General features: G+C 42.8%; 6 protein-coding genes across 7 annotated transcripts; 2 read left to right on the top strand and 4 right to left on the bottom strand.

Annotated features, from left to right (window-relative positions):
* Window positions 1-16,659: 16,659 nt before the first annotated feature.
* RNF212B (ring finger protein 212B) lies at window positions 16,660-69,886 on the top strand. The gene is made up of 15 exons (XM_036734152.1): window positions 16,660-16,759; window positions 30,798-30,850; window positions 31,385-31,459; window positions 47,680-47,798; window positions 51,947-52,007; window positions 53,560-53,588; window positions 54,055-54,101; window positions 54,418-54,460; window positions 54,584-54,644; window positions 55,167-55,218; window positions 67,100-67,139; window positions 67,741-67,835; window positions 68,806-68,867; window positions 69,450-69,490; window positions 69,806-69,886. The coding sequence occupies exons 1-15, from the start codon at window positions 16,660-16,662 to the stop codon at window positions 69,834-69,836; spliced, it is 909 nt and encodes a 302-aa protein (XP_036590047.1). The 3' UTR covers window positions 69,837-69,886.
* A 2,481-nt stretch (window positions 69,887-72,367) lies between these two features.
* On the bottom strand, window positions 72,368-79,709 carry HOMEZ (homeobox and leucine zipper encoding). The gene is made up of 2 exons (XM_036769655.1): window positions 79,495-79,709; window positions 72,368-75,313 (listed from the first exon to the last, which is right to left on the bottom strand). The coding sequence occupies exons 1-2, from the start codon at window positions 79,532-79,534 to the stop codon at window positions 73,713-73,715; spliced, it is 1,641 nt and encodes a 546-aa protein (XP_036625550.1). The 5' UTR covers window positions 79,535-79,709; the 3' UTR covers window positions 72,368-73,712.
* Window positions 79,710-84,351: 4,642 nt separating this feature from the next.
* On the bottom strand, window positions 84,352-92,154 carry PPP1R3E (protein phosphatase 1 regulatory subunit 3E). The gene is made up of 6 exons (XM_036734520.1): window positions 91,723-92,154; window positions 90,980-91,454; window positions 90,611-90,705; window positions 89,073-89,229; window positions 86,995-87,047; window positions 84,352-84,652 (listed from the first exon to the last, which is right to left on the bottom strand). Exons 1-2 carry the CDS (start codon window positions 92,152-92,154, stop codon window positions 91,026-91,028), a joined length of 861 nt encoding a protein of 286 aa, XP_036590415.1. The 3' UTR covers window positions 84,352-84,652; window positions 86,995-87,047; window positions 89,073-89,229; window positions 90,611-90,705; window positions 90,980-91,025.
* A 3,391-nt stretch (window positions 92,155-95,545) lies between these two features.
* Window positions 95,546-107,628, top strand: LOC118829676 (polyadenylate-binding protein 2). Its single transcript, XM_036736598.1, has 12 exons — window positions 95,546-95,598; window positions 95,895-95,979; window positions 96,448-96,887; window positions 97,590-97,735; window positions 102,958-103,103; window positions 103,536-103,891; window positions 104,377-104,491; window positions 105,079-105,146; window positions 105,590-105,696; window positions 106,283-106,370; window positions 106,456-106,607; window positions 107,564-107,628. The coding sequence occupies exons 3-12, from the start codon at window positions 96,456-96,458 to the stop codon at window positions 107,601-107,603; spliced, it is 1,650 nt and encodes a 549-aa protein (XP_036592493.1). The 5' UTR covers window positions 95,546-95,598; window positions 95,895-95,979; window positions 96,448-96,455; the 3' UTR covers window positions 107,604-107,628.
* A 4,130-nt stretch (window positions 107,629-111,758) lies between these two features.
* On the bottom strand, window positions 111,759-119,257 carry SLC22A17 (solute carrier family 22 member 17). 2 transcript variants are annotated; one of them, XR_005009003.1, is made up of 11 exons: window positions 119,089-119,219; window positions 118,542-118,954; window positions 118,345-118,448; window positions 117,838-117,992; window positions 117,225-117,390; window positions 116,757-116,902; window positions 116,345-116,450; window positions 115,890-116,116; window positions 115,336-115,447; window positions 113,387-114,881; window positions 111,759-113,059 (listed from the first exon to the last, which is right to left on the bottom strand). XR_005009003.1 is itself a non-coding variant. In XM_036736958.1 (10 exons), exons 2-10 carry the CDS (start codon window positions 118,926-118,928, stop codon window positions 114,593-114,595), a joined length of 1,692 nt encoding a protein of 563 aa, XP_036592853.1. In that variant the 5' UTR covers window positions 118,929-118,954; window positions 119,089-119,257; the 3' UTR covers window positions 111,759-114,592. The 2 variants fall into 2 exon arrangements, 1 of the variants encoding a protein (XP_036592853.1); XM_036736958.1 differs by having other exon boundaries at window positions 111,759-114,881; window positions 119,089-119,257.
* A 1,672-nt stretch (window positions 119,258-120,929) lies between these two features.
* Window positions 120,930-128,892, bottom strand: EFS (embryonal Fyn-associated substrate). The gene is made up of 5 exons (XM_036736878.1): window positions 128,844-128,892; window positions 126,122-126,400; window positions 124,020-124,160; window positions 123,076-123,810; window positions 120,930-121,545 (listed from the first exon to the last, which is right to left on the bottom strand). The coding sequence occupies exons 1-5, from the start codon at window positions 128,853-128,855 to the stop codon at window positions 121,111-121,113; spliced, it is 1,602 nt and encodes a 533-aa protein (XP_036592773.1). The 5' UTR covers window positions 128,856-128,892; the 3' UTR covers window positions 120,930-121,110.
* Window positions 128,893-130,906: the final 2,014 nt, after the last annotated feature.

The following is a 130,906-nucleotide window of genomic DNA, read 5'->3' as shown; positions in this document are numbered from 1 at the left end:
CTTTCCCTTCCTCTCTCCTCCCCTTCCCTTCTCCTGCCTTCAGATTTTCCCCAGTGTTCTCCTTTATTCTTATAGGCTAGTCCCTTTTCTTCCTATCCTAGGTGTTGTTTTGTTTTATTTTCCTCTTTCTATCTATCTTATAGCTTGGAGTTCTCCATCTCTCTCCGTAGCCAAAGGACGAGTAGCTTCTTCACGTGTGAAAGACCTTAGCTCCAGCTTGGGGTTTTATTTCCTGAATTCGCTGTAGGCTCCACCTCCTCTCGCTTTTCTCTCCATCCTCAGCAGCTTTCTCCTCCCTCTTCTTCGATTTCAGCATTAGCACACAAACCCAAAAGACCTCTAAGGAAAATGAGATATGCAGTTTTCCTCTCTTCCATCTCCCTTCTTTGTAATAAATTGGGTATAAATCCCTCCTCTGGCAAATGTTCCGGGAGATTCATTAACTGGTATAGCATTACACGTCATGTAACATTTGTGAGCTTTATAAATAAGGGAACAGTTGTGGAGACCGTTTTAACTCCATCAGAAATAAACTGGACTCATGACAAAGTTTTACAAGAATTAAGTATAGATTACTTGGGGGTACGAGGAGCAAGGAACCCTGGGATGACTCCTTCAAGTACCTGAAGGACTGGGAGACATGATTTGAGGATATGGAAGGAAAATAAGGGAAGAATTAGGATTAATCAAAAGGGGGCACATTTCCTGTTAGAGCTTAAGAAATGGAGAGATTTTGTGGTTTTGCTTTTTAAATGATTGTTTTCTTTTAAAATCTAGCGGGGAGGGAGGAAGGGGATGGCTGGCTCACAATTGGAAACTTTTACAAGTAGGACCAAATGAGACACTGAGAATGCAAGACTGGAAGACTATGGGCTAGGCTTGGACTCTAGTCACAGGCAAAGCATGGAACAAATCTGACCCAATGGGACCTTTCACAACTCCATTAAAAAAAATGTGACTGGACTGTTTGAATGGAGAAAAAGAAATATTTTACTGATCATGAGACAGGGGCATGGCTAATAAATTACCTTAATAATGACTGTAATTCCCCAGTCCTTCCCCATTGCCACCCCTCCCTTCCCACCCCCTCCTCCCACCTCACCCATCACCCCACCCCAGCCCTAAGTATTGCCGGCAGCGTTTTATTCCTAAATTCTTTCTATTTCATTTCAGTGGTGAGTTCTGTGGTCTCTATTTACAGCTGTAAAGCGTTTTGTAAGTCCTGAAATACTTCAGAAGATTGCATTATAGAAACAAAGTTAATTTGAGCTTGCATACGTGTTCAGTATACTGTACTTCTGTTTTATGGGGAGGAGAGGTCTAAATGCCCAAGTTCCTTGAAGTTACTGATTATAGAAATTTGCTCAAGAATAACTCCCTTTTTTGAAAAAAAAAATATATATATATATACACACACATATATATACACACATATATACATACACACACATACATAGTTGAATCTTGAGACTGTAAAAGAAAGGTTTAAACTAGTCCCTTAAAAAAAAACCTAGCAGCCCTAAGATTGGGCTCCCAGTAACTTTGCATAGGAGTAAAAGTCCCTGACTGAGTTTTCAATCCTTGAAGCTTCTTTCCAAGTCCCTTGCTGCTTGATCACTCATTAAGAGGTTTCAAAGGTTATGGCCCTCAGCCCCTTCCTCTACCTGGAATTTGATAGAGACAAAGCAAACTGAAAGCCTCAGCAAAAAGAGAGGAAAGGAGAAATTCAGCAAAAGAGTACAGGAGAGACCAGGAATAGGGAGAATAAATGTAGTGAGTACACTTTCTGGGAGGAAAGGAATGATCGGAAAAAAAAAAAAACCACTCTTTTTTGGAGGGAGGGGGGCTGCCTTTGGCATTTGATGTTAGGTTTAGGTTATAATTTAATATGTAAAAGCATGACCTCCCAGTTAAAATGTTTTTGGTTTTTATTAATCAGTCTGGTGATTTCTGCTCAGATTCTGCCATTGAGAGGCATTTAAAAAAGAGTATAACTCTACTTTTTTATTCTTGCAAATATTGCTTTTTTCTGTAATTTATTAATGACTAAGAGGATATAGATTTAACATGAGTCTTGGCAGATTAATACAAAACTTCTCCAGCACAAGATGACTAGATTTAAAAAGCTTAGAACCTAGGTAGCAGAGCACTGATGGGCTTACAGGGGCAAGGCAACTTTCTGGGTACAGTCATATTGGAGTCCAGAACTCTAAAGAGAGTTACTATAGATTATTATTTGTGTTTCTTTAGTCCCTACCTTATTTGTGTGTTAACACATATGTGTGTGTGTATATATATATATATATATATATATATATATATATATATATATATATATACGTATACTTATGTATCTAGATCTAGATCTATCTCTATGTCTCTATTGAACATAGCAAGCTACTGTGCCTTATAATTTTTATCTTATTTGTTCCTCACAAGAACCCTGGAAGGTAGGAGCTATTGCTATCCCCATTTTCCAGATGACGAAACTGAAATAAATGGGGGTTAAGTGACTTGTTAGTAAGCATCTGAGACTGGATTTGAACTCAGGTCTTCCAGATTCCAGTGCTTGGTGTACTCTTGCTCCACCTAGCTGCCCTTGAAAAGCAGCTTATGAACAAGTAGCTATTTCCCTCACCTTACCTGATTCAACATTTATCCAGAACCTATTAATATGCCAGGCACCATGCTACCCATTGGGAATAAGACAAAAATTAAATAGTTCCTAATATCAAGGAGAATTCATTCTACTGGTTTTCCTGGCTTACTTTAAGTCCCAATTAAAATTCTACCTTGTACAGGAAGCCTTCCCTAATTTCCTTAATTCCAATTCCTCCCCACTTTCAGTTATTTTCCATTCATCACGTACATAGCTTGCTCTGTATATATTTGTTTGCATGTTGTCTCCCTCATTGGAGTGTAAGCTCTTTGAGGGTAGGAACTGTTTTTTGCCTTTTAACACAGTGCTTGGCACAAAGTAGGTACTTAATAAATCTTTATTGTCTGGAATGGAATTGAAAGAACATGTACATAGAGAAACAAATGCAATATGTAAACAAAAAATATAAAATAATTTGCTGGGTAAGGGAAGTGAGAACCCAGGAGGTCAAGAAAGACAGACTTCTTGTAGGAGTTAGCACTAGGGCTGAACGTAAAGGCTTCTAGGAATTACAAGAGGTGGAAATGAGGAGGGAGAGCTTTTCAGACAAGGAGAGGGTGCTTGCACAAAGGCATAGAAGGAGCATGTGGCCTATAGGAAACGAATCAATCAGGCTAGATAAAAGGGAATGTGAAGGGGATATAGTGTGGAATTCATCTGGAAAGATAAGTAGGAGCCTGATTATGAAGGACTGTAAGCATCCAGCAGAAAAGTTTGTATTTGATCCTGGGGGTGATAGAAAGTCACTGAAACTTCTTGAAAGCAGGAGAGGCGACATAATCAGATCTGTGCTTTAAGTAATAATTAAGTTTGGCAGCTGTGTGGAGGACGGGTTGTAGAAAAAAGAAATTGGAATAGGGAGATCTATTAGGAGGCTCTGGAAATAGCTCCAGTGAGAGATGATGAGGGCTTGAACCCAGGTGATAGTAGTGTAAGTGGAGAAAAAGGGCTAAGATGGGCGAGATGTTGCGGAAGGAGAATCAGTAATATTTTCAACTGATTGGATATTCAATGAATACATGAAGCACAGGGATCCTTTGTGAAATAAACACCCACTAGAATGAGGCATAGTGGGAAGAGCCTTGGTTTTGGAAATTGGAAGATCTAAGTGTGACGCCTCGATCTGCTTTGGGCTTCAGATTCCATAAAATGAGGGTACTGGACTGGATGACTGACTTCATTGTTGTATGTCTGAGAAACCTGGACAGTATGCCAGCAAAAGTGAATGGTTTCCATTTGAATTGTCTTAGGAAGTTTCTGAAGATCACCTGGCAGGATAAGATACCAGACACTGAGGTCCTTTCTCAAACTAAATTGCCAAGCATTCAAACTCTACTTCAGAGAGCACAACCGTGAGGGGCTGCACATGTTGTTGAAATGCAGTATGTATGTACACTTGCCAACAAGACTATTTTATGGAGAACTAACACAAGGCACACAGGTTCACATGGTGGTCAGAAGAAGTGATACAAAGACACTCTCAAGGGCTCTCTTAAGAGCGTTGGAATTGATCATGTGACATGGGAGATATTGGCCCAGGACCGCTCAGCGTGGTGTGCCCTTGTCAGAGAAGGTGCTGTGCTCTGTGAGCAAAGCAGAATGGAAATAGCTCAAAAGAAATGCAAGATGTGCAAATTTAGAGAATCTACCCCAAATGTTCGCATGGACTATTTGTGCCTGACCTGTGGCAGAACATTCGGAGCTCATATTGGCCTGATCAGCCACAGTTGGACACACTGAAACTTGACTCTAGCTTAGTGATGTCATTTTGGTCCACTTCGACAATAAAGGACAGCATCTAACCAGTTCTAAACCTTAACATATTATCTCTGAAGGGATCTGGGGAATTTGGTCTGTTCTGTGCCTAAGTATTCCTAAGCCTGAGCCAGAAATGTATTTCCCAATGTCCATCCTAATGTGTTTCGAAACTTAAAAGGGACCTACCAATGGCAATTCCCACTTTCACACCAAAAACCCCCATTCTCTATTTTAAAAATAGTATATATATATATGTGTGTGTGTGTGTGTGTGTGTGTGTGTGTGTGTGTGTGTATAATAGTATAATATAAAATATAATATATATGCATATATATATATTATATATATATTATATATATATTAGGTTTTACAGTATATCTCAGTTGCCAACATCTGAGTGGCCTTTTAATATTGCTTACTTGTGTTAGGAGCAAATTGTTCCCCTTTAACCTGAGAAAGGTAGAAGATAAAGTGAAATATCACAAATGCTGATTTAGTGGCACTGTCTTCCAGAGAAAGGCTGAGAGTGGGTGACACCTACTGTTCAAATAGAAACATGACACAGCAACGTGCTATTTCAGTGAATCCAGTTACTGCTGTCGAGGTCATTTTCTGTTCAATTGTTTTCATCATATCTGACTCTTTGTGACCCCATTTGGGGTTTTCTTGGCAAAGATGCTGCGGTGATTTGCCATTTCCTTCTCTAACTCATTTCCAGATGAGGAAGTGACTTGCCCAGGGTCACAGTGCTAGTAACTGTCTGAGGCTGAATTTGAACTCAGCTCTTCCTGACTCTAGGCTCGGCGCTATAGCCACTGTGCCACCTAGCTGCCCGTCGTTAATAATGGTTGTTATTAAAGCACAGGATTGACTATAGAGCTCATCCAGTTCTCTTTCGCAGTGAACCCTATACTTACTCATCATCTATATTAGGTGAGGAAAATAGAAGGGTAAAATTTAAGACCACACTTAGGATTGCATTAGAATAGGGAACTCCCAGGTGAAGAAACTCCATCTACCATTGCAGTTCTATACCATTTTTGTAATTATAGTCTTAGTGTATCAGAAGCAGGACTTGAAAACAGGTCCCTAGCTTCAAAGTTGATTCTTTATCCTCTCTAATAATCTGAGGATTTACATATCTCACAAGAAGAAAAACATATTCCATGATCCAATTCCACAATTTCTGTCTCCTACACCCACACCTACCTACACACATAAGTACCACACACAGAGATATGTCACAGGTGAACACTGCAGCACATCTGTAACCTCATCATTTTCCAGAGGTTGTTTCCTAATTGGCAAATAGGTTTTGGCTTACTGAGTTGTAGACTTGAATACAGGCATACTTCATTTTATTGCACTTTGCAGATACCGTGTTTTTGCAAATTGAAGGCTGAATAAGTCTATCAGCTTTATTTTTCCAACAGCATGTGCTCAAATTGTGTCTCTGTGTCACGTTTTGGCAATTCTCACAATATTTCAATTTTTTTCATTATTATTATATCTGCTATGGTGATCTGTGATCAATGACCTCTTGTAATTGTTTTGGGGCACCAATAACTGTACACATACAAGATATTGAACTTAATCAATAAATCTATGTGTGTTCTGACTGCTCCACATATTGGCCTCCCTTTGTGCCTCCCTATTCCCTGAGACACAATATTGATAGGCTAGTTGATATCCCTATAGAAGCCTCTAAGTGTTCAAGTGAAAGAAAGAGTCAATGTATATGGCAAACTTTATTGTTGTTTTTTTTTAAAAAATAAATTTCTATAGTCACTCTAGTGTTCAACAACCACCCTTATCAGTCAGCCACCATCAACATAGAGGCAAGATCCTCCATCAGCAAAAAGATTAAGACTTGCTGAAGGCTCAGATGATGGTTAGCATTTTTTTTAGGAATAAGTTATTTTTAAATTAAGGTATGTACATTGGGGTTTTTTTTAGACATAATACTATTGTACACTTAATAGACTACAGTATGGTATAAACATAACTTTTATATTCACTGGGAAACCAAAAAATTTGTGTGATTTGCTTTATTCCAATATTTGCTTTATTGCAGTGATCTGGAACTGAACCTGCAATATCTCCAAGGTATTCCTGTAATCTATTTCTGTTAAGTTTCCTGAGAGATTTAGTGAAAGAAGAAAGGGGGGAAAGGGATGGGTGTGGTCAGGGGGAGCACAAGTCAAAAAGAAAGAGATGGAAATACCCTTTTTTATTGTTTATTTTTTATTTTTTTTTTTTAGTTTATCACATTCGGATCTACATAATTTTGAGTTCCAGATTTTCTTCCCTCCCTCCCTCAATCCCTCCCTAAGACAGCATGGAATCCCATATAACTTCCATGTATAACTTCACATTGAATTAATTTACACACTAGTCAAGTTATGGAGAAGAACTGTGATCAATGAAATGAATCATTCGAAAGAAGAAACAGGACCAAAAAAAAAAAAACCAACCCAAAACAAAAACAAAAGAGAGAAAAGGAAAAGGAAAAAAAAAAGCGGGGGGGGGGGGGGTGGAAGGCTATCGTGAAGTGTGCTTCAATCTGCATTCAAACTTCATAGTTCTTTCTCTGGATGTAGATAGCATTCTCCATCGTGAGTCCTTTGGAGTTGTCTTTGTACCTTGTATTGCTGAGAAGAGCGAAGTCTGTCAGGGTTGGTCCTCACAGAATCCATATATCTGTGGTTGTGTATAATGTTTTCCTGGCTCTGCTCTGCTCACTCAGCATTATGTCGTGTAGGTTTTTCCAGGTTGTTATGAAGTCCATATCATCCCCATTTCTTATAGCACAATAGTATTCCATTATCTTCATATACTACAGCTTGTTCAGCCATTCCCCAATTGATGGGCATCCCTTTGATTTCCAATTCTTAGCTACCACAAAAAGAGCCACTATAAATATTTTTGTACATATGGGTCCTTTTCCCGCTTGTGTGATTTCTTTGGGATACAACCCTAGAAATGGTATTGCTGGGTCAAAGGGTATGAACATTTTTATAGCCCTTTGGGCATAGTTCCAAATTGCTCTCCAAAATGGCTGGATCAGCTCACAACTCCACCAGCAATGTAACAATGTTCCAATTTTCCCACATCCTCTCCAGCATTTATCATTTTCCTGTTTTGTTATTTTAGCCAATCTGACAGGAGAGATGTGGTATCTAAGAGTTGTTTTGATTTGCATTTCTCTAGTCAGTAGTGATTTAGAGCATTTTTTCATATGCTTATAGATATCTTTAATTTATTCCTCTGAAAACTGCCTGTTCATATCCTTTGACCATTTCTCAATTGGGGAATGACTTGTATTCCTATATATTTGGCTCAGTTCCCTGTATATTTTAGAAATGAGGCCTTTATCAGAGATGCTAGTTGTAAAGATTTTCTCCCAATTTTCTGCTTCCCTCCTAATTTTTGTTGCATTGGCTTTTTTTGTACAAAAACATTTCAATTTAACATAATCAAAATTATCCATTTTGCATTTTGTAATGCTCTCTATCTCTTGTTGGGTCATGAATTCTTTTCTTTTCCATAAATCTGATAAGTAAACTATTCCTTGCTCTCCCAAATTACTTATAGTATCAGCCTTTACTCCTAAATCATGAACCCATTTTAACTTTATTTTGGTATGTGGTGTAAGATATTGGTCTATGCCAAGTTTCTGCCCTACCATTTTCCAATTTTCCCAACAGTTTTTGTGAAATAGTGAATTATTAGCCCAGAAGCTGGCCTCTTTGGGTTTATCAAAATGTAGATTGCTATAGTTGTTGACTTCTCCATCTTGTGTTCCTATCCTATTCCACTGATCCACAACTCTGTTTCTTAGTCAGTACCAGGTAGTTTTGATGACTGCTGCTCTATAGTACAGTTTAATATCTGGTATGGCTAGGCCACCTTCTCTAGCATTTCTTTTCATCAATACCTTAGATATTCTAGACCTCTTGTTCTTCCAGATGAATTTTGTTATTATTTTGTCCAGCTCTATAAAATAATTTTTTGGTAGTTCAATTGGTATGGCACTGAATAGATAGATTAATTTAGGTAAAATTGTCATTTTTATTATATTATCTCAGCCTAACCATGAGCAACTGATATTTTTCCATTTATTTAGATCTGACTTTATTCGCGTGAAAAGTGTTTCATAATTATGTTCATATAGGCCCTGGGTTTGTCTTGGCAGATAGACTCCCAAATATTTTATAGTGTCCACAGTAACTTTGAATGGAATTTCTCTTTCTATCTCTTGCTGTTGGGCTTTGTTAGTAATGTATAGGAATGCTGAGGATTTATGTGGGTTTATTTTATATCCTGCAACTTTGCTAAAGTTGTTTATTATTTCAAATAGTTTTTTACTTGATTCTCTAGGATCCTTTAAGTAAATCATCATATCATCTGCAAAAAGTGATAATTTAGCTTCTTCTTTTCCTATTCTAATTCCTTCAATTTCTTTTTCTTCTCCTATTGCTACCACTAACGTTTCTAGTGCCAAATTGAATAGTAGGGGTGATAATGGACATCCTTGTTTCACCCCTGATCTTATTGGGAATGAATCTAGCTTATCCCCATTACACATAATGCTTGTTGATGGTTTTAGGTAGATGCTATTTATAATTTTAAGGAAGGAAGGTTCCATTTATTCCTATGCTTTCTAGTGTTTTTAATAGGAATGGAACTTTTCAGATCATGATGCAATAAGAATTATTTGTAACAAAGAACCATGGAAAAATGAGCTAGAAATTAATTGGAAACTAAATAATCTAATTCTAAAGAATGAGTGGGCCAAAGAACAAATCAGAGAAACAAATAATAACTTCATTCAAGAGAATGACAATAATGAAACAACATACCAAAACTTATGGGATACAGCAAAAGCAGTTCTTAGGGGAAGTTTTATATCCCTAAATGCTTACATGAATAAAATAGGGAAAAAGGAGATCAATGATCTGGGCATACAGCTGAAAAAGCTAGAAAAAGAGCAAATTGAATATCCCCAATTAAATACCAAATTAGAAATACTGAAAATCAAAGGAGAGATTAATAAAATTGATAAATAATTAATAAATAAATTAATAAATTAATAAATAAAACAAAGAGCTGGTTTTATGAAAAAAACAATAAAATTGATAAACCTTTGGTCAATTTGATTAAAAAAAAGAAAGAAGAAAATCAAATTACCAGTATCAAAAATGAAAAGGGTGAGTTCACCTCTAATGAAGAGGAAATCAAAACAATAATTAGGAATTATTTTGCCCAATTGTATGCCCATAAATTTGACAACCTTAGAGATATGGATGAAGATCTACAAAAACATAAATTGCCCAGGCTAACAGAAAAGGAAGTAAAATTTCTAAATAACCCCATCTCAGAAAAAGAAATTGAGCAAGCCATCAATGCACTCCCTAGGAAAAAATCTCCAGGGCCAGATGGTTTTACATGTGAATTCTATCAAACATTTAAAGAACAACTAATTCCTATATTTTGTAGACTATTTGGGAAAATAGGTGAAGAAGGAGTCCTACCAAATTCTTTTTATGATACAAATATGGTACTAATACCCAAACCAGGTAGAGTCAAAACAGAGAAAGAAAATTATAGACCAATTTCCCTAATGAATATTGATGCAAAAATTTTAAATAAAATATTAGCAAAAAGATTGCAGCAACTTATCACGAGAATAATACACTATGACCAGGTAGGATTTATTCCAGGAATGCGAGGCTGGTTCAATATTAGGAAAACTATTAGCATAATTGACCATATCAACAAGAAAACTAGCAGAAACCATATGATCATCTCAATAGACACAGAAAAAGCCTTTGACGAAATACCCCTTTTAAAAAAAAATACTCTTCTTGTCTTTGGGACAAATCCATAGGTTGAAAGGAAGTTGTGCCTGTTATAGATCAATGCAATCCTGAGGATTTTTAGCCAGCTGCTACTAGCAGACTTGTTTTGTTATGATTCACGCTCTTTTGGAGATGATGATGAATCTCTTCTATGACACCAGAGACAAAAATCCTGGCAAATCATTCTTCTGTCTACTGCCCCTAGCTCTATTCAGCTGAGCTAGCCATGTTAATAGCTGCAGGGGAACAAAAAAAAATCAGAAAACACGTTCAATGTGTGGGAAAGAAAGGAAGATTCATTAACTGAGACAAATTCTATTTTGTCTTCTCAATTTGAACTTATCACTGGGCATTTCTTATCATCATCTGTCTATAACCCCCATCTGTCCTATCAACCTAGTTCAGCTCTCATCTCTATATTCACTAGTATATTTCATAATGCAATTTCTTAAGCAATACAATGGATTTCAAGTTTACTGAAAGTGAAAACTCATATGCTCTGAAGTAAGCAATTGATGGCCTTTGTAGGAAGGTGAGAAAAATACAACCAAAAACTTGGCCTTGAGGACTGTTGTAAACTTTAGACAAATGAGCATCGTGGATAAACTTCATTCCTTTTCTCTTTTTTTGTTGTGGATACTATCAGTGCTTTATTTTTCATTTGTTTGTTCATTTACTTCTTTATTCATTCATTCATTGATTGATTTGCTTGTTTATTTACAAAAGCAATTATTATCTCTCTTCCCCACTGGCCCACACCAAACAATTTTTTAAGAAGAAAAAACAAAACCCCTGTAACAAATATACATAATCCAGGAAAAAATATATTCCTACAGTGCCCATATCTAAGTATATATGTTTCTGCACTTAAAATCCATCACCTTGTTAACAGGAAGCAGGTGGCATGTTTCATCTTCAGTCCTCTGGCTATAAACCATTTCACACAGACTAGAATTCTATTTTCAAGTTAAAATTTAGTTATTGCTTCATCCTATGTTCAAATTCTAGAATCAGAAGCAAAATTTTTCCAAAGCTTACTTAATTCACTTCCTTGTCCATCACACCCAGGAGTGAACTATGGGACTAACCAGAAGGGATACGCTTAAGGCCATTTCTTCATTTTCTTTTTCTTTTTTTTTGTTCAGTCATTTTTCAGTGGTGACCTTGTTTGCGGTTTTCTTGGCAAAGATACTGGAGTGGTTTTCCATTTCCTTCTCCAGCTCATTTTACTGTTGAAGAAACTGAGGCAAACAGGGTTAAGTGACTTGCCTAGGGTCACATAGCTCGTAAGTGTCTGAAGCTAGATTTTAACTCAGGAAGATGAGTCTTCCTGACTCCTGACCTGACACTCTAATTGCTTTGCCACTATGCTATATATATAGTATTACATTAATAATAATATGCTATGCTATCGGGGGCAGCTAGGTGGCGCAGTGAGTAGAGCACTGGCCCTGGAATCAGGAGGACCTGAGTTGTAATCCGGCCTCAGACACTTGACACTTGCACTAGCTGTGTGACCTTGGGCAAGTCACTTAACCCCTTAAGCCCTGCCAAAGAGCAAAAAAAAAAAAAAATACGCTATTACATTATACGTATTTATACACACACACACGCACCAGTTCTTTTACGCTAAAGCAAAGCCAAATGCTCTTCATCATTCCACACACTCCTTTTCCTCACTTTTCTATTTATATTAAAGGTATCAACATTCTTCCAGGTATACCTGTTTCTAACCTTAAAAGTCATCTTTGACTCCTTCCCCTGTGTTGCACTCCATATCCAATTAATAGGCAAATTTTGTCAATTTTGGTATCTCTTCTATCTGCTCCCTACTTTCCATTCCCATTGCCATCACCCTAGTTCAGACTTTCACTATCTGTCACTCAGACTATTTAACTTCCTTTTACAGTTTGATTGTTAGCTTTTGTTTCTATATCACCTTACTCCCCAATATGTACACCCCACCCCTTCTACTTAGAAAAGCTTATAACAAAAAATTGCTTATAACTAAAAATAAAAAAGAGGGAAAAATACCAGTTCAGAAAAATTAATCAACATCAACCAAATCTAATTTTTTTACGCAATGTTTCATACTTAGAGTCTCTCACCTCTGCAAAAAACGGAGGGAGGTACATTCTCTTATCTCTTTTCTGGAATCAAACATGTTCCTAACAATCACACAGCATTCAGTTTTGATTTGTTGTTGTTTTTCTCCTTTGCATTAACTCTCTTGTAATAAGAATTGTCAAGTTCTGCTTACTTTATATTGCATCCATTCATATAAGTCCTCCCATACTTCTCTATACTCTTCATATTCATAATTAATTATGGAGCAATAATATTCCATCAACCACAATTTGTTTGGCCAATTCCCAAATCTGTGGGTATCAATTTCGTTTCCAGTTATTGGTCACTTACGTGATAGCTTTCTAACTACATCTAGGCTGCTGGACTAGAATAAGTAAAGTCCAAACTTCTTTTTTTTTTTAATTTTTTTTTTAAGGGAGGAAGGCAGGGCAATTGGGGTTAAGTGACTTGCCCAAGGTCATGCAGGTAGTAAGTGTGTCAAGTATCTGAGGCTGGATTTGAACTCAGGTCCTCTTGACTCCAGGCCTGGTGCTGTACTCATTGTGCCACTTAGCTGCCCCAAGTCTAAACTTCTTAATCTGGTTTTCAAGGTCCTTTAGAATATACAACCAATCTACCTTTCCAGTCTTAAATGACATTATCCCCCCTGATGTATATTTCAATGCTTCAGCCAAACTGGGTCACTGTTCCCTTTTGCTTTCTAATTTTGGTGCCTTTGTATATGATATTGTATATATACTATGTCTTTTACCTTCAATGACCTTTTCTCCATCTCAAGCTGTTGAAATTCTACCCATTCTTCAAGGCCCAGCTTAAATAATGCCCACACAACGAAGCCTTCCTCAATCTGCTGCCCCACCCCCCCGGGTTTTTCTTTTCTTATCAACTCTCATTGTATTTTCTTCAAACTTCTCGTGCACTTATATTTTACTTTGTATTATAGTTGCCTGCATGAGCATCTTATCACTAGATTATAAGTTCTTGAGGTTGGGAACTCTGTTTTATTTGATCTTTGTATGTACCTTGCAAATAGCAGGTACTTCAGAAATATTCATTGTATTTAATGAATGAATGGAAAAACATGCGTGTACTTACCATGTGCAAAGGACTAGGGATACAAATGGAAAAGGGGAGACAGTTCTGGGTCTGAAGGAGCAGCTCATATTCTATTGGAGGAACAGATTTCAGCCAGAAGTTAGATCCCATAGTTCTTAGGGGGCCACAGCAAAGCAGATGGTAATGTATATCCTTTAACGACATTTCTGTCGACAAACCCATATCTGTTTCTATTTGGCAGTCCTAAGAACTTTCTTTTGAGTGCTTTCAATACCTGTGGCTGCTGAGGACACGGGGGCTACACCCCAGCCCATTGGTGGCAGCTGGTCAGTAGTGGGAGGTGGCAGTCCAGGTAGCAGCACTAGTTTGACCTGACTTGCACATGCTGCCACCTGTCTCCTCTTCAGAGTGCCTTGCTGCTTCAGCCAGATTGGTTTGCCCTCCCCATGGGCAGTTGATTGGCAGTTATTCCAGATGGCTGGCTCTTTCTCTGTAGAGGTTGCCTCGTCGGATGAGGGTTGCCAACACTTGGCTAAAAAACAACGTCTGTTGCCTGGGGCTCCTGGGTTTACTTGCCCATTGGTGGCAGTTGGTCGGCAGTAGGTGTTGGTGGTGACAAGTACAGCAAGCCCCCTACTCCACAGGGGTTGCTCCCCTCAGATGATGGCTGTGGGGAAAGGTCTAGAAGCATAGTCAGTGGTTTGGGAAGTGACACTGCTATTCTCGGGGTTCTTTTGGTGTCTGGGGGTGGTGGTTGTGGTGGTTTAACTTTCCCGACACCTAGACTTCATCCACATAACACTAGATGAGCACCATCTTTGGGTACAGGAAACAGTAATGGATTTTAATTCAGAGGACCTGAGTTAAAATCTTAGATTTCTTACTCCGGTACTTTGGGTAACTCATTTAAACTCTTTAGGCCTCAGTTTTTCTCATCCAAAAAAATGATGGGGAGCATCAGGATGTGGCTAGAGATCTCTAAGGTCACTTCTGGCTCTAAATCTTATGATTTAGAATAGCATTCTGCTTTACAGCTGCAATGGTATGGGAAGTGAGGTTATTAGCAAACAGCACGGTGTACTGGAGTGAGAGTCAGGATGCCTGGGTTCTAGTCTCAGTTTTCTGAGTAACCTCACAGACAAGAACTTGTTCCTTCATCTCTAAAATAAGGGCTGGGTGATTTCCAGAGACCATTTCCTATTGTAACACTTGCATGACTCTCTATTTGTCACCCTATAAGAGGTCTGCTGGTAAATGTTTAACAACTAGCTCTCCAAAACCGCAGGCTACACTTTAAAATTTACCATTTTCTCTATTACTTTCTTAAATAGAGACAATGAACAAAACAATAAATCAAGCTCTGATTTGTATTGTTTGTAGATTTCCCAGGTGTAAACGCTCACACTGAAAAATTTAACAATCAAGCAGGTTCGAGGTGGTTCCAGCACACTTCTGCACCGAACTGCGAGGATTAAAATGGCCTCAATCGGGGGTTCCTGCGGACTGAGATCAGAAAAGATGCTCAGCACCTTTGAAGCCCTGGGATGACGTCATCGCCAGCGGGGCGGGACGGAGGGAGGGAGGTGGCCCAGCACTTTATTGGAGGGGAGGACAAGGGGGCGGAGCCAAGGGGGCTCCCTGCCCCTCCCCTTTGTGCACATGCGCATTGGGCTTTCACTTTTCACTTCCTCTTCCTTCTCTCTGCCCCTTATCTCCTTCGAAGACCCGACAGACTCTTGCACCTGTGGCTCGGACGCCTGGCTTTTCCCGCCTTTTCCGGCCTCGGGGTGGTTGCCGGTGCCCATTGAGGAACAAGGGCGGCCTCCATCGCCTCACAAACCAGATCCTTCAGGTGGGGGGCGGGAGCAGTTGTCCCCAGGCCCCCAGTGGATGCTGCCAAAGATGCCCCACCTTAGAAAACGGGCCTCTCAGAACATTAGGTTGTTTTCTGAAGTCTCCCCCGGGCCCACCTGGAGCTCAAACCCCCGAAGCCTGCCTTGGTTTTGTGCTAATGGGCACTTAAGGCAGCTGCCCCCGCAGCAGGACCAACCCCTTTGATTTAGGACGTTCGTTTTCGTGAGAAGCCAAACCGCCTTACCAAAAAAAAGTTGTATTTTTGTTCATTTTCTGAGAGGTTTCTTATAATTTACTTTTTAAGTTCTGCCAATATCGTTGTGGGGGTGGGTGAGGGAAAGACCCACCCTATTCTGTTTTGTTCCCTATTTCCCAGTAAGGATTTGACACTTAACCAACACAGGCATGAGAGATGAAGGGGACCTTTCCAGATCATTCATTAAATGGTCCAACTCATCCATTCTACAGATGGGGAAACAGGCGGGGAAAACTTTAGTGATATTACGGGAAAGGGCTGTATAATCCCATTTTTTCCTTTTTAAATGTGACTTGCCCAAGGTCTCACAAGAGAGCTTGAGATAGGATGCCTTTTCAGGTGATATACCTGAGACTTTACATAAGATCTTTAACTCCAAATCTGATGTGTTTTGCATTTAGCTACAGTGCCGCATAAAATGCATACAAAATATATTAAGTACTTTGTGCTTTTGGTCAGTTCTTTACTGCCAATAACTAGTCGTGAATCAGTACTTAGCTGATTATCATCGATGACCTGCCCATGCCTTTGTGCTGGAAATTGGGTAAAAATTGTTAGGCGTTTGAATCAACCCTAGTGATGGCTCTGCCTGTATAGATCAGGCCCTAGCACGTTGGATGTTCTCACTTTTTCTCAGATGTTTAAAGATTGTCCAGAACTCAGCTTCTCTGCCTTTGCAACTTCACATTTATTTTGTACTATGCAATCTACATCTCAAACAAACTATACAACTCTCTTTTCCCTAAACAGGTTGAGCTGTTGGTGACCTCGCACTAAGGCTATTTGCTATACCTAGAAGCCCTCTTTCTGTTTGCCTGTTTGTTACATATTATGTAAATCTCAGCTTTGAAGCCATCTCTTCCAGGAAGGTTTTCCTTATCCTGTATATAATGAGCTTCTTCTTCAAACATCACACAGGGCTTTCTTTTATAATTTTCTAATATGCTTAGGTGATACTGTGTATAATGCAACCTATACTGGTGTTTTATCTCCCTATTAAACTGTAAGTTCCTTAAGGTAAGGGACCTTGCATTTTCTAAAATTTGTATTTTCTCTATCATCTACCACAGTGTTCTGTACAATCAGACTTTTAATTTTTGATGTATTTTCTGAACTTGTATTCCAGGATGGATTGGTTTCACTGCAATCAATGCTTCCGAAAAGATGGCACTCATTTCTTTGTAACCAGCTGTGGCCATATTTTCTGTAAAAAATGTGTGACTAAAGGTGAGTAATTGACATGTTTTTGATTCAGGCAGTAATATTTTCACTTAAGAGCAGAGAACAATTAGCTTCAGGTGTACTAAAAAAAGTCCATCTGTGAGACTGTAGATCTTAACCATTTAGGTTGGCACTCATGATGGATCCTTAAAAAGAAAACTCAATATTGTAGAAAAGCTACTGATATTAAGAAATTCAGAAGGTTGAGGAAGCCAGAAAAGGGAGAGCTATTCTGGACCCAATTTTGACCTATAAACAAGAACTGCTTATGTAGAAGTAACAGAAAACTTGGGAAGGATCCTCTTGAGTAGTTGATGATAGAGAGACAGGAAATGTGGGCTTGATATGGCATGCTTGTAGATTTGGAAGAGTAGATTTCAAAGAGTTTAGAGAAAGGATATGTAGAATGTCAGGGACTAGAATTCTATAGATGGACACCAAATTCTCAAGAACAAATTTTCTATGACACAAAATTAATAATTCAAATGAGGAATAAAAAGGGAACTTTTAAATCAGGAGTTCTTAATCTGGCATCCATCAACTTGTTTTTTAAGATATTTTGATAACTTTTTTTTTTAACATAACTGGTTTCCTTTGTGATCCTGTGTATTTTATTTTGCGCATTTTCAAACATTGTTAGAAGTGGTTCATTGGCTTCGTTAGATTGCCAAAGGAGTCTATAGTCCATCAGTCAATCAATTAACATTTATTAAGCGCCCACTCTGTGTCAGGTATTGTGCTAAGCTTTGGGTCCCAAAAAGTCAAGAGTCCATGGTCTAAATCAATCAGCTGATAAGGATTTATTAATCACCTACTGTGTGCCAAGCATTATGTTAAGCAATGTGGCTATGAAGATAAAAGTAAAACATACCTCATGAAGCTTACATTCCAATGGTGGCAGCAACACACACACACACACACACACATACACACATATATTAAGAATATACAGATTATATACAAAATTAATACAAGGAAGTTTAGGAAAGGAGAACAGCAAATGCATGGGGTGGGGTGTGTGTCTGTCTGTCTGTCTCTCTCTTTGTCTTTCTCTCTCTCTCTCTTTCTCTCTCGTGTAAGACTTAAGCTTTCAGCACTTGAGCTGAGTCTTCAAGGGTAACAAGAATTCCAAGAAGTAGAAGTGAGAGGGCAGTACATTCCTTGCAAAGTCAAGGAGACAGGAGATAACTATGTTTGGAACAGGAAGTAGTCCAGTATGGCTGGACTGTAGTAGAGGGGAATAATGTGTTAAAAATAAAAAATAGCTAAAAATAGCATTTATAGAGTACTTTAAGGTATATGCAGCACTTTACACATGTTATCTGATTCTCACAACAACCCTGTAGGTGCTATTTTTATGCCCACTTTACAGATGAGGAAACTGAGGCACAGAGAGGTTAAGTAACTTGCTTAGGGTCACACAGCTAGTAAGTGTCTGAGTCAGAATTTGAATTCAGATCTTCCTAATTCCAAGTCCCATGCTGTAGCCATTGTGCCACTTAGCAGACTAAGAAGGCAGAAAAAGTAGGAAGGGACCAGGTTTTGAAGAGCTTTAAATGCTAAACAGAGGGTTTTATATTTGATTTCAGAGGTTAGCAAACTATGCATATCTGGCTTCCTGCCTGCTTTATATGGCTGAAAGGAAAGCTTTCCATCCTTAGCACATGGGGCCATTTAAGAACAGGCAATGGGCCAGATTTGGCTCTTGGGCTATAGTTTGCCAACCCCTAATTGTCCATTTTCTTTGCTTTTAAGGAAGAGGCAGCTGCAAAGAGGTAGAGTAATCGCCCTAAAGTCACACTGAGTGCCACAGTTTGGGAAGACAGCTTATTTTTGAGCATCTATTTGGAGGCCTGGGCACTTTATTTTTGTTTATCTTTTTAAAAGAAGTTTTTTTTTTTTATTGATGTCTTCTGTTTCTTACCTCATCATAGGTATCCCAGGTATCCCTCCTCCTCCCTTTCTTGTGTGTGTGTCTCTCTCCTTTCTCCCTACCCCATAAAACAAATAGTATTTTTAAAGAGGAAAAGAAATCAGTGCAACTTATGGATACATTGAAAAAAAAATTGAAAACATACAGTGCTTAACACCTGTGTGTCTCTTACCTCCACAATGGGGTGAATTGGGGGTGTCTTCTTCATTTGAATCCTGCTTGATCTTTATAATTTTGTCACATTAACTTTTGATTTTTTTTTTGTGTATGTTTGCTTTTTCCAGTTATATTGTTGTAGTTATTGTGTACTGTTTACAGTACATTTTAACTGTGTATAGTTTAACAGTACATTTCTTACAGCACAGTAATAATCCATTGCATTTATGTATCACAGTTTGTTTAATCATGTCACAATTGATCGTCATCTACTTTGTTTCCAATTCTTTGATATCACAAGAAGTGCTGATATAAATATTTTGGTGTATATAGGGATTTTCTTGTCAATGGCCTCTTTGGGTTGTAAGTCCAGTACTGGACTCTCTGGTTCAAAGGGCATGGACATTTTAGTCACTTCATATGTATAATTCCAAATGACTTTCCAAAAAGGTTATACTATTTCACAACTCCACCAACAATGTATTAGTGTGCCTATCATTCCACACCCCCTCTAATATTGACTATTGGAATTTTTTTGTTATTTTTTTTTTTTTTGCCAATTTTCAAGGTGTGAGGTGAAATCTCAGAGTCGTTTTGATTTGCATTTCTCTTATTATTAGTGATTTGAAGAGTGATTAGTGATTTGGAGTGATTTCATGTGGTTGTGAATACTTTGAAATTCTTTTGAGAGCTTAGCTATTAGTCTTACATATATTTATTAATTATTTATATATCCTGGATGCCAAACTCTTATCAGAGAAATTTGAGACAAAGATTGTTCCCGTTTCACCACTTTTCTTATCCTAGGTGATTTTGTCTGTACAGAAGCTTTTCGGTTTCACGTAATCAAAATTATCTGTTTTATCTTTTGCAATTGCCTGCATGGCAATATATGGCAAGTATATCCCCTACTCATATCTGGGAGGTATATGATCTGATTTTCTTCTAATTTTTTATATTATGATATTTAATATTTAGGTTATGTTTGGAATGTCTTATGGAATATGACAGAAGATATTGGTGTAAACCTAATTTCTGCTGACTGATTTCCAGTTTTCTCATTTTCTTTTCATAGTTTCCCTTAATATTCTGCATCTTTTATTTTTCCAAATTAATTTTGTTATTATTTTTTTCTGGTTCAGTTCTATAAAGTATCCCCTTGGCAATTTGATTGGTCAGATACTTGAAGTGTAAATTACTTTTGCTAGTATGGTCATTTTTATTACTTTAGCATGGCTCAGCCAGGAGCACTGAATATTCCTCCAGTTATTTAAGTTGCTCTTTATTTCCTTAAAGAGCACTTTGTAATTGAGTCTATATAAATCGTTTGTGTGCTTTGGTAGGTCAGTCCCCTGATATGTTGTGCATTTATAGTATTTCTATAGGGATTTCTTTTTATACTATTGCATCTTATGTTTTATAATTATTATATAGAAATGCTATTTTTTTTGACAGTTTATTTTATAACTTTGCTGAAATCATTGTGTCAGTACCTTTGCTCCTTCCCTAGGATTTTCCAAGTATACCATCATATCACCAGCAAATAGAGATAGTTTTATTTCCTCTTGCTCTATCTTTATGCCTTTAATTTCTTTCTCTTGTATTATTGATGTTGCTAGCATTTCCAAGATGGTGTTAAATACTAGTGGGGAGAATGGATATCCTTGTTTCAGTCCTATATTTATTTGCAAAGGTTCTAATGTATTTCTGTTTCATATGATGGCATAGAGGTCTCTCTATGCCTATAGTTTGTAGAGTTTTTAGCATAAAAGAGTGCTGTGCTTTGTCAGAGGCTTTGGCAGCGTCTGTTATGATGATCATGTGGTATGATGAAAGTGAGACTTTTTGCTGTTTTTACTTTTGGAGTGCTTGAGTGCCTTTGAGTGAGTCTTGCCTTTGTTTGAATCAAGAGTCTTTGATTGAATCAAGAGTCTTTGATGACCTGCTTAAGTCACAAGAAAGCCTAAGTCACATGAGTTTGAGTCACATGGTTATGAAGCCCTCTGACCCTGAAGAAGTGTATATATACTCCGAGGTTAGCATTTTGCTTTGGGGGCTCTCTCATTGGAAGAGTGTTTGTGCGATTTGGCCAGATGAGGCTCTGGGCTTTGAAAACTCACATGTTGGTGCTTCTCTCTCTGGTAACTGTGTATGTATTGCTGTGGTCAGACAATTAGAAGCCTGTCTGTTGATTTGTGTTATTTTCTATTTGTAATTTCAATTTGTATTTGATCTGAAGTTCAGGGTGCTGACTTTTTCTCCTGAACTAAGTGAATGACATATGTATGTTTAATTAAAGTAAGATTGTTAACCCCTTAAAGTTGCTTTCCTAGAAAAGCAGATCAAAGAACCTGTGCTAACAGCCCTCTTGTGTGCTGATGTTATTGGCCTTATACCTCCACAGTAGCTGCAAGTAACTTTGTTATTACATGTGGTTTGGGACATTTTGGTTTTTAATATGATTAATTATGTTGATGGTTTTCCTAATGTTTACATTTTTAAAAAATGTTTACATGTTTAAAAATGTTTTTATTAATGAAAATGTTAAACAGTGCCAGACAAAGCACAGATCCTTGAAGCTCTATATTGAAAATGTCCTTCCTATCAGTACCAAATCCACTTAGTTTATACTATTGTGTAAGTAGAGGTGGTTAGTGGCTCAGTGGATAGAACACTAGGCCTATAGTCAGGAAGACCTGAGTTCAAATCTGCCCTTAGACACTAAGTATCTTGTGACCCTGGACAAGCCTGAAACTATGCTCCTTCCCCCATCTCTACATATTTTACATAAAAATAGCATGAGATTTTATCAAATACTTTCTTAAAATATAGTCTATATCTACAATTCATTTTAAATTCTTTGAAAATTATAGTCTTCCATGATTTGCAGCCATGCAAGAATACTCATAGAATATTGGTATTAAAATATCAGCCTTAGTTACTGAGGAAAGCTGGGGACCATTAAAGGAACTTCACAATTTTCTGACCAAATTCCTTTGAATGGTTAGAGATCTCATGTAGTAGGCTCTACAGTGTTCTAGAGCTTGATGCAACCAGCATTATGTCATCGACAAACAATGACATCTAGAGGACCTCATCATCCTACGGGGAATCTCTCTTCAACTTGGACTCTAACAGAACCTTTTTTGTTTGTTTGTTTGTTTTTGGCAGGGCAATTGGGGTTAAGTGACTTCCCCAAGGTCACACAGCTAGTACATGCGTCAAGTGTCTGAGGTCGCATTTGAACTCAGGTCCTCCTGACTCCAGGGCCAGTGCTCTACTCACTGCGCCACCTAGCTGCCCCAGCAGAACCTTTTTCATGACATTGGTGAACACCTTTAATGAGCATATCAAAAGTGAACACCTTTGATAAGCATACGTTTCTTCTTTACCTGATAATGCTGAGTATAATTCAGAGGGTAGTATCAAAGTATCTTGAGCAGTCTTCAGCAATCTACAATATATAGCAAGTAAAAGAAAAACTGGAATAAAAGATATCATTGGGAAATTTTTTATCAAAAAAAGATGTTGGTCAAATCATGAGAGTGAAGGATAATTACTAGCAGGTCCATATGTTCCACTAGCATGCTGGTAATGTAAAGAGAAAATGAGGAGGGTCCCCTAGCACACTGGGTGAACCCCTGTGATGAACTTATGGGAGAATGTGGACAAAAGTCACACAGAATGGACAGACATGTTGTTGTCCAGTCATGTCTGACTCTTCGTGACCCCATTTGGGATTTTCTTGGCAAAGATACTGCACTGGTTTGCCATTTCCTTCTCCAGCTAATTTTTTTTTACAGGTGAGGAAACTGAAGTAAACAGGGTTAAATGACTTGCCTAGGGTCATACAGCTAGTAAATATCAGAGGTCAGATTTGAACTGAGGCCTTGTTGACTCTAGGCCTGGCCCTCTTTCCACTGTGCTGCCTAGTTGCCATGGATATGGGCATGAGTCCCAATTTTTATTGCTGGAGAGGACATCCACATCAATGAGATCAAAGATCCAATGAGATCAGAGGTCCAAAGATTTTATTTGTTTGTCTATAGCAAGAGTGGGGAACCTGCAGCCTGAATCTAAACTTCATAGAACAAATCCTTTGGATTCAATCAAAGGGCTTCACTTGAGGATGTAGAGGGCTATATGTGGCCTTGAGGCTATAGGTTCCCACCCCTGGTCTACAGCATTCCTCTAATTAACCAGCTTAGAAACTCTACCAAAAAAAATTAGGTTAGCTTGAAATGACCTGTTTTTGATGAAGCCATGCTGGCTCTATGTGATCACCATTCCTTTTTAAGATGTTCACTAATCATTCCTTAATGTGTTCAGAATTTTGCCAAGAATCAGTCAAGTTCACTGGCTTATCAGGCTCTACCTTCTTTTGGAAATCTGAACATTTGCTCTTTTTCCATCCTTCTCTACGTCTTCCGTTTTTTGTGATCTTTCAAAGATCACTGGCAATGATCCAGTAATCATATCTGCTGGGTCATTTAGTACCTGAGGCTATAGTTAATTTGGGCCAGGTAATTTGAGCTCATTGAGGTCAGTGAGGTACTCTTCTACTGTCTCTTCATTTTTCTTGGGTATCATCTCTTTATTAGCCACATCTAGTCCGTTCTTTCCATTTCAAGGATTATTCTCCCTGGCAGAAGAAATGGAAGCAAAAGAATAATTGACCATCTTTGCCTTTTCTCCATTATTCATTTTCAATAAATGTTCTATCCTCCCTGGGCTGCGATCCTGTTCGTCCTCTGACTTTTCTTTGTTCCACAATATAGCAATTTTAAAGAAACCCCTTTTGTCCATTTTTTGTCAGCTTCAGCTTAATCTGATTTTTATCACCCTGAACAGTGTTCTTATAGAACTTTGCCATGCTTTTATATTTATTTTCTAATACTTTTCTAATAATTCCTTAGTACCTCTTTGGTGCATATGGTATAAAGCTTCCCAAAAGTCATCAGAAGGTATTCAGCCTGCAAATACCTAAACTCTTTTTCCCTTCCCCCAACCTCCATCAAGCCACATGACTTCAAACAGTAGCATTGTCTAGGTTCAGCATCTAGCTAGGGGATAATATGGAATATTATTCAGAAATATTCAGAGGAGGAAAGAATCTAGAACCTCCACTCTGCATCTAGAATCAGTCCTCCCTTTGAGTCCAGTGACCTCCCACGTTTGTAGTATGAAGGCATTCAGCATACTGTGGCCACATAGTTATTGGACATAGGGAAAATAAAAGAAAAAATGTTAAGTGGTCCTACACTTAACTCTTGCACTTATCCGTTTGCCTTCAACCTTCTCCTGAAACTCCTCTGACATCTGCAGGTTATAGAAAGGGAATAAGTGGACAGGGATATTTATCTGGGACCTTACTTCTAGGTCTCAGACTGTATCAAAGCAAATCACAGGAAGCTTAGTGGAAGAGAGTTATCTGCCTTGCCATTTTACCAGATGATAGGATTTTCAATAGTTGCCAGCCTCTGCTACTCAGCATTCACTTCTGATGTACTGAGCTTTGCTGTATAGAACTCTGTGTTCCATGGATTTGGGGAACGCTGATCATATATTTGGCTTCTCTTCTGCTGGTCCAAATCTCTGGAGAGAGAGCTGCCTACTAATCCCCAGTCCCAAGGTCAACTGTGCTCATGTGGCAAGCAGAAAGCCTCAGTCTAATTGCAGTGACTTTCTGCTCCCCATTGCTTGCTTGGCAACCAGGAAGTCTCTCAATGGAAATGCAATGAAATGAAAAAGAGAACCGCAAGTCCATATACCCATAATTCTTGTTATTTCACCCTCTGTCTGTACAGCTTCATCAGGTGTAGGACTTTCTAAGACTCCTGGTGAGAGGAGAAGGCCATATTTACCTAGCCATTTTCCTCCTCAAATCATCAGCATACTAGGCCTTGAGATAAATAAATATTAGAAATATATATAACATCTTCGCCACCAGCTGGCTTGGGCTGGTTCCTGAAGGATAGCCCTGTGACACTGGCAGGCTTTGTATGTGGAGAGACATACAACTTTTTGTTGGCTGAGAGACCTCTGTACCCGTGATGCTTGCATTAAGTATGGAGAGATTGAGGAGAGAGATAAGCAGAGTTTAAGAGGGATGGATGAAAAAGGCAAAGCATCAGCTTTTGAATAGAGGATAAGAGATCTCTTTGGAGCCACAGACATGTGGGGAACCTGGCCCCTCCAACATATTACTTGATTCTCATACCTGGACTCCCAGAAACTACTAAAAGTCCATTTGCCTGATGATATTTTCATCTTGGTAGAACTGAGATTTTATTTCATTCTTTAGTTGGAGTTCCTTTACTCTTATATAGCCTATCCTCTACCTTAAATTATTAAACTTTCTTGATTTCTGTCTATTGTTTGCTGGAATAAATGTTTTTCCTCCATGTCTGAGATTGTTTTGTGTATGCAACCAACATTTGGTAGGAGAGAGCTAAGCTAGCCGCAAGTAAACTACCTGTTACCTTCCCTTTTAGAGTGACCAAGAAACATGGCTGTTATTCTCAGTCCTTTAAAGAACATTGCACCCCTAGAAAACAAATACCTGACATGTCATTAATAGCTATATTTCAGTACACTTCTTGGAGATGGTAGAGTGAAGAAGAGATCTTTCAGGCATAGAAATCCTGGATCCTGCTAGTCTGTCTTCCGCTAGGCTGCTAATGATATAGCAGTAGCTCGCCTCCTACTCTTCACAAAAATAGAAGCCAAAGTCTCCCTTGGAGATGGAATGGACCAGGTCAGATATTTATCTATTCATGCCGCACATGGGCCAACCATTTTATGTCAGATGGCCATCTCTCTATATTACATATGGGGACTTATCTAGGATAAATATCGAATCCTTTGGATTTAGGGGAACCCACTAGAGAGATTCTTCATCTGTTATCTTCATTATCAAATTTCCTAGTTTCAAGATCACTAGAGAAAAATTGTCACTTTTTTTGGTCTTCGTTTTAGGTGCTTTTTTTTTCTGGCAGGTTTCCTTTAAAAGTCAAACCAGTTCCTTTTGAGAAGACTTTTGTATAGTTAAGTGTTTAAGTACTGATTCCTGCTCTATTACTGAATCCTTTATGAGTATTGATATTGTGGCTAATATGAAAAGGATAGACTTTGCATCCTAAAATGGTGGTACCTAGTTGATAAATGTTTATATTTTTCCTCCTTCTTTTAAACAGACTTGGACTACCTTCCTTATTGTGAGATCCATATGGGCTGCAGGACCCTATGGATAGGTTTGCCTACTACCCTGAGACCTACAAGTAATCAACCCTAAATGACTAATCCCTTTTGGGAGCCTCACTTATTTGGGGCTTACCTGATCCTATTTTCTTCAGGCTCAAAATGGTCCTGCTTCTCTTATCATTAGGTAGTTTTAGAATTCTATTAGGATTGCCTTCATAGTGGCAGGGACCCATTGGAGAGTTTTGGCGTCCTTCCATTTAGATTGCTTATGTGTTTCAGGGATCCCTGGAGTAAAGTTGGAATGCCTTATGTTGTTGCAGGGATCTAGAGGAATGCTACAGCATCAGGTTTGCCTTGTGGGAGTGGTAAAGTAGAGAGAACCTTGGAAAAAGAGGGGGAGAGGGCTAGTGCTCCAGCTCCCCCAGTATCCATAATGAGTTTTCAAGCACCAAGCAGATGGATTGGTTTCCCATCTGAGAGTGAGGTGACTGACAGTTTACCCCAGATCCTTAGTCCCTTCAGGGAGAGTTCTCCATGTGGTCTGGAAAACTCTGTAGGGACCACGTTTTCTTTTAAAATGATATTCCCCTCTTTTCTTTATTTCAAGCAATGATAGGCCCTTCTTGAGTACTAAGCAGATAGTCAAATTTGAACAAACATATAATGAAGCAACACAGTTTGATTAGGTTAGGAAAAGCATGGTAATATCAAGAAACGTGAAGTAGCTGAGAACATAATACATGGTCCTGTCTTTCACTTAACCTCAAAACTATCTTTTCCACCCTTAGCCTGGATCTCCTCAACTTTTTGTTATGCCTTTGTGCTTACCAAAGAGGAAGATTGAAAGTTATTTCATCGAAACTTTTCTGTCTCCTACTGCAGCGGGAAAGGATATTAGTTCAGTTACTCACAGAAGTAGCTTAGGAAGCTGGCAGTAGCTTTTGGGATACAATGGTCTTCTCTGCCTCACATGATCTCAGAACTCTTGACCATTCTGGGCTCCAAAACTAAGCTCCTCCTGTTATTTTTCAGAATGGGAATTCTGACTCAGACTGCCTGCTTCTCTGCCCTGTTGGTTTGGAAAAGGCATTACTACCTGTACTACCCTGGCTCTGGGGTAGGGATTACAGCTCATGAGCATAGAGTTGTAGTCAGACTGGTGCCTGGGTTCTCTTTGGTCCTCTTTCCTTTCACCAAGTATCCTGGGGAAGAAAGGGCAAAGGAAGATGAAACAGAAGGGGCTCACTAATGGTGGTTACTGGGAAAAATCCTTTAGAGAAACCAAGGGCGTTAGCTATTCAGAAGACATGATTTCTCAGAGTTGTTTTAATGTACAGTTTCTCTTAATTTGTTTTAATTTTTCTTGTGGTTATTGGTAACTTGTATTTGTTCTTTAGGAACTCCCTGTTTATGTCCTTTGATCATTTATATGTTAAAGAGTGGATCAGTAAAATTAAATTTAATAGGAATAAATAAAAAGCCCTATAAATAAATTTAATAGGAATAAATAAAAAGCTATATAGGTATGGAATAGGGGTGAGAAAGCTGGATAACAGTTCATGTGAAAGAGAAGGATTTGGATGGACTGCAAGTTCAATATGAGTGAACAGTGTGACTTTTAAGCAAAAAAAATATAAAGCTAATATGCTTTTAGGTTGCATTAATAGAGACACTGTGTTGAAAATGAGGGAGGTAGTAGTCTCATTGTGCTCTGTCTTGCTCAGACCACAATTATTGTGTATTTTTCTGGGCAGCACATTTTAGGAGGAATGCTAACAACTAGATCATATCTAGAAAAGGATAACCATGATGGGAGATGGCTGGTCATTATGCTATATAAGGACCAGTTGAAGGAATAGTCAACTTGTATAAGAGAGATCTTAGGAGGGGAAGTGCATATTAATATGATAACTGTCTTTAAGTATTTAAAGGATTATCATTTGGGAGAAGGACTAAATTTGTTTTGCTTGGCCCAAAAAGTCAGAACTAGGAGAAAATGTTTGATACATGCAGAGGCACATTTTGGCTTGATAGAAGGAAACATTCTTGACAAAACTGTCCAGAAGTGGGATGGACTACCTTGAAAAGTGGTGAGTTTCCCTTACTAGAGGGATGATCATTTGTCAAGAACATAATGAAGGACGGAGGAGGAGAGCAGGCCAGAAAAGATTTCTGTTCAACTATATGTTGGATAAAATTACCTTTGCGGTCCTTTCCTACTTTGAGATTCTGTGAATACATTTGTGTGGGAAGATTTTGGTAGAATAGGTATCATTAAAGTCCAGATAGTTAACACATTACAGAATTCAAGTCTATTGGACAAGGAAAATCTTAAGGAACAGAAATGAGTGAAGGAATTAGAGATGGAGAAGAAATAGAGAGAAAGATGAAAATCCAGATTGGTTTGGTTGTTGTGCTTCTTACTCAAAGAAGACCAAAATGATATCACTATGTGGGGGTGAATGTATGGAATGTCTGACTGTGGCTAATCAGACCAATAAAGAGCTTGGAATGCTTTACTATAGGTTGAGCATAAATAGTCTATATGAACATTTGGAATGGAGATGTCACTAAATTTGTACATCTCACATTTCTTTTGAGCCACAGCAATTCTGCTTAGCTTATAGAGCACAGCGCTGTCTTTGATGTGGGCATGCTATGCTGGGTGGTCCTGTGCCAGTGTCTCCCAATCAATTCCAGAGTTCTTCAGAGAGACCTTGAGATTGTCTTTGTATTGCATCTTCTGATCTCCATGTGAGTTCTCCCTAAAATAGTCTTTTAGGCAAATATACGTTTGTCTTTCAAACAACATGGTCAGCCCATCAGAGTTGTGCTGTCTTCTGTAGGGTTTAAATGCTCGGCAGTACATTTCAAGAAGGGATCTTAGTGTCCAGTGCCTTATCTTGCCAGGTAATCTTCTGAATCTTCCTAAGACAATTCAAATGGAAATGATTCAATTTCCTCACATGGCACTGGTGTACTGTCCAGGTTTCACCAGCATACAACAGTGAGGTCAGCACGATGGCTCTGTAGCCCATCCGTTTGGTAGGCAGACTAGTACCTCTTCTTTCCCACACTTTCCTTCAGAGCCTCCCAAACATTGAGCTAGCTCTAACAATGCATGTGTCAACTCATCTTCTATGTGTACATCCCTGGAAAGTATACTGCCAAGGTAAGTGATCTTATCCACAGCATTCAGAATCTTTCCATTTGCTGTAACTGATGGTCCCATGTATGGTTGGTACAGTGCTGGCTGGTGAAGTACCTGTGTTTTCTTGGTGTTATTGTTAGGCCAAAATTAGCACAAGTAGCAGAGAATTGATCCATATTCTGCTGCATCTCAGCCTCAGAGACTGCACTGAGTGCAAATCATCTGTGAAGAAAAAGTCACACACCAATTCTCCCTCCACTTGAATCTTGGCTTGTAGTCTTTTCAAGTTAAATAATTTACCATTAGTGCAGTAGCTGACTCTGATGCTGTTTTTGTGCTCACTGAAGGTTTTCACCAACGTTATGGAAAACATCATGCTAAAAACCATGGGAGCAAACACACATTCCTGCCTCACTCTGTTGTTGACTGGGAAAGCATGAAAACGTTGTCCATTACCCAGAACCCGTGAGAGCATGTCATCAATATACAATACTGATGAATTTCTCCAGGCAACCAAATTTTGCTGTGATCTACCACAAGCCATCATGGGGGCCTCAACAATCATTCTTGTGACAAAAGACACATCAATAAGAAACAATGGGGTTAAATTTCCAAATTTAATAATAAACAATGAAATCTACCTTTGTATGAGGGACCCTTAGACAAGGTAAGAATTAATGAGTAATTTTGTCCCTCCAATCTCAAGACTATTTTGATGATGTTCTAATGTAACAAAGCTGGTTTCATTAGAGTAATAGCATTAGAGTAACATCTTGAAGTTGTTTGTCCACATGATGTTGTATGACGTTTTCATTTGACATTACAATGATCTTACCAATAATCGACTCATGAAGCAGCTGCTATTTTTTCAAATTGTATTTTACTGGATATTCTCCTTGTGGTTGAAGATTAGACATTTTTGTTTCTGTGTCTTAGACTGGGGTATAATTAGGCAATGAGAGGAGGAAAGGCTAGAGAGCAAGATTTGGTAATATTGACAAAATAGGAGGAACAAGCCCTGAAGGGCAGGAAGGGTGGAAGCTAACGATGTAGAAGAAGCAAAAATCAATTTTAGGTTAAGGCTAAGGACATCAGTACAATTCTGTTAGATCTAGAACATTAAGTTTAAGTTTCACTATAGCCAAGCTTTTCAATCTTTTTCGTTTTTGGCACACTTGTAGATTTCTCAATTTACTTAAAAACACCTGGTCAAGGTTGGGAGTGTTTTGCACACATTGATGAAATTGATATGAGAGATTGTGCTAGTAGAGAGAGATGTAGGCCTTTGAAAATAATCTTAATTTGTTAATAAAGAGAGGGAACAGAAAGAAAGTATGGACTGGAAGTTCATAGGAGATAGGAGAATCTTTGGGAAATTCTGACTAATGTTGGACCCATAAGTTGGGAAACTCTGATCTAAAGAGTGACAGTAGGCTCAAGGGCTCTTTTTTTAAATATTGAATTACCTTTTCAGACTTTAATAAGAACATAGTCTTTTCTCCCCCGATTCTTACTACTACTCAGCTGAAATTCACGGGCTACTGGTGAACTTTCAGACCTTAAGCATGTAAAAACCTTAACTATCTATTTTTCTCCCCTAGAAAAATGTGCTGTATGTGGAGCTGCCTGCAAGCATCTGGCTCTCTCTGATAATGTGAGTATGTCCCCTGTCCCCCAAATCTTACCTTATTCTAGGCCTTTAGAAAGTGGAACTGAAGTACTTGAAAGTGAAGTTCACCAACAGCAGTTGAGAAATGCATTTATTTGAGGCTCCCACAGTAGAAACAAAAGACAGATGGTTAGGTACTATGAAGAGAATTAGAAATAGTATGACATCATGATCTAAGTTTCTTGGGATAGTGGTTCCCTTACTGACTTAAGCACAGTGGGAACGATATCAGGTATTTTAGAAAGAACCCCTTGCCATATTTATAAATATCAAATAATATTCCTTCAAGAATATGTTGATTCTTTGAGGGGAAAAACATGCTTTAGTGGAAAGAATACTAGATTTCGAATCAGAGGACGTTGGTTCAAATCTTGTCTCTGACAATACCTAGTTGTATGATCTTTGGCAAATCTACTTACCTCTCTTGGCTTCTGTTTTCCTACTGGTAAAATGAAGTAGTTGGACTAATTTGCCCCTTCCGGTCCTTATAGCCTGTGATTCCTTGTATTTCCTTTATAGCTGAAACCTCAGGAGAAGATGTTTTTTAAGAGCCCTGTGGAGACAGCTCTGAAGTATTTTAGTCACATCTCTCAGGTATGAGAATTAAAGGGGAGAAAAACCTGTTTGTCTAGACAAATTCCAACCATATCTTTCTCTTTGATTTATGAAAGTTCATCCTTTGAACTGTAAATCTCTCTGCAGCTAAAAGGAACGTTGTCTTCTGTTTGCCTTCTCTTCTTTGGAAATAAAAATCTTCCTAACCAGTTGACTCCTTTACTATATCATCCTCCTGAGGACTGTGACACTATTACAAATTCTCCAATTTTATCTTCCCAATTCTCAATGAATTCTTCTAAAGCAATGTTATAAATAAGAGTTATTTCTGGCATTATTTCTGGTCCTTTCCCCAATGAATAAGGAAGGGTAAGAATATCCTTTAAGAACTGCTTTCATCTGTAGGTCTGACCCTGGAAGAGGGTGGATTTGTAGATTTAAATGTCATTCTTCAGCATATAAAATGTAGAATTGAATGTAGGAAACAATTCTTATGCTTCTATTCCTCCAGTAACTCTCCTTAATCTCTCTCTCTCACACACACACACACACCCCTAGCATTCAATCTGCATGATAGATTAGCTGTATTCTGGAAGTTTATTTTTTATTTTCAACAAGACTACATATTAGCATGCCCTTGAAAGTGGAGTACCAAGGTGACCCTTATTTTGATCTAGACTAGTGCAACACAAAGTGGGGTACTAATCTATGTATTTTATTTCTGAATCTCTCTCTCTGTCACACACACACACACACACACATTCTCTCTCTCTCTCTCTCTCTCTCTCTCTCTCTCTCTCCCTCTCTCAGTTCCAAATCATCATACAACTTTCCCTACCTCCTGTTATCTCTGCACTTAGTTATTTGACTTATCTCCAAGATCATTCAGGAAGAAAAATCATGGCCACAGAATTGTAACAAAGCTTCAGTGATAGTAGTGGATCCTTTAGCCTTTTTCTTGGTAGCAGGAGTTACTTTGGTTCCATGGCAGTAGTACTGGATTTGGAGTCGGGGAAATGAGTTTAAACAATTTGCCCTGATACTGCCTGCATAACCTTGGTTAATTTTATTTCTCTAGGCCTCATTTTCCTTATCTGTGAAAGGAGGTGGAATTAAAGTCTCTTCCAGTTTTAAAACATATGATCTTTTAGAAGGGAGGATTGTAGTTTTTCCCTTCCTTTTTTGGGAAGGCTGTTAGAAATTATTCCAGACTCTCAGATTTCTAGCTTGTTCCATTTTCTTGTCTATTCTTTCCCCAGAAAGATAATCCCACAGCCTTATCATGGCATGAATCTTAAAATTAATTTTGCTATTTTTCCTTTTTCCTTTATCGCTACTTGTTATTGTTGAGAGTTAGCTCTTTTCAGATACATGAAGATAGTTTTAAGCCATCATTTGGCCCTGAGTGGTAGATTTAGTTCTTGTCTTTCACTTGAGTGAAAGGACTGGGGGAATGAGAAGCCAATATCTCTCACTCCCTCAATCCTGAGCCTAGAGACAAAGAGAGAGGGGGAAAAAAGCTTTAGCTACATCCTGTTTTTAACCACACAAGCAATCACATCTGAGAGGCCATGTTAACATTATGGAGAGATAAAATCCAGTTAGGACTCAGCAAGAAATGTAAACAAGGTCAAATGAATAAGAGAGAGAGAGTCTTTGGTTAATAACCAAACCTAGGACTAGTTAATGATCAGTAGAGAAAATATATGTAGTCTGAGTCCTAACCTACCTAATCATGAGACCAATTAATCATGGTTAAATAATCAAGATAAGAAGATAAATGAATAAGGTTAGTTAATCATCAAGGGGCAATTTGGTGAAGTCAGCAAATTTTGATAATGTGTTTTCCTGATCTCTGAAGCTGAATTAGTAGACAGAAGGATTCAGCAATTGCCATGCTGTTTTAATCAACTCCGGCCCTAAAGTCAGAGGATTTGGGTTCAAATTCTACCTCAAAGTTACATGTCTGACTTTGGGCAAATTTCTTTCTCCTTGTGCATCAGTTTCCTTAGCTGTGAAATGAAAGTGTGGGACTAATTTGGCCTTTAAGGCCCCTTCTAGCTCTAAATCTATGCTCCTAAACTCATCATCAGTGCTAGTTTATTGTTTATAGTCTCAGATCCCCACAGTGATCTGTCCAGTGCAATTTCTTGCTGTGCTTTGTGACCAGCAGCTGATCTTCTGTATGAAACTCTTTACCTACTCTTTGTTGGTTTTTCAGAAAACCTGTGAGGTTGGAGACTAATGGGCTTCCTTTGAATCTCAGATGGTTAATTAGTTTTATTCTTTTCTAAGGCCTATCTACAACTAGCCATCTCTCAAGTGAATATCTCTTGTTAAAAGGGTAAGCAGGTGAGATGAGATAGAGTCTAGGGAAGATAGAAGAAAGGAAAATCCATCACCAGTACCAAGTAAGTGATATGACACAAGGCATACACATTGCTTATGAAAGAACCTAGTTAAACTAGTTTCTATGTAAAGCAAAAAACCTAAATAACTGAAATAAACAAGTTTCTTATATTTATCTATGGTTCTGTCAGTTGATTCTCACATAGGAGTCTCTTTGAAAGATATATCATGTTTCTTAGAAGACAAAGAATTCTCAAGATTACTATTTCCTGAGAACTGACAACATTCCCTAGATTGTAATTTACTCAGTGACAAAAACTGTAAGCTATATAAACTACATAAAATGTGCCTAGTGCAATGGTGTAAAACTCTAAATGTTAGGAAAGGTAGATAGTTCAGGTACCAAATACCATAAAAGAAACTCACTTAAAGTTTCACCTGTATGTTTGAGGATAAAAACAGTAATCTTTATGAATACAAGGCCTCCTTTTAGGAACCCAGTCTGATCCAAATCAATCCCCCTTCTATGAACTCCTATACTATTTATCTGAATCACTCATTTGGGCACTTAATCATGTGCTGCCTTGGAGAATTACTTTAATGTGTGTATGCCTTATTTTTCTTTAGAAAATGTTTTATTTATGCTTCTTTGTTTTTTTCATACCACTATTACTTCCCAGTAACTCCTCACCAGAAACAGCTAAGAAAAACAAATCTCTGCCATCATATTTGACATCATATGCAATATTGGGCACCTCCCTCCTAAGAGGAGGGAAGTGTTTGATCATCCATCCCTTGGAGACAAGATTGGTCATTGAATCTAAATTGAATTGTGAATTTAAGTGCTATTTTCATATACCTTATTGTAGTTGGGTATATTATTCTCTTTTTCCCTTATTTTTCCAAGAAGATTGGAAGCTTCTGGAGGACTGGAAGACCTAGGTTTAAAAGATAATACTTTTTAAAAATTATTTTGTATTGCCCTCGGCACCTGGCCCAATGCCATGTAGTTATAAGTACCTGGTAAATATTTAGTAAATGTTGGATGAATAGTTAAATATTTAATGGTTTCCTTAGAATCTCCCAGGATGGGTGAGACTCCACAGAAAAGGGACATTTCTATGATGGTTAAAAGAAAGGAATTTGGAAAGCAGTTGATAAGGCAATTGACTTGCTAAATCAGGAAAATTCTAATGTGATACCAGATTCAGTACTTCTCTTTGTATGTATCAAGAAAGAAAACTGGTTTGTTTAACTTGATTTGGTAGAGGTGAAGTAGTTCTGGTGCTTTTTATTAAAATCTTTAGAGCCTAGGTGAAAAAAGAACAAAAGTGGAAGATTAACTGTGAACATGGTATAAAGAGATTCAGGTATTTTAATGGACTATAACCTAAACATATCACTATTGTTTTTAAAAAAATAATATTTATGTGTTATATGTACATGAATTACTATAATGTACAAAAATAAGAAACACTACCTGTATATTTAGCATGGATCAGATCCTCACTAGGACACTATTTCATATTCGGTGTTCTATAGTTTATGTAAGAGGTGGAAAACTTGGCATGTAACCTTTGTTCTGTGTTGGAACATTGACATGGGAAAAAAAGCCAATTTAGGGTCTCATAAGTAAAAGTCACTTTTACTTATTTCATGAGAAGTTTTTTAGAGAAAACATAAAGCATAGCATTCACTCACTTTTAGAATTGAGAACAGAACTGCAAATTTTTTATTTTATTAAATTATTTACTAAAATAATATTGAACATTAATATGACTAATGAAGCTTACTGTTTATATTTAATTTCAACACATAAAATATAAATTATAGTCACTTTCTTTAAAGTCTTAGAACACAAAGCTATATTCAATAAATTGAAAAATAATTATTTAAAATATGCTTTAGTGCTGCAATTTAGTCATTATTAAGGGAGATAAGACAAATGAAAAGTATTACTGTACAAGAGAGACAGAGGGAAAGATAAGAGATAGAGTCATACAGGAGGTGAGAGATGCTCAGTTGTTTTTCAGTCTTGTCTGACTCTTCGTGAATCTATTTAGGGTTTTTTTGGTGGAGATATTAGAGTGGTTTGGCCTTTCCTTCTCCGGTTCATTTTATATATGAGGAAACAGAGGCAAACAGGATTAAGTGACTTGCCCAGGGTCTCACAGCTGCTAAGTATCTGGGGCCAGATTTGAACTTAGGAAGGTAAGTCTTCCTGACTCTAGGCCTGGCACTCTAACTACTGTTCCACCTAGCTACCCCAAAGGGGTGAGAAAGAAAGACACATGTTGTGTGTGTGTGTAAGTGTGTATATCTTTGTCTCGGAAACACAGACATCATATAGAGAGATACACAGAGATGACTAGAAAAGAGAAGCATATGCATATTGAAAAGGGATTCACATTGAACAGGTTGGCACAGAAACAAACACATAGTGGAATGGAGCCAATCAGAGGAAAGATGGGGAAGTCTGGCAGTTTTGAGCAGCAGGTAGAATGATAGTGCTATGACTACACTGATAATTCCCCACATTATAGGGTTCAGAGTAGATGCTTCTGAATATTTTCAAAGAGAAATAAAAAACTGTAAACTGTGGCTAATCCATTTAATCCTTGAGGTGTTTTTCTTTGCTGCAGCAACAACGTTATCTTTACTAGGACCCTACCAAAAAAGTATTTTTTTAAAGGGAGAGGGGCTCAGATGATATTAATTTTTTTTAAAAAAATGTAACTTTCAATCATTTGGAATGAGGAAGCTTAAAACTCTTCTAGAAAAAAGCAAATAGATTTTGAAAGAGAGCTAGTAAATTCAATAGTACTTTGAGGATCCAAAGTAAATTTCTAAAAGTCACATAAACTTGTTAAACTTGTTAAAATTTTTTTTAAGTTTGAAAATAAAAAGAGGAAAACTTGTTCATTTCGTTTCATTTTTAAAAATTATCAGTTACTAATATTCTCTCTAGTCTCTCCCACATCCATTGAGAAGGCAAGAAATATAATACCCATTATACACACAAAGTCATGCAAAACATAGTTCCACATTAGCCACTTGGTGGGAGAAAAAGAAAGCAAATAAGAAAAATAAAGTGAAAGAAAGTATACTTCAATTTGCACTTAGAATTCATCAGTTCCTCTCTGGAGCATTTTCCATCATGAATCCTTTGGAACTGTTGTGGATCCTTGTACTGATCAGAGTAGCTAAGTCTTTTACAGTTTATTGTTATTACAATATTGCTATTACTATTTACAGTGTTCTGGTTGTGTTTGTTTCACTTTGTATCAGCTTATGTAAGTCCAGGTTTTTCTGAAACCATCTCCCTCATAATTTCTTACAGCAGTATAGTATTCCATCACAATCATAAACTTTAACTTGTTCAGTCATTCCCAAATTGATTGACATCCCCTCAATTTCTAATTCTTTGCCACCACGAAGAGAGCTGCTGTAAATATTTCTGTACATATGGGTCCTTTTCCTTTTTTAAAAAAATCTCTGGGGTAATACTACTACTACTACGACTACTAATAGTTAACATTTTTATAGAGCTTACTATGTGCCAGGCACTGTGCTAAGCACTTTGCAAATATTATCTCGTTTGATCTTGAAAACAACCCTGGTAGGTAGGGACTATTATTATCTCCATTTTACATGTGAAGAAACTGAGGCAAATAGAGGTGAAATGATTTGCCCAAGATCACACAGCTAGTAAGTGTCTGAGGCCAGATTTGAACTTAGGTCTTGACTCCAGGCCTGGTATTCTTCTCCTGTGCTGCCCAGCTGAAATATTGCTGGTCAAAGGGTGTGCACAGTTTTATTGTTCTTCAGAATAATTGGACCAATTCACAGCCCTACTAACAATTTATTAGTGTGCCTGTTTTTCTTCATCCTCTCCAGCATTTGTCATTTTGCTTTTCTGTCATGTTCGCCAATTTGGTGAATGTGAGGTGGTGTCTCAGAGTTGTTTTGATTTTCATTACTCTATTGGTGATTTATAGCTTTTTTATATGACTATTGATAGCTTTGATTTCTTTTTCTGAAAACTATCTGTCCATATCCTTTGACCATTTATCAGTTGAGGAACCAAACAAAACCTGAACAATTTATTCAAGAGTATGGGAGGGAGCAGAGCTTGGCCCTAGCAAAAAAAAAACAACTCATCTTAGCAACTGAGGTTGGAAATATGAGAAAAAGAAAAATACATCAAATATTATGGCTCAAGAAATGCTTAAGAGGTAATCCCAGAAAAAGGGAATAACTCTACAATAACTATAAATAAAGCCTCCAGGGGGAAAAATGGCTTGGCTGAAAGGACTACCAGGCAACCTTGAATAAATGAAGAAGAGATACAAAATGTACTTATAAGTAAAATAAGAGGACTGGTGGAAGAAATTAGGAAGAAAATAAATAGCTTAGAACAGAAAGTAGAAAATCATACCCAAGAATGGACTCTGAAAATTAAAATAGATCAAACAGAATTCAATGACTTCATGAGACAACAAAAACTCTTAGGAAAAAATTAAAAGATTGAAAAAAATAAAAAAATGTAAGGTAGCTTCTGTGAAACACAAATGACTTGGAAAATAGGTCAAGGATAGATAATTTAAGAATTGTCAAACCCCTTGAAAATCATAACAACAACAACAACAAAATCCTGGATGCCACATTTTAAGAAATCATAAATGAAAACTACCTCTACTGGAACCAGAAGACAAAAGTGACTATAGAAAGAATTCTTGGTCACCTTTTGAAAGAAAACCCATATTGAAAACTCCTAGCAATATTATAGCCAATATTCAGAACTCCCAGGTCAAGGACAAAATACTTCAAGTAGCCAGAAAGAAAAAATTTAAGGATTATAAAAGTCACAAAAGATTTTAGAAGTCACTACATTAAAGCAGCTTGGAATATGATATTCCATAAGGCGAAAGATCTAGGCTTATGACCAAGAATAACCTACCCAGAAAACCTAAATATATTCCTACAGAGGGAAAAAAATGGACCTTCAGTGAAAGAGATAACGTTGAAGTATTCCTGTACCAGCGCTGAGTAGAAAATGTGACACACTAACACAGGACTCAAAGAGAGGCATAAAAAGGTAAACATAAAGGAGAAATCAGAAAAGATTAAACAATGTAAAGTTATTTACATTCTTCTATGGTGAGATAATAAATGTAACCCCTTAGAATTTTATCATCACCAAGGATCTTAGAGGGATTCTACTTAGAGGACTTGGGTATGATTTTGTTATGATTGGATGATCTCAGAAGAATGGAATGATGGGGAAGAGGAATGCAGTGGGAGAGGGGAGAATGGAGAGGAATGAGTAAATTATCTCAAGGATGAGTGTAGGGAGGGAAGGTTGGGTGACACTTGGATTTTACTCTCATCTGAACTAGTTAAAGGAGGGAAGAATATTCACAGTTGGGTAAAAAAAAGTACATCTTACCCAACAGGGAAGCAAAAGGAAAAGGAGTTAAGGGGAAGAAGAGGTGAGGGGGAATAAGAGGAAACTTAAATTTAGGGAGGCAGCAATCAGAAGCAAAATGGACTTCAAGAGGGGACGGGAAAAATATAAGAGAATAGGATAGAGGAAAATACATGTTGGTAATCATAACTGTGAATGTGAATGGGATGAACTCACACATAAAATGGAAGAAGACAGTAGAATGGATTAGAAACCAAATTCTAATGATATACTTACAAGAAACAGACTTGAAGCAGAGACACACACAATGAAAATAAGGGGCTGGAGCTTCAGCTGAAGTAGGAAAAAAACAAAAAACAAAAATAGACCTAACTAAAAGAGATAGAGAAACTACATTTTGCTAAGGGATACCATTGACAGTGAATTAACATCAATACTAAATATATATGCACCAAATGGCATAACATCTAAATTCTTAAAGGTAAAGGTAAATGAGTTATAAGAGGAAATAGACAATAAAACTAATAGTGGGAAACCTCAATTTATGCCTTTCAGATCTAGATAAACCTTACCACAAAATAAGACAGAAATTAAAGAAATGAATAGAATTGTAGAAAGGTAAGCTATGATAGACCTCTAAAGAATATTGAAAAAAAGAAATATATCTATTTCTAACCTGTGTATGGCACTTTCACAAAAATTGACCATGTATTAGAACATTAAAAACCTCACAACTGCAGAAAATAGAAATATTAACTATATTTTTGACCATATTGCAATAAAAATTACATTCAGTAAAAGGCTTTTGAAGTGAATATTAAAAACTAATTGGAAACTAAAAACATTAATCATAAAGAATGGGTTAATTAAAGAACAAATCATAGAAACAATAATTTCATTAAAGATAAGGACAATAATGAGACAAAATAACATTTGTGAGATGCAGCCAAAGAAGTACTTAAGGGACAATTTATATTCTAAACATCCAAAGAGAGGAAGAACAGGTCAACAAACTGGGCAGGCAACTAAAAAAGCTATAAAACTAATAAATTTTGTGCCTCTAGTTACATACCAAAATTGAAATCCTGAAAATCAAAGGAGAGATTATCCAAATTGAAAGTAAAAAAATGAAACAAAACAAAACAAAAACCACATTGAATTAATAAATAAAATGGAGCTTTTTTTTTTTGGCAGGGGAGGACCCAGTTAAATAGATAATCCATTTGCTAAACTTGATTTAATAAAAAAACCCAAATTAACAGTATCAAAAATGAAAATGTGAATTCATAACTAATGAGGAAGAAATAAAAACAATTACTAGGAACTATTTCACCCAACTATATGCCAATAAAACTGACCATTTATGCTTATGAACACATTAGAGTCCAACTAGCAAAATATAAATAGGAATTTATGAATACAACTACAAAATACTCTAAAGAAATAAAGATAGACATAATAACTGGAGAGATATTAATTACATGATTGAGATATGTCAAAATTAAAATGACACTGCTATCTAAATTTATTTTCTCAGTTTCATATCAGTCAAACTACCAGTGGGTTTCTTTATAGAGCTAGGAAAGGTAATATCAAAATTCATCAGAAGGGGGGAAAAAGTCAAGAATCTCCAGGGAAATAATGGAAAAAATAGAAGGGAAAGAGACCTAATAGTATCAAATCCTAAAATATACAACAAAACAGATAACATTAGAGCTATTCGGTTCTAGTTTAAAAAAATTATCAGTGGGATAGATTAAGAACACAAGATCCAGAAGCAATTGAACATAACAGGATTGTATTTGATAAACCCAAGTACCATAACTTCTGGAGCAAGTACTGACTAGTTAACAAATACTGCTGGGAAAATTTGAAAATAATCTGGCAGAAATTATATTCAGAGCAACGTCTAATATCATTGACCACAATAAGCTTCAAATAGGTATGTGACCTAGAAATAAAAAGTCACATCATAAACAAATTGGAGGAACACTGAAGCAGATACTTTTCACAGTTATTGATAGGAGAAGAGTTCTTAACAAAACAAGGGATAGATAAAATCATAAAAAATAAAATGTACAATTTTGATTATATTAAAATTTAAAAGGTTCTGCCCAAACAAAATCAGTTAAAATAGAAGCAGTTAATGGGGGGAGGGAATCTTTGCCTTAAAATTTTCTGATAAAAATATATCTAAGATTTGTAGATAACTGACACAAATATATAAGAATAGGAACCATTTCCTAATATGCAAATGGTTAAACAATATGAAAATGCAGGTTTCAAAAGAGGAAAGGCAAACTAGCAACAACAGTAGGAAAAGGGCTCCAAATTACTAGTAATAAAATAAAAGTGAATTAAAGCTACTCCAAGGTTCTACCTCATCTCCATTAGAGTAGTAAAAATGAAAATTGTTGGGACGCTTATGTTTCAACAATCCGGCTAGCAGCTTCTGTGGGGGTGTAAGATCTACCCACAGCTAGCACCTAGAAAGCTGCCAACAGCACAGGTTCTTTTGATCTGCTTAACTAAGGAAAGCAAGGTGAAGGGGTTGACAAGTTTACTTTAATCCAGTATACAGACAGCATTCACTTAGTTCAGGGGAAAAATCCAGCACCCTGAACTTCAGAACAAAATACAAACAAATTACAAATATCAACACACAGACCCAATACAATTCATAGTTACCAACATCTAGCTTCAGCCAGGGAGCTCAGAACAAGGGCTGGCCCAGAGTCACGTGCCACCACTGCTGCGGCAAAGAGCTCCAAGGAACAGACAGCCAACCCCTGGTTTTTATATCTTTTTCAAGCGTCAGGGGTGAGTCACACATGTGACTCACCCACATGACCTAGAATCGTCACAAAGAGGTGGACTTAAACCCATAACAAAGCATATCAAATTTGAGGAACAATTAGTATTATAGTTTCACTAGAACATAGAGTGAATGAAGGGCATGATGTAAAATAATGGTGAAAAGGTAATTTGGAACCAGATTGCATAGGACCTTACATGCTAGGCTAGGAATTTGTATTTTATCCCAAAGTCCAGAAGGGAACCACCGAAGCTTTTGAATGGTGAAGTGACATGATTGGACCTGTGCCATAGGAAGTTTATGTTGGTAGTTTTCTGGAGAATAGATGAGAAAGGAGAGAAACTGGAGGCAGGGAAACCAGTTAAGAGGATATTCCAATAGTCTTGGTTAGAGCTGGTGAAGACCTTAACATGAAGTAAGACAGCTTGAGTAGAAAAAAAGGGATAAACAGAGATGTGGAATGAGAGATGTGGAAGAGGTAAAAGGTTTAGAAGGCTAGAAATAGTGGTGGATTTGGAATCAGGGCTAGTATTTATATATGTTATAGCCTAGTGAAATATAGCTGTTAGGACCTACTGTTATGTCTCATATTTATATACATAATGAACAGATGGTAGCCCTATGGAGTCTAGCCATTATGGAATGTATTGCAGCAGTTAGTTCCGTCAGTTCTAGAACATTCTCTGTGTGATTTGAGCAAGTAATTTAACATCTATGAGCCTCAAGTTTTCTCATCCATAAAGTGAAATGCTGTATTGTGGGATCTCTGTGGTCCTTTGCAACTCTAAGTCTATAATCCTATATAGTAGACTGGGCAGAATTTGACAGCTAATTGGATATGAAGGATGAAGGAGAAGAATCAAAGATTATTACACTGTTTTGAACCTGAGTAATGGGGAAGAATAGAAATGGGAACATTTGGAGAGACAGGAAAATTTGGGTTGAGGGAGATGAGTTCAGTTTTGAAAATGTTGAGTTTGAGGTATCAGTTTGACATCCAGATTGAAGTGTTCAATGAGTAGTTGGAGATAAGGAATTTGAGTTCAGGAGAGAGATTAGGGCTAGATAAAAACTTTTGATAGTTATCTGTAAAAATTATAATTTAAACCCATGGAGATGGATGCAGTCACCAAGAGAGATATTATAGAAGGAGAAGAAATCCCAGCAGAGAGTCTTGGGGACACTAAAATGTATTGTATCTGAAGAAGATGAACAAGCAAAGGAAACTGAAAAGGAGCAATCAGCCAGGTAGGAGGAGAATTAAGAGAGTATTGTCATGGAAAGCAAAGGAAGAGAAAGTATCCAAGAGGAAGAGATGGTCCAAAACATTGAAAACCACAGAAAAGTCAAAGAGATTGAGGAGTTTGAAAAGGTCTTTGCCCCAATTACTAAATGGTCAAAGGATATGAATAGGCAGTTTTTAAATGAAGAAATTAAAGCTATCTATAATCACATGAAAAAATGTGCCAGATCACTATTGATTAGAGAAATGCAAATCAAAACAACTCTAAGGTATCACTTCACACCCATCAGATTGGCTAACATGAAAAAAAAAAGGAAAATGATAAATGCTGGAGATGTGGGAAAATTGGAACACTAATGCATTGGAATTGTGAGCTGATCCCACCATTCTGGAGAGCAATTTGGAACTATGCCCAAAGGGCTATAAAACTGTGCATACCCTTTGACCCAGCAATACTACTTCTAGGTCTGTATCCCAAAGAGGTCATAAAAATGGGAAAAGGACTCACATATGCAAAAATATTTATAGCAGCTCTTTTTTTTTGTGGTGGCCAAGAATCGGAAATGGAAGGGATGCCCATCAATTGGGGACTGACTGAACAAGTTGTGGTATATAAATGTAATGGAATACTATCGTGCTATAAGAAATGATGAGCACACAGACTTCAGAAAAACCTGGAAAGACTTATATGAACTGATACTGAGTGAAGTGAGCAGAACCAGGAGAACACTGTACATGGTAACAGCAACATTGTGCAATGACTAAGTTTGATAGACTTAGCTCTTCTCAGCAGTGCAAGTATCAAAGACAACTCCAAAAGACTCGTGATGAAAAATGCCATCCACATTCAGAAAAAGAACTATGGAGTCTGAATGCAGATCAAAGGATACTATTTGCTCTCTCTCCCTCTCTCTCTCTCTCTCTCTCTCTCTCTCTCTCTCTCTCTCTCTCTCTCTCTCTCTCTTCTTTCTCAAGGTTCTTCCCATTGGTTCTAATTCTTCTTTACAACATGACTAATGTGAAAATATGTTTAACATGAATGATATGTAGAGCCTATATCAGATTGCATGTTGTCTTGGGGAGGGAGGAGAAGAGAGAGGGAGAGAAACTTTAGAACTCAAAATCTTATGGAAGTGAATGTTAAAAACTAAAAATAAATAAATTTAAAAAAAAAGAAATTCAGAAGGCTTTCTTTAAGCCAAGGAGTCCTGAAAAATTCAAACACTGGATGGATGCTTCCTTCAGACATTGCTTCCCTCTGGCTTAGCGTTTTTCTTTTTTCTTCTGATTTTATTAAGTGACACAAATATTTCAATATTTAAAGAACAAAGAGAATTTTCTCTTTTGAAACTGACCTTTTTACATTGTTTTTTTAAAGTAATAAATTAAATTCCACAGACTAAAAAAAAGAAAAAGAAAAGGTCTTTGGATTTGGCTACTAAAAAATAATTTGAAATCTTTAGTAAAGCAGTTTTAGCAGAGTGGCTGGGTAAGAAACCAGACTGCAATGAACTGGAGAATGAGGGAATGATGAGAACATAGAGGTAGAAAGTGGGGATTTCTCTCTAGGAGTTTAGGGGGGAGAAAAAGAAGAGCTATAAGATGATAGATTGAGGGTATGAGAAAATCAAGGGAAGGATTTTTTAAAAGGGATATTTGAGCATATTTATAGGCATAGAAAGAGGGAAAGGTTGAAGATGAAAGGAGGATTGATTGATGGGACAAGTTGGGTGGGGGGAACAACAGGAAAATACAGGATCAATAACACAAGTAGTTACCTTGGAAAGGAGGATGGCTGTATCATCATCTTAGACCAGAGCAAAGGAGGATAGGATGGGTGAAGATGTAGAAGGGGTTTTGAGATATGGAGTAGGGGAGATGGTGCTCACAAGTGAAGACTTGCCTTGATTTTGTTAGTAAAATAGAAGATGAGGTCATCTGTTGTCAGAGGAGTGAGGATGGAGTTTGGGGCTTGAGGAAAGAGTAGATCATATGATCTGGATCACATGTTTGAACTCTATAAAATTTAATTTCTTTTTTTTTTTGCCAATTTTAAATAGATTTTATTCTCCAGGACAAGAATTGCATTTCCACTTATTTATAGTACTGATAAAATGCAATGTTGTTCGCTTTGCACACATTCAAGTATTCAGAATGCCCAGATTTACACAGTCGCTTAAATGTTACTTCTAAACTGCTACTGCCTTGGCTACAAATTTGAGTCCTTCAAATTTTGGAAAGCTGCGTGGAATGCTCTTTCTTCTGGTGTGTTTAGTCGACCTCTTCAGTGGTGGGTCCAGAAGAAGCACCTCCAGATCGAGCTGCTCCGCCCCCTGGGAACCCACCAGGCGTGCCTCCTGACCTGCTCCCTGCACTCTGGAACAGTTTAAGAAGGATGGGGTTGCACACCTTCTCCAATTCCTTCTGCTGGTGCTCAGATTCTTACTTCTCAGCAGTCTGGTTCTCATTCAGCCAGTTGATTGTTTCGTTACGTTTGTCAAGGGTCTTCTGTTTGTCTTCATCACCAATTTTGCCTTGCAATTTTTCATCCTCTATGGTAGCCTTCATGTTGAAAGCACAAGATTCCAGAGAATTCTTGGAAGACACCCTGTCTCTCTGCTTCTCATCCACAGCCTTGTATTTCTCAGCCTCCCGGACCATACGCTCGATGTCTTCTTTGCTCAGACATCCTTTGTCATTGGTGATGGTGATCTTGTTCTCCTTGCCTGCGCTCTTATCCACAGCAGAAACATTGAGGATGCTGTTTGCATCAATGTCAAATGTTACTTTAATCAGAGCAACACCCCTGGGTGCTGGAAATTTAATTTCCTTAAGTTTCTTTTTCTCTTTCCCTTTATCTTTGTAATTTCTTCCTCCCCATCTCACCCTATCTCTTCATGCTTTTTTCCTTTATCTCCTAATCCCCATTAACTAACTGACCTCAATAGAGAACAGGGGTGTACCACTATTATTATTTTACTTAGTGATTAGTTTTAGTTCTCTGTCCTTAACTTAAAAAGCAAATAATGGTCTTTATTTCTACAACCCCAAAACAAACTTAAGTATATGACCATTGTGTGATTTTTTTTCCTCACATGGGTTAGTGACCTTTGGTAGGAAAAGGACTCTCCACAGAGAATGAGGAACTTAGATTATATATAAGAAAGAACCTAACTAGAGTAAATATTGTTAAATACTGGAATGCATTACTGAGCGGTTTTGGAATTCTTTTCTCTGGTTGTCCTTTAAAACAAAGATACAATTGAATTGTATTCATCCTGGGATAGGATAAAGCATAGTTTTGCCTGAGGGTAATATAGCTAAACTAAATAATTGCTAAAATTCCTTTGTAGTCCTATAATTCAAATGGCATGGTGATGGAAGGTCTTGAAAAAGAACTGAAAAATTTTAAATTCATTAGAAATGTGTTAAGAAGATAAGGAAAGGGCTTAGAGAGGGGGGCCATAGCCTAAGCAGATGAGACAAATACTGCTGAGGGCTCAACCTATGCCTTTCACTAATGAAAATAAAAATTCTAAATAATTAACATAATCCAACTCAGTAGTCCCATGATTGAAGCATCAATATGGCTCTTTATCCTTATATCTCTCTATATAGAGTAAATTGGAGATCATCTGAGAGGGAAGGCACTACAATTAAGGAGAACTGGGAAAGGCTTCTTGCCCACGATTGTACTTTGGCTGAGACTTGAAGGAAACCAGGGAAGCCAGGAAGTAGAGACAAGCAGAGAAAGAGGCCCAGGCATGGGGGACTAGTGAAAACACTTTAAATAGGGAGATGGAGTGTCTTGTGTAAGGAACAGCAAGGAGGCCAATGTCACTGAATTGTAGAGTACATGGAATGGAGGAAGGTGTTAGACTACTGGACAGGTAGAGTATAGGCCAGAGTATAAAGAGCTTTTAGACAAAACAAAAGATTATATAGAAATATATTTTATATTACCTGGGGGTAATAGGGAGCTCCTGGAATTTATTGAAAGGGGTGGGGTGTGGAATATCAAAGTAAGATTTGCAATTTGGGAAGAGCAACTCGACACCTGAGTAGAGGATGAATTGGACTAGGAAGAGATTTAAGGCAGGAGGACCAAACAAAATGAGAAACCAATTTTGTGGTCCCTTATGTATTCTCACAGTGGTGTTGGGGTTATCAGAACACTATTGCTACAAATAGACCTCTCAGGTTATAAGGTTAGATTTTTACTAGGCTATTCAGTTGCATCAACGTTTGGCCTCAACATCCTGAAAGTGAATGGTGTCATGTTTTATCCCCAGTGCTCAACCTTCTAGCTTTCTTGAAGTGTTTTAGTTTGTAGGAATCTGAATGATCAGTCATTGAATATGAGTTAGTGAGCTGTTAAGAAAATGGTTTATATTGGAACCTGATTAGGCCCCTTTTACCCCTAGCAGGTTTGGAGTTTCCAGAAGAAACAGACAGATCTGCTTATCACTTTTTATAAACACAGACTTTCTAAGTCAGAAGCCGCCATGCAGGAGGCCCAACGAACAGTAGCCAGTCAGGACAAGTAAGTGATCCTTCCCAGACACCCCCTCCCAAAAAAAGCCTCCAAGGTTACTTCAGTCATTTTCCTTTTAGAGCAATTATTCTCATTACCAAGGTTGACATTCAGGATGGTTGTGAAGTAGGCAAAGAATTTTTATTATTCCCACCTTACACTTTCTATAGTCTTTTCCTCCTCGGTGTTTCCTTTTCTTTGCTGTCCTCACTTTACCCTACCAAAACCTATACCCCTAAGAGCACATGAACTCTTTTACATTTATAAATATCTGATAATAGTCTCTTTTCTCAGACATTTTTACATTTTTAACAGAGACTAAAGCTTTAAGCTAAAAGAGTGAATCTAATGGTGGAATTTTGGGCATTAGTGAGCAAGGAAATGCTATAACATCTGTGTTGGGGGGTGGGGAGAGAGAAGGCCCATGAAATTATAACATGTACTAGATAAGCAAGACATAGAAGTAGTTGACAACCTTAACCCAATGCTTGATAAATCTAAGATCAGAAACTACTGGAGGAAGGACTTGCTATTCAACAGGAACTCTTAGTAACTAGAAAGAATTTGTCAGAAATTGGGTCTAAATCAGTATCTTGCAATATATACCAAAATAAACTCCAAATAGATGTGATTCTAACCAAAACAAAATGATCATATAAAAAATATAGGAGAAAGGAAGAAGGTAACCCTTAGACACATGGTTTTGGGGAAAACTCATAGTGAAACAAAGCAGTCATGTGAACAAAATAAATGAAATTAGAATACAAAGAGAAACTATTGATTAGGGGAAAAAAAACCTTTGCATCAAATCTCTGAGAAAGGTCTAATTTCCAACATACTTAGATAATGGATGCTAATATACCTGTATAAAGATCAAGAGTCATTCCCCCAAGAGAGAAGTGGTCAAAGGATATGAATTTCAGAAGAAATACAAATGATCAACAACCATATTTTTAAAATACTCTCCATCACTAAAATAAGAGAAATATAAATTAAAGCAGCTGTGAGGTGTTAACCTCACATTCAGCAAACTGATGGTAAAATACTGAAATAATCAATGTTGAGAGTGCTGTGAAAAAACAGACATACTAATATAGTGTTGATGGAGTTGTGAATTTGTCCAACTATTCTGGAAAACCTCTTGGAACAATGCTAGAAAAGCAATGATTCTATTTATGCCCTTTGACCCAGAGATAACACTTCTGGGCATATACCCCAAGGAGGTGATAGGGTGATAGATCCAGAGCTGGAAGGGATATCAGAGGCCAGTGGAGTATAATTCCTTCATTTTTCAAATAAAGAAACAAAGGCTCAAGGAAGTGACTTGTCCAAGATCACATAAGTAATAAGTTGCAGAGCTCAAAGACAAAAGAAAAGCCAGTCAATAAACATTTATTAAGTATCTCCTCTTTGCTAGGTACTGTGTCAATCACTGGGGGAACAAAAAAGGCAAAGGAGGGAATGAGAGATAGGAGTCTAGGATGACACCTAGGTTGCAAGCCTGAAGGATTGGAAGGATGATGGTGCCCTTAGCAGTAATAGGGAAGTTAAGAGGTGGGGAGGGTTTAGAGGAAAAGATAAAAGAGTTCGGTTTTGGACATGTGAGCTTAAGATATTAACTAGAATTCAGTTCTAGGTACCTGAAAGGCAGTTGGAGATATGAGGCTGGAAGTCAGCAGAGAGGTTAGGGCAGGATAGGTAGATTTGAGAATTATCAGTATAAAGATGGTAATTAAATTCATGGGAGCTGGTAACATTAACAAGGGAAGTAGTATAGTGGGAGAAGAGATCAGCTATGGGATACTAATGGTTAGAAGGTCTTACCTGGATGAGAATCCAGAAAAGGAGACTGAAAAGGATTAGTCTGATAGGTAGGAGGAGAACCAGGGGAGAGAGGTGTCCTAAAATCCTAGAAAGAAAAGAGTATATGGAGAAGAAAGTGATTAACAGTATCTAAGGCTACAGAGAAGAATGAGGACTGAGAAAAGGCCATTTTATTTGGCAATGAGATCATTGATAACTTTGGGGAGAGCAGTTTTAGTGGAATTTTAAAGTCAGAAGCCATATTGTAGGGGGTTAAGAAGAGAGTGAGAGGAGAGAAAATGGAGGCACCTATTGCAGACGGCCTTTTCACTAAGTTGGCCACAAAGGGCAGAAGAGATATAGGATGATAGAGGGAATAAAAGGATCAAGTGAGGGTTTTTTTGAGAATGGAAGAGACATGGGCATCTTTGTAGACTGTAGAGAAGGAGCCAATAGACAGGGAAAGATTGAAGATAAGTGATAGAGTGAGGATGGTAGAGGGAGCAATTTATTGGAGAAGATGGGATAGAATGGTGTGGCTTTTGCAGGTGGAACCTTGGGCCTTGGTTAGGAGACAAGGGTGAAGTAGGAAATAGTAGCAGAAGGTATCTGAATGATAAGAGGAAGAGGGTAGAAGAGAGAGCTCTCAGCTAATGGCCTCAGTTTTTTTTTTTCTGTAAAATATGAGGTAAAGTTCTCAGCTGAGAAGGTGGAGGGAAAGGGAGCCATGGGAGCTTTGAGGAGGGATGAAAAGGTTTGGAAGAGCTTCTGTGGAGAGTGGGATGGTGAGTTGAAAAGGGAAGTGTAGAAGGATTTGTCCAGTTGCTGTGAGAGCCCAGGTGAGGTTGTGTAGCATAAATTAATAGTGGACCCAGTCAACAGTTGCATGATTTCTCTACCTAAATTCAATAGCACATGTATTAGGAGTGAAGGTGGAAGTCACCCAAAGCTGAGGCTTGGCAGGATACTGTTGGAACTATGATAAGGGGGGCAGGTACTCCAGAGAAGAGGACAGCATAGAGTTGCACTGGTTCTCCAAGAGGTCAAGATGGGGGAAATAGAAGAGTGTAGCTAGTGCAGGGGAAATGGCCTGGGAGAGAACAGAGGGGTCAAGGAACTGGAGGTCATGGTATGGAAAAAGAGTAGTGTTGGTAAGGGAAAGCATAGGGAGAGGTGAAAAATTGGTAGATTGTGGTCAGATAAAGGAATTTTGGAATTTTTGAACACGGAGGTGGCGCATTTATGGATGATGGAAAAATCAAGGGTATTACTGTCTTTGTATAAGTCTGAGGTAGGGCGGAAGTTATGGGCATTGGGTAGTGGTATATATGGGAAAGGTCCCATATATACAAAATCATTTATAGCAACACCTTCATGGTAGCAAAAAACCCCATAGAAACAGTTTAATGAGGCAGCTTGGTATAATGGAAATAGCACTGGCTCTGAGCCAGAGGACCAGGATTCAAATAGTAGATACTTAATAAATATTTATTGATTGGCTTTCCTTCTGGCTTTGGTCTCTACCACTTATTACTTATGTCACCTAGGGCAAGTCAGTGACCTTTTCTGTAAAATGATTTCTGAGGTCCCATCTAGCGGTGATCCCATGATCCTATGCAGTAGATGCCCACCAACTTGAGAATGGCTGAAAAGCCTGTTGTATATGAAAGCAGTGGAGTATCATTGCATCATAAGAAGTGATGACTAAAGAATTCAGATGAATGGGAAAATATGCATGAACCATTACAGAGTAAAGCAGACCTAAAAGAATAATATACACAATGACCACAGTGATGTAAAGAAAAAAGCTACAGAAATCATATCAGTACAATTTTCAGTGTTGACTCCAGAGGACTAGTGATCAAATATGCTTCTCTGCCCTTGCAGGAGTTAGACTACAGGTGCACAGTGAGGCATATGCTATCAGACATCATCAATGTGTCACTGTCGTTTACTTAATTGTAACTTTTTGTCTATGAGGGAGGATGCTGGGGTGGGGGGGTGGTAGTTTCCTTGGGAAATGACAGTAATACATTTTTTTTTAAAAGAAGCAACAATAAAACAGTTAAAGAGCACAGCAGGTAAGTGTTTGTCTATTTTGTTTCCCTGATCCTACTATATGTCTAACTGATAACTTATGAAACTAAAAGAAAGATCACCTGAGGAGTACATAGTATAGTACAGTATACCTAAGGGACTCTCAATATATACTATTAAATATTAATAATCATCATCATAACTGTTCACACCTCTACTCTGCTTGGTAGGTTGGTCAAGGGAGATCTTAATCAAAGGGATATACATATTCAGACTTCCATTTCATTATCCTTTAAAACTAAATATTACTATCTTAGGGAACTCGTAGTCCTAAGGAAGGAAAATGGGGAGCTGAAGAAGTTCCTGGCCATCCTGAAGGTGAGTGAAACCCACCAACTTGACAACCAACTTTTCTCTCAGCTTTTCCTGTCCATCTGTTGGATTTTTATGTAGGTATAGGATTTCACTTAAGCAACCTAAAAGAAAGCTCAGGACCCTTCTCTCTCTTTCTCTTCCTTAGAGTTCCTTTTTTTGAGTATACCCTTGTAGTTTCATCTGATAATTTTTTTTCTCCCTAGAATTAAATAATTTTAGCATTGAAAGGGACTGTTAGAGAGAATCCCTTCCAACTTCTTTATTTTATAGATGAAGAAACCCAGACTGGTGAAGACTTTACCAAAATCATACACCTTGTTAGTGGAAGATCTGGAACTGGATCTTGGGCCTCCTAATTCCCAACCTAGTGCTTTTTCCATAACCCCATAGTCTATTTAATCTTTCTCTTCTTCAGCGTTCTTAACATAACATTGAGTAATGTGTGTACCTCTGCTATCTTCCTTTATCTCAGCTGTCTCTAAAGGGACCCTTCTCCATTTTTAAACCTGTCTCAGTTTTCAGCAGAGGTCCCCACCATTTTTGTTGGGAGGAAATATTTTTCATTTCTCTGAGGCCTATAGATCACTGGGGAGAAAGGGGGATGGATCCTGGCAGTCAAGTCCCTGAACAGAGAAGGGGTGCTGACAAAGTCCCAAGGAAAAGAGGGTGGGGAATTGAAATAAATGCTGATGGCTAAATTCCTAAGAGGGGTTTTCTTGAGAGTTCTGGCAAATCAATGAGAAGGGGCTGTCATTGGCTATTAGCTTGGCGTTCTTACCAGGTAAGACCTTCTGATAGATTTGGGGTTATACAAGTAAAATGGCTAAAATGACCCAGAGATTCCACTACTAGGCACACAACCCAATGAAGCTATTGACAAAAAATGAAAAAGGCTTCATATACACCAACATATTTGTAGCAGAACTTTGTGTGGTAATAATGAACTAGATGCAATGTCAATATCTATTGATCAGTGAATGGCTGAACAAATAGTACATGCATGCAATGAAATATTACTGTGCTATACGAAACAATGACTGTGAGAAATACAGAGAAAAACAGAAAGACTTACATGAACTGACATGAAGTGCAGCAGAACCAGGAAGACCATATACATGACTACAACAATGTAAATAGAAAGACTACAAAGCAGTAAAAAATGAATGGTGTAGTATTAAAGAGAAAGTGGCGTTTCACTCTGCTTCTTTGCAAAGGTTGTTGTAGGGAGAGGGAGAGGGAACTATAGTCCTCAGGTGTGGAACATTGCACACAACATTAGTTATTTTAAATGTGTTGATTGATTTCCTACAGTTTTCTTTTCTTCCTCTTTTCCTTTAAAAAAAATTATTTTTTTAAAGTGATGGCTCTCGAGAATGGAGAGGTAGAATAATATATCGGAAATCCAGGTTTATACTTTTATATCACACACACACACACATATATATGCATATATATATATATATAATATTTAAAAAGACCTTCTGGTAGATCCTAATCTGGTTGAGGACTCATGGTCCAAATAAAACCTTCCTCATCTCTAAATTCTTCCTTTCAGGAGTCTCCTAGCCGATGCCAAGGAAGCAGGTCAGTTTCACAAAAACACACACCTGCTTTCCTTTGAAAGTAATGTCCTTTATTGCCTCCTAACAATTCATGCACACATTAAGAAAAGCAAATAATGGGTAGATGATGATTTTCTGTTTTAGTCCTCTGGGAAGGAGTCTTTGGAGACAAATGTGGGAAAGGAAGAGTAAGAAACTTCGGATGAAACATCTAAGAACTCTGTGACTTGCTTGGATTTTCTTCCGTATAAATACCGGGGAAATTGTTACACCTTACCTAGGCAGTTGGAAAGAAAGGGGATCTCACCTGGAGAAAAAGAATTTGCCCTGCATCTTTTGACACCTTAGACAGTTAAATGAGAACATCTCTAACTACTGAACAATTTGTATCCAGGAAAGTCACTGTTTTTATCTGCTCTGCTCTTTCTTACTTTTGTGTGGAGAAATAGCAATTCTTTGCTCTCTCTCTCTTTTTTTCTTTTCTGCAGGTCTACCACACCCCGGCCAATAGGCATCACTTCCCCGTCACAATCAGGTAGATGGCAGATAGATACTTCCCCAGACAGGTGAGGTGAATAAACATATTTTCCAAGTCCATTTTGAAATTGAACAGTATTCTAAGTGAAGTTAGGTTTCTCCAAGAGAAAGGCAGTTTCATCTGAAAAGCCAGGCTTAGGATTCAATCATTTTATATGTAGGTGAGAAAGAAAAAGAGGCATTGGTAGATACACCTCACATTAGGCTCACAACTAGGACTATTTCATATGTAGTAAAGTGTACAAGCCAGACAAGAAAACACAGGGTAGGGAGCATTCATGATTACAACCTCTCCATAATTCTTTTTCTTTCAGTTACTCCACGACTCAGTTCCCAGCACAGCAACCAGGTGGTCAGGTAAGCTGAAGGGCAACTGGGTTCAGATTAATACTAATAACTGATAGGTGGCAGGTTAAAATTAAAAAGGTAAGGTGTGTGTATATTTCACAGCTACAAAAGGTTTAATGTTGCCTCTTTCAGTCGATCTTCTTCCTTGGAATCCATTCCATACAGAGTGCCTGGCTTTGGTAGCTTTGGTCAGGTGAGTAATCTTCATTTCTCCTTGAAAAGAGATTCCACCACTGAAGAAAAAACAGAAGACTAAGAATATATTAAGTAGCATAGCCTCATTAAAGTTTAGGTATACATTCTTGGCATCATCTCCTCAACCTTGTTTTCCTTTAGTAATGAAGTTCTGGTGTTAGAGGCTGATTGAGGTGAGGGGCTTGTGGTATATTGAGTAGTAGGCAAAGACTACTGCCCATGTAACCATGGGCAAGTGACTTCCCCCTTTGGGCTTACTCATTTGTAAAATGAAAGTATTGGACTAGATTGTCCCTAAAATCCTATGATAAACAGGAGTAAAGGAGGTAAAAGTGTTTAATTCAAGATCTGGATCCACAGTGCTCATTTTGATTTCCTTAGGAAGAGTAGGGCCTGGGGTTCCTTGAACTAGAGATAGTACCCCTGGAAGAGAAACATTTTATTCAAATAAAGTGGGAGACATGAAAACCCAAGAACTGGTACGATATGTTTGCTCAGCTGGTGTTTGTGATTTTTCCAGCAGGGGAACAGAGGCCTGCAGGGAAGAAATACTCCCAGGGAATCTTATACCGGTGAGAGTAAAGGAGGCACCACATACAATGCACTGTACAAATTATACTCCCAAGCCCTCTTACACTACAGCATCTTTCTTCAGTTTTCCAGGAGTAAACTCTCAGTTTTCAAAGAAACATGATTTGTATTTTCAGACAAAAAAGGGAAAGTGGCTAGGTTAATATCAGTGAAAACCCACATTTGTTCATAGTGGAATTGCCGAACACCTTATTTTACCTTAGGTAGCTACATTTCAAATAGTAACCAGGAGATGGCAGCAAAGGATAGAGAATGAGGTGCTCACTAGGCATCCATCCCATTGTTAGCCAGAAAACTCGTTAACTAGAAAATAGGCATCTCAGCCTGACTGAAACACTATTTTAGCAGGGGGAAATGAGTTATCAGGTCTACTTCCCTTCACCACTAATAGGTCAGGATAGGATTAAACATATACTCAGTCTATTTTCCAGGACATTAACTAGCCCTCAAAGAATGCCTGTCAATGGGATTTGTCTTTCTTTCGCTAGAGGCAAATTTACAATGCCCCAGACATTTCCCTAGGGGTCAGTTTGAGGAAAGACTGTTTTCCCTTCCCCATTTATTCTTTTACTGTTCCCTTCTAAGCTAGTAATAATTATTTTTGTATAAAACTGCGAATTTCTTATATTCACAGTTGGGTTTCTCCTCCCCTCCCAACATCCAGTATGGGTTATTGTTTTTTAAAAATATAATTTAAGGGGGCAGCTAGGTGGCACAGTGAGTAGAGCACCGGCCCTGGAGTCAGGAGGACCTGAGTTCAAATCTGGCTTTAGATGCTTGACACACTGTGTGACCTTGGGCAAGTCACTTAACCCCAATTGCCCTGCCTTCCCCCCTCCAATACATATATATATATATATATATATATATATATATATATATATTTAAATTTACCATGTTTCAATATTACTCTTCCTTTCTGTATCCCCTTCTAAACTTCCTTCTGCTTTCCTGTTTATTTTTTTTTAACAATTCATTGGCATTATTTTCTTTCTTCTTCATTTTTTTTAGTATCACTATCACTTCCTCTCCCATCTTCACTCTATCTCCTTCTAAAAAAAGAAAAATTAAATTCCTTCCTTGTTACAAATAAGTATACTCACACAAAACAAATCAACACATTGGCTGTGTCTGAAAATGCATTTTTCATTCATTTCAAGAGTGGGGAAGCAGTGATTCATCATCAGTCTTCTGGAGGTGTAACTGGTCATGACTCTTATTATAGTTCTTAAGTCCTTCACATTTATTTATTTAGTTTTACAGTGTTGTAGTCCTTGTGTGAATTATTCCCCTGGGCCTCCTTATATTGATTCACTTTGCATCAATTTATACAAATCCTCCTAGGTTTCTCTGAATCTGCCTCTTTCCTTTTTAATTAGAGCGCAGTATTCACATACCATGATTTGTTTAGCCATTCATTCACCGATTGATAGACACCTACTTTGTTTCCTTTTCTTTGCTACAACAAAAAGTGCTACTATGAATATGTTTGAATCTATGAGTCCTTTACCTCTTTCTTTGATGTCTTTGTAGTATAAGCCTACTTGTGATGTCATTGGGTAGAAAGGTATGCCCAGTTGAATGCATTTTGGAAATAATTCCACATTGTTTTCCAGAATGGTTAGACCAGTTTGCAGTGTATTTGTGTGCCTGTCCTCCCACAGCTGCCTCCGATAACTTGTCATTATTCTTTGAGGAGGGTGGGGCATCTTGGCTACTTTGATGAGTTTGAGGTAGAACCTCAGAGTTTGGGTTTTTTATATGTATGTGTGCATACACACACACACACACACACACACACATACATATATGTTTTCAATCATTAAAAATCTGCCTTCTCTTCCTCTCACCCTGAACTGACCCCTTCTTTCCTTCCCTCCTCCCTCCAGTTGAGAATGAAGGAAAAACAAAATCCCCGTTACAAATATGTCTGGTCAAACAAAATACATTTCTGCCTTGGCCGTGTTAAAAAAAAAATCTCATTCTGTATTCTGAGTCCTTCGCCTTTCTGCCAGGACACGTGGAGCTGCTTCGTTGCTTGTCCTCTGGAATCATAGTTGGCCCATTATAGTAGTCAGAGTTCCTGATTCTTTCAGAGTAGGATTTTTCAAACACTACATATTATTATCACTCTATAAAATGATTCTCTTGGATCTGTTCGTTTCACTCGGCATTAATTCCTACAGTCTTCCCAGGCTTCTCTGGAACAATTTCCTTCATCATTTCTTATATCACGATAGTATCCCATCACAATTATTTGCCAACACTTGTTGAATTATTTCCCAGTTTATGGGCACTCCTTCAGATTCCCATTCTTTGCAGATTCAAAAAGAGCAATAAATATTTCTGTATATCTGCAGAGTGTGTTTTGCTTAGAATTAATCCCTCTCTTAACGTACCCTCCCTCTAACTCCCTCTTCTCCCTTCTCTTTTTTCCCTCCTATTTTCTTGTTGATTGAAATTTTTTTCTGTACCTAAGTGTGTATATATTCTTCCTTCCTTTGACAAGTTCAGATGACAGAGAGGTTCAGGTATGTGGTGCTCCCCCTAAGCCTTCTCCTTGTTGTTTGTTTAGAGGTCTACTTCCGTATCTTGATTATATGAGATAATTTTCTTTAACCTTTCTTTCCCTCCCCGGCCCCCCCCCCCCCCCCCCCCCCCCCCCCCCCCCCCCCGCCGCCCCGTGCATTCCTCTTCTACTCCTTTTCTTTCCATTCTTCTTTTAAGATCATCAGAGCATAACAGAACCACTCCCAGGCCCTTTGTCTGATTAGTCTCCCTCTGTGACTCCTGAAGATGGTAAGGTTCAGAGGGAACACGTATCATTTCCTCATATTTAAATGTAAGCAGTTTATCCTTGTTTTGTCTCTTAGGATTGTTCACTCATGTTTACCTTTATGCTTTTCTTAACCCTTGTGTTTGAACTTCAAAATTCTGATGAAATGCTTGGAAGTCCCTGCTGCTTGCTGCCTATCCAAATGGAGTGGCTGAGATTAGGCCGACCCTCCCTACCCTCTACCTCAAGTCCTGGCTTTCATTTCAGTGTCCTTATGGCCTGTATTGAGTTTTGTTGTCTTCTCTTCGCATAATCCCTAATTGTGAGTGGGTTCTGTCCCTTGTTTTGGCTGTGATAGGCCCTGTGGGATATTGGAGATCGTGTTAGTCTCAAATCTCCTACACATACATGTACCCTGGAGATATTACTCAGGTGCTAAGTTGGCCTTCCTGCCTGCTGTAACTCCTGGTTCCCAGTAGATACATGGCAGGGCCTTGTCTCTTTGCACAGAGATATATGGAGGCTAGTTCTGTCCCTGCTTCTGTTCTGATAAGTTAAGGTCAAGATCTGTCTTCAGATCCATAATTACTGGCATACTGGCTTGTGATCCTTTTATTTAGAGTGCTGGCTTCACATCCATTTGTGGGAGCTCATGCTATATTCCTTGGCTTGGCTTGGCTTGTCTCCTTTCCCCCTCTCACTCAGCTTTAGGCTAGTCTTCCTGGTAAAATTCTTTCTGGGGTGGGTGGGTGGTACAATGGATAGAGTGCCAGGCCTGGCATTAGGAGGACCTGAGTTCAAATCCTACTCAGACGCTTAAACCCTGGGCAAGTCACTTAACCCTATTTGCTTCAGTTTCCTCATCTGTAAAGTGAGCTGGAGAAGGAAATGGCAAACCACTCTAGTATCTTGGCTAAGAAAACCCTAAAAGCAGTCATGAAGAGTTGGACACAACTGAAAACAACTAAACAACAAATCTGGTAAAAATCCTTCTACCTGGCTTCAGGTCATCTTTTTGTATACTTCTGGCCTGGGTGAGGAACTTACTGCCACTTCTTTTTAGTTTTCTTTATCCTTGGTCTTTCTGGGGTCCTTTTCAGATTTTTACTGGAGTTTATGTAAAAGAGGCATACTTCTCTATGACTTTTCCTACTGAATTCCTAACCAAAAGTCTATTGTTAGTATAGTTGAAGGGTCCTTTGTGTTTAACCATTCATCCTGGATGTATATTATCTCTATGCCATAGAGAAAATCAAGGAACAGAAAAATTAAAATATAGTTAGAATACTTAAATAAATACTATTGGAGAAAATGGCATATGTTAGTGGCCTACTCCAGCTGGTCTAGTTAAAAGCTGTTCCATTCTTGTGGACAGAGCCTCTCATGCTCACCTTGTGGACAAGATAGATGTAGTTTAGCATTAGGATAGTTACTTGATTTTAAAATTGGTTGACTGGCCACATCCAAAGTGTGGTCAATAATGGGTAAATGGCTGGAGGAAGGTTTCTGATAGAGTATCTCAGGGATCTGTTCTCAGTCCTATAATTTTTAAATTTTTTTTAATTTTATTTTTTTTTAGAGGGGAGAAGGCAGGGCAATTGGGGTTAAGTGACTTGCCCAAGGTCACACAGCTACTAAGTATGTCAAGTGTCTGAGGCTGGATTTGAACTCAGGTCCTCCTAACTCCAGGGCCAGTGCTCTACTCATGGCACCACCTAGCTGCCCCTGTCCTGTATTTTTAAATGTTTTTATTAGTGACTCAGAAGAAGAAATAGACGAAATGCTTCTCAAATTTGAAGATCAGATGAAGGGATAGTGGACATGTTGGGTGATAGAATCAGGCTTCAAAAAGGTCTTGACAAATCATATAAGATGAAGCTTAGTAGGTGTAATGTAAAGTTCTATATTTGTGTCAACTTCTTCTCTCCTCTTTCCCCTAATCTTACTCCTGCCTTTCACTTATAGATTACCTAGCTGCCTATTTCAGTAAGAAAATTGAAGCCAGATGATGTGAGCTTGGTCCAGCCTCTCCATTTCGCAAAATTTCTTAGCATCATCACCAATCTTCTCCTCCTTCCCTCTATCACTCAAGAGGAGGTATCCCTACTCTTCTTTGGTCTCCCTCTTTTTGGCCTCTTCCCATGTGCCTATGAAAATGTTCTGGTTTTCCAGAACCTAAAAAACTCATCCATTGACCCTTCCAACTCTACTATCCCATATCTCTCCACCCTTTCACTGCTTAATTTCTTTTAAAGTTGTCAGTACCTGGGCCTCTGTTTCCTCACTTCCCATTGTTTCTTCAACCTTTGCCATCTGGCTCTTGCCCTTAACTATTCTGTTGAAACTATTTTCTCAAAGTAACCAAAGGCCAAATCCAGTGGTATTTTTGCATTCCTTATTCTCCTTGACTTTTCTGCTGCTTCTTTATAAAGTTGCTTATCACATACTGTCTATTTTATTCACTTGAGAAACTATACTATTGGTTCTCTTACTTCTGTTTCCTTTACTGACTGCTTATCCTTATCTCAGTCTCTCAGTGGATATTGTTCATGGTCCACTTTTTCTCTCTCTCTCCACTTTATCTCTTATGCATTTCCAAAGCTTCAACGGTAGTTGAAAAAAGTTACAAAAGCTTCCAAAGCTTCAACATTTGCAGATAACTTCCAAATCTGTACCTCTGCCTGCTTTCAGAACATTTTCACCTGTTATATTCCATTGCCAAAATATCTGAAATGAAACATTACCTTCTTAAATCTGCTAATTCAGTTGTTATTCAGTTTTCAGTTGTGTCCAACTCTTTGTGACCTATTTGGGGTTTTCTTGGCAAAGATACTGGAGTGGCTTGCCATTTTCTTCTTCAGCTTGTCTTACAGATGAGGAAACTAAGGCAAACAAGGTTAAGTGGCTTGCCCAGGGTCACACAGCTAGTAAGTGTCTGAGGTTAGATTTGAACTCAGGTCTTCCTGGCTCCAGGCCCAGTATTCTATCTATTGTACCACCTAGCTTCCCCCAAATTGGCTAATACCACATACCTAATCTTCAAAACCTTGGAATTGTCCAAAGATTAAGAGTAACTCTTTCCTCTTTCTCAACTCTCATATAGAATCATTTACCAAATCCTGTCAGTCACACTGGCAACATTTCTTTCACTCTATATTGCCTCTGTCACTAACATAACATAATCTCATCTGAAGTAATACCCTCCTTGCATCTTCATACTGCCACTCTTCCCACATTTCAGTGTATCCTTCATTTTTCTCATCCAGCCTTGTGATTTTGTTGGTATAAGGAACTCCCAGTGAGGAAATGTGGATCATTAACTGTCCAGCAATTTATAGTCTAAGAGAGTTGCTTGTGGCACTGAAAGATTAAATAACTTGCCTAAGGCAACCTGGCTGATATATGTCAGAGGATATGAAGTGGGCTAGCTATTAAATCATACCACTCTCCTATATCCTTCATATTATGGCCAAAATAAGCTTTCTTTTTTTTTTTAGATTTACTTAGTTTTATTTTTAAAGTAATTTATGTATTTTTAGTTTTTCACATTTACTTTTATAAGATTTTGAGTTCTAATTTTTCCCCCTCCCCAAGAGGGCATACAGTCTGATATAGGCTATACATATACAGTCATATTAAACATATTTCCACATTAGTCATGTTGTAAAAGAAGAATCAGAACAAAAGGGAAAAACCACAAGAAAGAAAAAACAAAAAAAGAGAAAATAGTGTGCTTTGATTTGCATCTAGACTCTATAGTTCTTTCTCTGGATGTGGATAGCATTCTTTTGGAATTGTCTTAGATCATTGAATTGCTCAGAAGAGCTAAAATTGGTCATCGAACAATGTTGCTGTTACTGTGTACAATGTTCTCCTAGTTCTGCTCACTTCATTCAGCATCAGTTCATGCAAGTCTTTCCAGGTTTTTATAAAATCCATCTGCTCATCATTTCTTATAGCACAATAGTATTCCTTTACATTCATATATCACAGTTTGTTCAGCCATTCCCCAATTGATGGGCATTCTCTCAACTTCCAATTCTTGGCCACTACAAAAAGAGCTGCTATAAATATTTTTGTATATGTGGGTCCTTTCCCCATTTTTATGATCTCTTTGGGATACAGCCCTAGAAATGGTATTGCTGGGTCAAAGAGTATGCACATTTTTTATAGCCCTTTGGGCATAGTTCCAAATTGTTCTCCAGAATGGTTGGATCAGCTCACAACTCCACCAACAATGCATTAGTGTTCCAATTTGCCCATACCTTCTCCAACATTTATCATTTTCCTGTTTTGTCATGTAGCCAATCTGACAGGTGTGAATTGGTACCTCAGAGTTGTTTTGATTTGTATCTCTCTAATCAATAGTGCTTTACAGCATTTTTCCTATGACTATAGATGGCTTTAATTTTTTCAGCTGAAAACTTCCTGTTCATATCCTTTGACCATTTATCATTTGGGGAATGACTTGTATTCTTCAAAATAAGCTTTGTTATGTATATATTTGATAATGTCACTTCTCTGCTCAAAAACTCTCAAAGGTGCTCCCTCTGGAATAAAGTTACAGATCCTCTGCCTTACCTTCAGGGTGGCCTACTTGCAGTTCCTTTAGCACATCACTCATCTCTAGTCTCCCTGCCTTTGGATTGACTATCCTTCATTCCTAGAACACTTTGTCCTCTTTCTTCTGCCTTTCAGTTTCCCTGGCTTCCTTCAAGATTCAGCTTAAATCCCTCCTTTTGCAGGAGGATTTTCCTGGTGCTCGCAGTTGCTGATACCTTCTTTTTTCAAATTACCTTCAGCTTCTCTCTCTCTCTCTCTCTCTCTCTCTCTCTCTCTCTCTCTCTCTCTCTCTCTCTCTCTCCCTCCCCCGCTTTCTCTCTCTCTCCCCCCATACACACACACACATACATATATGTGTATATATATACATATGTAGATATATATGTATATACATACATATATGTGTGTATAGATATAGATACTTTGTATATACTTGGTTATTTACATGTTTTCTTCTCTATTAGAATATGTGCTTCTTGAGGACAGGGATTTTTTTGTCTTTCTTTGTATTCCCAGTGCTTAGCACGGTGCCTGGTACACAGTAGTAGGGCTTTATAAATGTTTGTTGACTTTCCTTTCCTTTCCAGCTTTATCTTATAACATCACCTTTGACATTCTAGTTAAACTGGTCCTATTTCTGAATCCCAATGCACAATGTACTTTCGTACCTTGGTGCTTTTGATAAGGCTATTCCCTATTCCTAGAATACTCTCCTTCCCTCTCTTTCCTTGTTGAATTCCTACCCACCCTTCAAAACACAACTAAAATGTCATGTTTTTAATGAAGTCTTCCTGATTCCTCATCAATAACAACACTGCCCCCTCAGACTTCATATATAATTTTGTTTTACAAATCTATAATGTATTTATCATATAATATTGTATATTATAGTTATCTGTATTGCTACTTAAACTATAAGTTCCGTGGGGGCAGGAATGATACTTTACCTATTTTTTCAAAAATCCCCCAATAAAATACTTTGCCCATATTAAGTGCTTAATAAATGTTTATTTATTGAATTAATAAACTGCAAAAATAGATTATAAGATTGGCATGGTTAGACCATAGTTAAATGAAAAGATCTGAGAGTCAGAAGTGTAATTTGGAAGCCAAAAAGGCTGATGGGACCTAAGACTACATTAATAAAGATATAATGTCCTTAAAAAAGGAAGATGATATTCCTGCTGTGCTCTAGGCTTCTAGGCTGGTCAGATGAAATCTGGAATTTTGTGTTCATTTCTGAGTGCCACAGTTTAGGAAAGTTTAGAAAAGATACTAAGAAATTTGAGAGTGTTTAGAGCAGGGCACTCAACATGATGAGAAGACTGGAGGCCATTTCAAATGAGAATTGTGTAAGTGAACTATAGATGTTTAGAAGAAGAGATTTGGTGGGGACACGATAGTCGTCTTCAAATATTTGAAGAGCTGTCTCATGGAAGAGAGCCAATGTTGTTCTGCTTGACCTCAGAAGATAGAGGTAGAACAGGATGGAAGTTGCTGAAAGGCAGGTTTAAACTGTGTAAGGAAAAACTTCCAAACAATTTGAGCTATCCAAAAGCAGCATAGACTGCCTCAGAGGTAGTGGGGTCCCCATTATTTGAAGGCTTTAAAAACAATTTATTTTTCAAGTCTTTATTTTCAAGTGTATATATGTATATATATTAATCTCTGCCTTCAACTAATTCCCCCTCCCCATTTAGAAAATTAAAAAGAAACACCTGAAAAAAATCCTTCAATACATAGTTACACAGTTCAGCAAAACAAATTCCTCTGTTGACTATGTATGTGTGTCTCTTTCAGCATTTTAAGTTCATCACCTCTCTGTCAGGGTGTGTTTTATCTTCAGTCTTGGTACTTCTGAACTATTGTAACACTGATCAGAGTGCTAAAATCTTTCAAAGTCATTTTTCTCTATAATGTTATCATTGTATACTTTGTTCTACTAGTTCTACCCACTTTGTTTTGCATCAGTTCATAGAGGCCTTACCAACATCCTTTGAACCTATCCATCATTTCTTGTGGCAAAATAATTTCCATTATAAATATAATTTCCATTATACTCACATGCCACACTTTATTTAGCCATTCCCCAATAGGACAGCCCCTTAGTTTCCATTTTTTGGCTACCATTAAAAGAACTGCCGTGAATATTTTTGTATGTATAGATTCTTTTTCTCTTTTTAAAATTTCTTTGAGATATAGACCTAGTTATGGTCTGTCTGGGTTAAAGAATATGTATAGTCTATTAACTTTCTGGGCATAGTTCTAAATTGCTTTATAGAATGGTTGGACCAATTCCTCAGCTTCGTGGACAATGCACTAGTATACTGTTTTTCCTCAGCCCCTATTGGAGGTCTTCTAGGAGAGACTGGATGACCACTTTTCAGGAATATTGTGGATGGAATTCCTCCTGGATGCCTTCTGCTTCCCGGATTTTTGTGACACTGCTGTTGCAAGTAGTTTTATGATAACTGAGGAAACAAAGTCTGAGCTATGTAATTTATTAGCAAAGCATGTAATGGCAGAATAAATCAGGTCCAGGGCCCCTCAGCAAGCACAAGGACCCTGGAGTGAAATGTGCAAGGATCTTCATAGTAAAGTACAGTTATCTTTTTTAAGCATTACTATTTTTAGATTTAGGGACTTTTCAGAGTTTGGGGATTCTGATTGGTTGCACCCACATACATCCTGTAAAAGTTAGTGGCACAATGACTTCCCTGAAATTATGTAATTTACCAGAAAATAAGACTTAATTCCAACAGCTCTTGAAGATACAAAATGGAGTTGGTTTGGTTCTCTTCTCCTAACTGTCTGACTGCCAGGATCTCCTTTTTTGCATCTTCATCCATGTCCTTCTTCCATGTTCTTAACTATGGGTGATCCCTCAAGGCTCTGCTCTGGGCTCTCTGCTTTTTCTCTCTCCATCCTCTGTTGATATTATTAGTTATTATGTATTAAATTATCATCTCTGTGAAGGTGACTCTTAGGCCTGAATCCCTTTCCTCAGCTCTAGACCTAAGTTATTAATTTCTTGTTGGACCTAACCAATTAGATATCCTTTAGGCATTTCAGACTCAACAGTTCTGTCCAAAATGGAACTCATCCCACTCTCTCCTCCTAAACATCAGTCCCCTTTTTATGAACTCCATGTTTTAGGCAAACTGGTTTAGTTACTGTTCCCCAAATAAGCACTCCATCTTTCATTTCTGTACCTTTGCCTAGAATGTACTTCTTCACCTCTACCTTTCAGAAACCCTAACCTTCTTTAAGATTTAGCTTATGTGCCATCTTCTGCAAGAAGCCTTTTCTGATCCCCTTGTTTGTTAGTCTTCTCTCCTTCCTCCTCAAGTTATCATGTATATATGTATAAAGGCAGTTGGTAGCACAGTGAATAGCGTATTGGGCCTGGAATCAGGAAGATCTGAGTTCAAATCCAGCCTCAGACACTTACTACTTATAATTGTCACACACTAGCTGTGTGATCGTAGGAAAGTCACTTAACTTCAGTTTCCTCAGCTGTAAAGTGAGGGATATAATAATAGCACCTACCTCATGGGGTTGTTTGTGAGGATAAAATGGAATAATATTTATTTTTTTTAAGTTTTCCAAAATTTTATTCATCTCTGTAACTCATTTCTTTTTTATTTTATGGCTAGATTGATCTAGGTATGAAAGATTCACTGCCTGTTTTGCAGACTCTTAACAGTGAGGCACCGTTTCCTTTGGTTTTTAAAAGAAGTCTTTATGCTAGCACTGAGTTTTAATGCTAGCGTTGAGAAATGTTCATCTAATGAATATTGTCATAAACTCTGGTTTCTAAGCTATTTAGCAACCTTTTTCTTCCCTTTATTAAAGACTTTATGGTTAGATATGGTACACAAGATGCACCAGGAGTCATCCATATGATTGTATCCTTTTGGCACTGAAATCATGTTTATAAAAGCACTTAGCATGGTGCCTGGCACATAGTCACTTATTTTCTCTTTCCCTTGCCTGTTTACATGTTGTATGTAGACTCCTTGAGGACAGGGACACTTTTTAATTTTATCTTCGAATCCTCAACACCTAGAACAGTGCTTACACATTGCAATTTAATAAATGCTTGTTGGATTGAATTAGATTATGGTTCTCATATAGATTGACCTAGATAACTCCTGATTTCCTTACAGTTCTGTGAGGACAGTCATTTGGGAAGACTATATTTAGGACATAGAACTTTATTACTGTATTAATATATTAAATAATTATAATTATTTAGTGCGTTTTGTTTCTTCTGCAGTACTTTCATGGGGTACAACTTGCCAGGGGTCACACCAAGACAGTAATAACATACCCTGATATATGGAGTAAATGCTTTGACTCCCAGTATATGGGCTGATCACAAGGGGGTGAGGTATTATTGCCTCATGCCCTTAACTTGCTTTTGTTTCAGTGGCAATCCTTTTTTCTCTCCCCTATCACCAGTATATCTGAATCTTTCCAGTTCACTGATTACCTTAATTGCTGTTTTTTATGCTTTTCAGACAGTCCTTCGCCAGCTTCTACTAACAGCCTATCCTATTGGTGAGTTACAATATGTCCCCTTCACCTTGGGGCCTGATAGCTGCCTTAATGACACATTATATTCTACTAGCCAGCCATCCATCAGGCAGGAGACAAAGTCCTGGATTTAGAGTCAGAGGTTGTAGGTCCTGATCCTGGCTGTACCACCAAGTGACCACGAGCAAATCATTTACCATCTGTGGGTTTCCGTTTCTTCCACTATAAAATGGGAAGATTGTAGATGACCTTTAAAGTTCCTTCTAGCTCTAAGTTCATGGTCTTTTGGGTACTCCTCTTTCCATATTGTGCCTGTCTTAGGGGCAAAGATTCCTTAGGGGCAAAATTTTCTCTCTTAGTTTTTACTACTGAATCTTATCTGCTTGCTACCCCCGCACCTCGTGCCCCCCCGCCCAAAGCTGACCTACATAGCTACAACCATTTAGATGCCATTGCCTAGAGTCTATGATTTTAAATACCATAAATTGGGAACACAGGATATTTTTTCCTGATACAGGTAATTTTGACTATGCAAATTGGTCTGCAATACATGCACTGCCCCATACATAAAATTGGCTATTTATTCTCTCTACTGACAGCTCCTTTCTCACCCATTCTCCTTTAGGGCTCTCTCTGCTTCTTCAGGACCAGGGATTTCCTCTGTCAGGCCTTATCCAGATGGTGTTGGTGGGAATACAGGTCTCACACCCAGCCATTCAAGTAAGTGGACTTAATTACATTCCCAATGGAGTGGTTTAAAATTTCAGTTCATATTTCCAGCACCTTCCCCAGCTAAAAACATGCTTTTCGGCATTCTAATGGAAAAAAATTAAATGGAAAATCATCTTTTTGGAAATAAATTATTTTAAATAATCTCAGGAGCCAAGAAAGAAAAAAGTATTATTTTTATGAGTCATAAAATAAAATGTGAATCCAAACTAAACCTCAAGCAGCCCATATAAGAGGTATGATCACACTGCTGACTACTAATTTCTCTGCTCACTAGTGAAAGTGATTGGGGGTGCGAAGAGATACTGAAACATTTTGTATTAAGGTCAAGGGAAAGAGAATGGATGTCTGATACTGTTGAGACAAGTAATCTCTTTACCCTATGTTTTAACTTCAAGATACAAACAAACAATGCACTGGTGGATGAGCAACTTTCTAACAATTTTTTTACATGCTGGCTCATACTGGATTGAAAAAAAAAGTACGAAAATAAATTGAAATTTTTTGGTGGTTTTACATGGGTATTATTTACCCTAATCTTCTCCTAATTCACATTGGGCCAAAATATTCAGTTACCAGAATGGAAACAACTATATTTGGTTGTTGTTAGCAAGCTAGGAAGGAGCTTATTTTCACTGATGGTGAATTCTAAAACCAAAAAGTAATCTGTATGTACCTCTCTTGAACAACTGCCATCTCATCATGTTTCTTAAACATCCTTCCATTTCTAAGCACTTTCTAGTTAATTGAACTTAAATCTCAGATCCCAGCCTTACCCAAGAAATGTGGACCTCGTCATCCCCCGTTTAGTTATTTGCTGATGGGTATAAAGAGCAACAAGAATAAGCCAACCCTTTGTGCCTGCCTCTGTTTCCCATGAGCTCAGAACTGTCCTGTCACTGGGGCCCATAACATTTAAGCATTCCTGATGGATGGGTAATTGTCTTTTCTGCTCCCTCAGGCCAGAGTGTTGGTAGATCAGCACCAGGGACTCCTGTGGCTCTCCAGCTACCAGTCTTGCAGGTGAGCCCTACCTAACACTTAATTTTTGCATAAATAACCCACTGCTCTTTGGGCCTGTGAACTAAAAGATAGAGTGGGGGAGTGCCCAACTCTCGCTTTTAGCTAGAATGGCTGAATATAAATTGTGAGCAATGACCTGGGTTATCAGAGCACTAAAAAGAAAATTCTGAAGTGGGTGGGGTTTATTGTTATAGTTGCTGTTTACCATTTTCTATTGAGTCCTGTCACAACATTTCCAAAGGATAAATATTTCCAGAAGATACTTTTATCCCCTGGGGAAGGCAGCTACAATGATGCTTTTTATGCAAGAGGATAGTATCCCCTCAATATTTGTTCTGTGAAGTTTGGATTCAGTCAAAAGGCTGTACTTGAGGACCTAGAGGGCCACATGTAGCCTGGAGGCCGAAGGTCCCCCACCCCTGACATGGACCATCCACTAAAATAGGCAGCACATGGCCAAGAAAGAGTAGGAGGGGCCTCCATGGAAAAGGCATTAACCAGATTAATGATAAAACCCATGCTTTAGGTTAATAGCATGGTTTAGTCTTTGAGAATATTTCTAACAAAACTTTCTTTTCTTAGCTCCAGGTTACCCCCCAGACACCTCAGTTACATCAAACTAGGTAGGTAACTTGCACCTTATTCTATATACTTCTCCTTAGCAAGAACAGGAATGACAAAGATGTGTCACTAGAGAAAGGAAGCTTTCTAATGTCCCTGAAAAGTTTGCAGAAAATCCTACATACCAGAGGGACAGGGACATTAAAGACTTTGCTCACTCCCTGTGTCCTATAGAATACACTGCAGTTTAGTTGGATGATGGAAGAGTAATATCACTTTTTCCCTGAAAACTATGCCTAGTGGATTGCATCATGAGAGCTTTGTTAAGTTCCTTGTTGTTGTGCACAACAGCTCTGTATTCCTCTCCTCTATTGCAGGTTTTCCACCAACAGAGGCAGATGCAATTAGTCAGGAAGAGTGAAGCACGGACCTTTCCCTGCTCCTGGATCAGCGTCTCCCCATACTACCCTGTATATGTTGCCAGTGGGACACACTATAGTTGTAGCTAATCCTTTAGGATGTTCCCAGAGTGTTAAAAAAAAAAAAAGGTCCTTTAATCTTCTTGCTTTCAAGGTGCATTGTTAATTACTCAAAGATTCTTTTGCTTTTTGTGTATCTGGAAAAAGAGGCAGACCTAATACACTTCTATATATGGGTGCTTTGGAAAGATGGTTATTTTTCCTTTTACGGGTCATACGTAAATATTATTAAATATAAAATAAATATATATATTTACATATATATATATAAATATATATTTACATATATATAAAATATATATATTTACATATATATATATAAGACATATATATATGTAAATATATAAACAGGCCCCAGTACAAATGTGGTGAATACCAACTATACTTCGAAACTGTTTCATTTCTTAGTTCAGGGTAGCATTTCCCATGACTAGGAGTAAGCCCTCAGCGTTAGATTCAATCCTTCCTCTCTCTACTTTGTCCTGTGCTTACATCTTATATCCATATACTTGTAGCCCCTTTTATGCCTAGTTACTATTAAATAGTCTTTTCCTTTCTTTTTTTTTCCTGTAAAAATAGGAGTGGAGGCACTTATATTCCCAATTATTTGTAAAGACAAAAATAATTAGGAACACTTTTTCCTGTCATCAGTATTCCCTGTACCAATCATGCAGTTTAAAGTAGAGAATCCTCAAGGTTCTCTATCTGCCTAAGCATGGTCAAGAGCCCTGGGATTGTAGAATAGGTAAAGAAACATGTTCCATCACTAAGCCAAGTCAGAGGTTATTTGCTTTAAAGCTTTGATGGGGTGGGGTTATTCATGAGTGGATGGGCTATCTAGAGGGCACTTCATCTCTACTCCATTATTATTAAACATCAAATAACTCCTACTGTATAAAGATTGAGTGGCTTATAGAGAGGTTCATATACCATCTTCAGAGACGGGGTGGGTTCTTAGGAATAACAATCAGGGCAGAACTGAACCTTCAACCACTAAATGTTATCCACACTGTTATTGCAAGTGTACCTCCCTATGTCTGTTCAAGTGACCCCTGAAAAGTCCATTGGAAAACAGTACATTGTAACAGGGTAACCACTAGCACCATGCCATAATTTCAAGCAGTAACCACATCTTCCCATCTTAAATTGAGTATACAATCAACATTCCTCAGTGATTTTTAAGGTTTTTTGGCAGCGGGGTGGGGGGGGGGAAGATAGCTCCTGAATGACCTTTAGTCTAAAACATAACTCATGACTGTTGAGTATACTAAACTAGGCAGTCATATGGTAAAAGGAATAGTTCAGTTTAACTTTATGGATATATGGGTGATGCCACATATACTCTTTATACGTGAAACAATCAATCAAACCCAGTTTCCTGTGGAATGATTTGATGTATGGACTAGAAAACTAAGGTGTTCATAGTCTTGAGGATATGGTGCAATAGGCTTATTCTTTGGTTCCAGAGGTCAGCATTAGAAGCAAGGAGGAAATTCCATGGAAGCATCATGGTGTGGTGGAAAGACTGATGTACTTGAGAGTCTGGAGAGTTCTCAATTCAACTTCTCCAACACTCTAGGCTTTGTGACCACGAATGCGTCACGTAACCTCTCCCTGAACCTGTTTCTTCATCTTTAGTGGGTATAACATAGTTACCTACTTACCTCAAAGGACTGTTGTGAGGCTCCGATGAGATAGTATATGCTAATTATTTTGTTTAAAGTATTATATGGCAGACCTTAACACTTCATCTTAATGTAAACTGCTAGTTGCCAAAAAAAACAACAAAACACAAAACCCGCCCCCCACCAGAATGGGCTGCCTCATGAGGCAGTGTGCTCCCTATCAACCAGGGTGTTGAAATAGAAGCTGGATGACCTCGTGTCTGGGAACGTCATAGAGATACATGCTTCAGGTAGAGGTTGGGTTATATGGTCCCAAAGGCCTTTTCCATCTGTAAGGCTGAGTATTTTCCAGATTTGGGGTAAAAAATACTTAGACAAACCTTAGAACGAGACATCCGATATAGTGACTGGAACAGAACTAGATTCCCACTTTTCCTTGTGGGTTCCCTGAATACCTCCCTTATAAACATCTTTTGTAGCAAAGATCTCATATAACAGCATGTGGAAAGGATACCTTTAAGAGCCAATGCTCTTTCATTTCTACTGCCCTTCTGGAAAGGTTAAAAAAATTTAAATATTACCATTTCGTGGCAGAAAGAGAGAGAACTACATCCGGTTTGTTCAATTTCTTCTAGGAATGCTGGTTTATTGCTTCCTTTAGGAAGCTGGTTTCCTTTTTCTTTATCCCAATTAGCCTCCCACACTTCTTCCAAAATAAAATAAAAACATAATAAATCATAAATGTTAAATACTATCTCAGCTCTCCTTAAGACTTCAAGCCAGGAGTCTAGCTTACAGGGGTGGCAAAGTGGAGGACAGAAAGAGACGATTTTTTTCTTTGCCTTTTTATTACATTTCTAGCAATTTGGGGTCCTTCCCCTTTTCCTTCAAAAAAGAATAGCCCAACAATGTATACTTTATTTTTATCCAACCCCAACTGATGAAAATCATTCCATAAGAAACCAAAGACTAACTTAGGCAGAGGCCATAGTCCCTCTTTTCCAAGACATTAAACATAAATTAAGGTGGAAAAAAAGATTCTTCCCCTAATGACAAAACCAATCCCCCAAACAAATGAAATGCCAGTCTCTTACGTAGCTCTGGCCTTGGGGAATGGGGAATAGGGGCTTGGTTTGTAAAACCAAACCTGGGACCATCTTTCATTGGGTTCTGAATAGCTGATAACTCATAACCATTTGTTTCTGTCAGGGATAAGTTTCTGCTCTATTTTCTACCACCTATAGATTCCATCTAGATCAGCCACTACAGTACTGCAGTACTACAGTACTTCTTTGTGCTCACTGGGAAAATTGCCATGATATGGGCAGAATGTGGACAAGGCTTGATCAGGAAGGGGGACATATAAGGGGCAGGGTGGTTATGTTAAAGTTAGTTAAAAAAATAAAAATCTTAGGATTAGAAGTAGGGCATTTGCTGCTGGTGAAAGAGTGTGGATAAGTAGGTAAGAATGGCATAAGGTTTGAATTAAAGTGGAGAGAATGAGAAAATATGTGAATTAGAGACAGGCCAAGGTTCTACCCTACATCATGCCTTGGACATGCACTTGGATGGAAGAGAGTGAGGCAGCTTTGACCCTTATACTAAGGAAAATGTAGGAGAAATGGCAAGATGCACTGAACCATACATAGTTCCTGCTGAACTTCAATCAGAACTCTCTTTACTTTCCTCCATCCATTATCTTTATATGACTCATTATGGCCTCTGAGAATTGAGACCTAATTCCAGTCACTGCAGTAAGCTAGGAGAAAAAGGGCGACACAAGTTGGGGGTAGGGGAAGGAGAGGGGGAGAGGGAGAAAGGGAGAGAGGGAAGAAGGGAGAAAGGGTGAGGGAGAAGGGGAGAGAGGGAAGGAGGGAGGGAGACAGGGAGATAGATCCATCTCAGTTTCCACGGCAACCCAAGGTAGTTTGGGTCAAATTCCCCACTCTTTTCAATAAAAGATTGATAAAGATCAGGAGACCCATCCTTCTGGGCTCCTGTTCTCCACCCCTACCCCAAGACCCTCATTTTATGTCTATGTCCCTACCTTACCCCGACCAAACACACAGCCTTTCAGTTCTTTGCCAACAAGGTAAGAAAAATGTGGGTTTTTTTGTTTGTTTAAACAGTCACTAAGTTGGTTCATCTTCTACTAAACTGACCCCCTCCCCAATCCTCCCTCAATCCTGTATGATCACTTCATCCTCCTCTTCTTCCTCCTCCTCCTCCTCCTCCTCCCCCCCATCCTCTTCTGGAAGGTCGTCTTCTTCTTCCTCTTGATCCTCTTCATCCAGACAAACCACCACCTCTGCTGGCTCAGGTGAGCGAGAGTAGAACCAGTCTGTCACTTGCTGGGCGCTCAGCCCTGACTCCAGGCTGAGTCGAGGGAGGTCGTCTTCTTGTAACTGCTGGTGAGCCGTCCAGTACCGTTCCAGAGGACTTGTGTCTGGGGGAGGGGCAGGGAGGGGTGGCGGTGGCATCTCAGCCCATGCTTGCGAGGGCCGGGCTGGGGCTTGTGGAGTAGGGGTAGCTGGTTCCTGGTAACTCGGGGGACCAGGCACTGCATTATCCCGAAACCACTTCAGTTGTCCATGCTTGAGGGCGTAGCGGGTATCACCAAACCACTGGATAATCTCAGGCCTAGGTAGGCCAGTGATTTGTTCCAGTTTACAGTAATCCTCACGCCGAGCCCATTGACACTGTAAAAAGAAGGACTTTAGAATGGCCAGCTGCTCTTTGGTCTTGCGCTTGGTCTTACGTTGGCGCTGCACATCAGGGAAGTAGTACTCTGCTGGAGCAACTCTGCCTGGTCCTGGGCTATGTCTTAGACCCTGGGGCCAAGCTGGCTCTAAATGTGGAGGTAGTGCTTGTTCTTTGGGGGAGGGTGGCTGAGGAACACATCCCAGTGACTGAAGGGGTTTAGAGGAGGCAGTGGCTCCATTAGCCATTACTCTGAAGGAGGAAGAAGAGGTAGAGGAAGGAGGAGGCAGGATGGATGCTGGCTCCTGCTTGCAGCTATCGGCAAGTAATGCAATATGTGAGGGCCTGTCCCGAGTGTGCGGCACATGGAAGCCAGTAGAGTGATCCCAGGCAGTAGTTCCCAGGCCATGTGACTGATGGTCAGGATCTCTGCTTACCAGCTCCTTGGTGAGACTACTTTGCAGTTCCTGCCAGAAACCAGGTTGATGGGGGAAGGTCCCACTGCCAGGTGCAACCAGGGGTTCCTTGGCCTTATGGTGGCTCAAAGGCAGTGAGGAGGACTCTTCAGGCTCCATCTTTAATCGTTTCACCAGAGGGGGCTCACTAAGTGTCAGAGGACTGATGTGGGTGCCAGCTGAGTCTGGGGGTGGCACTGGGGTGGGTGGAACATCCTCAGGGGGTCGCCCTGCATGATGAGTAAGAGAAAGAAGGGACTTGAAGTGGAGCTGGTCCCGGTTGTAGACAACCCGAGCCCGAGTCTCCTCAATCTCTTCTGATGACCAGCTGATGCCACAGCGGAGGCGCTGGGCCATAAACCAGGTCTTAACTTTCTCCATCTGCAGTCCATAGCGAAGGCACAGCAGAGCAATGTCTGCTAGGCTGGGGTAGGGAAAGTAACTGAAAGTCCGTAACAAGTGCTCGTTGCCATCTAGCTCACTGGTCTGGGCAGCCTGGGTCCACACAAGCTGTAGCTCCTCTGAGATAGGAGGGAGGCAGATGAGCCCTGTGGGGGGGCTGGCAAAACTGCTAGCCTCTTTGTTGGGGGGCATGGTGAGTTCTGACTTGTGCCCTTCTGAGATGGCTGTAACAACAAGAGAAATAATTTAACCACTAGACTCTCTTATGTGCCTCCCATCTTCCCTGGCTTCTGTCATGGGGCAATGAGGGGAGGAGATGACCATGTGCACACCTCTAGATATCCTGTCTCGTCCCAATTCCAGTTCCCTCTAGGAGTCCTGTACCCTCACCCATCAACTTCAGTGGGAGGTAAATAGTCAAGGTCTCTTTTAAAAGAAATAGGGGCTTTAATATTTATATTTGTCACAAACTGTTCACTAGGATGTGGAAAGCTTTGTCAAGGACAGACAGGTCTATTTTTCTTCCCCTTCCCATAGTTTTAATGATAACTTACAAGAAGGTGCTAGCTATACTATGGGTCCTTGTGGGGAAGGAGCTTTACCTAACTTGGACTCTTCCCCCTCCCCCAAATCCCTACTGTGAGCCCTTTGTGACTTGGGAGTGGGAAATCCTCGGGAAGGGGAAGGGAGTACCCTCCATGTTTCCAGCTTAGGTAAGACAAACAAAACAGTACCTTCTTAAGCCCAGACCTGGTAGCTTCACTTTTTGCTCTTCTCAGGCAAAAAAGAGAGAAGAAGCAGGTCAGGTTTTTGGGATGGTTCACTCCTACCAGGGACATACGTACACACAGGTCACGTGGGGGTGGAGAAGGGAGGATTCTCTCCACCACTAAGTCAGCCTCTGAACAAAGGTTAACCCTTTCCCCAACTGTACCCCCCCCCTCCTGCCTTTGTCTCCTCCAGCTGCTCAGCCACTCCCTAGGGATCCCTGGGGGCTTAACACACTCCAGCACGACACAGTGCAGAAGGGCTGCTTTCATCTTTTCTACCCTGTGGTCCTCTGAAGACAGACGTTAGCAGAGATTCTGTGGGTTACAGGGCAGCTCCTTCAATAGTTTGCCTAAACTAGGCAGTAGCTCTAAAGCATCTCCCAGGCAGAAGGGTGAGGGTAGGGAAGAATGAATAAGAAACCCAGCAACTGGATGGCTCTTGAAGACTCCCCATTCTCATAAACTCTGCTAATGTTCCCAAACATGTCAATACATTTAATTATAACCCCAGCTCTCAATAGCCTTGCTACCGTGTGCTTCTGTTACTATATTTACCATCCCTCTTACTTGAGACTATTGAATAGTGGGAAGAACACTGGATTTGAGTGTCACACCTGGTTTACCTTACCATTTATTGGCCTTGTGATATTGGTTGAGTCATCTTATCTCTTCTGGGCCCAAGCTTCCTTATATATGAAATGGGAATAACATCTACCTTACCTACCTCAAAGGGTGGTTGTCAGGACCAAATGAGATAATGAATGCGAAAGTTCTTGGTAAACTATTATATAAATATAAGATGGTAGTGTTACCTTGGAGTAAATCATCCCCACTCCCCTCTATCTCTACGACAAAATACTTCCCAGTCCAGAATGTTACTGTTCTGAGGTGAGCAGTATCTCAATGCAGATGACACTTTACTTGATGAGCTGAGAAGGTAAAGAAGACCCTGGGTTTGCTTGTTTCAGAAGGTTGGATGGGGAGCCTGGAAACATATGTGCTGCCAGGTTTTCACAGTTATTGAGTGAGTTCAGGAATAATCCACTGCAACTCCCAGCCCATTCTAGAGTATTGCTGAGGGTCACACAGATGAATTTGAACTGGCTCTTCAAAACCTGCCTCTGTTGCTCACTATATGTGTGGGCCTTAGTTTTCTCACCTGTAAAATGTGGAGTGGGAGGAAAGAATTGTTGACAAATGGCCTCTGAAGTCTCTTCTAGTTTAAAATCTACTTTCCTACAATCTTATGATAAGATGAATGAGGAAAATGCCTAATGAATTCTGAAGACAGTGCAAGAGGAAGACTCGGAAGATTAGGTGGAAATAGAGTTTTCCTATATTCTCCCTTCATTTTCTCAGCTTTGTTGGGTGGTTTAGGGACAAGGAGGATATCTTTGAACATACTGAGGAAAGGTAGGGTAAAAAAGCAAAGTTGGGACATGTTTTAAGGGTAGAAGACCCAAACTTCTAAGAGTCAGTTATGGTTACGATATAAAAAAGCATGATTTATTGGTTAGCTTGCTTGCCCAGAAGTCAGGACCTAGTTTTGAAGCATGCCTCAGGCACTTTGCTGGCAGTAAGACCCCAGGCAGATCTCTCAACATCTCTGACCCTCCGTTTCCTCATCTGTAAAATGAGTGTATCAGATCATATTATTGTAAAAATCAAATTCCATAATGCATTTAAAATTGTTTTGCAAATCTGAAAGTGCCATGTAAATGTGAGGGTTCTGATTATTAACCACAGAGAACAGAGGATCCCACCTGTCTCAGATGCTCGCCCCTCATGTTTGGCCAGGGGGATGGTTGTGGCCAAGAGAGATCACTGCTAATATGGTCACAAACGCCCTCTGAAATCCTTCGGCCTAGAAACTGAAACCCACCACAACTACTACAGAGATCCTAGTTTGAAAAATGCATTCTCCCCAGAAGAATTTGGTTTGGAAAGGGGAGAAAACCACTAACCACATCCAGGGGCTGATTCATGAAAAACATAAAACAATACTTTGAGTAGGTCTTACCAACAAACAGCAGAATGGAAGGCACCAGAAGGGTTTCTAGGTCCAGTTTTGAGTTGAGGTTAAGGGTATGATTAGAAAGTTTCAACTGCATCCTCAATAAATTTGTCTTTTTTAGTTTTTTAAGCACTCCCCAGACCCGCCCCCTCCCCCTCACGTACGCACTCTTCTAACCTTTCCAAGTACCAGATAAAACAATCGAGTCGGATCGATACTTTCTCTTACTCTCCCTAGGTCATTCCTTTCACCTAAGCAAAGAAAACCCAGGAGACAAAACTTGCAGAGGTTGGGAGAAGGGGTGGGGGTAGGGGGACTAGTTTGAATGCCCAGGAGCGTAGACCGATTTAAGGAGTCCAGCCCAGGTTTTCTTCCCACAAGGAGGGAGGGACCCTGGTGCCATTTCAAGCCAGAGCCTAGAGTTATGTTGTGGAAGGTGGGCAAATCATTAGAATCCTGCCAAAGAACCCAGCTTTGGCCGGCACAGTGGACAGGGCTACGGGCTTGGAGCCAAGAAGATATGAATTTAAATGCGACCTCAGACACGTACTAGCTGTTGTGACCCTGGGCAAGTCACTTAACCTCTATTTGCCTCAGTTCCTCATTAGCGTATGGGAACATACTGGAGGAGGAAAAGGCGAACCACTCCAGTGTCTTTGCCAAGAAAACCCGAAATGAGGTCACGAAGAGTCGGATGTGACTGAACAACAAAGACCCCAAAGTCTCAGTCTGCAGCTGCACAATCTGGGGTAATTTCTTGATGGGATTTTGGAGCCCAAGAATTTACACTGTCCAAACTGGGCAAAGGAAATGGTGGCAGTGGCTTAGACATAAGCTTATGGGGGGGGGGGGGGGGATGAAGGGTGGCGAGGGCAACCAACAGGATTTGAACATGGCAAAAACGGGCTGTGTCTAGTCGAAGTTGGTGGTGGTGGTGGGGGGGGATTGGGCCAAACCCCAGCCTGGCTTGGAAAGGTGCTTTTACTCCAATGAGTTGGGAGAAGACGATTTCGGGATCCTGGGATTGCAAGTAGCCCACCTGGGGCAAGGAGCGGCGGGGGCCCCTTCGCGGTCTGGGAAAACTTAGCGCGCACACCTGGACTTTCTGGGCGTGGGGCTGTAAGGACTGAATGGGATGCCTCGGGTTCCCTCCAGTCCTCTCCCAATCCCAGCGGCACAGCCCCCGCTCCCAGGAGGTTGGCCAGGTGGAAGTGTTTGTGCAGGGAAGGAAGGAGAGCTCTGGCCGCCGGTTCCCAGTCCCGGATTTCGGGCTGTCAGGCCCGCGGACGCGGCCGGGAGTTTTCCTTTCCCTTCGTTTTCCAGGAGGGCGGAAAACAACGACAGAAACAAAAAAGCGCCGAAGGGGAAGGAAAGTTGCAGCCCTCAGGGCCGCGGATCAGGGGCACCGGGGCGGGAGCGGGTCTCGATCCTCCTGTCGCCCGGAGCGGCGGGGCCCTGCCTTCCTGCCCGCGACACCCGCACAGCCCCGGTCACCCCAAGCAGCAAGCGCCCGCGTCCCGGACCGGGCGGCAAAGCCCCCGCGGGGCTCCCAGCTTTAGGGTCCTGTCCGCCTCGCCTCGGGACTGGGTGGGGGCAGGTCCCGCACTCGGGGGTCACTCACCGCGGTCCGGCCCGGGCGGCGGCTCCCAGCCTCGCACCATGGACCGGGGAGAACGGGAGGGACCAGGGGCCCGGGAGCCTCCAGAATGACCGGCCCACCGCCCGGGGCCAGCACGGGGCCTGCCAGCACTGAGGGCCAGGCGGGACAGAGCGGGGCCGGGCCCGGCCGGGTTCGCTTCCCGGATTACGCGGGTCCTACCCGCCGAGCCCGGCCGGAGCCGCAGAGTTGAGGGTAGGGCGGGGCCAAGGGGGGTGGGCGGAGCGGGGCGTCCGGGCCAAGGCGGGCCGGGGCAGGTCTCGAGCCTCGATTGGCGGGACTGGACTGGCGGCAGCGGGAGAAACAGGTTGGGGCGAGCCATTGGGGACACGGAGCTCTGCCCGGGCCGCTATTGGCTGGGAGGGGCTCCGCCGGGCGGGCTGTTGGTTGCGTGTGGCTCCGGGAAGAAGTCCCCTGAGTCCTGGGTGCTGGGAGATGAGACCCCGCAACTCTGAGGCCGCCTACTAGGCAACGTCCGAGGTGCCGGGGTGTGGCCTCCCCCATCCCCACCCACGCCGCGGGCTTCCCAGGGCGCCCCCATAGGGCCCCGAGCCAGAAGATTTCCATAGCCCCGCCTCCTCTCACCCACGTGGTTTTCAGAACCCCCACCTTCTCGCTCCTCGCTATTAGCCAGACTACCAACAAACCACGGAATTAGTGCGGAGCTGAACTCTGCGCTGGAGACCCACTGGCTGGGAACTCAAGGGCAAGAGAAAACTGTCTTTGGCAGGCCTTTCCCCTTTTTTTTTTTTTATTGCTCAGTCGACCCCAAAGGTACTGAAGTGGTTTTGCCATTTCCTTCTCCTGCTCATTTTACAGAGAGGAAGAGGAAAGTGAGGCACACAATGACTTGCCCAGGGTCACACAGCTAGTACTTATCTGAAACTACATTTGTACTCCGGAAGATGAGTCCTCCTGACTCCAGGCCAGGCGCTCTATCCACTGCACCACCTAGCGGCCATGCCTTTTCCCTAAGAACGTAGAAACCACCGAGCCTCTGGTCTGGCTTTGCACACACTTAAACGGGAAGTTCTGAAAGCCCGTGACTTCTCAGGTGTCAGGAGCTCGGGTTCAGGAACTTCTTCTACTGACACTGGTAGGTACCTTCTAATGGTCTTTGGGTTGCTTGGGGCCACTAAGAGGTTAAGTGACTAGGACAGTGATGCAGTTGGTATGTGTCAGGGGAAAGACTTTTTAACTCAGACCTTCCTGCCCCCACAGGGCTGCCTTCTATCAGAGGTTCCCAAAGTGGGTGATACCCGTCAGGGAGGCGGTAGTAGCCTGGGTGCAATGGAGGGGCGGGGCTTGAATAAAAATAAGGGGGTGGTGGAAGCATAAGAAAAGAAGAGAATTGTGAAAAATCCTTAGTACTTACTATTGTGTAAAATCCTTAGTACTTACTATTGTGTAACAGAGTTAAAATCATAGTGATTACATTATTTTCCAGATAAACACAGAAAATGAAAGTTGTAACTGATCAGTGGTCAAGTCTGCTGACAGGTCTTAACAAGCAAGTGTTGGCAGGTGATCCTGTGTACATTGTTGGGAAGTCCAGCAATGCATGGGTAGGAATATGTTCATAGGGTTACATGATGAAATATTGTTGTCATCAAAATTTCAGTGCAGGAAAACCCCCTGCAAATTTACAATGTTATTAAATTTAAGCTGCATCAGTTTAAAAAAATTTTATATTCTTTTGAAATGATGTAAATTTTTTAAAAAAAGTTAAAGGGTTAAATAAAGTGTATTTCCAAGGGGGTGGTGCTAAGAAAAAATTTTTTAAAGGGGGTGGTAGGCCAAGTAAGTTTGGCAACCTGTGCTCTAGATCCACTAGGTCACACTGCATCACTTGCAGGGCTTTCAGTTTGCCCTAAAACAGTTTTCTTCCCAGACATAGTCCCAATTAAAATTCCATCTTCTCCACTAAGCCTTTCCAGATCCTCTTTAATGCTAGTGCTTTTCCTCTGATTATCTCCAGTTTATCCTAAGTATAATGTGTTTGCTTGTGCTCTCTCTCCTTGCACTGTGAGCTCCTTGGACTGTGAGCTCCTTGACAGCAGGGACTGATTTTTGCTTTTATTTGTATCCCCAGTGTTTAGTACAGTGCCGAATGGTAGGTGCTTAATAAATAAATGCTTGTTGATTTGACTCCACAAGTCCAGAAAACTCAGCCACCCCCTTTGCCCAGACTAAATTACATAATGCCTGTAGTTTTTAATCGCTTGCCATTTGGGTCCTCTTCACAGTACATTTAATTCTCACTCCTATAGAATTTCCTAATAACCACCTAGCTAAGTAGTTAGTAGCGTTAATTATGTTTTAAAGGGTAGGGATAGCCTCAGGGAGGTGAAATGTCTTTTGTTCAATACATAGGCCTCAATTCTTTCCTCACAAGGGAGACCTCCAGCTTCTATTTTAGGCTCTACTGGTCTGCTTCTGGGTCTAGAGTCCCTTTGGTTATCAGATATGCTTATTGTAGGGAACTGTTCAGAACTGTGGTGCAGTCAGGTCTGTTTCTGGTCATGAGTCCTGTTTCAGAATCTTGCAATACAACTATACGTAATCATGATCTCCACTCCCCTTCCTGCCCACCAGTCACTATATGTTGCGAAGGTACCCTTCGAACTAAAATTTGGTACTGTTATCTTTTAGGGAGACAGCCTCACAAAATGAATCCACAATAAAGGCCTAGAAACTTTCCACCCCTCAGGTTAGAGCCCTGGATGACATCACTTTCAATTAGGAGGGAAGCCCAGAGACACCTGTCAAAGCTATGCAGGCTCGTGTTTGTGTCCAGTAAAGTTAAAGTCTCAGTACTTCACAGCCCTTAGGTTCCAGCAGAGCATGCAAAGAGCCACTGGATTTGTAGTCAGAAGACCTTGAGCCAATCAGTCTGGGTCTGTTTCCTGATCTAAAGGGTTGGACTAGATGACCTTGAAAGTTCCCTTCCAGCTTTGAATTTGTAGTCTTACAGCCTAGAGGATAGGACCTGGATTGACCAGCAAAGACATGCCACCGTGGCTATAAAACCATACTAGGGGTGGAAAGGGAACAGATTGTGGGGATTTCCCACAGCCCCTAATTAGCCCTGGGGAGACTATGGGAATCACCCTAGGGCAGCAAAGTTTGGGGGGGTGGATTACTTCATAAAGGCTGAACCTAAACTGTTTCAGAAGCCATCTTGTCTCTGTGGCTCATGAGAGGTAAAAGGGCTAGCTCTGGAAAGACCAAGGAGGAGAGGTAGGGTGGCAAGAGAGTTGTTGCTCAGGCTTCTGACTCTTCTAGACCCCATCTAGGGTGTTCCTGGCAAAGATACTGGAGTGGTATGCCATTTCGTTCTTTGGCTCATTTTACAGATGAGGAAACTGAGGCAAACTGCTAAGAGACTTAAATCAGGGTAACAGACAGCTTGTGTCTGTGGCTAGATTTGAATTTAGGAAGAATCTACAAGGGGGAGGGGAGAAAAATCCAGGAAGGGAGTACAGAGCTCCCTCTATTCTTTTAAAAATTATTTTGCACAGGAGGGAAGATAGAAAGTGGGAGCACAAGAAAGACTGGATTGACTGAAGTGGTAAAGGGCCTTCTGTAACAAAACCAAACCACTTTTCCCATGACAAGAAGTGAGTAAGGAAGCAAAGCAAAATTTCCCCTCACCCTCACCTTGACCAGTTCTCTCAGGTTTGTTCAGTTTTTTTTTTTTTTTTTTGCTCATGCACTCTGCACGAGTTTGGTCAGATTTCAGTGACCACAAGTATGCTCTCCATGATTGCATGAAGGGACAAAGCTAGTGGAAGCTGGAGAAGCTGCTTACAATTTTTAGAATGGAGGACTGTGACAGCAAAAGATGCACCGAAGAAGCTTGAAGGAACTAAGCAATATGGGGGAGGGGAAGCTGGAGTGTGGTGGAGAGCCCAGGAGGATAGGGTATCATAAGGCAATCCCCACTCACCTCTCCTTGAGTCTCTGTTCCTCATGTTCAGTTTATCCTTCAGCATATCAGACTTTACTTACAACACCTTGATGGGAAGGGGGAAGGGGATACAAGCTGTAGTGACATCATAACTCACTCATTATGATGTAACTAGGAGGCACTTGATTATTCTTGGTCCAGGGCCTTCCAGGGGTAGGAAGATTCTAGTCCCAAACCTAGAGATAATCAGACTGTACCACCAGCAAGATGGAGGGGGGAGAGGGAAGGAGGGGTGAGAAGATTTGAGGGTTTCATCCTTTCAAGGTAGGGAGGGGGTCCCATTTTCTCTCATTATTAATCTACTCTTTGCTATCCCATTCTAGACAGGAAAGAAAGGCTTTTATACTTTCTTTGCTATGCTGTTTCTTATCCTCCCTTTCCATGGCTGCCCATGGTTGAAAGGAGAGAGGTTTTGGTCTTCCCCATGTCTAATAGAATAGAAGGATGTAACCCTCAGGGAACCCTTCTCCTAACTAGCTCAAGCCTTGGGGGCTCCTTTTGAGGAAGAATTAAACTGAGCTCTCTTCCCAAGGTAGTGTATGTAAAGGAGCCAAAATTGTCCACTTTTGTCTTTTCTGCTGCCTGAAATATCCTGGAAAACCAGTAGGGTAAGTGTCCTACTATAACTGCTACCCTTCTGCTACCTTTCCTCATTCTATTCCACCCTCACCTTGCACAGCTTTATGAATCAGGAGTGAGGTTCTGATGGGACTTTTGAAAAGTCATCTGTTTTGGTAGAAGGGTGCTGCCTCGTCTCTGACAAAGGGGATGCCTATTTGTCCACCTCCAACAACATCCCCTCTCCCAGACCCAGAACACATCTGCTTATGCAGGTGGTTCAGAGACTCCATTTTAACTGTTTTTTATTTGTTAGAAAAATAAGTTTTTTTATCTGGAAAAGAAGTGAGGAAAGGTGTGTTCAGACAGGTGGTCCAGAATCAGGTGCAAAATGGGAAAATAATAGAGGTTGGGGGCATACTGTCATGCTGGAACTGGAGGCATAGTGTTATGGGATGTGGGAGCACGGTGAGGATGCAAGTGTACATTCAGCCCATTTTAATTTCCTCTCATCTGCTGCTGATAGAATCGTGGATTCAGTCTTCAGGCAACTTCACTGCTCATTATCACCTCCAATAAAATGGAGGGCAAGGGCTGAGGGCAGAGGAAAAACTCATCAGTTCGTTTTACTACTTAACATCATATGCCCCATTGTGAACATTCTAAAACTGTTTCTCAAATCATCAGACCTTTTAAAAGCAGGCAACAGTCTCTTACTTTGATGGGAAGACGGAGGCCATCCATAGGGATCTCCCATTTGTTGAATCAGTATATCCTATTTCAGAGAAATTGTATCCCCTACTACTTACAAAGGCTGGTCTTTAGTTGTGTCCTTGATCCCTTTCCCCCATTTCTTGAACTTCTCTATCCCAGCTTCTTCCAGGGCCTTGCCCCAACACACACACACACAACCTCTTTATTTACACTGCTTCATTCTCATGAGACTGTAACATATTCAAGTCTTTCTAGTCCCCTCCTCCAAATCTTTCCTTAACCTTTCTAGTAAATCCAACATCACCCCATTTGTCTTTCCTTTCACTGCCCATATTCCGGTGGATCTATGATTTTACTTCTTTAGTCAACTCCTTCCATTAATCCAGATTATAAAGCATTCTCATAATTCATTGTAATAGTCTTCTCATCCTGTGCCACTATCAGTTTCTGTACTTAACTTTCCCATAGAGGCATTCCTCTGGTTCACTACCAATGTTCATCAAAAAGTTGTTTATATCTGATGTGTTTCTATGGGAACCATCCTCAACCCCTCACGTTGTTTATGTCCTACACAACTCAACTGCAAGTGGTCTCACAAAAAGGTTATCAATGACTTAATGTCAAACCTAATGACCTTTCTTAGTCCTGTGAAATTAAAAATTGATTTTTAATTCTATTTGTTAAAACTTAATCAAGCCAGCATAGATTTAATAATTTCTTTCCCCATTCTGGGGAAACTCGCATCATAAAGGTCAGGCTCAACAACCGTACTAGCAACTCCCTCCCATCACCCCCAGACTAACATCATCACCTGAGAACTGACCTCACCTTCAGTGATGTAATGGGGAGGAGCCACTAAAATGTCTAGCCAATCAGAAGACACACCCGTGCTGCTTGAGATTTGACTATCATCTTGATAATCACCATAAAAGATCCTATTGTCCCCAACTTGAGGTCTATGGCAATTGAGGACCCATTAGCCCAACCTTTTTAATAATGGGAACGTGCTTGGAGCTTCATTACCTCAGTTTACCTTAATTTCTATCGTGGCAGTACTCACACCTTGACTTCTTCGGGCTACTGCCTAGTCCCTCCTGGATACTTTCTCTTCCCCTGTTTTCTAACATCACACTATTCTGATTCTTCTCCTCTCTGACAGCCCCAAATCATAGAACTTCAGTTGGAAGGCTCCATCTCTCTTTGCTGACCCCTTAAGGAAGGGGTTTCTCAGTTATTCTGTGCTTGGTGGTCTTCTCCCTGCTACACTGCCTCCCTTTGCGGATCCCTTCTGTCCAGTACTTATACTGTGGTCCTTACACAGATGAATCCCAGATCTGTTTCAAGCCCTGACCTTTCTCCTGAGCTCCACATAGATATCTTTAAGCACAAACTAATTCCACATGCTCCAAAAAGACACAAAACTTTCCATCAAAACCCATGATTTCTTCTGTTTTGTCACTATCTTTAAAAATTTTTTTTACCTCTTCCTCACCTGTCACAGACTATCAATTACCAAGTAATTCTCTTCTGTAGCATCACCTGCCTATATGTTAACATTTTTCTGCCTCTACTCTTCCTTCACCCTATTCCAGATGTCTTCATTATGCAGTAATCTAGTTAGATCATTACTATTCAGAACTGTTCAAAGGATTCTTTCTTGCCTGGCATTTAAGGTGTCATTCTACCTTTTCTAGCTTAATCTCATACTATTCCCCTCTACATACACTGCTCCAGTCAAACTGGTTGCTTGCTGTAAACTATAGTTGACTGAAGACCTTTGTTCTCACAGTTCCTTATGTTTGTCAGTCTTCCCCAGTCCCATATTCCTTTAGACCTGTTGAATTCCTATTATTTTTCAAAGCCTAGTGAAGTGTCACCTTCTACAGAAAGCCTTTCAAGTCCTCTGCTAGCCCCCTAATCTCAGGTGGTAACTACCATCCCTCACATCCTTCCCTGGGAACTCACAGACCAAGCTGCAGCTCTCTGGTGATACACAAGATTTCTTTATCCTGTGGTTGTGACTGTTATGTATCATACTCCAGGCTAAATTCCATATGTACTATCTGAAGTTTGTATATCCCCATCTGCCTTGCCCTACCCAGCTCTGCACATTCTCGATGCTTAATAAAGTCTGAACTGAAACATTTAGAAGCTTAGTAGGGGTACAGTGAAAATTGTTTCCTAAAGACAGGGTTTGAAGAGAGATGTTTGATTTATTTTACCTTCATCAATAAGCTAGGAGCTTGTTGAGTGAGTATTTTTGGCCAAGGATCTTCTAGGGAAAATACAGAAAGAACACAGGATTGGGAGTCAGGGGATTTAAGTTAAACTCCTAGCTCTACCATTAGCTTGTCTGAGTGACCTCAAATAGGTTACTAAATCTCTCCAGACCCCAGTCTACTAACTTATAAAGTCAGACTAGACAATCTAAGTTCCCTTTTAGCTTCAACACATTTTGTGATTGAGACCCAATGATAATGGATATCACCCAGTCTCTTTTGAGGTATACATGAAAAAAACAAAATTTGGAACCCAGGGGCAAAATGAAATCCAGATGGCCTAGGGCTAACAATTTAGGTACAAGTGAAGAAATTCAATTACACAAAGGAGTCCCCTTTCCAACCACCTCATATTTCTTTCCCCTAAGATTGTAGCCTCTTGTTTAAGGGTGAATGCGTGCCCTTTCAGTATGACAGTAATTTCTGTTGCTTGGCATTTTCCATTACACATTTTGGCACATTATCAGTGTTTGAACAGAGAAATAACCTAGCCTCTACTACTCTCCCTTTTACCCTACTCTCAAGTCTCTTCTATTTCAAGTTAGGCTGGGCCAGCCCTGAGAAACTAGTGGTTGGTTTCCCTTTGGGGATGGTTAGTCTTGCCTGTCGTCTTGGTGAGGATGTGGGCAGAAAATAAATGGGAAAGTTTTGGAAAGAGAAGGGGTTAGGGGTGGGGGGAGATACACACTTTGACATTTTTAGGTTGGCAGGACTGGTGGAATCCACGGTGCTCCTATATGAAACGTGCGCATGGTGGGGTATGGGGATGGAGAAAATGAGAGTTCAGTCCGGGAGGTAGCAGTGTTCATCTTCTAGTGCTCAGGCTGGGAACAGCACAACCCAAAGAGAGCCTCTACACAATGAGCCCTCCCAGAGAGTTTCAAAGCATTGCAGTTCACACCATACTCCTTTCAAAAATGTACAGCAGGCATAGGAATGTTAAGACTAACCCAGTAAGGAGAGAAACCAAGTCATCAATTCAGTTTATGACTACATGTATTGTGGGTACATGTTTTGAGGAAGCAAAAGAGACATCTGCTCAGCTTCCTAGAATTCTACATGATACTGGGAGTCACAGAAACCAAGTCATTGAGTTCCACTGAAGTCTGAGCCAAAGAGAACACTTGTAGGAGGGAGCTCAACCACTCTAGGGTTCTGCTGGGTCCTCTCATCCTCAATCAGGCCTCATGCACCCATCTGCAGTTTTCCAAGAGGGTTTAATCACACCTGGTTTCTAGTATATGTCCTTTCCTTGTGCTTCCTATGAACATAGCTTCTGACCCAACCAGGCAGGAAAGTACTTGGGCTGTTTATAAGAATATTCCTTGCAAACTGTAGTTTGCAAAGTTAAGGGTTTGGGGGGAGAGACTGGAGCCCAGAGATCTCTGGGGCAGAAGGATGGAGGAACCTCTCTTATGGAGGTTGACGTTGGGATAAAGGCATCAGAAAGGAAACCTGGGACCCAGGAAGTCTCATTCATACCAGCAACAATTTGCTAACATTGCACAGGCTTTGTTACAGCCATGACTGAGAGGAGATAGTAGCTGAGGTTCATAAGGAGAAGCCCCACTGCAGCTTCATCTCCCCTCTGCCCCATCCTTTGACCCCATCAAGCCACGTCTGTGGAGATAACATGGAGTAATGCAGAGAAATCAGAACCAAAGACCACCTGCTTGTAAAATATTAACACATATGAAATTGCTTCAAATGTGCCTGGTCCTTATTGGCTATGCCTTTTCCTGTTCTCTACCCCTTTCCCCTAATGTTTTCCAATGATCTTTGTACTATGTATTGTTAATGGGAGGTGGCTGTGTATTGTATTTTTACAAGCATGGTTCTTCTTGACCTCTACTCAGAGGAGTACAGGGTTGGCTGGAGAGACCAAAGGAGCTACGGCAGCCCCTATTCTGATCGGAATCCACAATCCCTCCTTCCCAGTACAGAAGGCTGATAGAGATGAGTCAGTAAATCCCCCAAATTTGAAGAACCCAAAGAAAGTGGAGAGGGAAAAAACTTATTACCTGGGGAAACACAGGGTTCTTCTGGGTCACCAAGAAGAAACTGCTGTTTGCCTTCTTCCCACCTCTCCTCTGGAAGACTTCCAAGAGGAGGTCTGAGGACAGAAGAGGGCAAATGGCTCAGGGTCTGGGAGAACAGCAAGCAAGTTCTTCATTCCTTCTGGAGGAAGAAGGAAAAGCAGAGAAGAGATGGATAGGGTGAGGGAAGAGAAGGGAGGTAGGGAGAGAAGAGGAAGAGGTTTAAAAACAAGGAAAGGAAAAGAGAGCAAAGAGTTAAGAAAGCAAGAAGCAAAGAATAGCAGGAAGGGGAAACTCCCATGTAGAGTGGCTAGTTCAGGAGACATGATTGAGCAAGATGCAGACGGCCCTTCCTTCCATTTCCTGGCCTTATGCATCAGCTTTTACATTCATCACTTCCCCTTCAGACTACTTTGTTATTAAGAAACTCTGGAAAACCTAGCTTCAGGAGAAAGGGACTCCCTAAATGCACTAAAGGAAGGGTTCTTTGGAGGAGGCTAAAAGGTATTGTGGAATCTACACGTTCTTGACTAGTACCATTAGCCCAGATGTTGCAAAGAGCCACCCAAAGGACTGTCTAGAGGCTGGGGTTTCAATATTTATAGTTAGAACGCTAAGCTGGAGGGTTCTTGGTATCTCATCAAGGCTGTTACTCCTTCAGAAATAGAAGTAAAATTTCAAACTAGTTTATTTCAACTCCCCCATTTTAGAGATTTAAGAGTTTGGTCTGCTTTCCCAAAGTTAAAGAGTAGGTACAATATTACCCAGCTTTGACTTTTTTTTTTTTTTTGCTGTGACCACGGGGCCTCCTTTTCCTATTTTAATTTACTCTCCTGTAAAATGGAGACAATTATTTTCTCCTCATCCAATTCCTCCTCCTGAAAAGTGTATCTAAAATATACTGAGAGCTTTACTTACTTCAGAAAAGCAAGGCTGGCACACCAAGTCTGGATGGCCTGGCCTGAGGGCTGCATGAAGCCTGCCTACCTCTCAAGTTCCCAGAGTCAACACACAGTGAAGCTTCAAGGACAGTTAATTAGCAGGGCTGCCTTAAGGTGGAAACTCCAAGGGGCAGACAACTGACCAGGTCACTCCAAGGGGGTTTCAAGATGTGGCACTAGGGATCCAAGAAAAACGGCCAAATTGGAGGGATGGACTGAGAGGAAGAACGGGGAGGTAGGGCAGGGCTGGATAACCTCAGATGGACTATTGCAATGGCCACAGCTGAGAGTCTGACTTCTTTGGGCACCCTCCATAGTCATCCTCTTGGGCCCATCCCTTCTCCCTATTTAACTTAGGAGGGCCAAGCTCTCTCCTCTTGCAGTGCCCAGCTCGTGGGACTGGCAGAGGAGGTTAACCAGGGATCTTCCGAGAGTCTAGAGAGGCCTTTTTGTCCCCCAACTTGTGAGTCCCGCTCAAGCAATTCTGAGGCTTCGCCAGACCCCTCCTCTTTAATCTACAAGTGGCAAGAATGGTGAATCTGGGGGACACTCGTTCAGATCTGGGCTCTGCCACTAACACACCTGGTGAGTCCTCGAGTGCTTCACCTCTGAGAGCGTCAGTACCTCGTCTCCAAAATGAAGGGGTCGGACTAGATGACCTCTGAGGTTCCTTCTAGCTGTTAACAAATGACCTGCCTTAACCTGCTGAGAACAGCACTTACCCCTTCCCCCCCCAAACCCCTTTAGTTCCTACTACAACTACGAACTGTCTCTCTCCCCCCAATTTGGTCTCTCCTTCGATATTCCCCTGTTCCCACGGGATTCCTCCAACCTTCCTTCGACTTCTGGCTTCTCATTCTCCTGCGCGTGCGCGCGAACCTCCTCCCTGACCCCCACCGCTCCCTTCAATCTCCCACAATTCTCACTCCTACGTCCTCGGCTCCCCCCCACCCCCTGTTCCTTTGGTTTCTCCTGGTCTGTGTCTCCCTTTCCGCGCTCAGATAAAGTGAATCCAGCCCTGGGGTTCAGGGTCGCTGCCGCTCCCGGTGCCGGGGGAGTCGGGCCCGCGCAGTGCGTAGTCGCGGCCGCCGTTGTTGTCCCAGAACTCAAGACCTGTTACGCGGTAGCGCAGGGCGAAAAGCAGGGAGCCTCCGGTTGGCGGGGCGGGCAAGCGGAAGGCGAATCGATCCGCTCGCGGCGGGGGCGGAGCCGGGCCTGCGTAGGTGGCGGGAGCTTCGCGCTGGCTGCGCCAACCGTCCGCGCTCCAGCGCACGCTCACGCGTTTCTCGTAGGCCAGGTCCAGCACGCGCGCGCTCCCAGCCACGCCCAGCGGGCCCGCCTCTGCTCGTTCCAGGCATATGCGCTGGGCCTGCAGGCGGGCGGCGAAGCCGGGCTCGCGGGCGGGCTCGAGGGCAGCGCGCGCCTCCTGCTGGGACACGGGGAGAGGGAAGAGGGAAGAGAGAGAGAGAACAGGGTCAGAATGAGGCACCGGACCAATAAGAAGCCTGCACTGGTGTGTCCGCCGGGGGAGTCCGGGGCTTGCCTTGGCCTAACGCAGTGGGGAGGGAATCATGCAGAAAGAGGAATGGGGGGCAGTGTGGAGGAGGTGGGAGGGAAATGGGGGTGGTGGGCTGCTTCCCGACACTTCACCCGCCCTTCTCTGCCTCCGTGGGTGCGGGCCCCCAGGCGCCTACCTGGAGACTGCGGGTTCTGGGGGGGCAGGGCCCGAAGTGCCTGAGGGCGTCGCGCTGCAGCTGGATCTGCACGTGGCGGGGCACGCGAGGGAGCTCCCCGGGGCTGAAGCGGCGGACGGCTGCCAGCTCCAGCCCCAGCGCGTCGGCGAAGCGCACCCGCTTGCGGGTGTCCGGGCTGCGGCTGCGCGGGGCCCGGGCGCCCCCTCCGGCGGGGGCAGAACGGGCCCGCCGGCCTCGCCCGGGGGCTAAGGCGCGGGAGCGAGGCCTGAGGCGTGCCCCGCCCCCCTCGCGGAGCTCCGGCTCCTCCTCCTCGGGCTGCGGCTCCTCCTCCAGGCTGGGCCGCTGGCTGCGGTAGTAGGCGCGCTCGCTCAACGCCGCTATGAAGCTGAGGTTGCGGGGGATGTCGGTGCGGGGGGGCCTCTCTCGAGACATGGCACCCCCTCCCCGGCCGGCGGGGCAGCCGCTTCGCGGCGCCTCCTCGGCCCGCCTCCCCAGCTGTCGACTTTGCGGGCGCTCGCCCGTGAGGGAGCCCCCCGCGCCCGCGCCTCAGCCGGCCGGGCCCGCCGTCAGCCCCCAGCATCCTTCTCCATGGCTCCTCCGCGTCCTCTGCTCGGGGCCGGCGGCTCCTCTGAGCGTGCGCTTACCGCGGGGCGGCCCGCGCCCTCCGTGCCCCGCGGCCCCAGCCCGCTTGACAGGTGGCTCCCCATCTGTCTCCGCAGCCTGCTGCGCCAGGGGGCGGGGACTCCGCCCTCCCTGGGCCGATGCTGGCCCCAATCCTTAGCTAGTCCGCCGCCTCCCCCGCACACCAGGGGTTAACCCGAGTCTGAAAGGGCACCGGCGGGGGAAGGGTTAAAACGTCCTCCTTGCGATCGCGCGCCCTTGTCTTCGCTCTCCCCTGCTTCCCCTTCCACACCGTCCTTGTCCTCAGGTGAGAAGGTTGGGCAGGGTCAGCCCGGCAGAGCCATCCCCGTGGGCGGCGAGATGCGGGAAGTAGAGGGTAGCGGGCAGAGCAGAGGGATCCAGTCTGGCTTCTGCCTCTGAGTTCCGGGATGTGCGGGGAGGGGGAGCTCAGTTTCTACACAAGCTTCTCGGACCCCACCCCTGGCTCCACTGTGGGTGGCCTGGACCCATGCCCTTGCTGGGTCTTCCACTGTGCCTTCTGACCTCTCATACTTGGAAGAGGAGGTACCGCCTCCCTGAAAGCCGAGTGTGCGACCTTGTCACCATTTTTATTTCTTAAATGGAATTAAAAACAAAATAAATTCTGCCCAAATTCATTTGTGGATTTGGAAATATTTCTGAGATTTATTTCAGATCAACAAACATTAAGCATTTACCATGTGCAAATCACTGTGCTAGGTTCTGGGGATACAGATAAAAAAACCCTTGCCCTTGAGGAACTTGGGATCTAATATAGTGGTATTCTGAAAGAGCTACGAGAATAAATTAAGTAACATTTTAAGTGCATGGGAAAAGTGAAACTTGGGAGATCAAAGGAGCTAGCCCGGATATCCAGGAAGAAGGCTTCTTGAGGGACATGGCACTTAGGCTTGTCCTGGTGGGGAAGTAAGTAAACACACCACAACACACACACATACACACACAGAGCAGAGAAATTGTTAAATACTGCTTACAGTTTTGCTTTATTGAAGTCTGAAGTTTTGAGAGCGATTACACCTTGAAGGGGATATATGGTATAGGAGGATGGGGCTTGAGAGAAAAGAACACAGGATTGATGATCGACATTGGAGGGCTTGGGTCAGCCAATTAAGAAAACATTTAAAAATAGGAACAAGATTCTAGAGATGGTTGGTGAGCTTCAATAACAAAAGACTGGATGGAAGCAAACTGAGTACTCAGCACAGCTGTGGTTGGGGGAAATTATGAAGAAGCTGTGAAGTTAAGAGTGTAGGCGGCTTGTGGGGATAGCAGCTTTTTTATGAAACAGAGGGCTGAACCTTTGGCCCAGACAGAAAAGGTTTACTTTTTCATGGTCCGAGGGGGCTGGAGGTAGAAATAAAGGAGAACCATATAATAACTCCCATGTACGGAGTAGCACTTGAAGGTTTGCAAAGCACAATGGATACACAATCACATTTGATCTGGTAACTTCACTGTGAAGTAGAGAATTGCATATGTTCCTTTCTACATTTGCTGGATGAGGAAACAGGCTCACAAAGGCTAAGTGACTTCTACTCCAGGTCCAGCATTCTTTCTACTGTATCGATCAGGCTTTATGCATATATTTTGCTGTCAGCTCCTGATTAAATTATAAGCTCCATAGGAGCTCGGACCAGATTATTTATTTGTTTCTTCCGGTGGCTAGCATTGCATTTTACAGGTCTGCTTCCATAATTAGATAGTGGCTGTGATTGATTTCTTAAGGTAGATTAGACCTAGGGAGTTGCCTGAGGCGCACCTCGGGGTGACACAGCTGGAGTCAGAGGCAGGATTGGAATCTTCTCTACCACCTCCAGGTGGAGCACTCTTTCTCCAATACTATACTGACTCTACATATATGCCCCTTGTTAAATTATAAGTTGCGTGACTGCAGGATCGTGAATACCTAGCCCCGTTTACACTGTAGTACTTAGATGAATCTGTGATCCTTTCACTCTTGGCTCTATGATTTACTGGATAAATCCTAGGAAGGAACATAGAAGGTAAAGGACTTGTCTAAGATGCCATAGTTAATAGGTGCCAGAGGCTGAATTTCAACCATCATCTTCCAGAAACGAAATCTAATGTACTCTCTATTACACCACTGCCACCTGGGTTCAAACCTTGCTTTGCATATGTTTGAAGGATTAAATCCTTAGGTATCCCTTGGAAGAGTACACCAGAAAGTTATGGGGATTTTTCTGTGGTAATGGAATCTTAATGGAGAATCTTTTTAACCTTTGCTCTAGGTGGAGGGGGTGGGGAAGGGGGAACTTTAGGCCCTGTTAAAGACCATGGGATGAAAGAGATCAAAGAGATGTGAGGACTGTTCTCATGCCTTTTCAGCTTCATTTGTTCTTTGCTACAAGCCTGTGTTTCAGTGTCAAGAATGCAGGGCTTGGTGTGTCAGGAGGGACCTGGGTCCACATTCTGCCTCCCTTTCTAATTATAACCATTAACAGGTTATTTAACATCCCAAGACTCAGTTTACCCAGTTGCAAAACAGGAGTAATACATGTAGCATCTTTCGCAGGATTGTTGTGAGAATCAAATGAGATGTTTTTCATTACTGTATGTAATTATTGTAAAGCACTTTCCAAATCTTAAAGTGCTACATACTATCAGCTATCATTATTATTTCCTTTCCCAGGATCAAACTACCACTGTACATTTCTGAGATTCCAGGCCACCAGGGAGTTGACAGTTTTTTGGACCACGCTTCCTTTCTTTTTTACCTCTAGTTCTCTCTGCTAAAAAGTTCAGCAAGTTCAGATTACCCCTAGAGAACACCTGGCAAACACTGAATTGCCCTCAGGTAGAATAGCTTTCTCTTTTCCCATAGCTCAATTTCCCTGGTGCTGATTACTGGGTCCAGGCCTTGTTCCGTGATCCTCAGGGGAAAGGACATACACAGCATCCTAAACCTAGTCACTCTTCTCTTCCTTCATCTTCTGGATCATATCTTTGCTTTGCTCCTTTCTTTAGCCCCTCTTGGGCTGACTATTCCTTTCCTAGTTACCCCCCACTTCACCCCCCCATTCCTTTCCCGGTTCCTCTACTGCCCCGCCTCTCTGCTCTGGACGCATCTCTGAGCCCCATCATCACCAAGCGCCAGGCACTCCCTCTCTCCCTCCCTCTTCTTTTCTCCTCCCTCCTTTCCTCCCTCCCACCTCCTGCACCAGGAAACTGCCTAGAGCCTGGGGAGCGGCCTGACCCGTGAGATCCCTAACCTGGCGGGCTGGGGGGTGGAGACGGGGTTGAGGGTGGGGGTAAGGGAGGGGCAGGAGCAGGCCCTGTGGGTTGGGTTCTATGTGTGTGTGGCGGGGGGTGCCGGGAATGTTATCCACCGGAGTCCCCTCTGCCTGAGGCTTCCTGAGGAGAACGGTCATTAAACATGGATTCAGTCAGTAACCACAGCTGGCAGAGGGGTGGGGGCTGGGCCTGGGCCTGGGTCCTAGGGCTACATCTAGGTTTCCCGACCACTGACCATAATTCCTACCCTCAACCCCTAGGGCTCCATAGCTGGGAGGATGAAAGGCCTTAGCTGGGGGCTCCCTGCCACCAGCGCTGTGTCCTAGGAGCTGCTGCCCAGGTTTGGTAAGTGGCCTTAATATCTTGTTAACCCTATGCCTTCCTCATCTCCCCCATTAGTATATTTTAACCCTTTTCAGCCTATATGTACTCCTCCTTCCACCCTGCTTTTGGGAGAATTCTAGTCCCTGCTCTACCCCAGCTTGCTGTGGGTCCCTGAAAGCAGGAAAGGTGGTACTCTTAATTACTCTTAAGGGAAGCAGCAAGTTTAACTCATTATTTAGGGTTAGGGTTAGGGTTATTATTTGTAATATGTATTAGTTTAATGACCAAATCTACTAAATCTAGACTCCTTATTACCGCTAAATTATCTCATTGTCTCTATTCCATTTCTTACTCCTGTTCCCCATGGCTCATGCTGTCACACGAGGCTGGTCAAACCTGAAAAATACCCATTTGGGCCCTGTGTGGTTATGCCCAGCCTATAGTGGAGCATCACTCATGTCCCCATTCTCTTCCCTCTGCCTTTTATAGCCACCCAGATGGCGACTCCAGCCTCAGCCCCAGATACTCGAGCCCTGGTGGCAGATTTTGTGGGTTACAAGCTAAGGCAGAAGGGCTATGCCTGTGGAACTGGCCCAGGAGAGGGCCCTACAACTGAGCCCCTGCACCGGGCCATGCGAGCTGCTGGAGATGAGTTTGAGTCCCGCTTCCGACGCACATTTTCTGATCTGGCTGCTCAGTTGCATGTGACTCCTGGCTCAGCCCAGCAGCGCTTTACCCAGGTCTCAGATGAGCTCTTCCAGGGGGGGCCCAACTGGGGCCGTCTTGTGGCATTCTTCGTCTTTGGGGCAGCGCTCTGTGCAGAGAGTGTCAACAAAGAGATGGAGCCACTGGTGGGACAGGTGCAGGACTGGATGGTGACCTACCTAGAGACCCAGCTGGCAGACTGGATCCACAGCAGCGGGGGCTGGGTAAGAGGCTTCCCTCTTCTATAACTGCACATTCCCCAGAAAAGCTTGCCTCACTTGGGGAGGGGGAGCAGTTGTGATGGGGAGGCTGGTCTCTGATGGGATGGGAATATAGTTGGTATTGCATGGTAAAGCTAGGGTGTGGGGGAAGAGCAACAGCTTGGGTGGAGTTAGGTCATCAGGGTGGAGAGGCAATGTTAGTCAACATTTATGGAGTTACTACTGTGTACAATATGAAGTTCTGTGCACTCTGGGAAAATATAAAAGTCCCCATCATTAAAGAGTTTATAATCCAAAGGGGGAAACAGAATAAATACACATTAAAAAGCATAAAGAATACATACAAGGAAGAGAGGTCCAAGGTAATTCATGTTAAATTTAAACATAAATCCTGAGGGGGTATGGGAGCAGGAGTTGTGACTAGAGTGGTATAGGGTTAACTTGAGAAATCTGCATAAGAGGTTAGTTTTGAGAAGGATTATTATTATTATTTGCAAAGAGGAAAGACATGGGGTACACATGAGGCAGGGAGTTTTAGCAAGGTATTTGTGAGGGACACCAAGCAAGGCTGGAGCTGGGACATGGGATGCAGCTACAGTATAGATGGAACTGGAATTCTTCCCCTCCCCTTCTCTCCATCTCCTCTCCTAACATCCCTTTCTTCCTTCTCCTTTTTCTCTTCCCCACTTCCCTTCTCTCCCACAGGCGGAATTCACGGCTCTGTACGGGGATGGGGCCCTGGAGGAGGCAAGGCGTCTGCGGGAGGGGAACTGGGCCTCAGTGCGAACAGTGCTAACAGGGGCTGTGGCACTGGGGGCTCTGGTGACTGTGGGGGCCTTCTTTGCCAGCAAGTGAGAACTCAGCCCAGTGTTGGGTCTAGAGTGGCTGTGGGAAGGAGAGAGTAGGATAGAATGGAGAGAACCCCGTGGGAGAGGTGGGATGGATGAATGGGGAAGGGACAGGGATAAAAGGGGATGGAATGGGGGAGGTGGGGAGGGGTTGGGGGGGGAATAAGTGAACTCTGTATGTCAGGCAGGAGTTTGGAAGGTTGAGCCAAGGAAATGTGGAAGACACATCTGGAAAGTCAATGTGTGTAAGACAGGGAGAGTCACAGCAGGGTTGGGGCCTGGGTTGGGTGGGTTTTAGAGGGCAATACCCGTAAGTTGAGCAGTATGGAGAAGTCACCCTCTAGGGAATTTGGGATTTGCAATCCTAGGGGGTGGTGGACGTATCCAGGGAGTACAGTAAAACTATATGAGAGGTGAAGTCTTCATTGGATAGGTAAGATTTGGGGAGAAAGTTGTAGGCTCTTTGGAATGTCTGTGAGTACCCTGGGGTTCTCAGTTTGCAGTGAGAAGTGGGTGTTACAAGTGGGGTGTTTGGATGTGTGTGTATGTGTGCACTTGTAAGCTTTGTGTACCTGGTGTGGTGATGGAATTCTTCCTCAAGGAAAAATAACTTTCCCTAGCAATGAACAGGAGGAATTAGATCTCCCTTTGGTTGCCCCAGTGCTGGGGGTAGGGGATAGGGACACTATTGACTGAGAATTTTGAGGCTGTTCTACAGAAAGTAGTGAGCAGGGTTTGGAGGAAGAGGGCAGTGTGTGCTAGTTGAGATGGCTCAGTTTTGTAGTAGTCCTCATTTCCCTCATTAGCCCCTTCCCCATGCCTTTAGCACTTGCTGCTGCCCCTTCTAGGGCTCTGGACAAAGCAGAGCTAAGGAGCTTTGGGAGGGAAGGACACTTTACCATCTGTCCCCCTTTTCCCACTGGGGCACAGTGGTGCCTGGAAAGGTTCCCTATTTCTGGGACCTCTCTACCCAAATTTAAACACTAAATTGGGGTTGAAATTTCCCTTTTTGAAAGTGTGAACACAGATGCTGATCTAGAACGTAGCTCTGTGTACTAAACACTAAGCCTCAGTGAAACTGAGTCTTTATGCCTTGAGAGGGACATTCCCAGCTCTGAACTCAGGGGTGGGGGTAGGGTATACTCTAGAAGCCAACCCATTCCATGTGGTGGGCATTGCTGCTGCTAGATCAAAGGCCAGGTGTATGGGTTCTAGAGTGCATACCATGATCTAGAAACATTTATGTATGCTTTGAAGCCAGGCTGGTTGCATGGGTGTTAACTGTCTGCATCTCTTAGTGTGAGAATGCTGGATTTTTGTAACCCACAAGTGGATCCAGAAATAAGTCTTTCTTTGAAGGAAGGAGCTCTTCCCTTCCTCTGGATGCATGGCCCTGAGCCAGACCTTGCTGCTGCACTTTCCAAGGTGCTAAAATTGCTGCTCTTAAATGCTGACTCCAGACATGCTGTGCTCTAGAACCCTGCCTGTGATCCAGAGCACTGACTTGCTCATCTAGAACACAGTTGGCTCTTCTGGGTAGAGACTTTTACTTGGTCCCAGAATGTGGCAACTTAGTTGCGCTGCTCTAGAATGTGGGACCAATCTTGGCCTCAGGTGTTTAATCCAAACTTTTGCTTTTGAAAGCTGTGTTCCTTAGAGGAATTTGTAGGGGAGGTGACAGACATTCTGCTGAGACTGTACTGGGTGAGATGGTATCATGAGCCAGAAAGCACTGAGTCAGTTACAGTTTGTTAGCATGGATAGGAGGACAGTTAACACTGACTTAACAGTGACAAACCCAGACCAACTAACAGCTCACAATTGGAGCTTGTGCTCCTCTTCCCTTACAACGCAGCTCTTTTCCCCCACCCTCTACCACAGACTCCTAACCTGTGACCCCTGTTAGCTCCTTTAGGGGTCTTTAATAACAGGGGTACCAGGAACCATGGTCAGAAGGACAAAAAACACACTGCTATGATGCTCCTGCTCCTGAGTGGAGGCAGGGGTTATTGGTTTAAAGGGGATGATGCTCAGAATTGGTCTCTGGAAGCGTGGCTGCATGGGACCACAGTGGGCAGTTTTGGCCAGACACTCCTTCTGGGGGCAGTGGAAGCCCCTAAGATCTTTCCTTCAGAAAACCAGGGATTTTCTATTTGGGGCTATTCAGTTCCTGGGGGTTGTCTCTTAGCCAAGCAGGCTGAGTGTGACTCCCTGTTTTTAAGTCCATTTCATTAAAAGTAGGGGGAAACACATTTAATTGCCATTTTCTAAAGGGTAAACTTGGTGGAGAGGCTGAGGGGGAGTGTTTCTTGCTCCCAAGAGCCCATGGGGCAGGTGGGAGGCTTTGCTTAGGCCATGGGAGGAGTGGAGGTGGGGCAGCTAGGTCCTGAGAGTGCTTATCCCACTCCCCACTTCTGCCAGGACATACATTATTTTTCTTTTTCAAGTCAGAAAACAATGCGAGAACGGATTTGGTTAGTTTAGAAGAAAAAAAGCTCTATAAATATAAATATATATTCATGTATTTTTATTTAATAATTTATAAATACTGGGTTCATTTGACTTTTATTTTTGTGTAATATGTAATGGTCGTATTAAAAAAATAAAATACAGAAGTTTAATGAGGACTGAACAGGGTTTGTGACTTCTGCATTTACAACTGGAAGGATGGGGTGGGTGGATACTGGCCTCACTCCAAACAACTTTCAGTGATTTTGTTAGGAGAAGGAATTAGGGCAAGAGGGATGTGGGGAGGACCCCAAATAAGCTTGGGGGTTTCTGATCAAGAATTAATATGGTAGGCCCTCTACTTCTATCCATATGACCCAAGCCAATCTTTCTCTGACAACAAGTGTCTGGGCAGGTCCTGGCCTTTTCCAAGCATACTTTTCTGTCTCATCCTGTCCTTCCCTGCCACCTCCCTCCACCTACCAACCATGGTTGTCAGGCCTTAAACTTCAATTGGATGATTGATTTTGCCTGAATATTCTGTTGAGAGTCAGAGTGGTACAGCAAATAGAGCTGACTGACAGCCAAGTCTGGCTTCTGATGCATACTCTCTTTGTGACTCTGGGCAAGTCAGCTTAACCCTCTCAGTGGCCCAGGAAACTCTCTTGAGAATATAAGTTTCAGCACAGTTGCCCATCTGCATTAGTTGAGGGAGTTTTTTCACCCATACCAATGAAATCACAGTCTGGATTTTATAAAAATGCTGCTGCTTGTTTTATATTAAATTCAGTTATGAAAAAAATACAGCTTTTGTTCCTTCTCCAATTACCTGAATCCACAGATCCTTGTCATTTTACATATAAGCCATAGACTATATAGTCTATCCCTCTGCTTCTAAGTAGGGCTTTTTCCAAAACCATTTCTGACAAAAATCTAATTAAAAAAAGATTCTAGTCTTTATGTGATATAGTATACTACCCTCGCCCACACCCCAGCTCTAAACATAGTTAACCATAGTTAAGAATTCCTTTTGTTTATCTTGACTGCCTCTTGTTGCAGTTTCAGAAAATTTACTTGTGGTCCATTCTCCAAAGAACTGGAGAACAGCTAGTACCCATCTGGAGTTCTTTTGCCTCCCCTCATCTACTCCCCCAAACTTCAGATTTCAGCCAAGTCCTCCTGCATTTTTCTTCCACTCCATCTTGATTGTCTGCCCCTTCTTGCCTCTCCCCAGTATTAAAATTGTTGCTCACAACAACCTCCCACTATACATCTGACCAGCTCTATTTCCAGTACTTCAACTCTCACCTTTCTACCATCTCAGGACTTCTTCACTTCTCCAGAACGTGTTTATTTCTCGCCATTAATTGTTCAGTTCAACAAACATTTGTTAAGCTAGGTACTTAACTAATGTGCTAGAAGCTGGGGATATAAATAAGAAATAAAATAGTCCTTACACTTAAGGATCTTGTACTCTAAAAGGCAAGAAAAGTCTCATGATTGCCGTTTTGAGGTTTTTCATATGGTGTTTACACCTAAAAGTAAGGTTGTAGTACCATACATTCATGCATCCATAGTGTTTCTCTCTGATATAAACTCTTTGATATGGAGTGATGAGTAAAAACTTTCTCAAATTCATTGCTCTTAAGAGCATCTGTTTCAGCACCAATGCATATCTGCTTTCCCTGCTTGTTTTATATTGTGAACTCCTTTGTTTAGACTGGTTTGGATCCTAAACCAAGCGCATAGTCAAGGTCAGTTTTATTCTTAAGTTTTAAGTACACGATTGGTATATCAATCAAGCATTTATTAGGTGCCAATCCTATGCTAAGCTGTGCAACTTAATGAACTTTCTCTTTCTATCATACTTATCTGAGGGATTTCATTTCTAATTTCTTCCTTTACTATCTGTATCATCTTAGTAGGTCTTCCTGAGTTTAGGTAGGGCCAAGAAAATTTATCCGGTGGTCAGCTTTCTGCTGATGAGCCTCTTCAGACTTGGTGACCCATTCTAAAAGCCTTTCTACTTTGGTTAGACCTGCCAGAGCTTGGACTCAGTTGTTACAGTATTTGAGAAACTCCATCAGCTCTATGCTACCAGTAGGCCCTGGATCAGGGCTTTAGTAGGATTAAGACATTACATACTGTATTTAGGTAAAACACACTACCATCCCAGTAAGTATGCCTCTTGGATATTCTGGTTTAGTTCTGCCATCACGGTGTGGCCTCGTACTTGAAATGTTTACCAAAGCAGTGATGTCTGCCTCGGAGTAAGGACTTTGACAGGGAATGGGGAGTCTGATTCGAGAAAAGGAGTTGGCAGTTTATGAAGCTTTGGAGAGTAAGGTTTCAGATTAAACCTGGGAACGTGGGGCTGTAACTGCCACCTGTGCCTATGGTGGTGGTGCTCGAGCTTTGCCATCTCCCATTTTTGTGAGTGTCCCCATGGAACTCGAGCCATAGGCTTTGCCCAAAGATGCTTGCTTAGGGTGCTGTATCCATGCTCTCTCAAAGCGATAGCGTGGCAGTTCTCGGCAGAGCAGTGGCTGGCTAAGTTGGTGTGCTGGTTTCTGCTTCAAGTTTATAGGAGAGGTTTATGGAAGTATGCACAGGAGCGACAGGCCCTGGAAAGGCCGGGTCAGGAGGGGAGAGGCAGAGCAGTTGCTCTTGAATGCAGGTCGAATCCTGAATGGAGTGTTGTAGTTCATAAGACATCTTACACACGCTCCGATTCTGGCGGCCTACCCTCGGGAAGCTGCTGTCTTTTTCTTACACAGCTTCCCTCCTCAGGGTTCACTTGCCCTCAGACTGACTGAAGGAAGCAAGATGGCGGCACCCTCAGGATTCGATCATATGACCCGAGGTCCCGTGCTCTCGAGTTTGACGGTCCGTTTGGCTGAAGCGGTCACGTGTTGTAGCCTAGGTTGGGGCCCTTCTTCGAACCTCTGGGACCAATAGGCAGCCGAGCTTCGGATGGGGTTGTGGGGCGGTGTGCGTGAGGTTCCGTTCCGCCTTTCGTAGTTAGCGGCCAATCGTATTGCACGACGAAATGAGTGCCGAGAGGGGGCGCGGCAATAGGGAGAGAGAGAGGCGGGGATGGCGTCACAGCGTGGCAGGATTGTTACCTAATGACGGGAGAAGGCGGAACCGACGTTGACTGACAGGCAAGTTTCCCTTACCGAGATTCGAGGATTTGGCTAGCTGCCCCGCCTTAGAGGCGTGATCTTATTTGATTGCCAAGTATTTCTACCCAATGGACTCCGAGCGACTGGTGACGGGCAGGCTGCTTGGCTAATGAGCCCCCAGCGTGGCCGGCGCGGCTCTCCAATCGCCGGGCGGCGGGCCCCAGTCTGAGCGGCTATGGCGGCGGCGGCGGCGGCGGCAGCAGCAGCGGGGGCTGCGGGCGGTCGAGGCTCCGGGCCGGGGCGGCGGCGCCATCTTGTGCCCGGGGCCGGGGGGGAACCCGGGGAGGGGGCCCCGGGCGGCGCGGGGGACTACGGGAACGGGCTGGAGGCGGAGGAGCTGGAGCCTGAAGAATTGCTGCTAGAGCCAGAGCCCGAGCCCGAGCCCGAGGAGGAGCCGCCCCGGCCCCGCGCCCCCCCGGGAGCCTCCGGCCCTGGGCCGGGCGCAGGAGCCCCTGGCAGTCAGGAGGAGGAGGAAGAGCCGGGCCTGGTTGAGGGCGACCCGGGGGACGGCGCTATCGAGGACCCGGTGAGGACGGGCGCTCGGGGCGGGAGGTCGGGGTCATGGGGGAAGGGCCTGCGACTCCGAAGAGGGCGAGGGGCCGCCGTGGCGGCGGCCGGCGCGGGGGAGGGGGCGGGCGGATCGTGGGCGGGGAATTACGCGGAGCTGGGCGGGACGGGACGGGACTCGGAGTCCTCGCTGGCTGGCTGGCTGGCTGGCTGGCTGGCGGCGGCGGCGGTGGTGGCGGCGGCGGCAGGCGGGAGGCCGAGGCTGGGGCCCAGGCCGGAGCTGGAGCCGGAGCCAGGACGCGGTGGGGCCCGTCCCGGGCCGAGGCAGGGATGGGGAGGGTGGGGCGGGGGAGGAGGGGCGGGAGTGGAGGGGGCCGAAGGGCTTCCCGAGGGGGTTGGGGGGGGGAACTAGCGCTTGGTTCGGTCAGTCTCCGCGGCCGGAGAAGCCGATGAGGCCCCACCATGTTTCTCCTAAGCCCCGATCTCCTACCCCACCCACTCCAGGAGCTGGAGGCCATCAAAGCCCGAGTAAGGGAGATGGAGGAAGAGGCAGAGAAATTGAAGGAGCTTCAGAACGAGGTGGAGAAACAGATGAACATGAGCCCACCCCCAGGCAATGGTGAGCTCGGGCGAAGGGCCCAGGACCAGAGGAAGGAGGGGAGGACCACTGATGTGGGGAGGGAGAGGGAGGTGGAAAGCTCTTTCCTTGGTGACCTTGCTAGGTACCGTGGTTTTGGAAAGGGCGTTACTGTCCCTTGTGTCACGTTTCCTTTCCTCTTTAAGCTGGTGACCCTGCCTTGATCATTCAGAATCCACAAAATCGGGTTTAATCCCCTCCCCCTCAATTTAGGTAGATTAGTTAACTCCTTAGTGCTAAATTTAGGTAGGGACTTGTAAATGCCAAAAGAACAGTGATAATTTTGTAATGATTTAACTGGAGAGGACCTTAGAGGTCATTTAGCTCAAGTCTTTAGTTAGGAAACTGAGGCCCAGAGAGGTGAAGGGACTTGAACAAAATCGCATAGATAATTAATAGTAGGGTTCTGATTCCTTTTCCTGTATCACACCTCTTAAATTTGCCCTTTTTCAGGGCTTGCTATCAGAAGTCTCAAGGATGTGAGACTGCTTGGGTTACTTTCTGTTGAGGTGTTAAGAGTGGGAGTTTTTATGAGGATCAGGTAGAAGATGGAAATTACTCTTTTGTAGCTGGTCCAGTGATCATGTCCATTGAGGAGAAGATGGAGGCTGATGCCCGGTCCATCTATGTGGGCAATGTAAGTATTAGTCTTTTCCTGAGAGAGGCTATTATTTTGGGGAAAGATTTGGAAAGAGGACCTATCAGGCAAATATTTTATCTTCAAGGGAAGGGGGTTAGTGGGGAATTAGAATTAGGGTGGGAGTAGGAGGTGTAGTGTAAATTGTAGGATTTATAACTGGGAAGACTTTAAATGCCGTTTAGTCCAACTTCCCTGCAGTTTGTAGATTAAGAAACCAGAGGTAATGTGAATTGCAAAGGAAAAAGCATGGGTTAAGGCAGAAGTGGGAATGGTTCTGACTTTGTAGTCAGCTTACCTTTTGTTAGCACCTAGATGGCTTAGGGCCTCTTCTCTGCCCTCATCTCCCCCCCCCCCCCCCCCCCCCCCCCCGCCCCCAGACTACAGCTAGTGTTGTCGGGTTGTGTTTACCCTATCAGTGAAATTTGTCTTTTTCTGCTTAGGTGGACTATGGTGCAACAGCAGAAGAGCTGGAGGCACACTTCCATGGTTGTGGTTCAGTTAATCGAGTTACCATCCTTTGTGACAAGTTCAGTGGCCATCCTAAGGGGTAAGCAGAGGGAAGAGGTGTTAGAGCACAGGTTAACGTTCATTTCATTAAATTTAAAGATCAGACAGGTATATGTTATGTTTCGTACTTCATCAAATGTGGAGAGGCAGCTTCAGTATTGGATAGAGATGGCCTTGAAGCATATTAGATTTGGGTTCAAGTTCTGCCTGTGACATGTACTGAGAAAGTCACTTACCTTTTCAGTGCTCTAGGCAACTCTCTAAGGCTACACATTGCCTAGAAAGTTCGAGCCTGGATTAGCACAGGTAGTTTCTTCATCTGGATGTTCCCTATATCAGTGAAATCACTGGCCCATGCCCTATCCTTGTTGAATGTAAGCTCCTTGAGGGCAGCATCAATTCATTTTTGCATATGTATTCTAGGGTTAGTATAGTGCCTTTCATACAATAGAAGCTTAATACATATTTATTGAATAGACTAGAATAAGTTTGATCATATGGTCTTCCTTTCAGGAGCTGACATGTCAGGCTAGACTTAGAGAAATACTAGACGTATAGAAAACTATAGGAACACTGAATGTATGAAAACACATGCATCTGCTTGTCTGTTTTCTCCCCTTTTCCAGGTTTGCATATATAGAATTTTCAGATAAAGATTCAGTGAGGACGTCGATGGCCTTGGACGATTCTCTTTTTAGAGGAAGACAGATCAAAGTAAGCTCTCTCCCTCTTTGAGTGTGTACAATTTGAATTCTGAGGACTGCACTTAACCTGTCTTGACTGTTTTCCGTTTGCTTAGGTGATACCAAAACGGACCAATCGGCCGGGGATCAGCACCACAGATCGGGGTTTTCCACGTGCCCGATACCGTGCCAGGGCTACTAACTACAGTAGTTCACGCTCTCGATTCTATAGTGGCTTCAACAGCAGACCCCGGGGCCGAGTCTACAGGTCAGGATAGATGGGCTGCTCCTCTCTCCTTCCCCATGAGTGTTATACCCTGCCTCTCATCTGGTTCAAGCCCTCACTCCCTAGAGGAGCTTCGATTCTTGCCTGTGTGATGGTAGTTAAAGGGCAAGTTTGACTTATAGAATCCCAGTCCTTAAACAGTAACTGGGGATGAGGAGAGGGTCCTAAATTCCCCAATTCCTTCCTAGACTTCTCCCTCATAATTGTTAATAGGACTACAAACCGACTAGCATGAGGGTTTCTACAAGAAGACTGGGTAGAACCAGGTTATCAGTGCCCTTTCTAGGAAGGTTGAAGGAGGGAGGGGGTGAGTTGAGTTTTTTTTTTTTTTTTTTTTTACTCAGAGGTGGGAAGAGATTGGAACTGTCAGAGTCTCTGAGAAAATGCCAGAGCCAGATTGGATCTCCCCAGTTCTGGATGATGATATTGAGGTTATAGCCTTTGTCAGGATAGGAATTATAATTTCCTTAGTGTTTGGATGCTTGTTGCTTTGAGATCCTACATCAGTTCCTTTATTTTACTCTCCTTCACATATGTAGGGGAAGTTAGTGTAAGCCTTTAGCTTTTCAGAAGAGCTGCTTTTCCTGATCCTTGGAGAGTTAGGAAAGGGACTGGTCGTGGTAATATCTACCATGGACAACAGGATGAATGCTTTTGGGAGGGTTGAAGGCTATTGGAATATTTGGGACCTGAGCCTCTCCTCAGTTTTCTTCTCTCTCCCCTTACTGGGATATGCTCTCTGAATGGAGTTTCTTTTCATCATCCAGACAGTTTCCCTTCTGCTGACTTGTGCCCTCTGGTGGGATATTAGCTGTTTGTAGTAAAAAGCTTTCCCCTTAGACAGGAGCTATAGAGTTGGACTAGTTGGACCATGGGAGGGGGTTGTACTGAGATGTCCATTAACTATGTTTACACCCAACTCTCCTTCTTTTTTCTAGGGGCCGGGCTAGAGCGACGTCATGGTATTCCCCTTACTAAAAAAAAAAAAAACACAAAAAAAAAACAAAAAAAAAACAAAAAAACCAAAAAAGTGTGTATTAGGAGGAGAGAGAGGAAAAAAAAGAAAGAAGGAAAAAAAAGAATTAAAAAAAAAGAAAAACAGAAGATGACCTTGATGGAAAAAAAATATTTTTAAAAAAAAAGATATACTGTGGAAGGGGGGAGAATCCCATAACTAACTGCTGAGGAGGGACCTGCTTCTGAGGGTCTGGTCAGGGGAAGGGCCCCCGGGGAATGGGACAGGGGGCTGCTCATTCACTCTGGGGGTTCGACATGGACAAGTCTCGACTTCGAAAGCTGTTCCCTACCCCTCTCCCCCCTGCCTCCTCTCCTCACTTCACCCACTGGGGCTGCTCAGGGGTGGGAGCAGGATGGTGGGGAAGGTTTTACCTAAGGGTATATAAGGACACAAAACTGTTCTGCTTGTTACCCTCCCTCCAACTCTTCCCTGTTCTCCTTCCTGCCTGACTCTTATCCTGCCAATTATCCCTCCTCCCACCTCCCTTCTTCCTGGCTCCCTGTCCCTCATCCCTGGGACTACTTCTCCTGACCCTCCAGAGATTCCCTGGTGATCTATTTTGTTTCCGTTTGTGTTTCTGTTTCTGTTTTGAGTGTCTTTCTTTGCAGGTTTCTGTAGCCGGAAGATCTCCGTTCCGCTCCCAGCGGCTCCAGTGTAAACTCCCCTTCCCCCTGGGGAAATGCACCACCTTGTTTGGGGGGGATGGGGGGTTGGGTGTTTTTTCTTTTTCTTTTTCTTTTTTTTCTTTTTTCTTTTAATTTGGTTTTGGAGGGGACGGGAGGAAGTGGGAACAGGGGATGGAGGGAGGGTTTGGGGATTTTGTTTATTTTTTTAGGCATTTCCAGGGGTGGGAGGAGTTTTTTGTTTTTTTTTTAATATGTGTCATGAATAAAATAAAAATGTTTTTTGAAAATAGTGTGTAGTCTTTTCAGTGTAAGGAATATTTGTTTCCCTTAGATTTCAGCTAGAAGGTGAACCCTCCGTGGTTGGAAGTGTTGGTGTTATGGAGGTAGATTTACCACTTAAAATTTAAAAGTTGGCATTAAATTACAAGTAGTTGGGATAATGAAGCCTATAATTGAGGAAGACTAGTTTTCTGGACTACATGTTTTTTTTCCCCTGGGTATTTGATGGGTAGAAATGTAAGCCAAGACTGAAAAAACCTAAGTGGCTAGGTAGAGTGACCTAAATGCATTTGTACTAGACACCAGTGGTGTTGAACTCAGGGATGGCCACTAAACTGACATGAGACTAACTGTGGGCACATACTGACTTAGAAAACAACATAAACATTTTATTGTACTGATTTTGTTAAGTATTTCACAAATCTGTTTTAGTCTGGTTTGGGGAAGTGTTTCGGGTTTCGTGTTTTTGATACTTTTGCTATAACTCGTTTTGTTTTAGGTGATTTGCCCACAGCTTCACTTGCTTTGGGCTAACAGGCTGCTTTCCCAGCTATGTGAACTTAGGAATTAAGCTATTTTCAGTTTATTTAACTAAAACAGTTGTGGAGGTAAACTAATTCTAGAGGTATTTATAGATGATAATTAGAGTGCTAGCCTTCGTATGAAGTGTTTTAGATTATTACTTTAGGTCTTGAAGAATTAATGCTATCTATATCTGCTTAAAACTCACCTCAACTCAAAAACTTGTCTCTTGAAAAGTCTTTCATGTTTTGTTCCTTTATTCAGATTCAGGTCAGAAAAGCTTCACTCCTCACTTCTTTTAATGTGTCCCCATTTTACAGATGAACCAGGGTAAATAGGGGTTAACTGACTTGACCAGGATCACACAGCTAGTGTCTTAAGGTTGCATTTGAACCTCAGATCTTGAATTTAGGCCAGGTGCTCTGTCCACCGCACCACCCAGAGAGCTGCTCCCAGTCCCATCTATAGCTATTCAGATCATCTAATCCAGACGTAGACTTTGCGTTTTGTAAACATTTCATGGTGCTTTTCCTTATCCGAGATTTAACTTGGCAGCCAAGTTCCCCATCCTTGTAGACCCAATTCAAGTTTCCCATGAAGGCTTCCTTTACCATTCCCACCTCATGTTGAACTCTTTGAAACTCTATAGCATGTATTAGATACTAGTCGTTTTGGCCGTTAATGATAGTTTCACTTTCTCTTTCTCCCCAGTTAGCAAATTATCTGTGAGCAGATTTGTATTCCCCAGAGCTTTGGACTTGTAGGTGCTTGGTGTTTGAATAAATTCAGCTAGGGAATTTGTGGGACTAAGAATTAACTTAGTGGCTGCAGAAGTGGATTAAGCAACATTACCTGTCCACCAGAGGGCGTAGTATGGATTGCTGGCCACATAGCTAAATTTTCCTCTGCAGGTTAGGGCTGGTTTGAAAGAATTTTCTTGCATGGTTGGTGGTCCTATTGTCTTAGGAATTAGAGTATCCCATCTCTTAAGAATCCTGTGGATCAGAGAGCTGTGTGGAGTGCTCTTGGAATAATACCATCTCTTCCCCTCCTTCCTTGGCCCAATCCTCACCAAGGTAGAAGCTACTATTTTCTCTAATTGAGGACTATCCTCCTCCCCATTCCTATTCACATGTTCTGGTTTGTTTTCTGTTTCACTGGAGAACTCCCCAAATCTATAATTTTACATTTAATTTTTAAACTGGATTTTAACATTTCAAACACTATAAGGTAGCTATTCGTAACCTGTATATACAATTAGAGGTTTCTACTTCGAAGTACATTTGGGAGCTGGTAACAACAAAAACAACCTATTCCACAATGAATCTCGGTTCCCATCCTAAGATTCAGATTTCTTACTCCAGATGTGATTGTTTTGATATGAGCCGTATACAGTGTATCCATTTTAAATGATGGGGAATATTTATGACTTTTACAAGCTAAGAAGCATGAAGGGGAAAATATTTCCCAGGAGTAAGATTCTGCCTTGGCATCCTCCTTCCCACCAAGCTCTTTGGGAATTAAAGGGGGCATTGGACAACCTGCCTGATATGTTTTGAAGGTTAGAGATATTTGGAATATGTCAACCAAGTTGTCTGTATGGCACATGGGTGGCAAGACCTAAAGATTCCTTACAGATATGTCAGGGAAAGTCATGTACACCACAAAACAAGTTACCCAGTTCTTTTACTGGACTCATCCAGCCTTACCTGACTCCAACTTTGAGGGAAAAGCCCCAGATGATCTTTGTATGCTGAGTAGGTATGGAGTAGTCACTGACAACTAGTCACATACATACGTGTACTTGCTTTCTCCAAAATTGTAAACTATTTGAGGACAGAGGCTGGTATTGTAATATATTAAAAACCAAGAACATAAATGGGGGAGGGGAAGTGAAGGGTAAGGGGAAAAAGTGTTTTAAGTATCTACTATGTGCCAGGCACGGTGATAAGCACTTTAAAATTATTTTCATTTGATCCTTACAACAACCATGTGAGGTCAATGTTATGATCCCCATCTTACAGTTGAGGAAGCTGAGGCAAACATGTACCTTGGCTAGGATCTCATACCTAGTAAAAGGCTGGATTTTCATTCAGATATTCCTGATTGCAGACACAACACTATCCACGGTGCTGCCTACCTGTTTAAGAAATGGACAGATTTTGTGATGGTGTTGTAAAAGTGGACTCAGATGGGTCACCAGGCCTTGAGCTTTCTAGTGCTGTTCAGGGGCAGGTTTGAGAGTTGGTTATCGAGTTCAAAAGTTCTGGCAGGTTCTTACCAAACTGGGAGGGCATCTAGTGTGATTCCAGTGATGAATTGTACATATATGTTCTCTGAAAATTGATCTAGATATAGAAAGCTCATCCCTAGGTTGGCTGTAGGGTGACTTTTTTTTTTTAGCCACAGCAACTGTCAAAAGTCAGTTGAGTATTGGAGGGGTCGCATACTATTGCAGAGTGGGGGGAACCCTGCCAGATTATAGATCCTCCAGTTATTAGAGCATTCAAATGGACTTGATGACAACCACAGAAGGTAAAGAATATGCCTCTCAGATATCCCTATTTTCTTCCATTGTGAATTAATACATCATGTACGAATTTGTCTCAGCCTTTGTTGAACCTGGGTTTTGAGTCAGTACAATTCCAGTTAACTGAATAAAAACAACCAACATCTACTATCTGCAAGTTAAGGTAGCAATTTCTTTTATTTGGGTGTGAGAACTTACGTTTCAAAGGGACACCTACCAAATTCTACTATTTTAGGATTTGGTGAATCAGGCTTACTTGTGTCTTATACTCTGCTTATAATTTCTTCCTAGGTCTGCAATATGAATGTATATCTTAGCCAACTACAGTATCAATTCTTCTAGGGTAGGCACCTTATCACCTGAATGCCTATGTCTGCTACTTTACTGACCACAATAAATGCTTGTCAAACGTCTTCACTGCTGAGCAGCCTTGTGATTTCATAGACTTCAATCTATTTCTTAAGATTTAGCTCCCATGCCTCTATCATAAAAGGCTTTGCCTCATCTCCCCAGGAGTTGTAGCCCTTCTTCGGGCTCTGTAATTGTATGTATTTTTTATTTATTTATCTGTGTACCTACTGCTTTTCCCACTAGAACACAAGCTCTTCCAGGGCCAAGCATTTTAATTTTTGTCTTTGTGTCCCCTAATATCTGTCTCTCTGTATGGGCACGAACTGCTCTAATTCCTTGGCCATTTTAATCTCTTTCCTTTGGACTTTTCCCAGTTCTGTTAAGAAAAGTATACATACATTGATGAGGAAATTAGCTCATTTTTGTCATTACTTTTGAAATTACTACTCAATAGCATATACAATACCAAATTATTAGCAAATAAAGCAGCTTGAGATTTATATGAAATCTCTTTTTCAAAATACTCAAAGACCTTTCTCATATGTGATTTTAATAGTTCACACAGACCCTCCAGAGGTATATCTGGGATAGGCATTTTTTTCCATATTACCAATAACGTAAGGCTACAGATGGAATTCTGACTCCCACTGTCTCTTCTATACTTAGTGACCATGCATCCCAGATTTTCTTGGTTCAGATTTCCTTGCCCTTTCCAAAGGAATTTGTTCTCCCATTCCAGTAGGGGACAGCTTTAGATTTATATAGGATTTTTTCCCCCTCTAAAGATCTCAAAGTGCTGTCTCATGTATGATTTTGTTGGTCCACATAACCCTGGGGTTATGCTTTCCTTAAAAGAGATCTTATTACCCAGAGGTAATGAAGCAACTGACCTTGAAAATACTACGCTTATTCTATGTCTACATGCTCTGAACACATTCTGGAAACGTCTTTTTCCTTGGTCTTTATCTAAACAAACCCTACTTTCAAGGCCCAAATAGAGACCCTTATCCATCCTGTCCCTCTCCAGACACCCTCAGTGAAGTCATCAGGTCGCTTCAGCCTCCTATGACTTTAGGCAAGTCACTTCTCTGGATCTCGGTTTCCCCATCTGTAAAATGAGGGGATTGGATTAGATAACTGCTCAGGAGCCTTCCAGCTCTAATGTCCTGATTAGCATAGATCAAGGGATCACAAATTTAGAGTTGAAAGAGACCTTCAGAGTTATCTCATCCAATCTGTTATAACTTTTAGGCTGAAATCCCATAGAGAAGGGACTTTTATAAGGTCACCTAAGCAGTGGCAGAAGTGGGATTTGAACTCAGGTCATTGGACTACAAGTCCAGCACTCTATGCCGCTATCCTAATCTGCTTTCTATTTTAGATGCCCTCTTCCTCCTTTAAACTCTTAATGGCACTTGTAATAATAATAGCTTACGTTTCTCTAGGACATTGTAATTTACAAGCATTTTCTTCCCATCAACGTAGTCAAGGAGGTTATGGCGAGCAATAAGGAACCCCCTTTTTTGTATATGAGTACTTGGAGGCTTGGAGGCTTGGAGGCAAGCTTCAGTGTTCTGAGCTGCCTCTTCATGCGTACTGCCTTGGTATTGCTATTTAGTTTTTACATACACATCTTCACTCCTCAACCAGAACGTATGCTCCTTGAGGGCAGAAACTGTTGTCCAGTGCTTCCTTGTATCTTCCCACAGGGCCTAGAACACACACTAGGCTCAATAAATACTTGTTGCACGAATCAAGCAGTTCATAAGGTTGGTAATCGACTCCTGATCTGGGCAGCTGCTTCTCATTCCTGCATCTGTATTTTTCTTGAAGGAATTTAGATGTGGTAACTGAGGAGAGAGCAGATCCCAAAATGAAACATTTCCAGCCCCGTTAAGGCAAACACACCTACTACTCTCTTCTGTCACTGCCCTCTAGCAGCTGTTTATGGGACAGTGATTGTGATGAAGGAAAGTAGCAGCATCATTTCTCCAGAGCCCAGCTAGAGGGAGGAAATGGTAGGGAAAGGGATTGGTACGTTTCAGATCTCAGAGATACCCTCCTGTCGCAAAAAACCGTCATGTAGAGGGAGAGAGCCAAAATTAAAAAAAAAGAGGAAAGTCCAGTCTCCTCATTTTTCTTCCATTTAAAATTCCTTTATTGAAATATAAGTAGTAGGCCCAGTGTGTGAGGTCTGGGTATCCCTGGGTGAGACCAGAGAGAGCCCTGCTGTTCTTACTGCAGTCCACCCCTGTGTCGTCTGCAAGGGGATCATTGTACAGAACCCCATGATCCCTCTCTGAGACACCAATCTTGAGGGGGACCATAAAATAGCAGGAAGGAGTAAGTGAAGCAAGGTTTTGATCTCCCCTTGTCTAAATGTGGCATCCCATGGACTGGGATGTACTTAATTCCACTTTCTTGGTATACTTGGTATATCTTCCTATTGGATGAGGTTCTCAGCTTCCTTCATGTCTGTGGTCAGACTTCCCTTGGGGGTCTATTCTTGGCGTACTTTGGCCTTCCTATAACCAGCATGGCATGCTATGTTGTTTCCCATCTCCTTCATGGCATCTGTTAGCCTCTTTGCATTTCAAAAGTAGTGCCCTCCATTCTCCTGTCAGCATCCCCACAGTGGCGCTCAGAGGGCAGGCGTTGGTGTGGCAAGCAGTGGGACATGGTCACAGCGGGTCGGGGGTGGCGGCCTTAGCAAGGAGGGCCGACGACAGAGCTCCCCGTCCCTCAGGGCCTCCGGAAGGGCCTTGCGTTTGCTCTCGGGCAGCAGCATGATGCTGAGGATGCAGAGAAGGGCACAGGCTGCCAAGACCACATGCTGCAAGAAGGCACCTCGGCCTGCATGGAGCCGCTGTACTGGACCACTCAGCTGGCCTAATGCCCCCAGTGCCAGGATTAGGCCCAGGCCCCGTCCCCTGTGGAAGGGGGAGAATGAAACTCAGACATAGACTGAAGACCCCGATTCTGACCCAGATAGCAACTCCCCTTATCAGTTTAGAGCTTACTCACTCTATCCCCTTCCTCCATGATCCCCTTCCTAATAATATCAGTATTAATAATAATAATAGCCAGTGTTTGTATAGTGCTTTAAGGTTTGACACATGTTATTTCATTTCATCATCAAAATAATAACCTGAAATAGATAGTAGTATTATCCTTTTTTTTATAAAAGGGAAAATTAAGACTGAGAAAAGTGACTTTCCCAGGGTCACACAGCTAATAAGATTCCGGGACAATACTTGAACTCAGGTCTTCCTGACTTCAGGGCCAGCATTCTATCCACCGACCAGCTTGGATCTTGCCCTTAACTCCCTTAGAACAAGGCCAGAGATGACCCATTCCCATCTAAGTCTCACCCCTGGTTCTCACCGGACTGTCGTAGGGATGACCTCTGCAGCGAGAAGGATGCTGAGGACACCAGCAGCATGGGAAAACAAAAGGCCGAGCACTGAGAAGGTGGTGATTGCCACATCATTCAGGTCTACAGAAACAAAGGGATGAGGGGTCAGGGTCAAGAAAACCCCCACAGGCAGGATCAACATCGACTACCCAGCCCACGGTGCTCTCTGGAGTCCTGTAGGCTTGACTTATGGATAAGTGGGCAGTAGCCCCAAAGTTATCTCAGTATCTAGTGTGGTACTTTGCACAAAGTAAGTGCCAACAGATATTTGTTGATGAGAATAGAGTGGGGTGGGTGGAAGAAAAGACGGTGGGAAGAAGTACATATGGGGCAGTGTTTTATTATTATTTTTTATATTATTATAATTATGTTATATATTAATCAGAGAAATATGTACTTTGAGCAAAGGGTCAGGGGATTTAGTTTATCTGATAGGGTCCTAGCCTAAGGTTCCCTAGAAAAGGGATGGAACCCCTGTGAGAAGAAGAAGGGACAGATGTTATCACGGCTCTGGGATGCTCACAATCTCTCAGGCCCAGCAGCACAAGAGAAGCAATGCCAGTGAGGGTCATAGTGAGCAGCAGGATGCCCCGGCGGCCGAAACGGTCAACGGTAACCCCCAGGAAGATGCAGGCCAAGCCTGCTGTTCCAGCAGCCAGCAGGGAATACCGGTTGAAATCGACCTGGGACTTCCGTCCCACTCCTCCTCCAGCAAGCTGGTAGCAATGCCTAATCCCATGAGCAATGAAGCTGTAGGGGTGAGACAAATGGAAAGACCTTGAGTCTTCGGCCCACAGCTCCCTCATCTCTGCTGGAACTCCTACCCTCAGTTTCCCAGAACCCAGGCTATAAAATCTATGTGGAATTCCTAATGTCTAGCCCGCTGGGCTAAAGGGTCTCCACCCATTCCCACCTCCTGACCTTGGTGCCAGTCCTGCCCACCATCCACTACCCCTTCCCACTTCGTTCAATGCTCACGTGGTGAAACCCAGGATAAGCAGATTTTTCCAGATGTTGCGACAGCTGAGTAAGGCTGAGAGGGAGATCTGGGCAGTTGCAGGAAGGGGACAAGTGTTCTCCAGATCTTAGGAAGGGATGGAAAGAGGGAAAGAAGGAAGCATATTCCAGAAATCAAAGTGGTTATGTGGGGCACATGCCTAAGCTTACACACATGTTGATCTGGTTCCTGGGGACGGAATGCCCAGAATCCCCTCTGGGATGTGGGGACCTGTTTTTAGAGTGGGAGGCCTCTCTGAGGCTGGTTTCCATAGTGGGAGGCCTCTCTGGCCTGTCCAGGTCTGGAGTCTGCATACAGAGAACCACCCACGTGTACACACATAGAAGCTATTCACAGCTGGGAGCTTTCCAGTCTTCTTTCCTGGGTTCTCACCTTGAAGGGCTTCTTCAGCTTCATCCCCCAGTGGCTCCCCTTGAGGTCTGTTTCTTTGAGCCAAAACTCTCAATACAGCCTGGGCCTCTTTTGTCCGACGAGACACCAACAGCCACCTTGAAGACTCCAGGAACAGACCCGGCCAGCTAGACAGGCAGGGAAGAGAATCAGGGTGGAGTCAGAGGAAAGGAGAAATGAGTTCTAGTCACAGTGAAGACTCCTCCATAGTTGAGATTCCCTATCCTGGGGATCTTCTTTGCTAGTCCCCGGGGAAAATAAGTTCCCACTGCTGGGAAGATAAGGCTGGGAAAAGAGCTTTAGGAGCAGGATCCAAGTGGGGAGGCATGAGACCTTCCACAGTAGAAAGGATGAGTGATTGAATTGGGGTGAGGGAGAGGATTGGATTTACAGCACAAGTTCCCTACGACTATGGGCTAGCTGGTAGAGGGCTTGGAGAAGGGTACTGACCCATAGAGCAAGAAGAGAATACAGGGAGCTGTGATCAGTCTGAGCAGAAATCTCCAGTCCTTGCAGGCCAGAGCCAGGCCCAGGAGCAGAAACTGTCCCACTACTCCCATGAACTCTCCGACTAGGACAGCCCGGAGCCGCTGGGAGGGCTCGCATAACTCCAGGCCTGAGGATGTGGCAAGGGCCGGTCCAGAAGAGAAAGGTGGACGATGTGAGAGAAAGAGGAGGAAGCAGGGAGAGTGGTAGAAGAGGCAGAGAGGTTAGAGTTAGGGGAGGCCTGGGGTAAGGAGAGGGATCTGCTGTACAGAGCTGTATGGAGTCAGTGATACTGGGCTCAGCATTCAATGAAAAGGGCATTGGAAAGTGACTCAGGGGACTAGGGTTCTAGTGTTTGCTTTGGCACTAGCTGACCTTGGGGAAGTGGATTCACACTTCTGAGCCTCAGTTGTAAAATGTGGCGGCATACTTAGATGGTCTCTAAGGGCTCTGGCATTCTATACATCTGTGAGGGTGCCAATGAAATGAGTTGGGAGATATGGAAGGGAGGCAAGAAGGGTAGGAGGTGGCAGTAGAGTGAGGGGCAAAGGGCAGGGACTAAAGGAGCTATACTCACGGGTCAGGTAGAGGCCAAGGTCGGCCCCAGCTAGCATGAAGCCCAGGAGGAATCGGAAAGCAGTAAGACCAGGTGGGGAGCCAGCTGCAGCCCCTCCTACCCCACAGGGTCCTGCCAGCCCCAAGGCCAGCAGCACAACCCCTCGCCGTCCTACCCTAGAGAAAAGGGAGGACCTTCCATCACAGCATCCCAAAGCCTTCTCCCTCATCCTGGAACTAAGGTCAGTCCCATTGAATTGCTAAGATTCAGACTGGTGTCCTATGGCAAAATCCAAAGGCGTGTGAGAGCACTGTGCTTGGGGATAGGGCTACAGATGAACACGGACCCAGAAACCCTCAGAACTAGGGACTTGTCTTCTGAGGGTGGGCTACCCCTGCTTCACTCTCTTCAAACCCCTAGTACCCCTGGCTAGAGTCTCCTTCATGCCTCTCAAACCTGGCTTCCCTTATTAATTCACTTTCTCCTTCAAGAAAGTGTGCAATGCACTGGTGCCCTATGCATACGTACCTGTCTGTTGGATGGCCCAGACCCAGGTAGCCACAGGCAAAGCCCAAGAGGAAGAGGATCTGCTCCAGGGTTACCTCCCAGCCCCTTTCACAAACTAGATCCCACTGTGGAGGGGGAGAGAAGGGTTTGCTGGGGTGGAAAGCCTGCAGCCCAGCCCCAAAGTCCTTTTCTTTTCCACCGTTATCCCTCTGCCTCACCTGAGTGACCATATTGCTGGTGAGGACAGGGAGACCGCTGTAGTCCCAGCCATGGGGGCATCGGGTGCTGTTGGGTGGGGGTGGGGAGCAAGCCTCTTCGCTGGTGTTGAGGGGCGGCTCCCACCCTGAGGCATTGGCCTGGAGGCATCTCAGGGGCGGCACCAGCGTGAGGATGGGGTCTGAGGCCAGACCCAGGGCCACGAACAGCAGGGGCAGGTAGCTCAACCCCAGCTGCACCTGCTGGGCCCTCCCCACCACCCCCACCTGGGAGAGCAGCGGCTCGAAGCTGGGGGGCCCCATGGGGGCTGCCAGGGACAGGCTGCTCCCCAATGCATCAGGAGCCGCTGGTCCCCCTTCCCCCTCCCCTTCGCCCTCCCGTGGCTCCATTCACCCTGGGTGAGGAGGGACCCGACCTGTAAGGAACAAGAGAGAAAAATGGGAAGGAAGGCGAGGGATGGAGAATGACAGCGGAGACAGGCGGAGGGGGAGAGATGGTGGAATAAGGGGTAGGTGAGGTCTATGCACCTTCTGGGGGCCAGTCACTCACCCCTCGGGGGCTGGCTGGGGTCTCTATGGCCCTGACGCCGTTGCTGCTCCCCCCATGGGGTGAGGGGGTCCTGGTGGCCAAGGAGCCGGGGCCTACTGCTGTGGCTTGGGTGGGGGGGGTGCCTCCTCTCCTCTCCCCTCCCCGCCCCTTCTCTTCTCTCCTTTCCTTTGACCCACTCTCCCGCCTCCTTCCCCCCTCCCTGCTATCGATTGCTCCGGCCCACTGCCCGGCCCTCATTCCATGGCTCTGCTAGATTTCCCACCCTACCCCCGCCCCCCCTTCCTTTCTCCAGCTCTGGGCTCCTTTTTCTCTCCTCCCCTTCCTTTAGACTCTCCTCCCCTTCCCCGGGTCCTCCTGGACTCACCCTCCGAGGGAGGGAACCTCACTCTATCCGCCCTTCTTCTGAGTGGCCTCAAGGCATGGAAACCACCGCACCAGGGGAACGGGAGAAGGGGGATCTGGGAACGGGGTGGATGGAGGTGCCCGTCCGCCTTGCTCTCCAGCCAGCCCAGGGTAGATGCCAGAGGCTTCCAGTGCCTCACTCATCGATAACGCTAGTAACGGGGAAAGCTTGCTGGATCTGGGGCTAGAGGCCCTGTGTTTAAATCCTAGCCTTGCCACCCCCCGTCAGTCCAGTCACCTTTCTGGTGTGTGTATTGGGGGGCGGCGGGGCGGCGGGAGCGAAATGGATACCATCTTCTGATCTCCCAGCTCAAGATCCATTAACCTATAACATTCTCCCACGACTGGAGAAAAAGCCTCGGAAAAAAAAGGGACCCTCCTATTTCAACCGTAGGGAATTTGGGACATCACTGCATTATTAAATAGTCCCAAGCCAGAATTCCAATTTACTCTAATATTCTCTCCACATTTGTTCCATGCTTATTATAGGATACAAGAGATCACAGAGGCCCTCAAGTCCTACACCACTCCTTCCCTCATCTCCGCTTCTTTTTACAGATGAAAGAAGTGAAGCCCAGGAAAGCCTGGGGCTATACCATTGGCGAGTGTCGGAGCCTGGACTCAAACCCAACACTTCTGACTGCAGAGTCAGCACGCTTTCCACCGTTCCTGCTTCATTTATTTAAGAGGCTTCTGTTTCCTCGTCCCTTGTTTTGTGTATGTGTCTTCCCTCACACCCATCCTTGAGTCTGTCCCCATTCCCAAGTACAATTTTTTGAGAGTAAGGGCTTCTCTTCCCACCAAGTGTCTTACTCATCAGCACAAAGACAGACAAGCACAGACACGGTTGACAAGCAGGTTTTATTGGGGTGCACAGTTCCAGTTTATGACGCTCTCTGCCTTCCCCTTCTTGCCTCCACAGCCGTCTCAGGGGCCTTCTCACGATCCCATATTCAGTTCCAGAAGATTTCCAGCTTCACCCACTCCCCTCCCCCCGTAGCCTAAGGGCTCAGTGTCCTTCTTCATCCTCACCTCACCATCTGCCTTGGAGATGGAGGGGGTCCTGAGCTTACCCTGACCACAGAATACAAGGGAGCGGTTTCCCTGTTCCTCCAGTATTTTGCCTTTGCCATGTGCTTTTTGAGGCTGAGCTGGTGAAGGTAAGGGACTAAATGTCCAAGATGGGGCAGGGTGAGAAATCCTCCCCCCATCCACCATGGTGGACCATGTGCCTCCTCTTTCCCGCCCCTAACAATTTGGGGAATAATATTAAATATAAATAATTTATATAAAATGGCTCGTACAAAAAGCGGCTGAAGGAGGGTATGGAGAAGAGAAGGAGAATCCACAGCGGAGAAGGGAGAATGAGATGATCGGAGGGAATGAAAACGGTCGAGGAGGGCAACTGCCTATTCCACTCCCAGCATCCCACAGGGCAGCCATGGGGGGTGGGGTGGGGTGGGCTGACAGGGTTAGGGACCTCCCTGAGGTCTCCAGAAGACAGGGGAGGAGTTGGTCATTTCAGGCTGGGGAGGGAATTCTAGGATGGATTGGAATAGGGTGGGAGTCATGGGGGGGGAGGGGTATGGAGGGAGTCCAGCAGGTAGGGAGGTGTGATGCTCAAGGCGCTAGGCCACTGAGCAGGGTGGTGAATTGCAATGCTTGTCCAGCCAGCTCAGCCACCCTCTGGGTCATCTCTCGAGCAGCAGGACCTGAGGGGTATCCTAGGGCAGCACCCTTGACAGCCAGCACAGCGGCCCGTAGTGCCTGACCCAGAGCGGCCCCAGCTGTACCAACCTGGGCACGTAAAGGGGCTGATGCAGCCAATCGGCCCAGGGTGTCCCCTACAAATACCAGCCGATGAGCTGCCACTACCACTCGTTTGCTGTGGGGCACAAAGAGGCGAGGGGGATGGTTGGCTCTCGTACTGGCCAGCAGGGCTGCCACGGCCGCCTGCAGAGCTGAGTAATGGCTCTGGCACTGTCCAGCATAGAAGTGTAATAGCTGCAGGTCGCCGGAAGGCAGATGGAGGGGCTCCCCTGGGGTCGGGGCCTCCTGCGGGGAGGAGAAGGAGCATTACTAGGGAGGCTGTGCCAGAGCCCCCACCCTTAGGAGCGGCTGACAGAGCTTTCCCTGTGTGAGCATTTCCCCCTTTACACTTTACAGTCCCTTCCCTTAGCACTTATCCCTGAGATAGAAGTTATTCAGTTTACCCCCATTAATTTACAGGTGAGGGGCCCAGAAAGATAAGTGACTGTCCTACGGTGACTCACTGAGGGCCAGGGCTAGGATTAGAACTCAGGTCTCCTGACTTCCCATCTGGTGCTTTTTCCATGAATGTCTAGATTTCTGCCCCCTAACAAAGTCGATCCCTTTTCCCTAAATTCTAATCCCTTGAATTCCAGCCCCTATGACCCCCACTTCCTCAAGTTTTCACTTCTTTCTCCTTAATTCTAATGCCACCCCCTTGAATTCTAACTTTACGTTTCCCATTCTAACATCTTCCTGCCTGAGTTTTCAATCTTTCCCTTGAAATTTTAACTTCTCTCCTTGAGCTTTATCTAGTCCCCTTCCCCTAACGATTGTCCCCTTCCCCGGAAGAGTCTCCCTGGTCACACTCAGGGGTGTTTTACCTGGTCTCGCTGCAGCCTCTCTCGAAGCATCGACTCGGGGCCTCCGGGTGTGGCCCCATCCAGGGGATCAGACCCTTGGATTCTTTCCATTCCCTGCAGGAGGGGACCCAGGGTCTCAGTGAAGGGGGCAGAGGAAGCCTGGCTGGGTCTCTCGTTCCTTCCCTAGACCGCCCAGCTGGCTAGTTTGTCCCTTTCCTCTTTCAGCTCTTACATCATCATCGTTTGCCTTAAGGTTTGTGCAAAGCACTTTACAAAGATGATGAGAATTTGATCATTTATATCATTTGATCATTTTTATCATGATCCCTGGTTTTCTACACTGGCTCAGGGTCATAGGATCTATTTCAATCTGGAAGGGACCTTAGAACTCATCTAATTCTCATTCCTCCCCTCCACCCTGCCCCTTCAACCCTCCACCATTTTATAGATGAGGAAAATGAAATGGTTGTCTAAGGTCACATATGTAGCTTTCCCTGCGCCATGATGCCCCAGGAGGGTAAATCAGGAGCATTAAAAGGAAACAAGTTGGGTTTAGGGACAGAAATTTGACATTTGGATGAAAGACAGAACATGGGATTAGGGATCAAGAGCTTGAACTTTGCAATAGAATGGAACCAGGCAGAAAGTCTACAGAGAGGTTATATGGTGCAATGGATAGAAGGCTAGCTTTGGAGTCCAGAAGACCTGGGTTCATCCCTATGGGATGATCATGGGATAAATCAACCTCTCAGCTCCCCAGGCACAGATCTGTGCATTGGGGGTGGTGGGTAGGAAAGTTCCCTACACTGATGAAATCAATTCTCCTTCCCATTCTCTCCAAGAACAGAGGATGACAATTAGATGGTGCTAAGAATTTGGGAGAATTTTCTGTTACCTCCACTCTGCTTCCTTCTCATTCTGTTTCTCTTGAGAACTGAACAGTGAGGGATCAGTGTTTGGAAGTTGTGCTCACCTTGAGATGAACGTAGTCATACTCCTCGCCCAGGGGGATGCCCTCATACTCATTGTGGTGGTCGGCTGTCCTTGGCCCTGTATCACCCACTCTTCCCTCCTCGTCTCCCTCAGTTTTGAGTCCCATATAGCTGGGCACATGGGGAGGTGGCGGGGGCAGTGGCCGATCCTGGATGCTGCCTTTTCGGCCAGAGGCAGGAGAGGGGACAGGAGATGGGGTTGAGAGTTCCTGGACAGGCAGGGCAGGCAATGGACGCCGGGACAGGCTCTCAGTAGAGGGGAGCCTGGGCCGAGGAGGTGGAGGTGGGCTCCGGGCCAGGAGCAGGGCTAGGGTCTCGAGATCATTCGGGGCAGGATTGGAACCAGGGGGACTAGGAGGTCTAGGAGGCGGTGGTTCCTCAGGACCGAGCAGGGGCACATCATAGATGGCTTCGTCGCTGCTGGTGGACGTGCCCTCTCCCAGAAGTTCTTCTGGTGCCTCATACAAATTGAGCAGGGCTGAGGCCCGCTTCAGGTTGGAGGGGGCTGCGTAGAGGGGGGGCTCTGATTCCCGGCCCCCCTCCCACTCCAGGTCGGGCTCAGGAGATGGCTTCAGAGCTGGAGGGACATCATAGGGGGCATCACCTTCTCCAGGGAGCTGAGTGGATGCTCGGGGTAAGGGGCGGGGGAAAGGAACTGGGGAGTCATAGGGGTCATTGGGGGAAACTCGAAGAGCAGTGGAGGGTACATCATAAACCTGGAGGGAAAAAGGAGCTGGGATCAGTGAGACTCAGAAAGAGCCTCCTTACCTCTCTCTGGTTCCCTCCCCAGGGAATATCCTTGCAGCCTTCGAACTCAGGCAGATTTGCTTCTTCCTGTTCCATGTTCCTCCCTTCCCTTCCCAATGCTATTCCTGGTCTTCTCCTCAGGCACAGTTCCCCAGTTTTGTAGCTTCTCCATCCTCACCTCTCGAGTATCTCCAGGGGCATCTATTTGTGTCCCACTACTTCTGGGGACCTTGTAGATGGCATCCGGGGATGGTGGGCAGGGCCCGGGTGAAGGTCGTGGGGCAGAACAGGGCCGAGGTGGTGGGGGTATCACATATACCTGAATAAACAGCAAGCACGGCATGAGTTAGCAGGGCTGAGAGGGTGGGCAATAAGAGTCATACTATGGTCTCAGGTGGCACAGTGTAAGGAGCCGGGACTCTCAAGTAGGAGAAGCTGTGTTCAAAACCCTTTGCTACCTTACATAAATCACTTAACCTTCCAAGGGCTCAGTTTCCTTACCTGTAAAGTGACAGGATTGTTCCTTTGCTGCTCTAAATCTAGGATCCAAAAAATTTCAGAGCTAAGTGGGAACTTAGAGAACATCTGTTCTGGGAGTTCTTAACATGGTGTCTGTAAACTTATTTTTAAAATTATTATTGCTTGCTAACGGTTTTTTGATGTAATTGGTGTCCTATTCATTTTATTTGATACATTTAATAATATTCTGAGAAGTGATCCATAGGCTTCAATAGATTGCCGAGGAGGTCCAGGACATGCAAAAAGGGGAAAGAACCCCTGATTTAGTCCAACCTCCTGAGCCTTCTTCTCTTCTCCCCCTATACTACTTCACTTGGTGATCTCATCAACTCCCATGGATTTAATTATTTAATTAATTTAATCTATGGCGATGATCCTCAACTCTACGGTATCTAGTCCTAACCTCTCTGCTGACCTCGGGTCTTGCATCTCCAAATGCTTTCTGGACACCTCAAACTAGATGTCTGGTGGTCATCTTAAAATCAACATATCCCAAAACGAACTCACGATTTCCTCCTCTACACCCTCCCCTCCTGCCTCCGAACTTCTGTGTTACTGTCAAGGGTGCCCACCATCCTCCTGGTCCTTCAGGCTCACAACCTAGGAGTTGGTCTCCACTGGTCACTCCCTCTCACTCCCCATATCCAAGCCATTTGCCAAGGCCTGTTGACGTCACCTTTGCACCTCTTGAATATGTTCCCTTGTCTCCTCTGACATTGCCATCAATCTAGACACGTCATCTCTTACCTTGATTACTACAATAGCCCGCTGAGAGTTCTGCCCACCCCAACTCTCTCCCCACTCCAATCCAGCAGCCTACATTCAGCCACTAAAGTGATTTTTCCTACATCAGCAGGTCCAGCCATGCCACCCTCCTACTCAATAGACTCCAGTGACTTCCTATAGCTCCCAGGATCTATACACCAGATCAATACACACCAGAACGTGCAAAGCCCTTTAAAACCTAGTCCTCTCCTACCTTTCCAGTCTTCCTCTGCCTTCCTCCATGTGATGTTCTCTTTGATCCACTAACCCTGATCTCTGAGCTCTTCCAGGAACAAGACACTCCATCTCTAGGCTTGGGGCATTTTCTCTGGCTTTTCCCCATTCTAGAATCCTCTCTTTCATCTCCATCTCCTGGCTTTCCTGGCTTCCTTCAAATCTCAACTAATATATCATCTTCTACAGGAAGCCTTTCCCACCAATGCCTTTGCTCTCTTAATCATTTTCTATCTATCCTCAGTCTAGCTGGTTTGTTTGTCACCTCCCTTATTAGAGTGTAAGCAGCTTGGGGGCAGGGACTTTTTAAAAAATCTTCATTGCTTAGCATACTGCCTGGCACATAGTAGGCCTTAATAAATGTTTGTTGACTGACTGACCTCCTTATTTTACAAACAAGGAAATCAAGGCCACTGAGGTTAATTGACTTCCCTAAGATCGCCGGGTTTATAAGTGTCAGAGCCAGAATCAGAACTGTGCTCTGCTGATTCCCAATAGAAGGAGTTCTACAGTGCCATCTATATCTTTAGTCTGATAGGGGAAGACAAAGAAATTGGCACAAGTCGGAGGGAAGAGTGCAAATAAAGGGATGGGGAAGGAAGGCTGATAAGGAAAGAGATTTTGAGATTTTGGGGGCTAGGGAGGGAACTATATAGACAGAGGTCCGGGCACTGCCTGGGAAGGTCCTAGGGAGTAGGATTAGTTGAGGTCTTCAAGCTAAGGATAGGGAGGGGGAAAGTCATCTTCTAGCCTCTTATTTACCTCCTGTTCTGCATGACCAGGCCCAGGGACTGGATCAGGTGTGCTTTGGGGAGTAGGAGGCACCTGATAAAGGCTGGACTCAGGGCTGGGGCCAGAGGGCAGAAGCTTCACTCGGTTGGCAGGCACAATCCCTTGCTGGCCATGGAGGGAGCAGAGACACCAACCCTGCAGCTCCCCAGCCCCCTCCCCTTGTAGCACTCGGAGTACATCCCCACGTTTGAAGGATAGTTCCTCTGGAGATTCCGCTGTGTTGTCATAGAGGGCCCGGGCCAGCTGGGCCTTGGTAGGGAAGGAAAGACAAGAGAGGAAGAGAGAAAGGATTTTATTACCAATATTCTCCTTCAAACTAGGCAGCATCTGTTTGGATCTTCCCATGAAAATAATAACGATAGCATACATTTAAGGCCATAGGATTTAGTACTGAAATAGTAATGTTCTAGTTCAAACTCCCCACTTTACAGATGAGGAAGCTGAGGTTTACTAAACCTCAGGTTAAGCACCTTGCCCAAGATCACCTGGGTAACTAACTGAGTCAGAATTTGCATCCAGGTTCTCTGAATTTAACCTAGAGCTCGGCTCCCCCACAATAGCCCTGTGAGATGCATAGCCTAAGTATCATCATTCCTAGTATAACACTGATTCTGTGGCTCCCGCTGCTTGAGGGCCTGGTATTTTGCTTTTCACCTCTAACCTAGGGTTCTGGGGTCCCCTTAAAGGGGTTGGGGCCTCTCTCATCCCTGCTATCGGCTCAAGCCTCCACCTATTAGGTTCCCCCAATTTTAGGAGTCCAAGCACCCTAGTTCCATTTAACCACTTAACAAATTAACTGTTACAAAGGAATATTTACTTCAAAAGTATAGCAAGAGCAAAAATACGAATTTCCTCCCCAACACAGATATCAGTCCAAGAGAGGTTGACCAATTTGCTTATGGTCAAACAGCTAATAAATGTAGAATTAGGTTCTGGTCTAGGGCTTCCAACTTTGATTGTGATCTTATATACGAGCTAGGAGGCAGCTAGGTGGCTCAGTGGTTAGAGCGCTGGGCCTGGAGTCCAGAAGACAAATTCAAGTCTGAGTCTCAGATACTTACTGGCTGTTTGACCCTATGCAAGTCATCTAACAGTCACTTAACTGTGTGCCTCAGTTTACTCAATTGTAAAGTGGGGATGATAATAGCACCTCTCTCCCAGGATTGTTGCAAAGCTCAAAGGAGATAGTATCTATAAAGTGCTTAGCATAGCTCTGCCTGGCACTTAGTAGGTGCTTAGGAGGGGTTGTTCCCACCCCTCCCACCTCAGTCACATGTTCAAGATGTGAAAGAGGATTCTTTTCCCCACTTTGAAAATCAAGAAAGCAAAGTTTTAAAAGGAGAAGGGCCATGGAGTAACCCAAGAGCAGAACCGAGGAGCCCTTTATCCCCTGAGCCTGAAAAGCCTTTCTTTGGAGGACTGGAGGGCATTGGCTTTTGGTCTGAGGGCTCCGCATTCTTCATAGATGGAGGGATCCCTGGATGCTTTTGATAGGGCACAGAGATCCCGAGGCTCTCCATCTTTCCCTAGTTTCTCAGGGCAAGAGAAATGGGACCAAGGCTGGAACCAAGTCTGTGCTCTCCCTGCGTACTGTGTCTGCTTTTACTCAAAAATATCTTTGGGCCGGTGGGGAAGGTTCTGGTGGGAGGGTGTTAGAAAAGCTGAAGAGTTGATTTTTGAATATAGGGGTCTCCTGAGAAAAAGGAGGTTACTCTCATATCTTGATAGAGACTTGGGGCAGGGCAAAAGAGGAGAGTCTCTCACCCTCTGGAATCTGGCCAGTGGGGATGAAACCCAGTGCCGGGAACAATATATAAGTGTTGATTGATTGGTTGATAAAGGGGTGGGGTTTCCCTTGCTCTCCCTGCCCCCTATTGGGTCCCCCCAGCTGACTTGGGGGGAATGGCTCCCTCCCCCACACCCCCGCCTATGAGGCTTGTTTAATGGGGGGTGGCAAACAGCCATGTGCTCCCAGTGAGTCCCCCTCCCGAAATCCCGTTCTGCCAGCTGTCTCCTCCCTTTGTCCCCAACCTCCAGTCCCTGGAAAGTGGCCTGAGGCTCTACTGACATCATCTTTCTCCCTCACCCCTGTTTTTCTTTCTCTCTCTCTCAGGCTCCTTATCTCCCCTCCTGTCCGTTTGCTCCTTTCACTTTCTTCCCTCTCAGCAGGGGTGCTTCAGGTCCCCCTTTCCTCCCTCATTTCTTTGCTCTGTCTCCTAAGGTTGCCCCCTCCCCTCCTCCATTTCTCCGGCTTCCCCATGCTCTCTTCCTTGGGAGCTGCCACTGGCCATCTGTCCTGTTCCTAAAAAAAGCCTGTAGGATTTTTGCCTTCATCCTTTGCCCTCTCCCCACACATCACAGGAGCCGTCTCTGGGTAGAAAAGTAGGGAAACACAAGTGTGGGGAGGTGGGGGAGGGAGAGACCAAAAGGAAGAGAAAAGGAGGCGTGAAAGAGAGAGAAGGGCAAAAGTGAGGAAGAGACTTACAGAAAAACAGCCAGGAAGGCACAGAAAAGATGAAAGAGACAGAAGTAAAAAGAGGGTGGGAGTGGGGGCAGGGGGGGGGGGAATGATGGGAAGCACAAAGGGCAAAAAGCAGAAAAGCAGAACAAAACTAGAAGAGGCTTTAGAATTTTCTCTTTTCTCCCCAAACACGGTCCCACCCCGCTCTCTTCACCCCAGGCTGGGACTCACCGACACAGCCATGGTCCCAGTTGCCTGTCCTATCCTCCTCTTCCTCTGGACTGGCTTTGGGTTCTGGGCAGATTTCAGCAAGAGGCTCCCAACATCATGGTCTGGGGCCGAGTGCCAGCCCCTTCATATGGGGAGAGGCGGCCCCCAGTCTGGGGAGGCTGAGCAGTGGCCGGAGCTGAGGTTTGAGAAGAAGGCAAACCCAGCAAGCCCCTAAACTGAGAGATTGCCCTTTGGGACAAGCGGAGCGGCTGAGACTTCTTCCGAGTCTTCATCCAAGGGGATCCAACAGCTTCTTTCCCCCCACAAAGCTGGAGGCGGAGGGTCAAGGGAAAGGGTCTCTAAGCACCTGGCTCATGAAGCTGAGCGGCTTGACTCCTGGTACACATACCACATGCCAGAGACCTGGGGACGACTAAGGGGCCACTAAGATGAGAAGCCAGGGTTGGGCACAGCTTCTGTCTCCGAGGCCTCTCCAGGGGCAGGGCTCAGGGTGGGGAGGATCCTTGAGTTGTTTGGCTGGGTAGGGAGCTAAGTATGAACCAGGCCTGCTCTTGGCACCTGAGGGTAGAGGAACTTGTAGAAAAGTTCTCAGGGATGTGGTTTACAGCAGCCTTGGGAGAAGGATGGAGGGAGTGGAAAAGCTGGGAAGGAGAAAGAGAGAAGGAGAGACAGAGAGACAGTGATCCAGAGGGTGGGAGCCAAGACTGGTGCTTCAGACTCTCAGGAGATTGCGAAATCCTTATAGAACCACAGCCAGGGACCTCACAGAAACTGGGGTTGGGGTGGGGGGAACTGGAAGATTTGCATGATCATGAATTGCAAAGAGCTGCTTGAGTTATTGACTCCCCCCCACCCCGCTCAGAAGCACACAGACATCCACTGACACAGGAACACAGACATCCTAAGACTCTGGTTCATACCCACTCAGGCCAGCCTGCCCAGTTCCACATTAAATGACGTGAACTTAAGAGATGCAGGCTCGCTTGGCACCTGCCCTTTCACACACACGTACACAAACTCACAGGGACCTGGGTACACTTACCAACTCACTAATTGGGTCAAACAGATACGGTCGCAGCGGTCTGACTTCACAAACTTCCTGTCAGCCTCATACACCATCCTCCTGACCAGTGGGCGACCAAACACCCCTGCACCTTGCATTCACTGATCCATGTGCCCCCCCCACCTCCACTCCGCCCTCTTTCTCCTGCCACCCCCCTCCACGATCTCCCACCCACTCTTAGCAGTGATTTCCCCTCCTCTCAGTGCTGGGCTCCGGTGTATGGTTTCCTTGGGGGGCCAGTGCTCTGGGGACAGTCCATCCCAAACTCCAAAGTGTCTCTGCTAAAGAAAAGAAAAGCAACCAGCGAAGAAAGGAACAGAAATATCAGAGAGGTGTCCTGATGCCTGGGCGGAGGTAGGTCCGTGAGGGATCCTCCAGGAAAGACACACACACACACATACGCGCACACGCACACACACACACAGAATCCAAGTCCCTGTGGCAAGGAGGCGGGGTAGGGAGTGGGGGGAGGAGACCTCAGTGGGGGACAGCCCAGTCCTCCTCGAAGTCCATGCTCCACCCCTCTCTTCTCTTCTCTCCTTCCCTCCTTTCTTTCCACCTCACTTGCTTTCTTTCGTCAGATTCACTGTCTTTCCTTCTTACTTCAGTTCTTCTCTCTGGTTCGTTAGCTTTTCTTTCTCTGTTCTGGGATTGAGTCCTGAGGATTAAGAGAAGAGGGAGGAAAAAAAGGGAAGGAGGCAGAGAGGGAGGGAGGAAGGGGAAGGAGAAGGAGGAGGAGAAAGGAGGACAGATTTCTCTAAAGAAGGGTGTTGAGTTACAGCTCCAGCACCCCTCTGGCCAAACCGCTTCTGCCGCCGCTGCTGTTTTCCCTTCCTTTGCTGGCTCTTGCTCCCTTCTTTCCTTCCTACTGGATTCTGTAGAATCAGAGATACAATGACTTATTGAGATTTTCCCCGTCCCACCTCTCTCCTCTCTTGGCTGCTTCTTTTCTCATCTCTTTTCTTCCAATCATTCTTTTCTGTTTTTCTTTGGTTCATCT

This window comes from Trichosurus vulpecula, chromosome 8 (assembly GCF_011100635.1).
Source record: "Trichosurus vulpecula isolate mTriVul1 chromosome 8, mTriVul1.pri, whole genome shotgun sequence".
NCBI lineage: Eukaryota > Metazoa > Chordata > Mammalia > Diprotodontia > Phalangeridae > Trichosurus > Trichosurus vulpecula.
The sequence above is the reverse complement of the archived record's forward strand: the minus strand, read 5'-3'. Positions and strand labels throughout refer to the sequence as shown.

Coding starts and splice junctions, on each gene's coding strand:
- RNF212B (XM_036734152.1), top strand. CDS start 16,660: ATGGATTGGTTTCACTGCAATCAATGCTTCCGAAAAGATGGCACTCAT. Junction 31,460..47,679: donor ATTTTAGTCACATCTCTCAG/GTATGAGAATTA, acceptor TTTTACCCCTAG/CAGGTTTGGAGTTTCCAGAA. Junction 67,836..68,805: donor TCTCACACCCAGCCATTCAA/GTAAGTGGACTT, acceptor CTGCTCCCTCAG/GCCAGAGTGTTGGTAGATCA.
- HOMEZ (XM_036769655.1), bottom strand. CDS start 79,534: ATGGTGCGAGGCTGGGAGCCGCCGCCCGGGCCGGACCGCG. Junction 75,314..79,494: donor GCCGCCCGGGCCGGACCGCG/GTGAGTGACCCC, acceptor TTGTTGTTACAG/CCATCTCAGAAGGGCACAAG.
- PPP1R3E (XM_036734520.1), bottom strand. CDS start 92,154: ATGTCTCGAGAGAGGCCCCCCCGCACCGACATCCCCCGCAACCTCAGC. Junction 91,455..91,722: donor CCAGAACCCGCAGTCTCCAG/GTAGGCGCCTGG, acceptor GTGTCCCAGCAG/GAGGCGCGCGCTGCCCTCGA.
- LOC118829676 (XM_036736598.1), top strand. CDS start 96,456: ATGGCGACTCCAGCCTCAGCCCCAGATACTCGAGCCCTGGTGGCAGAT. Junction 96,888..97,589: donor TCCACAGCAGCGGGGGCTGG/GTAAGAGGCTTC, acceptor TCTCTCCCACAG/GCGGAATTCACGGCTCTGTA. Junction 103,892..104,376: donor ACGGCGCTATCGAGGACCCG/GTGAGGACGGGC, acceptor CACCCACTCCAG/GAGCTGGAGGCCATCAAAGC.
- SLC22A17 (XM_036736958.1), bottom strand. CDS start 118,928: ATGGAGCCACGGGAGGGCGAAGGGGAGGGGGAAGGGGGACCAGCGGCT. Junction 117,993..118,344: donor CTGGGCCATCCAACAGACAG/GTACGTATGCAT, acceptor CCTTTTCTCTAG/GGTAGGACGGCGAGGGGTTG. Junction 116,451..116,756: donor AGCTGAAGAAGCCCTTCAAG/GTGAGAACCCAG, acceptor TCCCTTCCTAAG/ATCTGGAGAACACTTGTCCC.
- EFS (XM_036736878.1), bottom strand. Junction 123,811..124,019: donor CCCCTGGAGATACTCGAGAG/GTGAGGATGGAG, acceptor TTTTCCCTCCAG/GTTTATGATGTACCCTCCAC. Junction 121,546..123,075: donor ATGACTACGTTCATCTCAAG/GTGAGCACAACT, acceptor TCCTCCCCGCAG/GAGGCCCCGACCCCAGGGGA.